Consider the following 118,725-nt stretch of genomic DNA (forward strand, 5'->3'; position numbering starts at 1 on the left):
CTGGCCCACTCCCGTGACCAAGAAACAGGTTATGTCATTCTTGGGCACTGCAGGGTACTATAGGCGCTTCGTACAGCACTATAGTAGCCTGGCAAAACCTTTGACGGACCTCACCAGGAAGAAGCTACCCCACATTGTCAACTGGACAGATGGCTGTGAGGGGGCCTTCCAGGCGTTGAAAACCGCACTGTGTAACGCACCTGTGTTGAAAGCAGTCGACAGCAGTCGACCGTTCTTGGTGCAGACCGACGCCAGCGAGTTTGGCCTTGGTGCTGTGCTCAGCCAGGTTGACGCGGAGGACCAAGAGCACCCCGTGTTATACCTGAGCTGGAAACTTTTGCTGAGGGAAGTGGCCCACTCCACCATCGAGGAGTGCCTGGCCATAGTCTGGGCCCTGCAGCGCTTGCAGCCCTACTTGTATGGTTGCCCCTTCACTGTGGTGACCGACCATGACCCTCTGCGCTGGCTAAACGCCATGTGTGGAACCAACGGCAGGTTGCTACGCTGGAGCCTTGCCCTTCAGCAGTTTGACTTCACCATTGAACACAAAACGGGCAAAGAGCATGGGAATGCAGATGGACTGTCCCGCCAGGGTGAACCCACTGAGGAGCGCATGGAGGCATACCGTGGGGTTCTACCTCCCTAGCACACACCAAAAGGGGGAGGTGTCACGATATGGTATGAAATATCATATAAGTAGTTTCTCTTGGTAGCAAGCTGCGGGCTAAAAGAGCTCCCCCCTTCCCTTTCACTCAGCCAAGAGCTGCCTTGCCAATGCACATGGGGGAAGAGCGTTTTATTGCCTAAAGGAATTTTTACGACCAGGTTAGAATCTTCCTCCAGCAAGAACTGGATTCAAAGTCTCTAGAATACCTGGAAGTTCTTTGTTTTGTTTTTGTAAGATATTACGCAAACCGTTTACGCTAAGAACACGAAAATATATATTCTTAATTGCCCTCGGTGGATCTACCCATCCCTCGAAACACGGGCTTCTAACTCCATCTAGTAAAGAAGTAGGGATTTCTCTGTAAATATGTATCCCAGATAGGACATATTTGATCTCATTAGACTGCCCACGTTAATTCGAGATGAATGCTGGGTTTGTTATGACTATGACATGTTTTGTAGCGGAGTTAGATATAGGTTAGGGAAAAGTTAGTTAACTGAAGAGGTAGGAGGGACGAGGTGATCCAATCCCTTTCTGAGATGTTACAGGCTCCAGCTATAACTGTCTGCCCAGATCCCCAGCTGAGTCTTCTTGTCTTTTTCCTGGAGAGCCCTGAGCACGTCCAATGAGCTGGGACGTATGGAAACTTCACTAGCCTGGATGCCTGCAATGCTTTGAACACATGTAAGTGTTATTCTCATGTAATCCTTGTTTTTATATATATAATTACCCTGTACATATTTGCAATTGTCTCATTTGTAACATCCTTGTAAAATATTTTGATAAAGCACTGCCTAAACTTTATGGAGTATAATAATTAATATACTAGTTCTGTCTCCATGCTCTAAACGTACCCCAAGTCTCCTGAAGGGAATTACGCTACTGTGTTGGGTTAGCTTCGGACCCGTTTAATCGAAGCTGGTGGCAGCGATACCGTGTCCAGGCTTTTGGGGTGATGTTGTAGCGACTGCGGCATTGATAATTATTGTTCCTGCCTGAGTGGGAGTAGTTTATCCCGTCGCTACAGCGTGCCCAATAGCCAGTACATAGCAGGCAGCCTTTCTGGCGACTAATTACCCCAGGTGCAGTACCTCATCTGACCTGAGAGAAAGGGGGCACCAGAGAGCTGCAAGTGTTAAGTGGAACTGTAAGCAGGATATACATAAATCCCTGCAGTTCGTGGTATATTGAAGAGCAGTGGGATACCTAGAATAAGCCCCTGCTGTAAACTAAGAGGTCAATAGCCTTGTGTGTGTTTTTTCATCACATTGTGGAGTGGAGGGATAACTAAGATAAGCCCCCCTGCACATGTGATAGCCATCTGTTGGCCTAAAGTCACCCCGATCCGTGACGTAGGGGTGACGGTCACGGTGTGAATCATGACAACTACGTAGCTGGGCAATATACTACGTGACTGGCCAATATACTACGTCGCTGGACATTATACTACTTGACTGGGCAATATACTACGTGGCTGGGCAATATACTACGTGGCTCTGTGCTGTATACTACGTGACTGGGCAATATACTATGTGACTGGGCAATATACTATGTGACTGGGCAATATACTACGTGGCTGGGCAATATACTACGTGGCTCTGTGCTGTATACTACGTGACTGGGCAATATACTACGTGACTGGGCAATATACTACGTGGCTGGGCAATATACTACGTGGCTCTGTGCTGTATACTACGTGACTGGGCAATATTCTACGTGACTGGGCAATATACTATGTAGCTGGCCAATATACTACGTCGCTGTGCAATATACTACGTAGCTGGGCAATATACTACGTGACTGAGCAATATACTACGTGACTGGGCAATATACTACGTGGCTCTGTGCTGTATACTACGTGACTGGGCAATATACTACGTGACTGGGCAATGTACTACGTAGCTGGGCAATATACTACGTGACTGGGCAATATACTACGTGGCTGGGCAATATACTACGTGGCTGGGCAATATACTACGTGGCTCTGTGCTGTATACTACGTGACTGGGCAATATACTACGTGACTGGGCAATATACTACGTGATTGGGCAATATACTATGTAGCTGGCCAATATACTATGTCGCTGTGCAATATACTATGTAGCTGGGCAATATACTACGTGACTGGGCAATATACTTCGTGGTTGGGCAATATACTACGTGGACATGCATATTCTAGAATACCCGATGCTTTAGAATCGGGCCACCATCTAGTATTAATATAAATGTCTATATTTCTATGTCATAAAAATTTATCTATATCATCCCCTCATAATAATCCCTTGACAGAAATAGGGTTAGAAGGAACAGAAGGTCTGACCCACAAGTATAATTTAAATGGATACACAGCATGTCGGTATCCCATGATATACACGGGATAAGCCATGTATTTCATGAAGTATGGTTATCTTTCAGACCTGAGTAACAGGAAGGGATCAGCTAGGGCAAGCTAGATCAGATGATAAAAAGAGGGGAGTTGTTAAAGAAATGGTTAATCTCTATTGTGAATAAAATAGAAAAATACTAAGTATTGTGCAAGAGGTCCTATGTCCTAGTTATCATCTGTCTCTCCTTGTGGACGATTTCCCGGACATTCCACAAAGCAGTGGTCAACATTTCTCATAATTGGTCAAGGACATGTGGTTTATTTCTAGATTAACGCTATATGTCTGTTTTTGTCTTAAACCACCCAAAAATCCTGAATATTCAGCCAAAATCTCATATTGAGCGCAGATGTGTGGGAAGCACCCCCACATTCTTCTCATGTAATCTATATTGTATCCCAGGATGTGTTTGACAACCCATTGTATAACTTATATTTCTGCCAATTTATTATGTAACTCTATATTTCCTTTTGATCTTGGGCTTTAAAAAGATCAGCCCTGAAAATAAAGACCAGAGACTATTTGGAGAGACAACGAGCGTGTATCTCTCTGATTACTGCTTCGTCGCTTGGGTACCTAAGACAGACAACACCTGAGTAGGTTAGAAATCCCTTCTCTAACAATTTTAAAGCCAACATAAAGATAACATTCGATTATTCTTTATTTGCTAAAAATAGTCATCTGGTTTAATTAAGATACAATGCTGTATGTCTTCACAATGCCAAAAGTAAACAAAAAATGTTTTAAAAAAATATTAAAAAAATAAAAAAAATATAAAAGTTCAAATCACCCCTTCACCCCATTCAAAATAAATAAATAAATAAAAAAAAATCAAAAACATCCACATATTTGGTATCGCCGCGTTCAGAATTGCTTCATCTATCAATATAAATAAAGAATTATCCCAATCGTGTTGCGATAAAAAAATGAAAACGCCACAATTACGTTTTTAGGGTCACAGCAACATTGTGTCAAGATCCGTTCCGGAGTTTAGTCTTGTCTGCTCTTTCTCTGTTTCTCAATGCCCTGGCTGCAACGCCACAATCATGCCATTGATTGGGTAGCGGGGGAGATTACTAAATGGAGATGTAAGGGTAATGGTCCATGTTGTAACCTGGGACCGTTTGTTAACCCAATAAAGTCTGTATCTGTGTCGTCTGTCGGTCTGGAGGGTATTCCGGAGTACCCGAAAGATTTCGAAGACGTGTTTTCCGAAAGTGAGGCCGAGGCGCTTCCACCACATCAACCCGGTGATTCTGCTATTAATTTAATCGCAGGAGCCAAATTACCCAAGGCTCGTTTATACAATTTGTATGGGCTTGAGCCCCAAGCCATGAAAGAGTACATCACTGAGAGGGGCATATTCGGCCTTCTGTTTCACCCGTCGCAGCGGGGTTTTTCTTTGTGAAGAAAAAAGATGGTGGTTTGCGACCGTGCCTCGACTTTCGGGAACTGAATAAGATTACTGTGAAAAACACGTATCCTATTCCTCTGATACCTGATTTATGTAATCAACTCACTGGGGCCAAATGGTTTTCTAAGCTAGATTTACGAGGAGCTTATAACCTGATAAGGATTCGAGAGGGAGATGAATGGAAAACAGCATTTCTGACTACCGAGGGCTTATTTGAAAATTTGGTTATGCCCTTCGGTCTCACTAACGCCCCTGCTGTGTTCCAGAATTGTATTAATGTTGTTGTTTCTGACCTGATTGGGTGCTATGTTGTCATTTACCTGGATGACATCTTGATATACTCAGGACAGTCAGTCTCACTTACACCATCTTCAGACAGTTCTTGTGAGACTCCGGGAGAACCATTTATACGCAAAATTGGAGAAGTGTTCATTCTTTATGCAAGAACTGTCTTTTCTGGAATTAATTGTATCTGGGGATGGGTTCCGCATGTACCCGGGGAAGGTTCAGGCCATTTCTGATTGGGTACAACCTCATGACCTGAAGGGGTTGCAGCGATTTCTGGGCTTTGCTAACTATTATAGGAAGTTCATTAAAGGGTTTTCGCAGGCGGTGAAACCCTTAATGGACCTCACGCTAAAAGGGCGGAGGTGAAAAATTGGTTCGAAGCCGCAAAAAATTCCTTCCAGCCACTGAAGAAATGTATTGTTTCAGCCCCCATGCTGATACAACCCGATCCGTCGAGACCTTTTACTATAGAGGTTGACGCATCGGAGGTGGGGGCAGTGTTGTCTCAGGGCCCGTCCACCCTTACTAACCTTAAACCCTGTGCCTTTTTCTCTAAAAAAAATCTCATTGGCTAAGAGAAATTATGATGTCGGCAACAGGGAATTGTTGGCAATTAAATTGGCCTTTGAAGAATGGAGGCATTTTTTGGAGGGGGCTTGTAATCTCCTGGCTACGACCTCGGCTTGTTTCACTATTCTTTTATGCTTGTCCCTTCTGTTTCCCCAGCATCTGGCTCCGCCACCTGACCGCCTCCCACTCTGTCACATGATCGTAGGTCCTTTTGCTTTACCTGGTCACTCTGTCTCATGTGAAAGGTCCCGTTGGTGTTCATGTTAGTTACCCGGTTTCTGGTCCAGCTCTGTTGCTGCTGGGTGCAGTTTCCCCTGCAGCATTAATACCCGGGTATCGTGACAGCACCTCAAAGGAAGGGAGGATCTTCCAGACATTATGATTGCCCACATCCCTAGTCTTTATAACGATATTGCACTCATTGCTTGACAGACCGCAGCATGGCCATTAGTTAGAAGCTGCTATTGATCTTTGGAGCAGGTAAGTTTTCCCTGAGTGGTACATATTGGGCCGTCTGAAAACGGAGTTTAGTCTAGGACAATTTGTCTGCACTACTAATTAACAGCTGTTACAATACCAAACTAGAGCAGTCCCTATAGGAGAAAAATACAAGAATTATACTGTATTTTCACATACTATCTATTCCTGTATTCCTGACACTCGAGTGGTTTATAAACTTACAAAGTATATAGTTTGAGGTCTGGGATCTGCCAATATGTGGCTTGTTTTCTGACTGTTTCGGATAACATGATACATGATTTTAGTTTTTTTTTTTCTAGTCTCACTTGAATATAGGTCAATATTAAATAGTCTCCTGATGAGTCGCCATTGGTGAGGACGATGAAACCCATAGAAATGAGAGGCTTGGAGAGTGTGTATACGTCACCTCACCCTATATACTGAACTGTGGGGTACATGTTTTTTCTATTAGTCGCCTACTGACTAGCCTTCAGGGGGTGAATTATGGGTATAGTTTTATATTTGAAATTAATAAGTTTAGTTTTATCCTTTCGTCAGCAAACATGAGGAATGACCATAGACAACCCATTTAAGAAGATTCAATTTTGGTTAAAATTATTCCAACATTATGAACATAAAATAGGCTTCTCCCCTATGTGACGTCTCTGATGTTTATTACCAGTTGATTTCCAAGTAAATTATTTCCCACATTACGAAAATGTAAAAGGCTTCTCCTCTGTGTGAGTTCTCTGGTGACTAACCAAATCTGATTTCCGGATAAAACATTTCCCACATTCTGAACAGGAAAAAGGCTTCTCCCCTGTGTGAGTTCTCTGGTGAGTAACAAGATGCCATTTGTGGTTAAAACATTTCCCACATTCTGAACACGAAAAAGGCTTCTCTCCTGTGTGAGTTATTTGGTGTCTAACTAAATCTGATTTCCAGATAAAACATTTCCCACATTCTGAACACGAAAAACGCTTTTCCCCTGTGTGAGTTCTCTGGTGACTAACAAGATTCCCTTTCCAAGTAAAACATTTCCCACATTCAGAACAGGAAAAAGGCTTCTCCCCTGTGTGAATTCTATGGTGACTAACCAAATCTGATTTCTGGATAAAACATTTCTCACATTTTGAACAGGAAAAAGGCTTCTCCCCTGTGTGAGTTCTATGGTGAGTAACAAGAATCTTTTTCCATTTAAAACATTTCCCACATTCTGAACAGGAAAAAGGCTTCTCCCCTGTGTGAGTTCTATGGTGAGTAACAAGATGCCATTTGTGGTTAAAACATTTCCCACATTCTGAACACGAAAAAGGCTTCTCTCCTGTGTGAGTTATTTGGTGTCTAACTAAATATGATTTGTTGGTAAAACATTTCCCACATTCTGAACACAAAAAAGGCTTCTCTCCTGTGTGAGTCATTTGGTGACTAACAAGAAGCTTTTTCCATTTAAAACATTTCCCACATTCTGAACAGGAAAAAGGCTTCTCCCCTTTGTGAGTTCTCTGGTGACTAACCAAATCTGATTTACGCTTAAAACATTTCTCACATTCTGAACATGAAAAAGGCTTCTCCCCTGTGTGAGTTCTATGGTGACTAACCAAATCTGATTTACGCTTAAAACATTTCCCACATTCTGAACAGGAAAAAGGTTTCTTTCCTGTGTGAGTTCTTTGGTGTTTAAAAAAATGTAATTTCTTGTTAAAAAATTTCCCACATTCTGAACATGAAAATGACTTCTTTGCTTTAGGAGCAGTTTGTTTTTTAATGCCTCTTTTGTGACTTTGATTTTCCTTAGTAGTCAGTAATGAATCAGAGGATGGGACCTGTTTCATAGGATCAGATGACAGATCTTTGCTGCGAATGGATGATGATATATCTTGAGTAATAGCAATCACTTCAGTTGTATCTTGTAGGATCTCAAGATCATCAAATTTAAAAATTGAAGATGTCAGCTGTCCCTCTGATCTCCTGGTACAGTCATCTGCTAAGATAAAAAACATTTTTTTAACATAATATCCTTGAGTTTTATATTATTGAACAATTCTACTTAAACAGTCCATAAAAATAGGATGCTATAGTACAGGCCAAAAGTTTGGACACACCTTTTCATTTAAAGATTTTTCTGTATTTTCATGACTAAGAAAATTGTACATTCACACTGAAGGCATCAAAACTATGAATTAACACATGTGGAATTATATACCGTACTTAACAAAAAAGTGTGAAACAACTGAAAATATGTGTTACTGTATATTCTAGGTTCTTCAAAGTAGCCACCTTTTTGCTTTGATGACTGCTTTGCACACTCTTGGCATTCTGTTGATGAGCTTCAAGTGGTAGTCACAGGGAATGGTTTTCACTTCACAGGTGTGCCCTGTCAGGTTTAATAATTGGGATTTCTTGCCTTATAAATGGGATTGGGACCATCAGTTGTGTTGAGCAGAAGTCTGGTGGATACACAGCTAATAGACCTACTGAACAGACAGTTAGAATTTGTATTATGGCAAGAAAAAAGCAGCTAAGTAAAGAAAAACGAGTGGCCATCATTACTTTAAGAAATGAAGGTCAGTCAGTGCGAAAAATTGGGAAAACTTTGAAAGTGTCCCAAAGTGCAGTGGCAAAAACCATCAAGCGCTACAAAGAAACTGGCTCACATGAGGACCACCCCACGAAAGGAAGAGCAAGAGTCACCTCTGCTTCTGAGGATAAGTTTATCCAAGTCACCCCAGAAATCGCAGGTTAACAGCAGCTCAGATTAGAGACCAGGTTAATGCAACACAGAGTTCTAGCAGCAGACACATCTCTACAACAACTTTTAAGAGGAGACTTTGTGCAGCAGACCTTCATGGTAAAATAGCTGCTAGGAAATCACTGCTAAGGGCAGGCAACAAGCAGAAGAGACTTTTTTGGGCTAAAGAACACAAGGAATGGACATTTGACCAGTGGAAATCTGTGCTTTGGTCTGATGAGTCCAAAGTTGAGATCTTTGGTTCCAACCACCGTGTCTTTGTGCGATGCAGAAAAGGTGAACGGATGGACTTTACATGCCTGGTTCCCATCGTGAAGCATTGAGGAGGAGGTGTAATGGTGTGGGGGTGCTTTGCTGGTGACACTGTTGGGGATTTATTCAAAACTGAAGGCATACTGAACCAGCATGGCTACCACAGCATCTTGCAGCGGCATGCTATTCCATCCGGTTTGCATTTAGTTGGACCATCATTTATTTTTCAACAGGACAATGACCCCAAACACACCTCCAGGCTGTGTAAGGGCTATTTGACCAAGAAGAGAGATGGGGTGCTACGTCAGATGACCTGGCCTCCACAGTCACCAGACCTGAACCCAAGCGAGATGGTTTGGGGTGAGCTGGACCACAGAGTGAAGGCAAAAGGGCCAACAAGTGCTAAGCATCTCTGGGAACTCCTTCAAGATTGTTGGAATACCATTTCCGGTGACTACCTCTTGAAGCTCATCAAGTGTGTGCAAAGCAGTCATCAAAGCAAAAAGGTGGCTACTTTGAAGAACCTAGAATATAAGACATATTTTCAGTTGTTTCACACTTTTTTGTTAAGTATATAATTCCACATGTGTTAATTCATAGTTTTGATGCCTTCAGTGTGAATTTACAATTTTCATAATCATGAAAATACAGAAAAATCTTTAAGAAGGTGTGTCCAAACTTTTGGTCTGTACTGTATGTAAAAAAATGTATTTACCAAGACAATAACAGTCACAGTCTAAAAGAAATATCGAATAAAAGAAACCAATCAATGTTATGTAGGCGAAAACAATACCAATTCTCATCTCACAAAAACAAGTCCCCACTCAGGTCCATCATCTGTCAATGGAAAAACAGAGGTTCCCACACTATTAGTGGATCAAAAGCTGTTGAAAAGCTACAGAGTTTCTATAAATCAATCCGCTCTCACTTCTGAGTCTTGCAGTGTGCTCAAACAACATTTAGGATCCCTGTATTTACCAATATTATAGTGAGAAGAATCCACTTAATTTGCAGTGTGTGTCTCCTGGAGCACAATCTGGGCATTATGTGCTGGGTAATAAAATAGCAAATGTGTAATTTTCACTCTCCAACATCCACTGCGTGTTAATTTCCAGAAAGTGGCTGTGGAATCAAAGTATTCACTCCTCCTACATACGTGGTCAAAATTGATGGTACATCTACCATTTAATGACAGAAAAACCCACAATGGTCACAGAAATAACTTGAATCTGACAAAAGTAATAATAAATCAAAAATCTATGAAAATGAACAAATTAAAGTGAGACATTGCAAAAAAATTAAATATATGTATATATATATATATATATATATATATATATATATATATATATATATATACACACACACACACATTATATATATATATATATATATATATATATATATATATATATAGATAGTAGAAAAAAAGGAACAGCACAACTCTAGTACTTATCTTCAGGTGCAGGGCCTCAAGCAACCAGTCCAGCGATTGCAGCAAGTTTACAGACACTCAAAAAAGAGGCAGCACTCCATAGTTTAAGTGAAAAATGTGGAAGGTTTAATCGACCCACATAGCCGGGCGACGTTTCAGCTCCATCTGAGCCCATGGAATTTTCATTCATGTTACCAAAAAATGGCTTAGAATAATTGAGTACACAAATAATCAAAATATAAGTAATATGCAGTGTGCAAAAATTTCCAGACATAGTAGAAAAAAGGAACAACACAACTCTAGTACTCTAGGGCTCAGATGGAGCTGAAACGTCGCCCGGCTATGTGGGTCGATTAAACCTTCCACATTTTTCACTTAAACTATGGAGTGCTGCCTCTTTTTTGAGTGTCTATATCTATAATATAACGCTGGGAGCGTTACTCTGTCCGAAGCCTTTATAGATTGCGCAAGCGCCGGCGCAGTCTGGGCTTCACAGAGTGACGCTCCCGGGAGATCGCGGTATGCGTTAACACTGAACGCACACCACGATCTCCAACAGAGAAGCAGGGACCGCCAGGAGGGTAAGTATGAGCTATATTCACCTGGCCCCGTTCTACCGCTGCGCGCCGCCATCTTCCCGGTCCTCGGCCTGTGACCTTCAGTTCAGAGGGCGCGATGACGCGCTTAATGCGCGCCGGCGCCGCCCTCTGACTGACCAGTCACAGCCAGAGGAAGATGGCGGCGCGCAGCGGTGGAACGGAGGACAGGTGAATATAGTAAGTGCTGGGGGGCCTGAGCTGGCGGCGATACAGGCACCTGACCCCCACAGCGCGCCGGTGTCCCCGCCTGCTCAGGCCCCCCAGCACTCGGCGCCCAGCGACGATAGGTGAGTATGTTTTTTTTTTTTTTTTTTTTTTATATATACAGTGCCTACAAGTAGTATTCAACCCCCTGCAGATTTAGCAGGTTTACACATTTGGAATTAACTTGGCATTGTGACATTTGGACTGTAGATCAGCCTGGAAGTGTGAAATGCACTGCAGCAAAAAAGAATGTTATTTCTTTGTTTATTTTTTTTTTTTAATTGTGAAAAGTCTTTTCAGAGGGTCATTTATTATTCAACCCCTCAACCCACCAGAATTCTGTTTGGTTCCCCTAAAGTATTAAGAAGTAGTTCAGGCACAAAGAACAATGAGCTTCACATGTTTGGATTAATTATCTCTTTTTCCAGCCTTTTCTGACTATTTAAGACCCTCCCCAAACTTGTGAACAGCACTCAAACATGGTCAACATGGGAAAGACAAAGGAGCATTCCAAGGCCATCAGAGACAAGATCGTGGAGGGTCACAAGGCTGGCAAGGGGTACAAAACCCTTTCCAAGTAGTTGGGCCTACCTGTCTCCACTGTTGGGAGCATCATCCGGAAGTGGAAGGCTTATGGAACTACAGTTAGCCTTCCACGGCCTGGACAGCCTTTGAAAGTTTCCTCCCGTGCCGAGGCCAGGCTTGTCCGAAGAGTCAAGGCTAACCCAAGGACAACAAGGAAGGAGCTCCGGGAAGATCTCATGGCAGTGGGGACATTGGTTTCAGTCAATACCATAAGTAACGTACTCCACCGCAATGGTCTCCGTTCCAGACGAGCCCGTAAGGTACCTTTACTTTCAAAGCGTCATGTCAAGGCTCGTCTACAGTTTGCTCATGATCACTTGGAGGACTCTGAGACTGACTGGTTCAAGGTTCTCTGGTCTGATGAGACCAAGATCGAGATCTTTGGTGCCAACCACACACGTGACGTTTGGAGACTGGATGGCACTGCATATGACCCCAAGAATACCATCCCTACAGTCAAGCATGGTGGTGGCAGCATCATGCTGTGGGGCTGTTTCTCAGCCAAGGGGCCTGGCCATCTGGTCCGCATCCATGGGAAGATGGATAGCACGGCCTACCTGGAGATTTTGGCCAAGAGCCTCCGCTCCTCCATCAAGGATCTTAAGATGGGTCGTCATTTCATCTTCCAACAAGACAACGACCCAAAGCACACAGCCAAGAAAACCAAGGCCTGGTTCAAGAGGCAAAATATCAAGTTGTTGCAGTGGCCTAGTCAGTCTCCTGACCTTAACCCAATTGAAAACTTGTGGAAGGAGCTCAAGATTAAAGTCCACATGAGACACCCAAAGAACCTAGATAACTTGGAGAAGATCTGCATGGAGGAGTGGGCCAAGATAACTCCAGAGACCTGTACCGGCCTGATCAGGTCATCAGGTCTTATAAAAGACGATTATTAGCTGTAATTGCAAACAAAGGTTATTCCACAAAATATTAAACCTAGGGGTTGAATAATAATTGACCCACACTTTTATGTTTAAAATTTATAAAAATTTAACTGAGCAACAAAACTTTTTGGTTTGTAAGATTTATGCATCTGTTAATAAATCCTGCTCTTGTTTGAAGTTTGAAGGCTCTAACTTATTTGCATCTTATTATACCTGCTAAATCTGCAGGTGGTTGAATACTACTTGTAGGCACTGTATATTGCAGCAGCATACGGGGGCATATAGAATAGAGCATGTTAAGTGGGCCATCAACCATAATGGAGCAGTGTACGGGGGCATATAGAATGGAGCAGGTTAAGGGGGCCATCAACCATAATTGAGCAGTGTACGGGGGCATATAGAATGGAGCAGGTTAAGGGGGCCATCAACCATAATGGAGCAGTGTACGGGGGCATATAGAATGGAGCATCTTATGAGGCCATAAACCATAATGGAGCAGTGTACGGGGGCATAGAGTATGGAGCATCTTATGGGGCCATAAACCATAATGGAGCAGTGTACGGGGGCATATAGTATGGAGCATCTTATGGGGGCAATAAACCTTTATGGAACAGCGTACGGGGCATACACTATGGAGCATCTTATGGGGGCCATAAACCATAATGGAGCAGTGTATGGGGGCATATACAATGGAGCATCCTATGGGGCCATAAACCATAATGGAGCAGTGTACGGTGGCATATACCATGGAGCATCTTATGGGGGCCATAAACTTTTATGGAACAGCGTACGGGGCATACACTATGAGGCATCTTATGGGGGCCATAAACCATAATGGAGCAGTGTACGGGGCATATACTATGGAGCATCTTATGGGGGCCATAAACCATAATGGAGCAGTGTACAGGGGCATACACTATGGAGCATCTTATGGGGGCCATCAACCTTTATGGAGCAGTGTACGGGGGCATACACTATGGAGCATCTTATGGGGGCCATAAACCTTTATGGAACAGTGTACGGGGCATATACTATGGAGCATTTTATGGGGGCCATAAACCTTTATGGAGCAGCGTATGGGGCATATGGATGGGAGCAGCAAATTACAGAACGGTGGCGCAGGACGGGAGCAGCACATGACAGAATAGGGCAGCACATGACAGAACGGGGGTGCAGGATGGGAGCAGCACATGACAGAATGGGGGAGCAGGATGGGAGCAGCACATGACAGAACGGGGGCGCAGGATGGGAGCAGCACATGACAGAACGGGGGAGCAGGATGGGAGCAGCACATGACAGAACGGGGGCGCAGGATGGGAGCAACACATGAAAGGATGGGGGTGCAGGATGGGAGCAGCAAATGACAGGATGGGGACGCAGGATGGGTGCAGCTCATGACAGGATGGGGACGCAGGATGGGTGCAGCACATGACAGGATGGGGACGCAGGATGGGTGCAGCAAATGACAGGATGGGGACGCAGGATGGGTGCAGCACATGACAGGATGGGGACGCAGGATGGAGCAGCACATGACAGGATAGGGACGCAGGATGGAGCAGCACATACCAGGATGGAGACCATATACCAATATAAATGCTCGCCACCCAAGCGTAGAACAGGTTCAATAGCTAGTATATATATAACTCATGAAATAGGCCTGGACAGAAATGATGGTACCCTTAACTCAAGCGCTTCGTGACCACCAGCAGTAGATAAACGTGGGACCTAGCAGAGCTTTGTTCTTACTGTAACCCCTGACCTCATCGAGACCTGATTGGTTCAGGTCCTGATGAAGTCAGCGTCACACCAGCCAATGCGATAAGTCACTAGAAAAGTTGGTTGTAGCAACGAACTTTCCCATGCGATCTGCATCATAAAAACGCTGCTTCTCCTCAGATCTCCTGTCAGTGAGAGATTAGAGGAGAAACAGTGTTAGAAGTGCTGCTGGCAACAGCTGTGTTAGTCAGCGATCTTGTTATAAAGTAAAAAAAAACAAACAGATAAGGCATGTTAGGGTTAGTGCTATAGTTAGGGTTAGTGTTGGAGCTAAAGTTAGGGTTACTGTTAGGCTAAAGTTAGAGTTACCGTTAGGGTCACTGTTAGGCTACAGTTAGGGTTACTGTTAGGGTTAATGTTAGGATTAAGGTAGGGTTACTGTCAGGGTTAGGGTTACTTTTAGGCTAAGGTTAGGGTTTATTCTAAAGTTAGGGTTAGGCTAAAGTATTAGACTTTTCTCAACTGTCTCCCCAATAATTTGGTTGCGTCACGTCAGTCACATCAGAGTTTTCTATTTCCGGGAAAAAAACCCGAATAAAATGGCCCGTCAGTATTATAGTGCAGAGGAGGCTTATGCACTTTTATTTTCTGACAGTGAAGAAAGTGCAGTGTCAGATGGCGATGTGGATTTCAAGGGCTTTAGTAGCAGCGACAGTGATAGCTCAGAAATGAGCAGTGATTCTGGTCCATCCTCACACACAAGGACCAGTACAACAAGAAGGACAAATAGCGCTTCTGGAGAAATGTATCCAACTCAGGGAACAATGCCCAGTACTAGCGCTGTCCCTAGTGCTCGTGAATTGGTGCACATTAAAGTCCAAGGGGCTTTGCCTCTTGATGTAGCATTTCCCAGATGGGAGGCTTCGGATTCGGCTACTCCATTCATCCCTAATTGTAATGCCATTCCTGGTATAAATGTGGAGGTGGAAAATTTGGGACCAGCTACTTTTTTTAAATTTGTTTCTGACAGATAGCTTGCTAGAGCATATTATCCTACAAACAAATTTATATGTGTACTGAATCATCAGCCAGAATCCATGATCCTATCATGTTAGGTCAAATTTATGGACACCAGCTAATGTCCTAGAAATGAAATCATTTTTAGGACTTACATTCGCTATGGGGCTTGTTAAAAAAACGAGCATTAGGTCCTATTGGTCCAACCGCCCTGTTCAAGCCACCCCAATGTTTTCTGATGTTCTTCCTAGGACACGTTATAAACTGTGCAGGAGTTGTGGGTTAAATCCGCGCTGCCTTAATGAAGAAGTTCCAAGGATAATACATTTAAAAGGTGGTTTTATTCAACGCGTTTCAAGGTCAGTGCGACCTCTTCTTCAGGAAATTCCACATACAACATACAGATACAACGTGCTTACATTGTTTAAATACCAAGTATAAGTTGACAGCACAACTCCCTCTTCTTTTTTTTTTTTCCTTCTATTTTTACAAAAGGTTAATACAACTTTGTCGACAAAGAATTCATTGAAGGGTAGTCTTGCATTAATTTATATTTACAGGATAATATTAAGTTAAAAGAGATGGTAATCAGTTGGTTAAGTTAATCGATTAAATGTCTCTTCAATGAAAAAAGAAAAAAACACAGAAAAAAAAAATAAAAAAAAATAGCTGATAAGAACCTGTGAGGTGAGATTCCCCAGTTACCAAGTTCTGCTGCATAATGCACAGGCTACTGAGCCACACCATTCATTTCTTTGCGTATAAAAGCTATTGATTATTAAATTTGAATTCCACCTTAAACAAAAATGTATTATTAAAAAAAGAAATATTTTATTATTAAAACAACTACTAAAAAAATAGATAAATATATATATATGTATAAATTCCTGGACTGGTTGTCTCTATTTCCTTTTTATTTCCTTTTTAGGGGTGTTACATTCTATAATATTGGGATTGAGATACAGCAAAAAGTCTGTTTGCTGCTGTAGACAAGAGGGAAAACAAAAAAAAAAACAAAAAAAAACACCACAGCAACATTGGAAGTAATTTAACTCAATTGGGAGCAACATGGCGCTGAGCTCCAAACGTCCACACTCCAATCCAGGAGATCGACACCATCAACCACATCAGGGGGCTATATACACACTAGGCTAATTATTTACTAAATATATTTCTCATGAATTAGGATATATAGATTACATTATAAAAAATAAATAATTAAATAATTAAAAACATTGTTCATATCGAGGGGCAATAAATACATCAAACTAATTATTTGATCATTTTCATGAATTAAACATATATATATATATATATATATATATATATATATATATATATATATATATATATATAGGTTAGCATTTATAAAATATAGAGATCACAAGATGAATTTTATAACACAGTATAACAATGAACATAAAGAAATACGTGATGTTCTGCAAAAAAACTGGTACATTCTATTAAATGACCCCGTTCTGAGTAAAGTTCTCTCTAGAAATCCTAAGATTACCTTCCGCAGAACACCTACCATCAGGAATATTATAGCACCGAGTCGCCTGAAACCCTTAAACAATCCAAGGGATAACCATATTACCAACACAATCAGAGGGATTTATAAATGTGGATCAAAAAACTGTCTATGCTGCCAAAGCATCAAACATAAAGCAGACAGCATTATCTCTTTTGCCACCAAAGAAAAATTTATGATCTCTCATTTTCTGAATTGCAATTCAGAATATGTAATTTATGTAATTGAGTGCCCTTGTGGCAAACAGTATGTTGGTAGAACCACTCAACCACTCCATCTACGGTTAAATTCACACAGGCACAACATAAAAAAGGGCCTCCTTACCCATGGACTATCTAGACATTACACTTTTATACATAATAAGGATTTTAATAATTTAAAAATCAGTTCCATTGATCACATCCCTGAAAAAGTTCCCAACAGAACCATGAAATTAAATAGAAAGGAGGTGTATTGGATGCACAAACTAGGGAGCTTGAAACCGCAGGGTCTGAATGAGATCACTGAGGCTTTCATTTAATTTGGTATTATATATACAGAATTGTTTTTGTGATCTCTATATTTTATAAATGCTAACCTATATATATATGTTTAATTCATGAAAATGATCAAATAATTAGGTTGATGTATTTATTGCCCCTCGATATGAACAATGTTTTTAATTATTTAATTATTTATTTTTTATAATGTAATCTATATATCCTAATTCATGAGAAATATATTTAGTAAATAATTAGCCTAGTGTGTATATAGCCCCCTGATGTGGTTGATGGTGTCGATCTCCTGGATTGGAGTGTGGACATATGTTTTTGTTTGGAGCTCAGCGCCATGTTGCTCCCAATTGAGTTAAATTACTTCCAATGTTGCTGTGGTGTTTTGTTTTTTTTGTTTTCCCTCTTGTCTACAGCAGCAAACAGACTTTTTGCTGTATCTCAATCCCGATATTATAGAATGGAACACCCCCAAAAAGGAAATAAAAAGGAAATAGAGACAACCAGTCCAGGAATTTATACATATATAGATCTATTTTTTTAGTAGTTGTTTTAATAATAAAAGATTTCTTTTTTTAATAATACATTTTTGTTTAAGGTGGAATTCAAATTTAATAATCAATAGCTTTTATACGCAAAGAAATGAATGGTGTGGCTCAGTAGCCTGTGCATTATGCAGCAGAACTTGGTAACTGGGGAATCTCACCTCACAGGTTCTTATCAGCTATTTTTTTTTTTTTTTTTTTCTGTGTTTTTTTCTTTTTTCATTGAAGAGACATTTAATCGATTAACTTAACCAACTGATTACCATCTCTTTTAACTTAATGTTATCCTGTAAATATAAATTAATGCAAGACTACCCTTCAATGAATTCTTTGTCGACAAAGTTGTATTAACCTTTTGTAAAAAAAGAAGGAAAAAAAAAAAAAAAGAAGAAGAGGGTGTTGTGCTGTCAACTTATACTTGGTATTTAAACAATGTAAGCACGTTGTATCTGTATGTTGTATGTGGAATTTCCTGAAGAAGAGGTCGCACTGACCTTGAAACGCGTTGAATAAACCACCTTTTAAATGTATTATCCTTGGAACTTCTTCATTAAGGCAGCACGGATTTAACCCACAACTCCTGGACAGTTTATATTGTCATACGGCCGTTGATCGGCTTGTGGATCTGCAGCAGCCAAAATCGCTACATGCTTTTCATTCAACAAAATCAGGTGAGCAATTCTAAGAAAGCTCTCGTGGTTATCTAGAGGATAAGACCCTATTTTGCGCTTTGTGTCTCCATTTTTTTCCTATAGTAGGACACGTTATGAAATGCTCATGAGATTTTGGCATTTTAACGACAATCGTTGATGCCTGCCCAGAATGCCCCAGAACATGACACTATTCAAAATCAGACCCATCATCGAAGACTTGACAGAACAGTTCTTAAAGCTCTACACCCCAACAAAAAAAATTTCCGTTGATAAGTCCCTTGAAAAATTCAAAGGAAGACTGCACCTCAAGCAATTTATTCCTTCTAAGAGGGCAAGTTTCGACATAAAGCTCTATAAAATGTGCGAGCGTTCAACCGGATGCTCATCAGCTTTTCGTATTTATGAGGGGAAAGATAGCCAACTAAACCCACCAGGATGCCCTACTTATCTGGGGACATCTGGAAAAATCATTTGGGAGCTGATAACTCCATTATTACAAAAAGGCTACAATCTGTATGACAACTACTATACCAGCGTACCCCTATTTAACCACTTAGTGACAGAGGCAATTTGGTACTTAATGACCGAGCCTATTTTTACTATTCTGACCACTGTCACTTTATTAGGTTATAACTCTGGAACGTTTTTACGGATCCTGCTGATTCTGAGAGTGTTTTTTCACTAACATGAAGTATGTTAGTGGTAAGATTTCTTCGATATTACTTGCGATTATTTCTGAAAAAAACGGAATTATGACGAAAATTTTTAAAATTTTGAAATTTTCAAATTTGAATTTGTATGCCCTTAAATCAGAGAGATAGGTCACACAAAATAGTTAATAAATAACATTTCCCACATGTCTACTTTACATCAACACAATTTTGGAAACAAAATTTTTTTTTTGATAGGAAGTTACAAGGGTTAAAAGTTGACCAGCAATTTCTCATTTTTACAACAAAATTTACAAAACCATTTTTTAGGGACCATCTCATATTTAAAGTCACTTTGAGGGGTGTACATAACAGAAAATACCCAATTTTGACACCATTCTAAAAACTGCACCCCTCAAGGTGCTCAAAACCACATTCAAGAAGTTTATTAGCTCTTTACGTGCTTCACAGCAGCTGAAACAATGTGGAAGAAAAAAATGAACATTTAACTTTTTTTTTCAAACATTTTACTTCAGATCCAATTTTTTTTATTTTCACAAGTGTAAAAAGAGAAAATGAACCACAAAATTTGTTGTGCAATTTCTCCTGAGTACCGTATATACTCGAGTATAAGCCGAGATTTTCAGCCCAAATTTTTGGGCTGAAAGTGCCCCTCTCGGCTTATACTCGAGTCACGGTCGGCGGTAGGGTTGGCGGGTGAGGGGGAGAGGACGCTGAGGTATACTTACCTAGTCCCAGCGATCCTGGCGCTCCCCCTGCCATCCCACGGTCTTCGGTGCTGCAGTTCTTCCTCTATCAGCGGTCACGTGGGACCGCTCATTAGAGAAATGAATAGGCGGCTCCACCTCCCATAGGGGTGGAGCCGCCTATTCATTTCTCTAATCAGCGGTAACGGTGACCGCTGATAGAGGAAGAAGCTGCGGCACCGAAGACAGCTGTGCGGGGGAAGGAGCCGGACGCCAGGACCAGGTAAGTATCGCATAGTCACCTGTCCACGTTCCAGCCGCCGGGCGCCACTCCATCTTCCCGACGTCTCTCCGCTGACTGTTCAGGTCAGAGGGCGCGATGACGCATATAGTGTGCGCGCGCCCTCTGCCTGATCAGTCAGTGCAGAGATGCCGGGACGAGACGCCGGGACCGGACGCCGGGAGCTGCAAGCAAGAGAGGTGAGTATGTGTTTTTTTGTTTTTTTTTTACTGCAGCAGCAGCAGCAGCGACAATGGCAGAGCATCTATGGGGAAATATGAACGGTGCAGAGCACTATATGGGGCACAGCTATAGGGCAATAATGAACGGTGCAGAGCACTATATGGGGCAGAGCTTTCTATGGGGCAATATGAACGGTGCAAGAGCACTATATGGGGCAGAGCTTTCTATGGGGCAATATGAACGGTGCAAGAGCACTATATGGGGCAGAGCTTTCTATGGGGCAATATGAACGGTGCAAGAGCACTATATGGGGCAGAGCTTTCTATGGCGCAATATGAACGGTGCAAGAGCACTATATGGGGCAGAGCTTTCTATGGGGCAATATGAACGGTGCAGAGCATCTATGGGGAAATATGAACGGTGCAGAGCACTATATGGGGCACAGCTATAGGGCAATAATGAACGGTGCAGAGCACTATATGGGGCAGAGCTTTCTATGGGGCAATATGAACGGTGCAAGAGCACTATATGGGGCAGAGCTATAGGGCAATAGTGAACGGTGCAGAGCACTATATGGGGCAGAGCTTTCTATGGGGCAATATGAACGGTGCAAGAGCACTATATGGGGCACAGCTATAGGGCAATAATGAACGGTGCAAGAGCACTATATGGGGCACAGCTATAGGGCAATAATGAACGGTGAATGTTTGGCTACATTTCTTTGTATTAAGTTCTTGCTCATGTTTATTAGGATCACATGTCTTATGCTAAGCACGTGATTGGTTAATCATGTCTCTCACCAGATTATTTAAGTGGACGTATTTACTCCTCCCACTCTCCTCAGAGTAACATGGAGGGTGGCAGGTTCCTTTGTCCTCTATCATAGCACTCGTGCACTTTAGCTCCCAGGCAGGCAAGTCCCCTGATGATACGGCCTGCAAAGAAACGCGTCGGGACATTCTTACAGGGAGAGTGCAGGGCATGATTTTTGCTCAGGGGTAGCTGTGGACTGCCCTTGTAAGGGCGGGAGTTTGGGGATATAGGCTTATGGTTAGCCCTCTTAGGGATCGACAGGGTATTGTCTCCTTACATCGCTGCTTCATGGATTTTTCCTTCTCAGCAAACCATGGGCTACACTGACCTGAGTCACGGCAATTGGTGAGATCATTCCTGTTTTAAATATTGGTACTGTATATGATTTCTACCGTATTTGTCTTACCCCCCTCCCGCGCATTTATTTTTCTGATACCTGCCAATACCTATACACACAAGGTTACCTGGCTGAACATTTTTTGCATTTACGTGCTTTTGTCATTCACTAGAGGTATCTTGAGAATGTGGGGCAGTACATTTCACAATTTATTATGACTGTCCTCACTATTAGTTTATATTGGTATCACCCATAAGTGATATCTTACCTGACAGGTTACATCATTTAATATCATTATATTTTCGTTTGTTTTGGGGTGACATTATTTGTTGTTTTTGAGTATTTTACTTCGTACCTAATAAAGGTTATGTTTTAATTCCTACTATAGCTGTGTTCCCAATAATGAACGGTGCAGAGCACTATATGGGGCACAGCTATAGGGCAATAATGAACGGCGCAGAGCACTATATGGGGCACAGCTATAGGGCAATAATGAACGGTGCAGAGCACTATATGGGGCAGAGCTTTCTATGGGGCAATATGAACGGTGCAGAGCACTATATGGGGCAGAGTTTTCTATGGGGCAATATGAACGGTGCAAGAGCACTATATGGGGCACAGCTATAGGGCAATAATGAACGGTGCAAGAGCACTATATGGGGCACAGCTATAGGGCAATAATGAACGGTGCAGAGCACTATATGGGGCACAGCTATAGGGCAATAATGAACGGCGCAGAGCACTATATGGGGCACAGCTATAGGGCAATAATGAACGGTGCAGAGCACTATATGGGGCAGAGCTATAGGGCAATAATGAACGGTGCAGAGCACTATATGGGGCACAGCTATAGGGCAATAATGAACGGCGCAGAGCACTATATGGGGCACAGCTATAGGGCAATAATGAACGGTGCAGAGCACTATATGGGGCACAGCTATAGGGCAATAATGAACGGTGCAGAGCACTATATGGGGCACAGCTATGGGACAAAATGAACGGTGCAGAGCACTGTATGGGGCACAGCTATGGGAAAATATGAACGGTGCAGAGCACTATATGGCACAGCTATGGGGAAATAATGATCTATTTTCATTATTGAAATTCACCGGTAGCTGCTGCATTTCCACCCTAGGCTTATACTCAAGTCAATAAGTTTTCCCAGTTTTTTGTGGCAAAATTAGGGGGGTCGGCTTATACTCGGGTTGGCTTATACTCGAGTATATACGGTATGTCGATACCACATATGTGGGGGTAAACCACTGTTTGGGTGCACGGCAAGGCTTGGAAGAGAAGGAGCACCGTTTGACTTTTTCAATGCACAACTGGCTGGAATTGAGATAGGACGCCATGTCGCGTTTGGAGAGCACCTGACGTGCCTAAACAGTGGAAAACCCCCACAAGTGACACTATTTTGGAAACTAGATCCCTTAAGGAACTTATCTAGATGTGTGGTGACCACTTTGAACCCCCAAGTACTTCACAGAAGTGTATAACGTAGAGCCGTGAAAATAAAAATTAAAAAAAAAAAAAAAAAAAAAAAAAAAAAAAAAAAATCGAATTTTTTTTACACAAAAATGATCTTTTCGCCCACAAATTCATATTTTCACAAGGGCAACAGAAGAAATTATACCACGAAAGTTGTTGTGCAATTTGTCCTGAGTACGCCGATACCCGATATGTGGGGGTAAATCACAGATTGGGCGCATGGCAGAGCTTGGAATTGAAGGAGTTCCGTTTGACTTTTTCAATGCAGAATTGGCTGTAATTGAGATCGGACGCCATGTCGCGTTTGGAGAGCCCCTGATGTGCCTAATCAGTGGAAACCGCCCACAAGTGACCCCGTTTGGGAAACTAGACCCATTAACCCCTTCACCCCAAAGCCTGTTTTCACCTAAGTGACAGGGCCAATTTTTACAATTCTGACCACTGTCACTTTATGAGGTCATAACTCTGAAACGCTTCAACGGATCCTGGTGATTCTGACACTGTTTTCTCGTGACATATTGTACTTCATGATAGTGGTAAAACTTCTTCGATATGACTTGCATTTATTTGTGAAAAAAACAAAAATTTGTCGGAAATTATGAAAATTTAGCAATTTTCAAACTCTTAGTTTTTATGCCCTTAAATTAGAGAGTTATATCACATAATATAGTTAATAAACAACATTTCCCACATGTCTGCTTTACATCAGCACAATTTTGGAAACATAATTTTTTTTTGTTAGGACGTTATAAGGGTTAAAAGTTGACCAGCGATTTCTCATTTTTGCAACAAAATTTGCAAAACCATTTTTTTACAGACCACCTCACACTTGAAGTGACTTTGAGGGGTCTATATGACAGAAAATGCCCAAAAGTGACACCATTCTAAAAACTGCACCCCTCAAGGTACTCAAAACCACATTCAAAAAGTTTATTAACCCTTCAGGTGCTTCACAGGAATTTTTTGAATGTTTAAAAAAATTGAACATTTAACTTTTTTTTCACAAAATTTTTACTTCAGGTCCAATTTGTTTCATTTTACCAAGGGTAACAGGAGAAATTGGACCACAAAAGTCATTGTACAATTTGTCCTGAGTACGCCGATACCCCATATGTGGGGGTAAACCACTGTTTGGGCAAATGGCAGAGCTCGGAAGGGAAGGAGCGCCATTTGACTTTTCAATGCAAGATTTGCTGGAATTGAGATCGGAGTCCATGTCACGATTGGAGAGCCCCTGATGTGCCTAAACAGTGGAAACCCCCACAAGTGACATCATCTTGGAAAGTAGACCCCCTAAGGAACTTATCTAGATGTGTGGTGAGCACTTTGAACCTCCAAGTGCTTCACAGAAGTTTATAATGTAGAGCCGTAAAAAAATTTTTTTTATTAATTTTCACAAAAAATGATCTTTTTGCCCCAAATTTTTTATTTTCCCAAGGGTAAAAGGATAAATTGGACCCCAAAAGTTGTTGTGCAATTTGTCCTGAGTACGTCGATACTTCATATATGGGGATAAACCACTGTTTGAGCGCATGGCAGAGCTCGGAAGGGAAGGAGTGCCATTTGACTTTTCAATGCAAAATTGGCTGGAATTGAGATCGGACGCCATGTCGCATTTGGAGAGCCCCTGACGTGCCTTAACAGTGGAAACCCCCCACAAGTGACCCCATTTTGGAAAGAAGACCCCCAAAGGAACTTATCTAGATGTGTGGTGAGCACTTTTAACCCCCAATTGTTTCACTAAAGTTTAGAATGTAGCATTGTGAAAATTAAAAAATCATTTTTTCTTTCCACAAAATTATGTTTTAGCCCGCAATTTTTTTTTCCCAAGGGTAACAGGAGAAATTGGACCACAAATGTTATTGTCCAATTTGTCCTGAGTACGCTGATACCCCACATGTGGGGGGGAACCACCGTTTGAGTGCATGGCAGAGCTCAGAAGGGAAGGAGCACCGTTTGAAATGCAGACTTAGATGGAATGGACTGCAGGTATCATATTGCATTTGCAGAGCCCCTGATGTACCTAAACAGTAGAAACCCCCTACAAGTGACCCCATATTGGAAACTAGACCCCCCAAGGAACTTATCTAGATGTGTTGTGAGAGCTTTGAACCAACAAGTGTTTCACTGCAGTTTATAACGCAGAGCCGTGAAAATAAAAAATATTTTTTTTTCCACGAAAATGATATTTTATCCCCTATGTTTTTATTTTCCAAAGGGTAACAGGACAAATTGGACCCCAAAAGTTGTTGTCCAACTTGTCCTGAGAACGCTGATACCCCATATGTTGGGGGGAACCACTGTTTGGGTGCACGACAGAGCTCGGAAGGGAAGGAGCGCCATTTGAAATGCAGACTTAGATGGATTGGTCTGCAGGCGTCATGTTGCATTTGCAGAGCCCCTGATGTACCTAAACAGTAGAAAACCCCCACAAGTGACCCCATATTGGAAACTAGACCCCCCAAGGAACTTATCTAGATGTGTTGTGAGAGCTTTGAACCAACAAGTGTTTCACTGCAGTTTATAACGCAGAGCCGTGAAAATAAAAAATATTTTTTTTTCCACGAAAATGATATTTTATCCCCTATGTTTTTATTTTCCCAAGGGTAACAGGACAAATTGGACCCCAAAAGTTGTTGTCCAACTTGTCCTGAGAACGCCGATACCCCATATGTTGGGGGGAACCACTGTTTGGGCACACAGGAGAACTCGGAAGGGAAGGAGCCCTGTTTTACTTTTTCAAAGCAGAATTGGCTGGAATTGAGATCGGACGCCATGTCGCGTTTGGAGAGCCCCTGATGTGCCTAAACAGTGGAAACCCCCAATTATAACTGAAACCCTAACCCCAACCCTAACCCTAGCCCTAACCCTAGCCCTAACCCTAGCACTAATGGGAAAATGGAAATAAATAGATTTTTTTTTGCATTTTATTATTTTTCCCTAACTAAGGGGGTGATGAAGGGGGGTTTGATTTACTTTTATAGCGTTTTTTTGGCGGATTTTTATGATTGGCAGCTGTCACACACTAAAAGACGCTTTTTATTGCAAAAAATAGTTTTTGCATCACCACATTTTGAGAGCTATAATTTATCCATATTTTGGCCCACAGAGTCATATGAGGTCTTGTTTTTTGCGGGACGAGTTGACGTTTTTATTGGTAACATTTTCGGGCAGATGACATTTTTTGATCGCTTTTTATTCCGATTTTTGGGAGGCGGAATGAACAAAAACCAGCAATTCCTGAATTTCTTTTAGGGGGGGCGTTTATACCGTTCCACGTGTGGTAAAATGGATAAAGCAGTTTTATTCTTCAGGTCAGTACGATTACAGCGATACCTCATTTATGTAATTTTTTTTATGTTTTGGCGCTTTTACATAAAAACTATTTTATATAAAAAAATAATTGTTTTTGCATCGCATTATTCTGAGAGCTATAACTTTTTTATTTTTCTGCTGATGATGCTGTATGGTGGCTTTTTTTTTGCGGGACAAGATGACGTTTTCAGCGGTACCATGGTTATTTATATCCGTCGTTTTGATCGCGTGTTATTCCACTTTTTGTTCGCCTGTATGATAATAAAGCGTTGTTTTTTGCCTTGTTTTTTTTTTTTGCGGTGTTCACTGAAGGGGTTAACTAGTGGGATAGTTTTATAGAGCGGGTCGTTACGGACGCGGCGATACCAAATATGTGTACATTTATTTTATTTATTTTTTTTACATAAATAAATGGATTTATTGGGAAATGTTTTTTTTTTTTTTTTATTTGGGGATTTTTTTTATTTTTTTTTTTACACATTCTATTTTTTTTTTTTTTTTTTTAACTTTCTAACATTGTCCCAGGGTGGGACATCTCTGTATTAGATCAGATCGTTGATCTGACACTGTGCATAGCACACTGTCAGATCAACGATCTGACAGGCAGCTTAGCTGGCTTCCAGCGCCTGCTCTCAGCAGGCGCCGGCTAGCCAGGTCACTTCATGACCCGGAAGGAGTCCGGCGGCCATCTTGGATCCGGGGACTCCTTCCGGGTCACCGGAGCAACGCAATCTCATTGCGTTGCTCCGGGGGGAGAGCGCAGGGAGCCCCCATCCCTGCGCGATCCCCCTCTATGCCGCTGTCACTACTGACAGCGGCATCAGAGGGGTTAAATGCCCGCGATCGGCGATAGCGCCGATCGTGGGCATTGCTGCGGGGTGTCAGCTGTCGTATACAGCTGACACCCGCACCCGATCACCGCGGCGCTCAGCGCGAGACCGCGGTGATCGGTGCGCCGTACTAGTACTGCTGCTGGCACTAATGCAGTGCCGGCAGCGCAGTACTAGTACGGCGCATGTCGCGAAGGGGTTAAGGAACTTATCTAGATGTGTGGTGAGCACTTTGAACGCCCAAGCGCTTCACAGAAGTTTGACACAGAGCTGTAAAAATAAAAAATATTTTTTTTTCCTCAAAAATGATTTTTTAGCCCGCAATTTTTTTTCTCAAGAGTAACAGGAGAAATTGGACCCCAAAATTTGTTGACCAGTTTTTTCTGAGTATGCTGATACCCCATATGTGGGGGGGACCACTGTTTGGGCACACATCGCGGCTCGGACGGGAAGTAGTAACGTTTTAAAATGCAGACTTTAATGGAACGGTCTGCAGGCGTCATGTTGCATTTGCAGAGCTCCTAATGTACCTAAACAGTAGAAACCCCCCACAAGTGACCACATTTTGGAAACCAGACCCCCCAAAAAGCTTAACCAGATGTGTAGTGAGCACTATGAATCCCCAACTGCTTCACAGAAGTTTATAATGTGGAGCCATGAAAATAAACAAAAATCATATTTTTTCCACAAAAATGATTTTCACCCCAAAATTTTTACTTTCACAAGGGTAACAGCAGAAACTGGACTCCAAAATGTATTGTGCAATTCATCCTGAGTATGCTGATACCCCATATAGGGGGGGGGGCTACTGTTTGGGCGCATGGCAGAGCTTGGAAGAGAAGGAGCGCCATTTTGGAATGCAGACTTTGATAGAATGGTCTGCGGTCATTATGTTGCGTTTGCAGAGCCCCTGATGTACCTAAACAGTAGAAACCACCCACAAGTGACCCCATTTAAGACCCACCCAAGGAACTTATCTAGATGTGTAGTGTGCACTTTGAACGCCCAAGTGCTTCACAAAAGTTTATAATGCAAAGTCGTGAAAATAAATTTTTTTTGCACAAAAATGATTTTTAGCCCCCAATTTTTTATTTTCCCAAGGGTAACAGGAGAAATTGGATCCCAAAATTTGTTGTCCAATTTGTCCCGAGTACGCCGATACCCCATATGTGGGGGAGGACCACTGTTTGGGCACACATCAGGGCTCAGAAGGGAAGAAGTGACGTTTTAAAATGCAGACTTTGATGGAATGGTCTGCAGGTGTTATGTTGCATTTTCAGAGCCCCTGATGCACCTAAACAGTAGAAACCCTCCACAAGTGACCCTATTTTGGAAACTAGACCCCCAAAGGAACTGATCTAGATATGTGGTGAGCATTTTGAACGCCCAAGTGCTTCACAGAAGATTGACACAGAGCTGTAAAAATAAAAAATCATTTTTTTTCCACAAAAATTATTTTTTTAGCCCCCGATTTTTTTTTTTTTTAGCAAGGGTAACAGGAGAAACAGGATTAATTGGACAACAACGTTTGGACTCCAGAGTATGCTCATGCCCCATATGTGGGGGTAAACCACTGTTTGGGCGCACGGCAAAGCTTAGAAGGGAGGAAGCACAATTTGACTTTTTGAGCGCAAAATTGGCTGTCGCGTTTTGAGACCCCCTGCTGTACCTAAACAGTGGAAACCCCCCCAATTCTAACTCCAACCCGAACCCCTACACCCCTAACCCTAATGCAAACCCTAATCAAAACCCTAAGCCCAACACACCCTTAATCATAATCTCAACCCTAACCTCAAACCTAACCCTAATCCCAATACATCCCTAACCCTAATACCAACCCTAACCTTAACCCTAATCCCAAACCTAGCCCTAATGCCAACCCTAACCCTAATACCAACCCTAATCCAAACCCTAATCCCAAATCTAAGCCTAACTTTAGCCCCAACCCTAATCCTAACTTTAGCCCCAACCCTAAGAATCATGTTCTGAGGAGTCTCGGCTACCCCCGGCAACTGAGACACCAGAGAAAATCCAACTCTGGGGGGTGCTATACCCTTAACTGCCGCCGTTAAAAGGTGTATCGGCAGTCGTTAAGGGGTTAAAAGTCTGGTTGAACATAACATGGGGACTTGTGGGACCATTCGCAAAAACCGTCAGGGGTTTTCACAATCATTGGTCAATGAAATGTTCCGAAAGGGGCAGTCAGGGGCTTTATGCAACGAAGAGTTGCTTGCCCTTAAGTATAAGGATAAAAAATATATTTTATCCTGTGCTCGATCCACACAGATGTCACAAGGGCCACTGCAGACCAACATGGATCCACTACTCCAAAACCTGTGTCTGTCATTGATTACAACAAATACATGGGGGGTGCGGACCTTGCAGCCCAGGATCTACAGCCATACCAGGTATCAAGAAAATCATCTACCTGGTATAAAAAGTTAGTCATTTATTTGTTTCAGGTGGCCACATTCTTTTGTGTCATACAAAAAAGCCAGAAATGCAGATACTTTCCTTGATTATCAGGAAAAGGTAATTGAAAATCTTAAGTAAATAAAATCCTTTACAGCTCACCTGTCCCCCTCTGTGGATGGCTGCCATCCCAGGAAAATCCAACAAGTAGTAAAAAATTCAGCACCAAGAGGTTGCAGTCCAATAAGCTTTATCTTCAGCAAAAGCAAAATCTTCATTAAAAGCATGGATAACGGGACTTCCGGGAGGCGGAGCCTGATGATGGCCGCTTCTTAATAAGAGCTCCTGGATCGTGGGCGCATATAAAGCATATTAGCATCATATTATACCACACAAAGGCCAGGATAAGGGCCGGACAAGGGTCAACAAACACTGACCCAGCTCTCCGGACTTCCCTCGGAATCACAGGGCGCAGTCTGTGCCGCAAGCAGCGCCGCTCATAACCAACAGCCGGAGGTCTGAAACGGAGAAGGAGCCGGTGGGGGAAGGGCGAGCAGCGCGCCCCATCAGCAACCTGCCCCGACTCACCGGATAACTCCAGGAGGAGGGTGAGAGGCATCGGTGGAGTCCTGCGGTGTCCCTGCCCGTGAGTGACAGCGGCGGTGGTGAAGAGGAGATACGGCGCGGGAGGAGCAGGTGAACCGGCGCCATCTTGCCGAAAAGCGTGCCATGCCTCATCACACCGGAGGCCGAGAGAGGGAGAGAGAGCAGAGTCACTGCTGCTGCCGCTGAAATAAGGTGAGCGGTGACGGGGGAAGCTGCAGCACCTCCGGCACAGGTAAATTTAGAAGCGGCTGGATAAGAAGGTGTGGGAGCAGGAATCAGTCCGGCGCCGTCCTGCCGGAGAAAGCGCTGAGTCCTCTTACCACAGGCTACAGGCTGCACCACACTGAAGACCCGCAGCAGGAGATAGAGTGGGTCAGCAACTGCTTCTGGAGGAAGGTGAGCAGGGTCGGAGAAGGACAGTGGTGATAATAGTGACATTAGGCGGGGAAGGTGAGAGAGGAGACAGAGCTATCGCCATTTTGCAGAAAAGTGCGCCAACACCATTAATTCTCTGCTGGGTAAACCGTACAGCCAAACAATTCAGAACAGCACACACTCTAATCACAGCCACATACTGGCTGAAGTTTATTTGTAATATCTTTGAGAGGGACTCTATAAATCCCTCTGGCACAATAATTGTGAGAGACTGAGGAGAAAGTCTGCACAACGTGGAAATTGGCAGCAAAGCTGTGACAATTTACAAGACTTCCCAATCTATCTTCAGATGTAACTAACGCGCATAGCGATATCACTGACAACTTTACTAACTACTTCAGGCATCTATCTCATCATGGACAAATTTGTGGGTAAAAACGCCAAGTCTGGCAGAAGTTCCACACGCAACCAGGCAGGCACATCTCCCACGTCTCAAAACGCTGACGTTAACACCGAGAACCCACAATCAATTGCAACTGCTATCATAGATCGGTTGATGCCTGAGATAGACAACCGTTTAGCAGCTTGTCAAACCTCCTTGGACACAATTGTCTCACAAGTTAATACTCAGGGAGCACGCATAGCAGAAGCGGAACAAAGAATCTCAGACCTGGAGGACTCTGCCAAGGTCCTCAAAGACGAACTAGATGGCAAAGAAAAGGACATCTCAGACCTTATGGACAAAGTAGATGACCTTGAAAATAGATCTCGACGTAATAACCTGAGACTTATAGGCCTCCCAGAGTCTATCCCTCCCTCGGAGTTGGTCAAAATAACATCAGAATGGCTGCCAAAATCTCTTGGGGTATTGCCAACATCTGGTGTAATAGCCATTGAGAGAGCACCCAGGCTGGGGCCCCGAGAGGAGGGGAGGGTGACAGACCAAGACCAGTCATCTTTAAAGTCCTGGACTTTCAAGACAAAGACCGCATTTTGTCAGCGTACAGAAAACAACGCTCCCTGTCGTATGAGAACCACAAACTACTCCTGTTCCAGGATTATTCGGCCGCCCTGGCTGCCAGGCGCAAAGCCTTCAACCCTGCATGCAAACTCTTGGTGGATAATAACATTCGCTTCGGCCTGCAATATCCTTCAATTTTGCGATTTGGCATAGGAGGAAAAAATTGGTCTTTCAGTGACCCAGAAAAGGCTTTGAAATTTCTTCGGGAGGATTCCAGGGCACATCTTAATTCGGACAACACCTGAACGAGTAGAGTTGCTTTAATTTGTCACTACTCAGTGATGTCGTGTTTATGCTGATACTCTTTTGCCTTTAGGTGGCATGTTTACTATCTATATAGTGCTCACTCTGTGGTTGAGCACATCTGTTACAGTTATAAAGTTTAATTGGGAAAGGGAGATGGGTGGCAGGGAGGGTCTCTGCATGTGCACACATAACACCTTGGTCCTAAGGGGTCTCACGCTCACTCGCTGGGATGGGTGGGGATCCCACTTACAACATCTACACGTGGGTCATGTGATTGCTCGAAAAGGTGTGGGTTAATGGCTGACCAAGCCAGCTCTAAAGATACCACTATCCGCTCCCTACAATGGTGCTCGTGGAATGTCAACGGGTTAAATACTCCAATTAAGAGGAAAAAGGTTTTCAATTTTTTACAAAAACAAAATTTCCATGTAATTTTCCTTCAGGAAACACACTGGATTAAGGATAATCACCCCTCTCTGCTCAGTAGGAAATACACGCTTTGCGCAGAGGCTTCATACACAAAAAACCAGCGAGGGGTAGCCATTCTAATATATAACGGCCTTAAAGGGCCACTGTCACCCCCCTGCAGCCGTTATAAACTAAAAGAGCCACCTTGTGCAGCAGTAATGCTGCATTCTAACAAGGTGGCTCTTTTAGTTTTGTGTTCAGGTATTACTAAAATAAAGCAGTTTGAAACTTTGCAAAAATACCTGTCTTTGTCCACGGAGGCGGGTCTGAAGCCTCCTCTGTGAAGCGCCCAACTGCCGTCACTCATCTCTTCTGGGGCGATGGTCGCCGCCCCCTCCGCGCTGTTTTCTTTTCAAATCCGGCGCTGTGTAAATATTTGTGGGGCAGGCGCAGTAAGCTCTGGCATTCTGACGTCCCAGCCAGGCTTGCAGACTGCGCCTGCGCGTGCATTGCGGCCACCCACCTCGGTAATCCCTGCCCCACACTGTGTTATGCATTATGCACAGTGCGGGGCTAGGATTCCTGGGCATGCGCACTGCGTGTGTCAGCGGGGGGACCTGGGTGAGTGGCTGACAAATGCAGTGCGCATGCCCAGGAATCCCAGCCCCACACTGGGTGGCCGACAGATTACAAAGAATAATCCCAAATTTAATCTCGCCACAACAAACGGGCTTTGTGCATGGGAAATCCATTACGTACAACATCAGGACAGCTCTGGGCGCCATATCTTATAGTAGAGCGCATAAACTTATGAAAACTATCGTGGTCAGCCTTGACGCTGATAAAGCGTTCGATAGGGTTTCGTGGGATTACCGATATGAGCTGCTATCGTTTAGAGAATTTGGCCCGTTGTTCTGTGAAGCTGTCAAATCAATTTATAGAAAGCCGATGTCTAGGATGTCTGTAAATAACATATTGTCTAGGTCCTTTGAGAACCAGCGGGGGACACGTCAGGGTTGCCCTTTGTCTCCCCTCTTATTTAATATAGCATTGGATCCATTCCTGAGGACGTTGCAAAATGAGGCGACATTTGAAGGGGTGAGGGTGGGAGCTACATCCATAAAGATCTCAGCTTTTGCTGACGATGTTCTTTTATTCATTGCCAACCCAGCGCAGGCAATCCTGGCCATTATGAATATTTTAGAGACATTTGGCAAATGCTCTGGATTCAAGGTTAACTATAGTAAATCTGAGGCCTTGGCGGTTTTCAGGTCTGGGAGGTCGGGTGATCCCACGTTGCCATTTCATTGGAACCAGGAATCAATCAAATATCTGGGGATAAGGTTGCCGGCGGACCCATCCATTCTATATAGAGCTAACTATAAACCATTAATCTGGGCGGCACGGTGGCGCAGTGGATAGCACAGCAGCCTTGCAGCGCTGGAGTCCTGGGTTCAAACCCCACCAAGGACAACATCTGCAAAGAGTTTGAATGTTCTCTCTGTGTTTGCGTGGGTTTCCTCCGGGTACTCAGGTTTCCTCCCACACTCCAAAGACATACTGTTAGGGAATTTAGATTGTGAGCCCCAACGGGGACAGTGATGATAATGTGTGAAAAACTGTAAAACACTGCGTAATATGTTAGCGCTATATAAAAATAAAGATTATTATTATTTATTATTATTATTATTAATCTCCTCTATAATTAACCTCCTCCGGCACATTAACCCCCGGCAAAGATGTGCTGGCGGTACAGGGAAGCATCGCGCAGGGAGGGGGCTCCCTGCGGGATTCCCTGAGCCCCCCCGCAGCAACGCGATGTGATCGCGTTGCTGCGAGGGTCTTACCTCCCTCCCTGCCAGCTCCAGCCCCGGATCCAAGATGGCCGCGGATCCGGGTCCTGCAGGGAGGGAGGTGGCTTCACAGAGCCTGCTCAGAGCAGGCACTGTGAAGCCTGCAGTGCTGCATGTCAGATCGGTGATCTGACAGAGTGCTGTGCAAACTGTCAGATCATCGATCTGTAATGTCCCCCCCTGGGACAAAATAAAAAAGTTAAAAAAAAAATTTCCAAATGTGTAAAAAAAAAAAATTTTAAAAAAATATTCCTAAATAATAAAAAAAAAATTTATTATTCCCATAAATACATTTCTTCATCTAAATAAACCAATAAAAACCAATAAAAGTACACATTTAGTATCGCCGCATCCGTAACGACCCAACCTATAAAACTGGCCCACTAGTTAACCCCTTCAGTAAACACCGTAAGAAAAAACGAGGCAAAAAACAACGCTTTATTATCATACCGCCGAACAAAAAGTGGAATAACACGCGATCAAAAAGACAGATATAAATAACCATGGTACCTCTGAAAACGTCATCTTGTCCCGCAAAAAACGAGCCGCCATACAGCATCATCAGCAAAAAAATAAAAAAAGTTAGTGTCCTGAGAATAAAACGATGCAAAAATAATTATTTTTTCTGTAAAATAGTTTTTATCGTATAAAAGCGCCAAAACATAAAAAAATGATATAAATGAGGTATCGCTGTAATCATACTGACCCGAAGACTAAAACTGCTTTATCAATTTTACCAAACGCGGAACGGTATAAACGCCTCCCCCCCCCCAAAAGAAATTCATGAATAGCTGGTTTTTGGTCATTCTTCCTCACAAAAATTGGAATAAAAAGCGATCAAAAAATGTCACATGTCTGAAAATGTTACCGATAAAAACGTCAACTCGTCCCGCAAAAAACAAGGCCTCACATGACTCTGTGGACCAAAATATGGAAAAATTATAGCTCTCAAAATGTGGTAACGCAAAAAATATTTTTTGCAATAAAAAGCGTCTTTTAGTGTGTGACGGCTGCCAATCGTAAAAGTCCGCTAAAAAACTCGCTATAAAAGTAAACCAAACCCCCCTTCATCACCCCCTTAGGGAAAAATTAAAAAAATGTATTTATTTCCATTTTCCCATTAGGGCTAGGGTTACGGTTGGGGCTAAAGTTAGGGTTAAGATTACATTTACAGTTGGGAATAGGGTTGGGGTTAGGGTTAGGGGTGTGTCAGGGTTAGAGGTGTGGTTAGGGTTACCGTTGGAATTAGGGTTAGGGGTGTGTTTGGATTAGGGTTTCAATTATAATTGGGGGGTTTCCACTGTTTAGGCACATCAGGGGCTCTCCAAACACGACATGGCGTCCGATCTCAATTCCAGCCAATTCTGCGTTGAAAAAGTAAAACAGTGCAGCTCCTTCCCTTCCGAGCTCTCCCGTGTGCCCAAACAGGGGTTTACCCCAACATATGGGGCATCAGCGTACTCAGGACAAATAGGACAACAACCTTTGGGGTCCAATTTCTCCTGTTACCTTTGGGAAAATACAAAACTGGGGGCTAAAAAATAATTTTTGTGGGAAAAAATAGGTATTAAGCTTACCTTTAATTATGTTTCCAGGAGTCCATCCTGACAGCACCCTGGAGGACGTCCTTCCTCCCTTGCTTGGACAGGAAACACACGAGAGTTCAAAAGGTCCGGTCCCACCCCCAAACCTCAGTGTTGTAACAAGAACCGCCTCAAGGAAATGCAGAAAAGACACTTTAATGGTCAATAGAACATATTACATTAAATATCAGGCACATATTACATCATATACTAGGAACATATTACAAATATGCTAGAGATATATTATATCATGGCTATAAATATCATCAGGGAGGGAACTACCCGTGCTGTCAGGATGGACTCCTGGAAACATAATTAACGGTAAGCTTAATACCTATTTTCCAGGACGTCATCCTGACAGCACCCTGGAGAGTACCAAAGCACCTCCTCAGGGTGGGATTACCGCTTGGAGAACCTTTCTCCCAAAAGCAGTATGATTACCAGACAAAACATCGAGTTTATAATGTTTACAAAAGGTATTAGCACTGGCCCATGTTGCCGCCTTACAGATCTGTTCTAGAGAGGCACCTGCCCTCTCCGCCCAAGACGTAGCTATCCCTCGAGTAGAGTGTGCATGGAGACCTCCCGGAGGAGGAATCCCCTCTGACTGGTAGGCCTCAGAGATCACCGAAGTGATCCAACGAGCGATAGAGGCCTTTTTACCTTTATTTCTCCCACCGACCAAAATAAACAAATTTGGATCAATACGCCATGAGTTGGTGGCTGCCAGATAGTCGAGGACAGCCTGTCTGACATCGAGAGAATGCAGAGCTCTCTCTTTAGCATTAGCAGGATTACTGCAGAAGGATGGTAACACGATTTCCTGGTTCCTATTTTTAAGCGTTCCTACTTTTGGAATAAACGAGGGATCAAGTTTGAGGATTAAGCTTTCATCTCTAATCTGAAGGTACCGATCCCTAGTACTCAGAGCCTGAATCTCCCCCACTCTCTTAGCTGTGGTAATAGCTACTAAGAACGCTGTCTTTCGTGTTAGAACCGAAATGGGCATATTATCAGCTGAGGCGTAAATATCTTTACAGAGAAATCTGAGGACCAAATTAAGGTCCCAGGAAGGCGACAGTTGCCTAATGGTGGGGCGTAACCTCTGGGTGGCTCTGACAAATCTAACTATCCAAGGGTGAGAAGCTAGGGGATAGTCAAAAAAGGAGCCAAGTGCGGAGATTTGTACTTTCAAGGTGCTTGGTTTGAGACCTTTGTCAAACCCAGCCTGCAGGAAATCTAGAATTCTAGGTAAGTCGGGAGTGCCTGCCGCAATCAAGGACCTGCCACCCTCCAGACAGAATCGTCTCCAGATCTTCAAATAAATTGCCGACGTGACCGGCTTCCTACTGGCCTTGATCGTGGCAATTACTTGGCAGCCCTCTGGCCTTCAAGATCATCCCTTCAGGATCCAGGCCGAGAGATGGAGCTTCTCTGGATTCTGGTGATACACGGGACCCTGGTGGATTTCGTCTGCCTTGAGAGGAAGCTCTACTGGGTTCTCGATTGCCAGGTCTACCAGACGAGAGAACCAACTTCTTTTTGGCCAGTATGGCACAACCAGAATAACTCGAGCCTGCTCCTCCTTGATCTTCCTGAGAACAGCCGGGATTAATGCCAGAGGAGGGAATGCATATGAGAGAGGTTCTGTCCAATCCTGGCTCAGACCATCTATCCCTTCCGGAAGATCCCGAGGGTTCAGTGAGAAGAATTTTGAGACCTTCGAATTTCTCCTGTTTGCAAATAGGTCTATACTGGGAGTTCCCCAGTGAAGACATAAATCCCGGAAGATATCCTGGTTGAGTTCCCACTCTGTTGCAAACACTCTTCTCCTGCTCAAGAAGTCTGCTATGACGTTCTGGGAGCCTTCTAGGTGAACCGCAGAGATGGAAAGGACCGATTTTTCTGCCCAGCGAAATATTCTCCCCGCCAGTTCCTGAAGCAGATAGTGTCTTGGATCTCCTTGATGCATCAGAAAGGAAACCGTAGTCACATTGTCGGACAGAATTCTGACATGGCGATTCTCCAGAATGTGATGGTTCCTCCTCAAGGCTTCCCAAACAGCATACAACTCTTTGAAGTTGGAGGAGCTGTGAACGACGTTTGGAGGCCATCTCCCTTGTAGGATTCTGCCTTTTAAATGAGCACCCCAGCCCCAGGCGCTGGCGTCTGTTGTGATTACCACATAGGGATCGGTAGACCATAGCACCCCGTTCCTTAACTTCTCTGGGTTTGTCCACCAGAGGAGAGACCTTCGTACTTGATACGTCAGCTTTAAAATACTGTCCAGAGAAGACTGACGACAGTCGCACTTGGAAAGAATTAACCTCTGCAGAGTTCTTGAATGGAACTGTGCCCATCTTACACATGGTATGCAAGCCGTCATTAGGCCTAGCACTCTCATGGCCAACCTTATTGAGACTCTATGTTCTATTAAGAGTCTGACCTGGATCCGTATTGCCTCCAGCTTGGCTTCGGGTTGAAGCGATATTCTGTTTACCAAGTCCAAACACACTCCCAGGAAGATCTTCTTGTGTTCCGGAGTTAGGTCGGATTTCTGCCAGTTTATGGCCCAACCTAATTGTTCCATCACGGATAAAGTTCGGTTCCTGTGATCTACCAGAATCTCCGGAGTTCTTGCCACCAGGAGGAAGTCGTCGAGATATGGAACCATTCTGATTCCCTGGTTCCTTAGGAAAGCAAGAATCTCCGACATCAGCTTTATAAAAATCCGAGGAGCTGATGCAAGTCCGAACGGAAGGTTCTGAAACTGGTAGTGACAGGTCCCAGATGGCAGAACTACCGCAAACCTCAGAAGCTTCTGAGAAAGAGGGTGGATGGGAACCTGGTAATAGGCACTCTTCAGGTCGAGAGTGCACATCACGTCGTTCTGATCTATGACGAGGTTTGCCAAACGAATGGACTCCATACGGAACCTCTTGTACCTGACCCAAGAGTTCAGGGGCTTCAGGTTTACTATTGTGCGGGAGTCGCCGGATGGTTTCGTTATTGAAAATAGGGAAGAGTAGTGACCCTGGCCTACTTCTAATGGCAGTACTGGAATTATGACTTCTGAGGAAAGCATCCCCATTAAGTCTATAAACATGGGAGAGTCCCGAGGAACCACCGTAGGTACGATGTATCTGTCTGGTGGAGGGGAATAGAGCTCGATATTGTATCCCTCTGCCACAGCCGAAGAACCCACTGGTTCTTGGTGATTTGGGCCCAGTTGTTTGAAAAATGACGAAGCCTCCCCCTATAAGGGTGGCGTCATTGAGACTTGGCTTTAGAGGAGGGGCTGAAGAAAATTTTTTTGTTCCCATTACCCAGGGTACTTGAACCCCTGTTAAATCCCCTGTTGGATCTACTGCCTCTGAAGTCTGACTGTCTCCTGAAGGGAAACCCTCTCCGAAAGGACTGCGACCTCTTAGGCTTGTCCTCCGGAAACCCTTTTTCCTTGTCAGAGGCTGACTCTAGAATAGTATCTAGAGACGGACCGAAAACCCTTGTACCTGAAAAGGGAATTGAGCATAATTTGGTTTTAGAAGCATTATCCCCAGACCACGATCTTAACCAGACCGCCCTTCTGGCCGCGTTAGATAATGAACTATTTCTAGCCGAAAATCTTACTGATTCAGCCGTCATGTCGGACAGAAAAGCTGTGGCAGATCTCATTATAGGGAGAGATTTTAGGATCTCGGGGTCTTATTAGAGAGATGCTCTTCTAGTTGACCCAACCAAAAGGAACATAGACCGGGCTACCGAGGTAGCTGCAATGTTGGTCTTAATTAGAACCGCAGAGGATTCCCAGGCCCTCTTTAACAGTATGTCGGCTTTCCGATCCATGGGATCGCGTAAGTTTGACGAGTCCTCGAATGGAATAGCAGTCTTTTTGGCAATCTTTGCCACAGGAACATCCACTTTGGGTATCTCGTCCCAAAGCTTTACATCCTCCGGTTCGAACGGCAGTCGAGCCTTTAAGTCCTTGGACAATACCAGCCGACGTTCTGCCTCCTTCCATTCCTCGAGTACCATGGCTTTAATATGCTCACTAACTGGGAAGACTGTCTGCCGACGTGACATAAGTCCCCCAAACATCAGGTCCTGCCTGGATTGTGGTCTAGAGGTTTCTTCTACTTGCATTGTGCTCCGCACCGCCTGCACCAGATCATTCGTATCCTCCGCCTGGAAGAGGTATTTCCTCTGGTGGTCCTGGCTCCCTGAAGGAAGCTCCCCTTCCTGCTCTGAGACGAAGTCTTCAGAGTCAGATTTGTCTTCAGAGGTAAACTCCAGTTCTTTAAAGTCCCGTTCCCTTCTGGCTCTCTTGCGGCCGGGAATGGGGCTGGACCTTTCCATCATACTAGACAGAGAGGACTGAACTTCCTCTCGTATTAGGGACCTCATTTCCGATAGTAGTGAGGGTTGCTCATCTCTCATAACCTTGGATGTGCAATCTGCACATAAGGTTTTCCCATGCGAGTCCGGAAGCTTTATGCTACATATGGGGCATCTACTGGACTTTCCAGAAGCCTTGCCGGACTTCTTAACAGGACCAGGCGGGACAGCGGGGGTTCCCTTATCCTTAAACGATATAAGATAGGGAATAGGTAAGGGGCGACTCTGTCTGTGCGTGCAGGTGGGGGGGGGGGGGGGAGTTTGCGCTATGCGCACTTACCCCCTCCTCGGATGGCATGCTTCCTTCCATGCTTTCAGAGGTAACAGGTCTCCCGCTCAGAGCTCCAGACAGAAGCGCTACAGCCACAGACAGAACCGCACTGGAACGCACACCTCCCCCGTACATCAGCGTTACCGGAAGTGGCGGTAACAGGTGCCGCGAAACCGGAAGTGACGCGGCCCCTGGGAACTTCCGCCCGAAGACGCCGAGCTGAGCACCTTGCTGTGCTGCCGATCTCCAGGAACTGCGTCCGAAGCCGAGAGCCTACCCCCGGGAGGAGCGGCTGCCACCAGGAGCCTCGTCCACTCCTGGTTTTTGGAGCAGAGGGACCCCCCCCTGGAGGGTTTCTGCCCTGAGCCTCTTGACAGGGGGGAAGGATATTGGCAAGCCGGACGATCCCCCTGAGCTCCGGTAAGCTGTGCAGCCTCTCGTGCGTCCCTTGCAGGGACAGGAAAAACACTGAGGTTTGGGGGTGGGACCGGACCTTTTGAACTCTCATGTGTTTCCTGTCCCAGCAAGGGAGGAAGGACGCTCTCCAGGGTGCTGTCAGGATGACGTCCTGGAAAAAAAAGATTTTTTATTTTCACGGCTCTGCGTTACAAACTGTAGTGAAACACTTGGGGGTTCAAAGCTCTAACAACACATCTAGATGAGTTCCTTAGTGTGTCTAGTTTCCAAAATGGTGTCACTTGTGGGGGGTTTCTACTGTCTAGGTACATTAGGGGCTCTGCAAACGCAATGTGACACCTGCAGACCATTCCATCTAAGTCTGCATTCCAAATGGCGCTCCTTCCCTTCTGAGCCCTCGCATGCGCCCAAACAGTGGTTCCCCCCACATATTGTGTATAATCGCACTCAGGACAAATTGGGCAACAAATTTTGGGGTCCAATTTCTCCTGTTACCCTCGGGAAAATACAAAACTGGGGGCTAAAAAAATAATTTTTGTGGGAAAAAATTTTTGTTTTATTTTTACGGCTCTGCATTATAAACTTCTGTGAAGCACTTGGTGGGTCAAAGTGCTCACCACACCTCTAGATAAGTTCCTTAGGGGGTCTACTTTCCAAAATGGTGTCACTTGTGGGGGGTTTCAATGTTTACCCGTTGAAGCGCCGGGAGGGCGCAAAACGGCCGTCGTTCGCCTGCTCCACTCTCTGTATACACCCCCGTGCCATGAAGTTTTGTAATAAAGACCTGTTTCAAGATCGGTGAGTGCCGCCAAGTTTCTTCTTCGCTGCTACATTGTTTGTGGACGTTGTCTCGGCTGAGCACCTCAGGTCTGCCGGCTGGCTGCAAGCTGTGAGTTTCCCTGCATATTGGTCGGAGTAGCGGTGGTGCGGTCAGCTGTTTTCTTCCCCGCACGTAGTTTCAATGTTTAGGCACATCAGTGGCTCTCCAAACGAAACATGGCGTCCCATCTCAATTCCTGTCAATTTTGCATTGAAAAGTCAAACGGCGCTCCTTCCCTTCCGAGCTCTCCCATGCGCCCAAACAGTGGTTTACCCCCACATATGGGGTATCAGCGTACTCAGGACAAATTATACAACAACTTTTGGGGTCCATTTTCTCCTGTTACCCTTGGTAAAATAAAACAAATTGGAGCTGAAGTAAATTTTTTGTGAAAAAAAGTTAAATGTTCATTTTTATTTAAACATTCCAAAAATTCCTGTGAAGCACCAAAAGGTTTAATAAACTTCTTGAATATGGTTTTGAGCACCTTGAGAGGTGCAATTTTTAGAATGGCGTCACACTTGGGTATTTTCTATCATATAGACCCCTCAAAATGACTTCAAATGAGATGTGGTCCCTAAAATAAAATGGTATTGTAAAAATGAGAAATTGCTGGTCAACTTTTAACCCTTATAACTCCCTAACAAAAAAAAAATTTTGGTTCCAAAATTGTGCTGATGTAAAGTAGACATGTGAGAAATGTTACTTATTAAGTATTTTGTGTGACATATCTCTGTGATTTAATTGAAAAAAATTCAAAGTTGGAAAATTGCGAAATTTTCATAATTTTCGCCAAATGTCCGTTTTTTTCACAAATAAACGCAGGTACCATCAAAGAATTTTTACCACTATCATGAAGTACAATATGTCACGAGAAAACAATGTCAGAATCACTGGGATCCGTTGAAGCGTTCCAGAGTTATAACCTCATAAAGGGACAGTGGTCAGAATTGTAAAAATTGGCCCGGTCATTAACGTGCAAACCACCCTTGGGGGTAAAGGGGTTAAAATGATAGTGTTTCCTAAACTGCTATATGCTTTTCAGACATTGCCCCTTCTCTTGTCTAAAACAGATCTTGGTTTATTGAATTCAAACTTTCGTAAATTTATTTGGGGAGTTGGAGGTAGAACACGCATAAGTCTTGCAAGATTGCAGGCGACAAGAATGGAGGGCGGGGTCAATCTTCCTGACTTGGGAAGATATAACTTGGCGGCTAATTTTAGATATGCCATTGACAGGATAAGGGGTGTCTCTCACTTCGCTAATGTCAATCTGGAACAACAAATCTACCCACATATCTCGTTGTCGGCTCTGTTACACCTACATGGGGAGGACCTTCCAAAGGGGATACAGGAACACCCGTCACTATGGCAAACGTTACTGACCTGGCGACGCTGTAGAAAAATTTGTAAACTAAAGACTGGTCTATCCCCATATCAGTCTTTTCTGGGTAACCCTGGATTCTTGAGGGGTTCTGCACCATCTTCTTATAAACTTTTGGCCTCCCAGGGCTGTGGGCAGGTAATTGATCTATTGGATCTCAACTTCTCGGTGTTATCCTTTGAAGCGGCGTCACAGCGCTTCTACTTAGTAATAGACCTTTCCTATTTCTTCAGGCACGTAGCTTAGCACAGAAGTGTCAGTCAATGGGGGGGGGGGCGGTGGAGGGGAGAATCAACCTGGATGGGTTTATTAGAAATGCAAAATCCCAACCGGCCTCTATAAGTAGCATTTACTCGACGATTCGCAAAAAGTGGTCTTGGGAGGGGAAAACCACGGGAGTGGCGAGGTGGTTGAGGGACCTGCCATGCCTCAGGGTGGAGGACCTCCTCGACGCTACCACAGCACAAAGGAAAATTCTGCCATATAGCAGCTACACTGACATGACACTCTTAATATTACACAGAGCCTACATTACACCTTGCTTACAATCTAGGATGTCTCCCTCCACCATTTACCTATGTTCTAAATGCAAATCTCGCAACACCGACATATTTCACCACTTATGGAGTTGCCCGAAAATTCAGGAGTTATGGGGCGATGTTCATGATGAACTGCAGAGATTATGTGGAGTCAACTTCACACTTACTCCACAATGGGCTATTTTTAATATTCTAGACGAGGCATTTCACAAGCTGCCCAGATACACCAAAGCAACACTCACGATATGGGCTTCAGCGACTAGGAAAAGTATACTACATCAATGGTTGAGTCCAACAGTCCCATCGCTCTCTTTTATCCGCACCAAAATCCAATTCATATTTAGAATGGAGTGGATTGACGCATTGACTAACAGGGAGAAGTTGGCAGGTAGATTTTTATCCACGTGGGCTACTTTCATTCCGTCTCTTCCTCTGGAGACTAGAGAGAGGCTAAGAAGGCAATTTGAGAATACCCAATGGTATTTACTACAGCAGATAGGCGGCAACACACCAATTCCATAATACATCTCGTTGATTATACACATGCAGAGAAAGGGTTTTTGGGTTGGGGTGGGATTTGGGTTATTGTTATTTCCATTGTCTTGTTTGAATTGGAAATGTTTGGTTTGTATTGGAAATCTCAAAATTTAATAAACAGATTTGAAGAAAAAAAAAAGCATGGACAACCGACAATAGAAAAATGGCACAAATAGCAGGGGTCCCAGACACCGGTTTACGCCTTTCAGCGTCAAATATGCCCCTTAGTCATAACCTAGTGTTATACGAGTGAGTCAGGGTTTATATAAAATGCCCCATCACATGGTTCAGTTATTTCACACCCACAACATTAAAACTCTTTTACCAGTACAAAAATACAAACTTAAACCCAACAATCTGCTGCTGTCATTATACACAGTCAAGAGGTCAGTGAACAATATTAATAACACAATATTCTATCTGTGCTTATGTACACCGGTGGGACGGGCGGTCTCCATCATCAGGATCCAGTGGTTTCTCGGCTAAGAAGTTTGTCACCAAGCTCCGCCCCTTCTGGGCTTGCTGACCCTTTCCATTCCGAAAAACTGAAGCCGCTCAGATCACCACCGTGTACCTGATAAAATGTCTGGATACATTGGAGGGATTAGGTCTCTGATCCCTGAGGGGCTCACTGAGGCTGCCGGAGGTCTCGTGTTGTGCAGCCGATATAGGAGAGATCACAGATACTGCAGGTAACCATGTATGTGACATATGTACTACTGCAAGTCATAAAGTCACCAATAACCATTGTTTCAGGCCTCACTTAACCAATTGCTTGGTATTTCCTGCACATTTACATGCTCCACATCTGTCCCCGCAGCTGAAGAGACCTTTAGTAGACAACCAGGACGTTCTACCAGGACCATCCATCACCAGACTAGGAAGGTGGGAGCTGGGAGCTCTCCTTGTGGAGAATAACCCCCTCATGAAGAATACTCTCCAGAGCAGGATTGTTTCCGAGATTCCCAAATTCATGAGTTATCTGAACGATAATAACTGCAACCATTTTTAACCACACCCATAATAAAACTAGCATCAGTTTTTTTGACTTATTGATCTCTGTGGATGACAGGAATAAAGGTAAAAACTACTTCTTTCCGCAAGGAAACTCTGGGCAACAGCATTCTGAGAGCTGATTTCTGTCATCCCAGAAATGTGAGGGTTAATATTACAAGAGGAGAATTATATAGATCCCAAAATAAAATGCAGTGACCATGAATCCTATATTCAAGAGAGAGAGAAGAAATCTGTGCACGTTTAAGGGAAAGAGGTCATCAGAATTGGACTTTGGAAAAAGAAAAAAAAAACTGAGGAAAAAATCCCCAGAACTGACCTGGTAAAATTCCATAAAAAAACCCAAAAAACAGGAGGCTCAAAAACCCACATTTGTCACCACCTATAGCAGAGAAGACACTCCGATAAAGACGATTCTCACTAAATACTCGCCAATGCTCAGAAGGGATCCTACTCTGGAGAGTATTCTTCAGGAGGGGTTTATTGAGGAGAGCTCCCACCTTCCTAGTCTGGTAATGGATGGTCCTAGTAGAACGTCCTGGTTGTCTACTAAAGGATTCCTCACCTGCGGGGGCAGATGTGGAGCATGTAAATATGCAGGAAATACCAAGCGATGTGTTAAGTGAGGCGTGAAACAATGGTTATTGGTGACTTTATGACTTGCAGTAGTACATGTGTCACATACATGGCTACCTGCAGTATCTATGATCTCCTATATTGGGGACACAACACGAGACCTCCGGCAGCCTCAGTGAGCCCCTCAGGGATTCAGTGACCAGAGACCTAATCCCTCCAATGTATCCAACATTTTATCAGGTGCACGGTGGTGATCTGAGCGGTTTCCAGTTTTTCAAAATGGAAATGGTCAGCAAGTCCAGAAGGGGCGGAGCTTGGTGACAAAAACTCCTTAGCTGAGAAACCACTGGATCCTGATGATGGAGACCGCCCGTCCCACCGGTGTAAATAAGCGCAGATAGAATATTGTGTTATTAATATTGTTCACTGACCTCTTGACTGTGTATAATGACAGCAGCATATTGTTGGGTTTAAGTTTGTATTTTTGTACTGGTAAAAGAGTTTTAATGTTGTGGGTGTGAAATAACTGAACCCTGTGATGGGGCGTTTTATATAAACCCTGACTGACTGCTATAACACTAGGTTATGACTAAGAGGCATATTTGGCCCTGAAACGTGTAAACCGGTGTCAGGGACCCCTGCTATTTATGCCATATTTCTATTGTCGGTTGTCCAGGCTTTTAATGAAGATTTTGCAATAAAGCTTATTGGACTGCAACCTCTTGGTATCTCATTGAAATTCTTGTTTTTGAAAATGTCCCCGCCAATCCTTTATAATCTGAAGATGACAGAAGACCCACAGAGCGACATTTTATTGCCCTCATTCCAGCAACTGAAACAAGAAATAACCCCCAGAGAAGATGTTGTGTATGTTCCAAGAGAGGAATGAGGCCCGATACCCACTATTATTGCCCACAATGCCCATCATTGCCAGCCTTATGCCTCCATGACTGGTTTACAATCTTCCACACAGAACCACGTTTTTAAACTGTTGTGACATTCAAGCATTTGGTTTATTTAGTGATTTGAGTAGAGCTGAATTAACAATTTCCGGGGGTAGGTGGGGGGATGTCTCCAGAGACACAAGCTGAGCACAATAAATTGGGCACTACAATGACATTTTTGCTCTAAAACTTCCACTACGTGTTTCTGGAAATCATCCATGTAGTGTAAATGGTCACTATATCCATAGATGAATAACCAGAGGGGTTATTAGCGGCTCTCCAAAGTGCTATAACAGCAGAGTCCAACCTGAAGTGACCCCATTTTGGAAATGCCACCCCTCTGGGAATTTGAAATGACACCCCTCTGCGAATTCATCTATGGGTGTAAGGACCATTTACTTATCTACCTACAGTACAGACCAAAGGTTTGGACACAACTTCTCAATCAAAGATTTTTCTGTATTTTCATGACTTTGAAAGTTGTAGATTCACACTGAAAGCATCAAAACTATGAATTAACACATGTGGAATTATATACTTAACAAAAAAGTGTGAAACAACTTAAAATATGTCTTATATTCTAGGTTCTTCAAAGTAGCCACCTTTTGCTTTGATGACTGCTTTGCACACTCTTGGCATTCTCTTGATGAGCTTCAAGAGGTAGTCACTGGAAATGGTCTTCCAACAATCTTGAAGGAGTTCCCCGAGATGTTTAGCACTTGTTGGCCCTTTTGCCTTCACTCTGCGGTCCAGCTCACCCCAAACCATCTCGATTGGGTTCATGTCTGGTGACTGTGGAGGCCAGGTCATCTGGTGTAGCACCCCATCACTCTCCTTCTTGGTTAAATATCCCTTACACAGCCTGGAGGTGTGTTTGGGATCATTGTCCTGTTGAAAAATAAATGATGGTCCAACTAAACGCAAACTGGATGGAATAGCATGTCGCTGCAAGATGCTGTGGTAGCCATTCTGGTTCAGTATGCCTTCAATTTTGAATAAATCCCCAACAGTGTCACCAGCAAAGACCCCCCACACCATCACACCTCCTCATCCATGCTTCACGGTGGGAACCAGGCATGTAGAGTCCGTCCGTTCACCTTTTCTGCATCGCACAAAGACACGGTGGTTGGAACCAAAGATCTCAAATTTGGACTCATCAGACCAAAGCACAGATTTCCACTGGTCTAATGTCCATTCCTTGTGCTCTTTAGCCCAAACAAGTCTCTTCTGCTTGTTTCCTGTCCTTAGCAGTGGTTTCCTAGCAGCTATTTTTCCATGAAGGCCTGCTGCACAAAGTCTCCTCTTAACAGTTGTTGTAGAGATGTGTCTGCTGCTAGAACTCTGTGTGGCATTGACCTGGTCTGTAATCTGAGCTGCTGTTAACCTGCGATTTCTGAGGCTGGTGACTCGGATAAACTTATCCTTAGAAGCAGAGGTGACTCTTGGTCTTCCTTTCCTGGGGCGGTCCTCATGTGAGCCAGTTTCTTTGTAGCGCTTGATGGTTTTTGCAACTCCACTTGGGGACACTTTCAAAGTTTTCCCAATTTTTTGGACTGACTGACCTTCATTTCTTAAAGTAATGATGGCCACTCGTTTTTCTTTATACTTAGCTGCTTTTTTCTCTGCACAACACAACGGATGGTCCCAACCCCATTTATAAGGCAAGAAATCACACTTATTAAACCTGACAGGGCACATCTGTGAAGTGAAAACCATTCCTGGTGACTACCTCTTGAAGCTCATCAAGATAATGCCAAGAGTGTGCAAAGCAGTCATGAAAGCAAAAGGTGGCTACTTTGAAGAACCTAGAATATAAGACATATTTTCAGTTGTTTCACGCTTTTTTGTTAAGTATATAATCCCACGTGTTAATTCATAGTTTTGATGCCTTCACTGTGAATGTACAATTTTCATAGACATGAAAATACAGAAAAATCTTTAAATGAGACTATGTATCCAAACTTTTGGTCTGTACTGTATTTTCAATGTAAAATCTGGGGTTAAACAACATTTTAGTGGTAAAAATGTAATTATTTTTTCTTCACTGCCCAATGGTATAATTTTTTATGGAACAGCTGTGGTGTCAGTATGCTCACTGCACCACTAGAAGAATTCATTCAGGGAAGTATTTTGTAAAATGCCGTCACTTTGGGGGGCTTATGCTGTTCTGGCACCTCAGGGGCTCTGACAATGTGACATGTCACCCACAAACAATTCCAGCAAAATCTGCTCTCCAATATGGCGCTCTCTCTTCTGAGCTCTGCCATGCACCCAAACAGTGGTTTACTCCCACATATGGAGTGTCAGCATACTTAGGACAAATTGCTCAACAACTTTTGGGGTACAATTTCTCTTACCCTTTGGAAAATAAATTGAGGGCAAAAGGATTATTTTTTGTAGAAAAAATATAATTTTGTATTTTTACGGCTCTACGTAATTAACTTATGTGAAGGACTTGGGTTTTCAAAGTGCTCACCACACATCTAGATAAGTTCCCTAAGGGGTCTAGTTTCCAAAATGCTGTCACTTGTTGGGGGTTTCCACTGTTTAGACATATCAGGGGCTCTGACTACATGACACGTTACCCACAAACAATTTCTGCAAAATCTGCTCTCCAATATGGCGCGCCTTCCCTTCCAAGTTCTGCCATGCGCCCAAACAGTAGTATTCCCCCACATATGGGGTATCGGCGTGCTCAGGAGAAATTGCACAACAAATTGTATGGAGCAATTTCTCCTGTTACCCTTATGAAAATGCAAAATATGGAGCTAAAAAGATTTGTGAAAAATGTTATTTTTTATTTTATTTCCACGGTTCTACATTATAAACTTATGTGAAGCCCCTGTTGGTTCAAGATGTTCAATACACATCCAGATAAGTTCTCTAAGGGGTCTAGTTTCCAAAATCGTGTCACATGTGGGGGTTTTCCCCTCATTAGGCACATCAGGGGCTCTCCAAACACGACATGTCAACAGCTAATTACTTCAACATATTTTTCATTCAAAAAGTTAAATGGCGCTCCTTCTCTTCTGAGCCCTGCCGTGCACCCAAACAGTAGATTTCCCCCACATATGCAGTATCCGCATGCTCAGGAGAAATTGCACACCAAAAAGTATAGTCCATTTTCTCCTGTTACCCTGGTGAAAGAAAAAACAGCAAAACACGGCAGAGGTGCTTACCTGCCTAGGCCTCTAAACAAATGCACTATCAGGATGCAGTGGATCCACGTGGTTAAGATGGAGACAACACAGGTGCAGCATAACCGATGAGGCAGCCACTCACAACCTACCAAACTAATGGAGGGGGTGGCTGCTTGGCACATTGCTGCACGTAAAAGACTTGTATGTGGCGCTGTTCACACAATGGAGATGCACAGCATCCAGGCAAGCCTAGTAATGACACCCTTCTATTAGATCAGGCGGGCCTGCCCAGTGCTATCCAAATGCACCCCATGTGAACAGACACCACAGTTTACAAGACAAAAATTGGCCCAACTGCACCCCGAAAAAAAGTGCAAAAAACACAAAAAATATATATAAAATCTGCTCTCCAATATGGCGCTCTCTCTTCTGAGCTCTGCCATGCACCCAAACAGTGGTTTACTCCCACATATGGGGTGTCAGCATACTTAGGACAAATTGCTCAACAACTTTTGGGGTACAATTTCGCTTCCCCGTTGGAAAATAAATTGAGGCAAAAGGATTATTTTTTGTAGAAAAAATATAATTTTGTATTTTTACAGCTCTACGTAATTAACTTATGTGGGTTTTCAAAGTGCTCACCACACATCTAGATAAGTTCCAAGGGGTCTAGTTTCCAAAATGCTGTCACTTGTTGGGGGTTTCCACTGTTTAGACATGTCAGGGGCTCTGACTACATGACATGTTACCCACAAACAATTCCTGCAAAATCTGCTCTCCAATATGGCGCGCCTTCCCTTCCAAGCTCTGCCATGCGCCCAAACAGTAGTATTCCTCCACATATGGGGTATCGGCGTGCTCAGGAGAAATTGCACAACAAATTGTATGGAGAAATTTCTCTTGTTACCCCTATGAAAATGCAAAATATGGAGCTAGAAAGATTTGTGAAAAATGTTATTTTTTTTATTATTTCCACGGTTCTACATTATAAACTTCTGTGAAGCCCCTGTTGGTTCAAGATGTTCAATACACATCTAGATAAGTTCTCTAAGGGGTCTAGTTTCCAAAATCGTGTCACATGTGGGGGTTTTCCCCTCTTTAGGCACATCAGGGGCTCTCCAAACACGACATGTCAACAGCTAATTATTTCAACATATTTTTCATTCAAAAAGTTAAATGGCGCTCCTTCTCTTATGAGCCCTGCCGTGCACCCAAACAGTAGATTTCCCCCACATATGCAGTATCCGCGTGCTCAGGAGAAATTGCAAACCAAAAAGTATAGTCCATTTTCTCCTGTTACCCTGGGTGAAAGTAAAAAAAATTAGGTCTAATGGAAAAAATTTTTGAAAGAAAAGTAAATGTTTATTTTTTCCTTCCATGTTTCATTCATTCATGTGAAGCACCTGAAGGGTTAATAAACTTCTTGAATGTGGCTTTGAGCACCTTGAGGGGTGCAGTTTTTAGAATTGTGTCACTTTTGGGTATTTTATATCCTATTGACCCCCCCAAAAAAACTCACCTCAAATGTTATGTGGTCCCTAAAAAAGGTTTTGTAAATTTTGTTGTAAAAATGAGAAATCACTGGTCAACTTTTAACCCTTATAGCTTCTGTGATGCAGCGATCACCAACGTGTTTGGGGAACACTCGCTTGGCTGCGATATTCAGGCATACATGAACGATCTTTCACTTAAAACAGTCTATGTCATTTATTTTCTCCATAAACCATAGAAACATGAGCGAAAGGTAAACAGTCTTACATCAGACAGACGAATCCTCATTGTCCATAGTAGAGCTCTGCTCTCTCGGGCCTCGGGACACACAGGCTGCGCCATGTCCAGCCCGCAGGCTCTATGGCCTAAACAGTCTCTCACTGACCCCGGTCAGCATAACACGGTTTTCTTTCCTTTACCTGTTGGTGTCAGCCACACAGGTTCCCAGACGCCTCTTATTATCCCTTTAACCCCTTCACCCCAAAGCCTGTTTTCACCTAAGTGACAGGGCCAATTTTTACAATTCTGACCACTGTCACTTTATGAGGTCATAACTCTGAAACGCTTCAACGGATCCTGGTGATTCTGACACTGTTTTCTCGTGACATATTGTACTTCATGATAGTGGTAAAACTTCTTCGATATGACTTGCATTTATTTGTGAAAAAAACAAAAATATGTTGGAAATTATGAAAATTTAGCAATTTTCAAACTCTTAGTTTTTATGCCCTTAACCCCTTAGCGACCGCCGATACGCCTTTTAACGGCGGCCGCTAAGGGTACTTAAACCACAGCGCCGTTAATTAACGGCGCTGTGGAAAAAGTAAATAGCGCCCCCCAGAGGCCGATTTTCTCCAGGGTCTCGGCTGCCGGGGGTAGCCGAGACCCCAGAGAACATGATTCGGGGCTTTTTTAACCCACCCCGCATTTGCGATCGCCGGTAATTAACCGTTTACCGGCGATCGCAAAAAAAAAACAAAACGCGATCTCTTTTTAATTTCTCTGTCCTCCGATGTGATCGCACATCGGAGGACAGAGAAAAGGGGTCCCAGGTGGCCCCCCAATACTCACCTAGCTCCCCCGATGCTCGTGTCTCCCGGTGGGCGCCGCCATCTTCAAAATGGCGGGCGCATGCGCAGTGTGCCCGCCGGCCGGCACCGGGAGAATCTTTGGGGTCTCGGCTGCCGGGGTAGCCAATCTTTGGGGTCTCGGCTGCCGGGGGTAGCCGAGACCCCAAAGAGCATGATCGGGGTCGGTTTTACCGACCCCTGTTTTGCGATCGCCGATAATTAACTATTTACCGGCGACCGCAAAAAAAAAAAAAAAAGTAAACTGTAATTCTCTGTCCTCTGATGTGATCGCACATCAGAGGACAGAGAAATAGGGGGATTCGGGGACCCTACAATACTCACCTGTGTCCCTGGATCCTCTTGCTGCTCCTCCTGGCCGCCGGCAGAAGAAAATGGCGGGCGCATGCCCAGTGCGCCCGCCATCTGTCTCCATCTGCCGGCCGGCAGGAGAATAGCAGTTGGGGCTAAAATTAGGGTTAGGGTTAGGTTAGGGGTAGGGTTAGGGCTAGGGTTGGGGCTAAACTTAGGGTTAGGGTTGGGGCTAAATTTAGGGTTAGGGTTGGGGCTAAATTTAGGGTTAGGCTTCTTTCACACTTCCGTCGGTACGGGGCCGTCGCAATGCGTCGGCCCGACATACCGACGCACGTTGTGAAAATTGTGCACAACGTGGGCAGCAGCTGTAGTTTTTCAACGCATCCGCTGCCCAATCTATGTCCTGGGGAGGAGGGGGCGGAGTTACGGCCACGCATGCGCGGTCAGAAATGGCGGATGCGACGTACAAAAAAACGTTTCATTGAACGTTTTATTGTGCAGACGGTCCGCCAAAACACAACTGATCCAGTGCACGACGGACGCGACGTGTTGCCATCCGTCACGATCCGTCGGCAATACAAGTCTATGGGCAAAAAACGCATCCTGCGGGCACATTTGCAGGATCCATTTCTTGTCCAAAACGACGGATTGCGACGGAATGCCAAACGACGCAAGTGTGAAAGTAGCCTTAGGGCTAGGGTTAGGGTTGGGGCTAAAGTTAGGGCTAGGGTTGGGGCTAAAGTTAGGGTTAGAGCTGGGATTAGGGTTAGGGTTTGGATTAGGGTTGGTATTAGGGTTAGGGTTGGCATTAGGGTTACGCTTGGGATTAGGGTTAGGGTTTGGGATTAGGGTTAAGGTTAGGGTTGTGATTAGGGGTGTATTGGGATTAGGGTTAGGTTTGAGGTTAGGATTGAGATTAGGATTAGGGGTGTGTTGGATTTAGGGTTTAGATTAGGGTTATGGTTAGGGTTGACATTAGGGTTGTTTTGGGGTAAGGGTTGTGATTATGGTTAGGGTTAGTGATTAGGATTATGGATCAGGTTGGGATTAGGGTTAGGGGTGTGTTGGGGTTAGGGTTGGAGCTAGAATTGGGGGGTTTCCACTGTTTAGGTACATCAGGGGGTCTCCAAACACGACAGCCAATTTTGCGCTCAAAAAGTCAAATGGTGCTCCCTCCCTTCTGAGCTCTGCCGTGCGCCCAAACAGTGGGTTACCCCCACATATAGGGCATCAGCGTACTCGGGATAAATTGGACAACAACTTCTGGGGTCCAATTTCTCTTGTTACCCTTGTGAAAATAAAAACTTGGGGGCTACAATATCTTTTTTGTGGAAAAAAAAAATATTTTTTATTTTCACGACTCTGCATTCTAAACTTCTGTGAAGCACTTGGGCATTCAAAGTTCTCACCACACATCTAGATAAGTTCCTTGGGGGGTCTAGTTTCCTAAATGGGGTCACTTGTGGGGGGTTACTACAGTTTAGGTACAGTGGGGCAAAAGCATTAAGCTACTTACTGGTAGCGGCATTTTTCGGAGGCCCATGACAGCACTACGAGAGAGAGGATCCGCCCTTCAGGAACAGGAAACCTACAGATACAAAAGGGCGGCACCTCTCCCCATGCATCAGTTGTATTTCAGAGCTTGAGAGGACTACCGCGGTTAGTGGTACACAAATATACATTATATACAGTTTATATACAAAACAATCCATTGTATCGAACTAGATACCACTCGTGAAATCTATCATTATATACACTATAGGAAGTGCTACCCCCACGTGAATAGGGAGGGAACTAAGGGTGCTGTCATGGGCCTCCGAAAAATGCCGCTACCAGTAAGTAGCTTAATGCTTTATTCGGACTCCCATGACAGCACTACGAGAGATTTACAGAGATGTAAGCTACCTTAGGGAGGGACTATAGTCTGTAGCACCCTTAACCCAAAGGAGAGATCAGAGGAGGACCCCAAATCCAACCGATAGTGTTTAAAGAAAGTGGAAGGAGATGACCAAGTGGCCGCCTTACATATTTGCTCCACTGACACTCCAGATCTCTCTGCCCAGGATGACGCCATGGCCCGGGTGGAATGTGCCTTTAGATTCTGCGGAGCTGGCCCCCCACCTGCTGTATAAGCTAGAGAGATAGTTTCCCTAATCCATTTGGCTAGTGAATATTTTGACACTCTAAATCCTTTCCTTGGACCTTGGAAGGAAAGAAACAGTGCTCCATCTTTTTTCCAATTATCAGTGGCTGAGATATACTGAAGGAGAGATCTCCTAACGTCTAACGTATGAAGCTCCTGCTCTTTAGGATTAGAGGGATTAGGAATAAAGGATGGCAAAACTATCTCCTGTGATCTATGGAAACGTGTCGCTACCTTCGGCAGATATGCCGGGTCTGGTCTAAGGACTACTCTGTCTGATAAGATTTCTGTGTATGGAGGAGCTCTAGAAAGTGCCTGGATATCCCCTATCCTGCGAGCTGAGGTTATGGCAATCAGGAAGGCTGTCTTAAGCGTCAACATTTTGATCGAGGCCTCTTGCAGAGGTTCAAAGGGGGGTTTTGTTAGAGAGGACAGAACTAAATTTAAATCCCATGGAACTGTTCTATCCTTATATACCGGTCTAGATCTACTAACTGCCTTCATAAACCTCGCTATCCAATAATTGTTAGCTATATTGCATGAAAACAGGGCACCCAGAGCTGAGACCTGTACTCTAAGGGTACTAGTTGAGAGTTTTAACTCGAGACCCCTCTGTAGGAACTCTAAAATTTGTTGTATTGGTACCCCGTCTCGGATGTCAAATCTTGAACAAGACAAGAACTTCCTCCAAGTTCTAGAGTAGATTTTTGTAGTTATTTGCTTTCTACTCTTTAGGAGTGTCTCGACTAAATTTGGAGAGAAGCCTTTCCCCACTAATAGTGACCGTTCAAACTCCACGCCGTTAAATGGAGCGCTGCCACTTGTGGATGGGAGATCGGTCCCTGAGAAAGCAGGTTCGGGATCTCTGGTAGTACCCAGGGAACCGATACAGACATTGTCTTGAGCCAGGCAAACCAGGTTCTTCTGGGCCAAAAGGGGGCGATAAGGATGACTTTCGCTCGATCTTCCCTGATTTTCCTCACCACTAGAGGTATCAGGTTCAGTGGTGGGAAAGCATAGGCCAGTGGAAAATCCCATTTTATCAGAAACGCGTCCACCGCCAAGGGATTCTCCCTGGGATTTAGCGAGCAAAAAAGTTTTACTTTTCTGTTGTTTCTGGTGGCGAACAGGTCTACCACTGGTTGACCCCATCTGCAGACGATCAGATTGAAAATGTCTTTGTTGAGAGACCACTCTCCTTGTCTTAACACGTTTCGGCTGAGGAAATCTGCTGCCACATTTTCCTTTCCTTTGATGTGGAGAGCCGTCAAAGATAGAAAATTGTGCTCTGCCACCTGGAACAATCGATCCGTGATTTGCATCAGTGTCTCGGAACGAGTTCCCCCTTGCCGGTTTATGTAAGCGACTGCAACTCTGTTGTCCGACAGAATTCTGACGTGCTGGCCCTGCAGATATATGAGGAATTTTTTAACAGCCAATTCAACCGCCAACAACTCCCTTTGGTTGGATGAGAATGTTGTGAAGGGTTCCCACTGTCCCTGGACCACCATGTCCCCCATGTAGGCTCCCCACCCTGAAGAGCTGGCATCTGTGGTTATCACCCGGGACACATTTACTATCCAGGGAACCCCCGTGGATAAATTCTTTTTATCTGACCACCACCTAAGGGAATCTAGCGTGGTTGGCCCTAACGTTATTTTCCCATTTAACGCGCCTCCCAAGGCTCTGTCATGGAACAAGACTTCTCTCTGTAGGGATCTGGTGTGGAACTGAGCCCACTTAACTGCTGGAATGCAAGATGTGAGTGACCCAAGTAGAGACATTGCTTGCCTAAGTGTCATGGAAGGTGTATTGATTGTTTTTAACGCATACATTTGAATTAGATCTATTTTTTCTATAGGGAGGAGACACTGTTGTGTCACTGAATCCAACATTAGACCCAGGAACTTTTGAATATTTAGGGGCTGTAACTTAGATTTTTCGAAGTTTATGATCCAACCCAGGTGTTCTAGCTTGGCTTTAGTAACCTCCCATTGTGACAGACAGTGATCTACTGAGTTCCCTACAATGAGGAAATCATCCAAGTAGGGAATTATAAGGACATTTGATTCTCTTAAATGTGCCATGACTTCAGCGATTATTTTAGTGAACACTCTAGGAGCAGAAGTTATCCCGAAGGGAAGTGCCCTGAACTGAAAGTGTTGAATCCTACCCCCCATTAGTACTGCTACCCTTAGGTATTGTTGGAAATCAGCGTGAATGGGTACATGATAGTAGGCATCTTTCAAATCCACTACTACCATAAAACAATTGTTGAAAAGCATTTTTATTGTCGAATTGATGGACTCCATTTTGAAGGTATGTTTTACCAAAAACTTATTGAGACCCTTAAGGTTTATAATGGTCCTATAAGACATATCCGGTTTTTGAATTAGGAAAAGGGGAGAGTAGAACCCCTTCCCTGCCTGAGAATACGGCACTTCAATCAAAACATTTTTGGAGCAAAGAGTCCTCACTTCCTCTTCTAAGGCAAATTGTTCAGTGGGAGATGAGCGCCAGGGTGTTAACTGGAATTTGTCCCGTGGGGTATGGACAAACTCAAGTCTGAGACCATGGGAAACAGTGTCTTTTATCCAAACACTGTTTGTGATTTTTGACCACTCTGCCGAGAAATGCGACAGTCTCCCTCCCACCGGGATTGCCAGTCATTGGTCTTGTTTTTTGTTTTCCGTCGGGTTACGGCGAAACATGAGACCTGTGCCTCTTTTTCGCTTATCATCCCATCTGGAACGATCCCTACCCGGTGAGAAGGTGCGCCTTCCTCCCCGATTGAACCTTCTTTTGTTGAAGGGACGGCGATATGGAGTGAAAAGATTGGGAAACTTTTTCTTATCATCCCCTGCCTTCTCCAGGAGCTCATCCAGGGTAGGCCCAAATAGATACTCGCCTTTACAAGGGATAGCGCAGAGCTTTGCTTTCGCCTGCATATCCCCCGGCCAGCATTTCAGCCATAGGGCTCTCCTTGCAGCATTAGAAAGTCCTGCTGCTCTAGCTGCCAACTTTACGGAGTCAATTGAGGCGTCCGATAAAAAAGCCGCCCCCTCCTGGATTATTGGTAACGCTGAGAGTATGGAATCTCTAGAGGCCCCCTGTTTTAATTGGGTCTCCAACTGGTCCAGCCAGACCATCATTGACCTTGCCGTGCAGGTTGACGCCACCGCAGGTCTTAAGGAGCCGGCTGCCATTTCCCAGGTTCCCTTTAGGAAGGTATCCACTTTCCTATCCAGGGGGTCTTTAAGTGTCCCCATATCCTCAAACGGGAGAGAGGATCGCTTTGCTACCTTGGCAATTGCTGCATCCAGCTTTGGGGCCTTCTCCCAGCTACCCACTGCTGGGTCATCAAAAGGGTACCGACGTTTCTGCGCAGGTGGTAAGGAGCCTTTTCTCTCTGGTTTTCTCCACTCCCTGTTGATAAGTTCCTGTATTTTCTCATTTAAAGGAAAGACTCTGCGCTTTTTCTGTTCTAACCCGCTGAACATCATTTGTTCTTTAGATAGTTGAGGCTTGGGTTCTGTTATACCCATTGTGCCTCTGACCGCCTTTATTAATTTGTCTATCCTCTCTATGGGTAGGCAAAACCGAGCAGCGTCTTCTTCCGAAGAGGAGGATGAAGCTGCTGAATCGTCCGATTCCTCGCTCCTGTCCTTATCCACAGACGAATCAGATGCCCACTGAGTTTTTTGCTTAGAGCCTCCTGTCTGTGAAAGGTTCTTAATGGACTGCTTGACCTCCATTCTAACCATTTCCTTTAGACTGGCCGCAATAGAAGAGGACTCTTCTGCTACCTAAGGGGATAAGTAAGGTAGACTAGAATGTAAGATCTACATGCTATACCCCCTCCCCTCCTTCCAGGACCTCACCGTCTGCTGGATACAGGGGTCACATAGTTTTTTAGGGTGTGAGTCAGGCAAGGGGACCCCGCAGATGGCACACTCCCTATGCTTCGCCTTACTGACGCTTTTCTTTCCCTGCACAAAACATATGAGGGGACACTAGTCACTAAGTGAACTTTCTCGAAGGTCACTTACCAGTGGCTGCCCCACACCCAGAAGATACCGAAGTACGAGGGGGATCTTTTCTGGCTGACGCTCCAGACCCCTGTCTGGAGGAGCTTCTGCGGCCAGACCCATCGCTCTTTTTCTCACGATCCTTCTCCATGGATTTCTGAGGCACTTCATCCAGCAGCAGAGGCTGCTGATCCTGATCAGACTCCATCTTCAGTTTGGAGACCAGGAGCAAGGATCGCGCACCTGGAGCCGATATATAGCCCCTCCTTCGGCCAGCGTAATTATGCCGCGCTTGTAGCCACTTTCCACCCCCCCCCCCCGCAGCTGCAGGGGATCAGCCGACACCTGAGGGTGATCGGCGCACATTTACCGGTGGGCGCCGCCATCTTGGAGCTCCTGCGCATGCGCAGAAGCTCCGCGACCCGGAAGACACCGCCGGCTCCGCCCCCCGACGTCACCCCTAGTCCACAGCGCTTCCTGTCAGCGCTGTGAACCGCGTGGGACGCCGAGACCATGCCGGGAGACTCCGAGGGCGCCCCCACAATGCCGCCGACCCCCCCAAGGGAGGAGGACCTTTATACATACCACGCGCGGCTTCCGGAGACCGGACACCCCCTGGCGACCGCTCCACGCTGATCAGACACTGCCGTGCAGCCCTGCCAGAGCCACCGTGTCTGCTTCAGGTACCCCGCACCGGCCGAGGTAGGAGACCCCCTCGCTACCCGAATCGGTCCGGCCGGCCTGGAATCTGCTAGCAATCTTCTTGTAGGATCCAGTCCCTCCAGGAACAGGAAACCAACTGATGCATGGGGAGAGGTGCCGCCCTTTTGTATCTGTAGGTTTCCTGTTCCTGAAGGGCGGATCCGCTCTCTCGTAGTGCTGTCATGGGAGTCCGAATAAAAAGTATTTAGTCAGTCAGCAATAGTGCAAGTTCCACCACTTAAAAAGATGAGAGGCGTCTGTAATTTACATCATAGGTAGACCTCAACTATGGGAGACAAACTGAGAAAAAAAAATCCAGAAAATCACATTGTCTGTTTTTTTAATCATTTTATTTCCATATTATGGTGGAAAATAAGTATTTGGTCAGAAACAAACAATCAAGATTTCTGGCTCTCACAGACCTGTAACTTCTTCTTTAAGAGTCTCCTCTTTCCTCCACTCATTACCTGTAGTAATGGCACCTGTTTAAACTTGTTATCAGTATAAAAAGACACCTGTGCACACCCTCAAACAGTCTGACTCCAAACTCCACTATGGTGAAGACCAAAGAGCTGTCAAAGGACACCAGCAACAAAATTGTAGCCCTGCACCAGGCTGGGAAGACTGAATCTGCAATAGCCAACCAGCTTGGAGTGAAGAAATCAACAGTGGGAGCAATAATTAGAAAATGGAAGACATACAAGACCACTGATAATCTCCCTCGATCTGGGGCTCCACGCAAAATCCCACCCCGTGGGGTCAGAATGATCACAAGAACGGTGAGCAAAAATCCCAGAACCATGCAGGGGGACCTAGTGAATGAACTGCAGAGAGCTGGGACCAATGTAACAAGGCCTACCATAAGTAACACACTACGCCACCGTGGACTCAGATCCTGCAGTGCCAGACGTGTCCCACTGCTTAAGCCAGTACATGTCCGGGCCCGTCTGAAGTTTGCTAGAGAGCATTTGGATGATCCAGAGGAGTTTTGGGAGAATGTCCTATGGTCTGATGAAACCAAACTGGAACTGTTTGGTAGAAACACAACTTGTCGTGTTTGGAGGAAAAAGAATACTGAGTTGCATCCATCAAACACCATACCTACTGTAAAGCATGGTGGTGGAAACATCATGCTTTGGGGCTGTTTCTCTGCAAAGGGGCCAGGACGACTGATCCGGGTACATGAAAGAATGAATGGGGCCATGTATCGTGAGATTTTGAGTGCAAACCTCCTTCCATCAGCAAGGGCATTGAAGATGAAACATGGCTGGGTCTTTCAACATGACAATGATCCAAAGCACACTGCCAGGGCAACGAAGGAGTGGCTTTGAAAGAAGCATTTCAAGGTCCTGGAGTGGCCTAGCCAGTCTCCAGATCTCAACCCTATAGAAAACCTTTGGAGGGAGTTGAAAGTCCGTGTTGCCAAGCGAAAAGCCAAAAACATCACTGCTCTAGAGGAGATCTGCATGGAGGAATGGGCCAACATACCAACAACAGTGTGTGGCAACCTTGTGAAGACTTACAGAAAACGTTTGACCTCTGTCATTGCCAACAAAGGATATATTACAAAGTATTGAGATGAAATTTTGTTTCTGACCAAATACTTATTTTCCACCATAATATGCAAATAAAATGATAAAAAAACAGACAATGTGATTTTCTGGATTTTTTTTCTCAGTTTGTCTCCCATAGTTGAGGTCTACCTATGATGTAAATTACAGACGCCTCTCATCTTTTTAAGTGGTAGAACTTGCACTATTGCTGACTGACTAAATACTTTTTTGCCCCACTGTATATCAGGGGCTCTGCAATCGCAACATAATGCCCACAGACCATTCTATCAAAGTCTGCATTCCAAAAAGGCGCTCCTTCCCTTCCGAGCTCTGCCGTGCGCCCAAACAGTGGTATACCCCCACATATGGCGCATCAGCGTACTCGGGATAAATTGGACAACAACTATTGCAGTCCAATTTCTCCTGTTACCCTTGTGAAAATAAAAACTTGGGGGCTACAATATCTTTTTTGTGGAAAAAAAATTTTTTTTTTTATTTTCACGGCTCTGCATTATAAACTTCTGTGAAGCACTTGGGCATTCAAGGTACTCACCACACATCTAGATAAGTTCCATGGGGGGTCTAGTTTCCAAAATGGGGTCACTTGTGGGGGGTTTCCACTGTTTAGGCACATCAGGGGCTCTCCAAACGCGACATGGCGTCCGATCTCAATTCCAGCCAATTCTACATTGAAAAAGTAAAACGGCACTCCTTCTCTTCCAAGCTCTGCGGTGCGCCCTAACAGTGGTTTACCCCCACATATTGGGTATCAGCGTACTCAGGAGAAATTGCACAACAATTTTTGTGGTCTAATTTCTCCTGTTACCCTTGTGAAAATAAGAATTTGTGGGCGAAAAGATCATTTTTGTGTAAACAAAAGCGATTTTTTATTTTCACGGCTCTACGTTATAAACTTCTGTGAAGCACTTGGGGGTTCAAAGTGCTCACCACACATCTAGATAAGTTCCTTAAGGGGTCTAGTTTCCAAAATGGGGTCACTTGTGGGGAGTTTCCACTGTTTAGGCACATCAGGGGCTCTCTAAACGTGACATGGCGTCCGATCTCAATTCCAGCCAATTCTGCATTGAAAAAGTCAAACGGCGCTCCTTCACTTCTAAGTTCTGCGGTGCGCCCAAAAAGTGGTTTACCCCCACATATGGGGTATTGGCGTATTCAGGAGAAATTGCATAATAAAATTCATGGTTACATTTCTGTTTTTACACTTGTGAAAATAAAAAAAATGGTTCTGAATTAAGATGTTTGCAAAAAAAAGTTAAATGTTCATTTTTTCCTTCCACATTGTTTCAGTTCCTGTGAAGCACGTAAAGGGTTAATAAACTTCTTGAATGTGGTTTTGAGAACCTTGAGGGGTGTAGTTTTTAGAATGGTGTCACACTACATTATTTTCTATCATATAGACCCCTCAAAATGACTTCAAATGTGATGTGGTCCCTAAAAAAAAATGGTGTTGTAAAAATGAGAAATTGCTGGTCAACTTTTAACCCTTATAACTCCCTAACAAAAAAAAATGTTGTTTCCAAAATTGTGCTGATGTAAAGTAGACATGTGGGAAATGTTATTTATTAACTATTTTTCATGACATATCTCTCTGATTTAAGGGCATAAAAATACAAAGTTTGAAAATTGCAAAATTTTAAAAATTTTCGCCATATTTCCGTTTTTTTCATAAATAATCGCAAGTAATATCGAAGAAATGTTACCACTAACATGAAGTACAGGGTGGAGCGCGGTAATTTGCTGATTTGGGAATGAAATAAAAAAATTATGATCATTAGAAAAATTTATTTTATATTTTAATTATACTGAACAGTAATGGAATTTTTAAATTACATGGTTTTAAATAGTGTATCTGGCAAATGTCGACCTTCGCTATCCACACACTGCTGCATACGTTTTCTGAAGTTTTCATGAACTCTAACAAGCATGTCCACTGGTATTCTGCCAATTTCAGCTTCAATATTGTTCCTTAGGTCTTCCAAGGTGTTGGGACGGTTGATATACACCTTAGACTTCAGGTAACATAGTAACATAGTAACATAGTTAGTAAGGCCGAAAAAAGACATTTGTCCATCCAGTTCAGCCTATATTCCATTATAATAAATACCCAGATCTACGTCCTTCTACAGAACCTAATAATTGTATGATACAATATTGTTCTGCTCCAGGAAGACATCCAGGCCTCTCTTGAACCCCTCGACTGAGTTCGCCATCACCACCTCCTCAGGCAAGCAATTCCAGATTCTCACTGCCCTAACAGTAAAGAATCCTCTTCTATGTTGGTGGAAAAACCTTCTCTCCTCCAGACGCAAAGAATGCCCCCTTGTGCCCGTCACCTTCCTTGGTATAAACAGATCCTCAGCGAGATATTTGTATTGTCCCCTTATATACTTATACATGGTTATTAGATCGCCCCTCAGTCGTCTTTTTTCTAGACTAAATAATCCTAATTTCGCTAATCTATCTGGGTATTGTAGTTCTCCCATCCCCTTTATTAATTTTGTTGCCCTCCTTTGTACTCTCTCTAGTTCCATTATATCCTTCATGAGCACCGGTGCCCAAAACTGGACACAGTACTCCATGTGCGGTCTAACTAGGGATTTGTACAGAGGCAGTATAATGCTCTCATCATGTGTATCCAGACCTCTTTTAATGCACCCCATGATCCTGTTTGCCTTGGCAGCTGCTGCCTGGCACTGGCTGCTCCAGGTAAGTTTATCATTAACTAGGATCCCCAAGTCCTTCTCCCTGTCAGATTTACCCAGTGGTTTCCCGTTCAGTGTGTAATGGTGATATTGATTCCCTCTTCCCATGTGTATAACCTTACATTTATCATTGTTAAACCTCATCTGCCACCTTTCAGCCCAAGTTTCCAACTTATCCAGATCCATCTGTAGCAGAATACTATCTTCTCTTGTATTAACTGCTTTACATAGTTTTGTATCATCTGCAAATATCGATATTTTACTGTGTAAACCTTCTACCAGATCATTAATGAATATGTTGAAGAGAACAGGTCCCAATACTGACCCCTGCGGTACCCCACTGGTCACAGCGACCCAGTTAGAGACTATACCATTTATAACCACCCTCTGCTTTCTATCACTAAGCCAGTTACTAACCCATTTACACACATTTTCCCCCAGACCAAGCATTCTCATTTTGTGTACCAACCTCTTGTGCGGCACGGTATCAAACGCTTTGGAAAAATCGAGATATACCACGTCCAATGACTCACCGTGGTCCAGCCTATAGCTTACCTCTTCATAAAAACTGATTAGATTGGTTTGACAGGAGCGATTTCTCATAAACCCATGCTGATATGGAGTTAAACAGTTATTCTCATTGAGATAATCCAGAATAACATCCCTCAGAAACCCTTCAAATATTTTACCAACAATAGAGGTTAGACTTACTGGCCTATAATTTCCAGGTTCACTTTTAGAGCCCTTTTTGAATATTGGCACCACATTTGCTATGCGCCAGTCCTGCGGAACAGACCCTGTCGCTATAGAGTCACTAAAAATAAGAAATAATGGTTTATCTATTACATTACTTAGTTCTCTTAGTACTCGTGGGTGTATGCCATCCGGACCCGGAGATTTATCTATTTTAATCTTATTTAGCCGGTTTCGCACCTCTTCTTGGGTTAGATTGGTGACCCTTAATATAGGGTTTTCATTGTTTCTTGGGATTTCACCTAGCATTTCATTTTCCACCCCACCCCAAAGGAAAAAAATCGCATGGGGCTAAATCTGGTGAGCGTGCTGGCCAGTTCACATCTCCCCTCAAAGAGATAAGCCGTCCAGGAAACATTTGCCTCAAACACTTCATGGTAACCCTCGCTGTGTGTGCAGTGGCACCATCCTGTTGGAACCATGTATCCTCTAGTTCCATTGCCTCAAGAGCCGGCTGAAAATAATCCTGTATCATAGACAAGTACCGTTCGGAGTTCACAGTTATGGCACGACCATTATCCTGAAAAAAGTAAGGACCAATGATGCCTACTCGTGATATGGCGCACCACACAGTGACGCGGTCCGAATGCAGAGGTCTCTCGTGAACTTCTCTGGGGTTTGTTTCACTCCAGTAACGCATATTTTGTTTGTTTACACACCCACTGAGGTGAAAATGTGCCTCATCAGAAAAAAAACACAATTGCGTCACGGGGTATCGTTGCTAACATGTCTTCACAAGAGGTCCGCCGTGTCAAATAGTCCCATGCTGACAAATGTTGGACCACGCACATTTTATACGGGTGAAAATTCAGTTCATCATGAAGAATCCGGTGGAGAGAACGTCTTGAAATGCCAAGAGCAAATGATTGCTTCCGAGCAGAGCGTTTCGGAGATTGCAGTACTGCTGCTCTAACTCTCTCGATGTTTTGTGGTGTTGTAATCCTTCTCTCAGGTCCCCTTCGTACACATGACACATTCCCTGCTGTTCTGAATGCATTCACCCAATTTACAATTGATTGCCGTCCAGGAACACGTCCGCGTGGAGGAACAGCGAATTGTAAACGAAAAGCACGCTGCACTGCAATGATCGAGTGGGCATTTGAAAAATACGCTTCAACACAAAATGACCTCTCCTCACGTGTCCACTGCATGATGGCAACTGAAAGGCAGAGGAATACAAATCTCCCATCAGCCACTGTAAGCCACACCCACTCTCCCCTCTCTTCGACCGACAGTGCCGCCACAGCATGCAGTGCAAAAAAGCAAATTTTTTTTTTTTTTGCGATCGCCGGTAAACGGTTAATTACCGGCGATCGCAGATGCGGGGTGGGTTAAAAACCCCCCGAATCATGTTCTCTGGGGTCTCGGCTACCCCCGGCAGCCGAGACCCCGGAGAAAATCGGCCTCTGGGGGGCGCTATTTACTTTTTCCACAGCGCCGTTAATTAACGGCGCTGTGGTTTAAGTACCCTTAGTGGCCGCCGTTAAAAGGTGTATCGGCGGTCGCTAAGGGGTTAAGGGCATAAAAACTAAGAGTTTGAAAATTGCTAAATTTTCATAATTTCCGACATATTTTTGTGTTTTTCACAAATAAATGCAAGCCATATCGAAGAAGTTTTACCACTATCATGAAGTACAATATGTCACGAAACCCAATGCAAAGTCAATGGGTTTTTTTTTTTTCCTCTCTCTCTCTCAACTGAAAAGCTAGTGTTGCACATTGCAAATCGCTACAGCGCAAAGGCGACAACATAGCGATATGCGTCCACGCCCCTAAGACCTATGTCATCACTCTGCCGACGCTCCTTCATTGGCTGAAAAAATGGCGCCAAGCGCGTCATACGAAACGCGACTTTGGCGCGAAAGTCGCGTACCGCATGGCCGACCCCACACAGGGATCGGGACAGGTTTCATGAAACCCGACTTTGCCAAAAGTCGACGACTTTTGAAACTGAACGATCCGTTTCACTCAACACTAGTTAGGACGTTATAAGGGTTAAAAGTTGACCAGCGATTTCTCATTTTTGCAACAAAATTTGCAAAACCATTTTTTTACGAACCACCTCACACTTGAAGTGACTTTGAGGGGTCTATATGACAGAAAATGCCCAAAAGTGACACCATTCTAAAAACTGCACCCCTCAAGGTACTCAAAACCACATTCAAAAAGTTTATTAACCCTTCAAGTGCTTCACAGGAATTTTTGGAATGTTTAAAAAAATTGCACATTTAACTTTTTTTTTTCACAAAATTTTTACTTCAGGTTCAATTTGTTTCATTTTACCAAGGGTAACAGGAGAAATTGGACCACAAAAGTCGTTGTACAATTTGCCCTGAGTACGCCGATACCCCATATGTGGGGGTAAACCACTGTTTGGGCACATGGCAGAGCTCGGAAGGGAAGTAGCGAAATTTGACTTTTCAATGCAAGATTTGCTGGAATTGAGATCGGAGCCCATGTCGCGTTTGGAGAGCCCCTGATGTGCCTAAACAGTGGAAACCCCCACAAGTGACACCATTTTGGAAAGTAGACCCCTAAGGAACTAATCTAGATGTGTGGTGAGCACTTTGAACCTCCAAGTGCTTCACAGAAGTTTATAATGTAGAGCAGTAAAAAAAAATTTATATTAATTTTCACAAAAAATGATCTTTTTGCCCCAAATTTTTTATTTTCCCAAGGGTAACAGGATAAATTGGACCCCAAAGGTTGTTGCGCAATTTGTCCTGAGTACGTCGATACTTCATATATGGGGATAAACCACTGTTTGAGCGCATGGCAGAGCTCGGAAGGGAAGGAGTGCCATTTGACTTTTCAATGCAAAATTGGCTGGAATTGAGATCGGACGCCATGTCCCATTTGGAGAGCCCCTGACGTGCCTTAACAGTGGAAACCCCCCACAAGTGACCCCATTTTGGAAAGAAGACCCCCTAAGGAACTTATCTAGATGTGTGGTGAGCACTTTTAACCCCCAATTGTTTCACTAAAGTTTAGAATGTAGCATTGTGAAAATTAAAAAATCATTTTTTCTTTCCACAAAATGATGTTTTAGCCCGCAATTTTTTTTTCCCCAAGGGTAACAGGAGAAATTGGACCCCAAAAGTTGTTGTCCAACTTGTCCTGAGAACGCTGATACCCCATATGTTGGGGGGAACCACTGTTTGGGTGCACGGCAGAGCTCGGAAGGGAAGGAGCGCCATTTGAAATGCAGACTTAGATGGATTGGTCTGCAGGCGTCATGTTGCATTTGCAGAGCCCCTGATGTACCTAAACAGTAGAAACCCCCCACAAGTGACCCTATATTGGAAACTAGACCCCCCAAGGAACTTATCTAGATGTGTTGTGAGAGCTTTGAACCAACAAGTGTTTCACTGCAGTTTATAATGCAGAGCCGTGAAAATAAAAAATATTTTTTTTTCCACGAAAATGATATTTTATCCCCTATGTTTTTATTTTCCCAAGGGTAACAGGACAAATTGGACCCCAAAAGTTGTTATCCAACTTGTCCTGAGAACGCTGATACCCCATATGTTGGGGGGAACCACTGTTTGGGCACACAGGAGAACTCGGAAGGGAAGGAGCCCTGTTTTACTTTTTCAAAGCAGAATTGGCTGGAATTGAGATCGGACGCCATGGCTTTTTTTTTGCGGGACAAGATGACGTTTTCAGCGGTACCATGGTTATTTATATCCGTCGTTTTGATCGCGTGTCATTCCACTTTTTGTTCGCCTGTATGATAATAAAGCAATGTTTTTTGCCTTGTTTTTTTTTTTTTTTGCGGTGTTCACTGAAGGGGTTAACTAGTGGGATAGTTTTATAGAGCGGGTCGTTACGGACGCGGCGATACCAAATATGTGTACATTTATTGTTTCTTTTTTAATTTACATAAATAAATGGATTTATTGGGAAATGTTTTTTTTTTTTTTTTTTGGGGATATTTTTTTTTTTTTTTTTACACATTCTATTTCTTTTTTTACTTTCTAACATTGTCCCAGGGTGGGACATCTCTGTATTAGATCAGATCGTTGATCTGACACTGCATAGCACACTGTCAGATCAACAATCTGACAGGCAGTTTAGCTGGCTTTCCAGCGCCTGCTCTCAGCAGGCGCCAGCTAGCCAGGTCACTTCATGACCCGGAAGGAGTCCGGCGGCCATCTTGGATCCGGGGACTCCTTCCGGGTCACCGGAGCAACGCGATCTCATTTCGTTGCTCCGGTGGGAGAGCGCAGGGAGCCCCCGTCCCTGCGCGATCCCCCTCTATGCCGCTGTCACTACTGACAGCGGCATCAGAGGGGTTAAATGCCCGCGATCGGCGATAGCGCCGATCGTGGGCATTGCTGCGGGGTGTCAGCTGTCATATACAGCTGACACCCGCACCCGATCACCGCGGCGCTCAGCGCGAGACCGCGGTGATCGGTGCGCCGTACTAGTACTGCTGCTGGCACAAATGCAGTGCCGGCAGCGCAGTACTAGTACGGCGCGTGGCGCGAAGGGGTTAAAGCTACACCAATACTTGTGGAACTAAAGGTCCCAGAACAACATTACTTCAGGCTTATAGCGCAGAGTATCTTACTCCTCGACACATACCGGCCATTTATAATAATGCTGGATGTTGTCTCACAAACCCGGTTACGCTATTTTGTGTGATATGACTCTCTGATTTAAAGGGACTCTGTCACTTGAATTTGGAGGGAACAATCTTCAGCCACAGAGGCGGGGTTTTCGGGTGTTTGATTCACCCTTTCCTTACCCGCCGGCTGCAATATTGGATTGAAGTTCATTCTCTGTCCTCAGTAGTACACGCCTGCACAGTGCAATCTTGCCTTGCTGCCAGAAACAGCATTGTTCTCCTCTGGTCCAGTCCTCTGTGCTCAGCTTGTGGCTTGTGTATTTGTTTCCTGTTGTGACCGTGGCCCGTTTACTGACTACTCTTGTGTCTTCTGTGTTCTGTCCTTCTGGTTCTGACCCAGCTACCCGACTATTCTTCTTGCCATCTAAGACCACAGAATAGCAGGTAACACCATGGTCCAAGCCTAGGGGTCCCAGTGTAAGTCCAGATCCATGTAATGGTGTTAAAGGGCGATGAGCAAGGCAATCCTTGGGACATGGAAAGCAGAGAAGATAGTGCCAAGCATGTTCATGGTGGAGATCTTTTGAGCTACCAGTTGACCACGAACAGTGCTCCCAATACATTGTGTCTGCAAACTATTCCAGCTAGATCTGCATTCAAACAGCTAAATGGCTCCTTCCCTCCTGAACACTGCCATGTGCCCAGAGAGTAGTGTACAATCGTATGTAGGGTATTGTGAGAAGCTGGAAAATAATTTGTAAGATCCATTTATTTTCTATTATCCTTTGTGAATAATTCCAAAGTTATCACCACATAAAGTGACCACGTCAGATTGTAAAAATGGGGCCAGATTAAGAACACAAAACTGGCTGCAGGAAGAGGTTAAATCAGAGGATTCTGGACACTACTGTAATCAAAAACTGACTATAGACAATAACATCTACTGAAATGCTCAAACTGAACAGTCTCCATCAGTAATAAATGAGCAGCTAGTGGTGAAACCTCTCTGGGGGAATTAGAGCACGGGGCTCGGTGACTTCACAATCTAAACTATCGGAAGCTCCAATATTTTCTGTCAGATGAGTTTCAAGAAGAAATATTACACATTTATAGAGAACTGTGTATAATAGTGCAGAGCGGAGATGTCGTAAAGGGAACTTGTCAGCAGGATTGTGCTCAGGTACTACAGACACTGTCAGGTCGGTGCCGTTATACTGATTACACCGATACCTGGTGATGAAATCCGTCTTGTGGTTGTTGTTTAATCTGTATTTGTAGTTTTCAGCTAATGAGATTCTCGTGCTTTGGGGCGGGGCTGTGGGCGGGGCTTGTGGTGCTCTGATTACATATGCATCTGTATTGGCTTATGACAGGTCACTGACCCTCACTACAGGGGCTGACAGCCCCTCTGCTTTTGCATCCTAGACCCCGTGGCATGACGCGTGGTCCCGATCGCTGTCATGGAGAACCGATGTCGTCATGATGACATCCGGGTCTCCTGACCTGAGAGGCTTCCTGTCATGCGCAGTGATGATCAGGAAGTCTCTCAGGTCAGTGTATAGAAGGAGAATGTTGTGGTCTAGAGGTAAAATGGTGATCATGGTAATACGGCCGGACTACACCACCGATAAAGCAGCCACAACTGGTGATGAGAAGAATCTGTGACTTCTCTGCATTTAGTGGTTACTACTCACCTGGGTAGCCATATGTGGGAATCTCCTCTTTACACCACTCATCACCCCTCACATATGTCTCTGTAGTATTAATATGGGTCAGATCTTCACCCTGAAACAAATATTATAAAAGTCACCGACAGATGGAGAAGTCACATCTATGATCAGCTCTAATCCTGCCATCTCCTCCGTTCTCAGTACACAAGTATAAAACATATAATACTGGTGGATAAAACAAGACTGAGCACAAGACCTTCACCGGCGTCTACACATCATAGGGGAGATCTCCTGACACCTTCTCTCCATCTACCTGATGATCCTGAGGAGCATTGGGATCTTCTTGGTTACAGTCCTGTGGAAGAAGAGGACGGGGACATCTCTCTGGTGTTGTCCTCTTACTGGATAGATCTGGAGGAAACACATACAGGGAGTGAATTCATTCTTTACATACAGATAATTATAGGCCGTGTGTATTTAGTCCTGTCTATTACCTGGAGATGTGAGGGGCTGGGGAACCTCCATTATGACGTTCTTGTACAGATCTCTGTGTCCTTCTAAATACTCCCACTCCTCCATGGAGAAATAGACAGCGACATCCTGACACCTTATAGGAACCTGACACATACAATGATACCGTCATCCCCCGATCCCTTCATAGTGTTACTGTATAATGTCCCAGCATTCCCAGCAGTGTCACCTCTCCAGTCAGCAGCTCAATCATCTTGTAGATGAGTTCTAGGATCTTCTGGTCATTGATGTCCTCATGGATCAGGGGGTGAGGTGGAGGCCCCGTGATTGGGTTCAGGTGTCTTCCCCATCCCTCAGACACAGGGTCCTGACAGCAATCACTAGAGGTCTTCTTCACCACTGTGTAATCCTGGTAATGGAGAGACACATTAATAAATCTCACTACAGACATTTCCAGATTCCTCACCTTTCCAGTTCTGTCCATCTGTTATTCCCATAGATAAGAATGATGTAATGTGACGTCATCAGAATCTCTCACCTCTCCAGTAAGCCGGAAGAGGATCTCTAGGGTGAGGTGTAATATCCTCTCCGCCATCTTGTCTCTGTCCATATCCATCTTTGATGGGTAAATCAGGAAAATGTTCTCTTGTAGAAGGTCTTCACTGAGAGGATCCGATATTGTAGAGACCTGAATGAGAAGATGAGCCGATGTAACATCATAAGAATCCTGTGTAATAATACAATTACTGGAGATAATAAGGGAAACATATGAGGAGATTTATTATTTTACAGTATTTAGTTTCCTTCTTGACATCTACTAATAAAACCTATATATTTAGGCCACAGACAACAAGCAGTTTCCTCCTCGGAGTCGGCAGCTGAATACGTTCCTCATAGACTCATCTTCCATAACGCTAATTCTCGTCTCATTTACCGACCCTGCAATCGGCATTAGCAATACTGCAGGAGATATTCATTACACGCAACATGAGAAATAACTACTTCATGATGAGGACGACATCTTCATCTTCTACTACGGCTCTACAAACATATTTGGCCAGAGTCGGTCACTGACTCCATTACCACCGGCCGTCTACATGAAGGTTTCCCGTCTTTCCCGCACTGTAATCTTCTATCACATTAGATCTAAGGTCTGATTCACACACAGAAGTTTGTTTATAGCCTAGGAAGGGGGTAATACCCATGGAGCTTCACAGGCTAGTATTATCAGCTCACAACTGTATACTTAACCATTAGTGGCTATTACTATGGGAGACCCACCCAAAAAGTGATGTAGGGTCCCCCTATATTTAATAACCAGCAAAGGCTATGCAGACAGTTGCGTGTTGATATTAATAGCCTAGGAAGGGGCCATGGATACTGCAACCCCAGGCTAAAAATATCAGCTCTCAGTCACCCGGAAAAGGCACATATCTAAGAATAACCAATTCAGGCACTTAGCATTTCTCTTCCCACTTGCCCTTTAGTGGATATCGCTGAAATTGTGATGATGGGAAGTACAGGGTAACCAATACCACACCCCACCAAGCCCTTTCAATTCATAGGCATCATAGCAACCGAGTGGGCTATCGTCTTGGATACAATGCTGCCTATCCAACTATCAAATGGTAAATATCTTATAGATTCTGGGTTTATTAGTAACTGCACCAAGAATGAGGCTAAGTGATTATTTATTAATTGTCGGTGGTAGTCAGTGAGGTGGATGGTACCATATTGTGCATGTAGAGGAAAGTACTGTGGGAACATTAAAAAGTGGGGGGATGGCAGTACTGTGGGGACATTATACTGTCTGTGGTGGGATGATGGTACTGGGGGAAATTTATACTGTGTGTGGTGGTATAGCAGTACTGTGAGAACATTATACTATTTGTGGGGGTATGGCAGTATTATGAGAAGATTATACTGTGTGCGGTGGGATAGAGGTACTGTAGGGACATTATACTGTGTGTGGAGGTATGGCGGTACTATGAGAGCATTATACTGTGTGTGGGGGTATGGCGCTACTATGAGAACATTATACTGTGTGTTGGGGTATGGCGGTACTGTAGGAACATTATACTGTGTGTGGGGGTATGGCGGTACTGTGGGAACATTATACTGTGTGTGGGGGTATGGCGGTACTGTAGGAACACTATACTGTGTGTGGGGGTATGGTGGTACTATGAGAAGATTATACTGAGTGTGGGGGTATGGTGGTACTGTAGAAACATTATACTTGTGGGGGTATGGCGGTACTATGAGAACATTACACTGTGTGGGGGTATGGCGGTACTGTAGGAACACTATACTGTGTGGGGGGGTATGGCGGTACTATGAGAACATTACACTGTGTGGGGGTATGGCAGTACTATGAGAACATTATACTGTGTGTGGGGGTATGGCGGTACTATGAGAAGATTATGCTGTGTGTGGGGGTATGGCAGTACTATGAGAACATTATACTGTGTGTGGTGGTATAGTGGTACTATGAGAGAACATTATACTGTGTGTGGGGGTATGGCGGTACTGTAGGAACATTATACTGTTTGTCGGGGTATGGAGGTACTATGAGAACATTATACTGTGTGTGGGGGGTATGGCGGTACTGTAGGAACATTATACTGTGTGTGGGGGTATGGAGGTACTATGAGAATATTATAGTGTGTGTGGGGGTATGGCAATACTATGAGAACATTATACTGTGTGTGGGGGTATGGCGGTACTATGAGAACATTACACTGTGTGTGGGGGTATAGCGGTACTGTGAGAACATTATACTGTGTGTGGGGGTATGGCGGTACTGTAGGAACATTATACTGTGTGTGGGGGGTATGGTGGTACTGTAGGAACACTATACTGTGTGTGGGGGTATGGCGGTACTATGAGAAGATTATACTGTGTGTGGGGGTATGGTGGTACTGTGGGAACATTATACTGTGTGTGGGGGTATGGCGGTACTGTAGGAACATTATACTGTGTGTGGGGGTATGGTGGTACTATGAGAGCATTATACTGTGTGTGGGGGTATGGCGGTACTGTGAGAACATTATACTGTGTGTGGGGGTATGGCGGTACTGTAGGAACATTACACTGTGTGTGGGGGTATAGCGGTACTGTTGTGAAGGAACAAATTATGAAAGATTCTCCATTTTGTGCAAGATTCTCCATTTTGTGTTTGACTCCATTTTCTTGTTGGTTAAAGATAAATTCTGTTATTTACTTAGGTAGAAGGTTACAGCTGCCATGAAGTAACTCTGTCCTGTTTCTCACAAAGATAACATTTTGTTATTCAACTAGGCTATGGTTTATAATTGGTATAAAGACCTTGAGTGTTCTAACTCGAGCCAGGGAGGGGACTCGGGAGTGTATCGCTAGATAAGACTTTGAGGCACCTGTTAATATGTTTTTTACGCCAGAAAGACACGACCTTATCTGTAGTTTCCGTTTTTTCCTGTATCTTTATGGGTTAAGTTTTTCCTGTATTCTTATAGGTTAAGAACTGTGAGCGTGTTCTTATGCTGATTGGTTGAAGTAGAATTTGCTAATATGATAAAACTGCAACACAATAAACGGGGGCCCAGAGATCTGCTCGATCCCCCATACAGAGACATGCGTCTCCGTCTGGTCATTTTCAGTTGCCGGCAACGCCCCGTAGATTAATTTGGAAATCACTGAGTCAACCGTGAAGGATCAATTTAGATCCTCCCTCAACAGCTTGGCGCCCGTAACGTGGGGCCCCAAACAGGAACGCCTCTGCCCCCCCGGAGGACAACAAGACAAAGGACCCTCGGACCGGACACAGGCACTGGAAAATTGGGACTGATCATCACCCACAACAACCACGGTAAGTTGGCAGTTATACTGTCCAGACTGACCGTTTGGTGTGGTTTTCCTGTGTTTGTGCTGCAAAGAGGATCTGAGGTTTGTCCCCGAAAGTGGGGTGATTTTTAGGTGGAATCATATAGAGGTGTAGTTCCGTTGGGAGCCCAGTCTCGAACCGTACCTCATAAGGGACGGACACCCCGGATTGACCAGTGATGTAATTCTCTTTATAGTCAAAATATCCTGAATTCCTGATCATTGTTAGAATTAGGCGTGGTGAGGTGATCGAAGATTGGGTAGGATACGTAACTCAGGAATATATAGAAGTATACAGTATATATATCCAGAGGTATCCAGAGGGAAGTCTGAGACGCCCTCCTCCTTTCACTGAGTACCGAGTTTTTGGGTTGTCCCAGCGGGGAACATGTAGACCCAGTGGAATAGACTATATACGGCCGCTCTAGTACTATGCACGACTAAGTAAGGATATTTAGCTCTAAAGGAGAATCATGTTTCCATGGAAGTAAGAGAAGACTTTGAATTTGTGTGATGAATCTGATATTGTTAGCCCAAAGATGAGGAAAATATTCTCAATCATTGGTTTTTCTAAGGTGTTCTGGCATGTGAATTGTGTGATGAATGTTTTGTAGAAATTAATTAAGTCTGAGAACTGCTGTATTCCGTTGCTGTGTGTAAATTTCTAAGATACCCAATGGGAGGGGTCAAACATCTGCGCTGTTGCTTTCTTCTTTCTGTGTTGAGGAATGCTGTAAATTCTTATCTCTGTGTCTCTGGTATGGAGGGGGCACATAGCTGCGTCCTCTCTGAATTTTATGTCCTTGGTGTAGAACGCGCTGGGAGATCTGTGTTTTGTTTAAAACAACAATATTGTATTGAATTAGAAAGAAATATTGTAAGTTTAAAGTAAAAAAATGGTGCCTAGTTTTAGAAGGAAACTTGTAAGAGATTGTTTGGTTATCAGTGTGATTGAAAGATTGGTAAAAGATTCATCTGCTTCAAGTTGAATGGTTGATATATAGCAAATTAAGGCTAGGTTCACATTGCGTTTTAGTGTGAGCGCTAGCGGACAGCGTTGCACGGCGAAATTAACGCCGTGCAACGCGTCCGTTAGCGCTCCCATTGCCCGCAATGTTAAAGCGCATTGCTAGCGCGTGTCATTTTCGGCACGCGCTAGCGATGTGCCGTTCTTTTGTAGCGCGCCTCGGACGCTGCTTGCAGCGTCCGCGGCGCGCCCGAGGTCCGTTCCCCGCTCTTGCAGATCGGGGATCTGCGAGAGCGGGGACGTTAACGCGACCCCGAAAAAGACATTGTGTTAGCGCAATCCGCTAGCGCTTAGCGCTAAACGGATTGCACTAACGCAATGTGAACCTAGCCTTAGGATTAACAGAGGAAGTGAATTCTGATTTGTTTTTGTTACGTTGAAAAAGGAAAGTGGTCTATTACTATGACAAAAACTGGATGTTTGTGGTGCAAGAAGGAACTGAGAAAGTGATTGAGGGTAATGTGTTAGAAAGACAAATAATTAAAAATAATAATCTGAAACAGGGGGGCTCCCTGTTAGGTAATATGGTCCCTCCCCAGGAAATTAAGCCTCTTCTCCCGACTGTACGCCCTATGCCCCTTAACCCCAAGGCACCAATATATCCTGGACTGCCGAGAAGTTCTATGGGCGTCTTATGGTAGTATTTAAAGTTCTGGGGTTTTCACTGTATAATAAAGCCCATTCACACCTTTTTGTGGCAGCTTTGTTGTCCGGCCTTAAATCTGAATTGAAAGAGGCAATAATGTCAGTGAGACCCGATATTGAGACTTCCATTCTGGACGATGCATTGAAAAAAAAGTAGTACAAAGTTTTCAGAAGAACTTAACCCGCTCTGCATCAACAGGGAAATCAAGGGCTAAATCAGTAGCTGCAGCGATTTCTGCTCCAATCTCAGCTCCCCCCCCCACAGTTACAAGGACACAGCTGGTTCCTTATCAGTGGCCCAGACTCCAGTTACAGCCCTCCTGCCTTAGGGTACCGTCACACAGTGAAATTTTGATCGCTACGACGGCACGATTCGTGACGTTCGAGCGATATATCTGTGACGTTCGAGCGATATCGCAATGTCTGACACGCTCCTGCGATCAGGGACCCTGCTGAGAATCGTACGTCGTAGCAGATCGTTTGAAACTTTCTTTCGTCGTCTAGTGTCCCGCTGTGGCGGCATGATTGCATGGTGTAACATATATCGTATACGATGTGCGCATAGTAACCAACGGCTTCTACATCGCACATACGTCATGAAATTATCGCTCCAGCGTCGTAGATTGCAAAGTGTGACAGCAGTCTACGACGCTGGAGCGATATTGTTACGACGCTGGAGCGTCACGGATCGTACCGTCGTAGCGATGAAAATTGCACTGTGTGACGGTACCCTTACACAAACCCAGTCCCATACTTCAATATCCCTTTTTAACCCTATTTCTGGGAATCTCCCTCGCCATGTTAATTCTCAGATCAAGAGCTTGTTTTAATTAGAGTAGATGGCAGACCCAATAAATATACTCTCACAAAACCCATCCTTGTGGGACCTTTCCCTGAAGTTACTGCTAAGTTCGTAATCTCTCCCTCATGTCCGGTAAATTTACTGGGGGCAGATTTATTATCACAGTTCCGCTCCAGAATATAATTCCAAGATGATGGTCAGATGGTATTTACGTTATATAACCCCTATGCAGATGAACATAATGAGATGTACATCTTACACGCCCTTTCCACGGTTATGATGGCCCTGATAGGCCCAGATCCACCCCCAATAATGCCTGTAGGACCAGTAAAAGTGTTTCTCAAACCTGGTGCCCCTTTTCCCAAAGTCCATCAGTACACTTTGAAACATGATCAGGAGTGGGGCCTCAAAGGTCAAATACAAACGTTACTCGATAATGGTACTGTGTTTCCCCATGTAACACGCCCTTGTTTCCCGTTAAGAAAAAGACCCCACCCAGCTAACCCCCTGTGTACCGGCTGGTACAAGACCTACGGGCAGTTAATGCAGCTACTGTTCTGGAAACTCCGGTGGTGCCTAATCCACATATTCTCTTGTCCCAGATACCTCAGGATGCTGCTTGGTTCACAGTCATCGACCTCGCCAATGCCTTCTTCAGCATTCCATTACACCCAGATTGCCAGTTTCTGTTTGCATTCACTAATCAGGGACGACAATTGACGTGGACAGTTATGCCACAAGGGGCCCAAAACAGTCCCAATCAGTTTGTAAAAAATATGGGCGAGTATCTTTTACCCTGGCAGTTAAATCACCCCTATGTCACGCTACTTCAGTATGTGGATGATCTTTTGTTGTGTGCACGGACAGAGCAGGAAGCCATTGTTGCCACTGTTAGCCTCGTCAAGTATCTGGCAGATCTGAACTGTCGGGTTTCGGCCTCAAAACTTAAGTTCTGCCTTGGTCAAGTGATATTTTTGGGTCACTGTCTCCTTCAGGGTGCCAGACACCTCACAGAGGGAAAAAAAAAATAGCTGTCAGCTCCCTTACTTTCCCAAAAGATGAGACTGAACTCCAGCGTTGTCTTGGACCATGTACTTATTGTCGTCAGTGAATACCGGACGCATCCCGCATAATGCAACCTCTCTACAATGCCCTGAAAGACGGTTCAAGATATGCTGATGAGTTTGGCAGATTCCACACCGGATACACTGTTACTATGGAAGACACTGTAGTGCACGGAGCTGCACTCCCTCCCTTACTGTCAGCACAAGAAGTAGAACTTCAGGCTCTGTCTACTGCATGTGTTCTGACCAAAGACAGGCGGGCTAAAATATACACGGACTCACAGTATACATTTGGTATTGCTCATGATTTTGGAGCCCTATGGGCCAATCGAGGGTTTATTACTACTGCCGGGACTCCAATGAAGAATGCTGAAGCTGTTAAAACCCTCATGGACTCAATCAAATTACCTACCCAGGTGGCCATTATCAAAGTTAAGGAGCACGGTACTATGGAACAGGCCACAGACTGTTGGTAACGCCTCTGCAGATATGCAAGCAAAAGCTGCTGCTCTCCTACCCGTTGAACAGACCATACCAACTATGGTGACCACATGCTCTAAACAGTTACAAGAAACACTGACTCTACAGGAACCTGATGATCCACAACAGACTGAAGTTTTCTGTCGGACCCCGCGAGACCACTTAATGACGATGCAGAGAATGTCTCCAAAGGAAGAAATGAAGCAGTGGAAAGCTGATGGAGCACGTATGGACAATGGTCACTGGAAAAAGGACCAACTTGTGTGTCTCCCTAAGCGGATGTACCCTGCTATTGCCACATGGGCACACACATCGAGGAAAAAAAACAGGCCCTTGCCCTGGTACAAAAATTTTACTGGGTTCCAGGTATTTCTACAGTCCTGACAGCACTCAACCGTGCATGTAATATCTGTCAGACCTGCAATCCCGGTCAACTTCAACATGTACTCCCAAAGCACCTTGCTAAGCCCGACTATTCTTTCCAAAGGCTCCAGGTGGACCACATCACGTTGCCTAAGTCTGGAAGGTATGAATATTGTCTGGTGGTTGTCGATATGTTCTCCAATTGGCCGGAAGCATTCCCCGTTACCAACACGACTGCAAAGACCACAGCAAAGAAATTGGTGATGGAAGCTATATGCAGATATGGTGTTCCAGAAGTTGTTGAAAGTGACCAAGGCCCGGCCTTTTCTTCTCATGTGTATCAGGAGGTTCTGACAATGCTTGGATCCACTGTAGCCCTCCATACTCCATACCATCCACAATCCAGTGGGAAAGTTGAGAGGCTGAACAGCACACTGAAGGGACAATTGACCAAAATGATGCAGGGACTACGGCTCCATGGCCAGAGCTCCTACCTATTGTAATGTACCACATTCGTACTACCCCTATTGCAAAACATGTCCTGTCCCCATATGAGATATTGTTTGGTGCTAGGTTCTCAGTTGCAAATTTCCAGTCTCAGTAGTTGTCAGAAGAAACTGACCGTGCTGTTCAATATGTTATTCAGCTTAGTAAAAATGTTGCTAACACCCATGTTTTAGTTTATTCTTCCCTTCCAGATTCAGCAGAAACCGACACTTGTCACAACTTGAAGCCTGGTGATTTTGTGGTCGTGAAAAGGCATGTCAGAAAACACGGACTAGAACCCTTTTATGATGGTCCCTACTAAGTCCTCCTCATCACTCCTATGTCAGTAAAGCTGGAAGGAAGGCCGACGTGGATCCACGTATCACACTGCAAGCTGGTCAAACAGACTAGTAGCAAATAAGGGGCATAATGTTTTGGTTTTTTGTATTTCCATATAATAATATTGGTAACCGCATGGGACAGCCTAAATTTTCCAACATCCTTGAATAATAAGTTTGTACAATATTATGAAAGATTAATAGTACAGATGGGTATAGCCAATAAAATTCAGTTCTATTTTCATTTACCCTATGATTACACAAATGTGGGATAAAGTGCTTAGGGCCACAGATTATCCAGATGATCAAATTTGGGATATATTGGATATACTTAATACTACTGTTGCTGTCCAAAACCAACTTATCATAGACACTAATCAACATACTGTAGTGCTGGACTACTTAACAGCAGCACAGGGTGGTATGTGTCAGGTTATTGGACCCGCTTTCTGTCATTATACAGATCCCAATAGTACTTTAAAGTTAAAGTTAGAGGATATTCAAAAACTCAGAGATTAATATGATAAAGACAATGACCGTAAGGCCATGTTAACACAATCCTTTTTTTAATGCGGAACCGCCGCGATTTTGCCGCTGCGAGTCCGCAGCTGTTTTCCATGCAGGGTACATTACAATGTACCCTATGGAAAACAGGAACTGCTGTGCCCACACTGCGGAAAATCGCGAAAAAAGCCGCGCTGAATAGCTGCGGTAAAAAAGAAGTACCATGTCACTTCTTTTTGTGGAACTGCACCCATAGACCTCCATTGTGAGATCAAACCCGCAGACGAAAAAAATATCTGCGGGTTTTCTGCGGTTTGTGGTGCAGAACCGCTGCAGCAGGAAGTGCGTGGGCGGAGTGTGGCTGTCCCCCCGTGCCCCAATCCCACCCCCCCATGCTCCGATGCCACCCCCCGTGCTCCGACGCCCCCCCCCCCCGTGCCCTAATCTCCCCCCCCCCCCCTTATACTTACCGGGCCTCCCGGTGTCCGTCCGGCCGACTTCTCCCTGGGCGCCGCTATCTTCCAAAATGGCGGGCGCATGCTCAGTGCGCCCGCCGAATCTGCCGGCCGGCAGATTCGTTCCAGGCACATTTTGATCACTGTGATAACCTCACAGTGATCAAAATAAAAAAAAGGTAAATGCCCACCCCCCCTTTATCACCCCCATAGGTAGTAACAATAATAAAATAAAGAATTTTTTTTTTCCCCCACTACAGTTAGAACTAGGGGTAGGGGTAGGGTTAGGGTATTTTCAGCCATTTTAACCCTAAAAAAACTTCCTAGAAAACACACAGACTCTGCAGAGAAAACTGCATAAAAAACTGCACTAAAACCGCATCAAAAACCGCATCAAAAACCGCATCAAAAAGCACCAAAAAACGCACCTGCGTTTTCTGCCAAGAGCTGCGGTTTTTAGTGCAGAAAAAACAGCAGGGAAATCAGGAACGTGTGAACATGGCCTAATACGGACAGTTGGTGGGCAGACACCTTCTCCTTTCTTAATCCAGCCAATTGGTTTGAGGGACTGAGGGGCTGGATAGCTGGAATCTTGCAAAGTTTGTTACACATCGCTGCCTTTATCCTTGTCATGTATGTAAGACTAAAACTTGTTCTTTGGTGTATTTCTGTATGTATTCGGAAATTCTGCACTAAGACAACTAATGATGAAACCAAAAGCGTTACCACCCCTGCTCTTCTCTACACCGATTTCACAAAGTTACCTGATGAAGATGTTGAAGCCAAGCGTATGGCTATCTTTAAAAGATCCCCACCACCGTCATCAATAATTGTTATTCGTAAATTCTAGTATACAGGGGGGACGGGTACGCCTCAACAGCCATGGCTGGTAACATGGCACCAGTCATGTGAAGACCAGTACCCCTCGACCTTATAGCTTGGGATAGTACCTCTGATGCTGAACATTAATTACCAATTTAGGGGGGAATGTGAAGGAACAAATTATGAAAGATTCTCCATTTTGTGCTAGATTCTCCATTTTGTGCTTTGACTCCATTTTCTTGTTGGTTAAAGATAAATTCTGTTATTTACTTAGGTAGAAGGTTACAGCTGCCATGAAGTAACTCTGTCCTGTTTCTCACAAAGATAACATTTTGTTATTCAACTAGGCTATGGTTTATAATTGGTATAAAGACCTTGAGTGTTCTAACCCGAGCCAAGGAGGGGACTCGGGAGTGTATCGCTAGATAAGACTTTGAGGCACCTGTTAATATGTTTTTTATGCCAAAAAGACACAACCATATCTGTAGTTTCCGTTTTTTCCTGTATCTTTATGGGTTAAGTTTTTCCTGCATTCTTATAGGTTAAGAACTGTGAGCGTGTTCTTATGCTGATTGGTTGAAGTAGAATTTGCTAATATGATAACACTGCAACACAATAAACGGGGGCCCAGAGATCTGCTCGATCCCCCATACAGAGACATGCGTCTCCGTCTGGTCATTTTCAGTTGCCGGCAACGCCCTGTAGATTAATTTGGTAATCACTGAGTCAACCGTGAAGGATCAATTTAGATCCTCCCTCAACACTGTGAGAACATTATACTGTGTGTGGGGGTATGGCGGTACTGTAGGAACATTGTACTGTGTGGGGGGTATGGCGGTAATGTGGGAACATTATACTGTGTGTGGGGGTATGGCGGTACTGTAGGAACACTATACTGTGTGTGGGGGTATGGCGGTACTATGAGAAGATTATACTGTGTGTAGGGGTATGGTGGTACTGTGAGAACATTATACTGTGTGTGGGGGTATAACGGTACTGTAGGAACATTATACTGTGTGTGGGGGTATGGCGGTACTATGAGAGCATTATACTGTGTGTGGGGGTATGGCGGTACTGTGAGAACATTATACTGTGTGTTGGCGTATGGCGGTACTGTAGGAACATTATACTGTGTGTGGGGGTATGGCGGTACTGTAGGAACATTATACTGTGTGTGGGAGTATGGAGGTACTATGAGAAGATTATACTGTGTGTGGGGGTAGGGTGTTACTGTGAGAGCATTATACTGTGTGTGGGGGTATGGCTGTACTGTGAGAACATTATACTGTGTGTGGGGGTATGGTGGTACTATGAGAACATTATACTGTGTGTGTGGGGGTATGGCGGTACTGTGAGAACATTATACTGTGTGTGGGGGTATGGCGGTACTATGAGAACATTATACTGTATGTGGCGGTATGGCGTGTTGTGAATTCTATGGTCAAGCCCCCTCCTGTGGTCATGAGTGGTACTTCGGCTGGTTCTGTCTATGAGCTTCCTCTGGTGGATGTGAGTGGGGCTGCGGCTTCTGAGTTTCCTTCCTCAGGTGACGAGGTTAAGTCGTTGGGTGCTGCTCTATTTAACTCCACCTAGTTCTTTGTTCCTTGCCTCCAGTCAATGTTCCAGTATTGGTCTTGCTCTCTCCTGGTTCATCGTGGCCTGTCTGCCCTGCATAAGCTAAGTTCTGCTTGTGTTACTTTTGTTTGCTATTTTTTCTGTCCAGCTTGCTATATTGGTTTGTCTTGCTTGCTGGAAGCTCTGGGACGCAGAGGGATCACCTCCGTACCGTTAGTCGGTGCGGAGGGTCTTTTTGCGCCCTCTGCGTGGTTGTTTGTAGGTTTTTGTGCTGACCGCAAAGCTATCTTTCCTATCCTTGGTCTATTCAGTAAGTCGGGCCTCACTTTGCTAAAATCTATTTCATCTCTGTGTTTGTATTTTCATCTTACTCACAGTCATTATATGTGGGGGGCTGCCTTTTCCTTTGGGGAATTTCTCTGAGGCAAGGTAGGCTTATTTTTCTATCTTCAGGGCTAGCTAGTTTCTCAGGCTGTGCCCGAGGCGCCTAGGTCTGGTCAGGAGCGCTCCACGGCTACCTCTAGTGTGGTGTGATAGGATTACGGATTGCGGTCAGCAGAGTTCCCACGTCTCAGAGCTCGTCCTATGTTATTAGTAACTATCAGGTCACTTTGTGTGCTCTTAACCACCAGGTCCATTGTGTTTCTGAACCACCAGTTCATAACAGTACTGGAGGCCCAAAGTACTAATGCTTCTCAATAGAGGGAAAAGAAGTTCTGAGACCATTTTTTTTTTCTTTGCACTGTGTTTTGTCTTTCTTTTCCCCTAGACATTTGGGTGGTTCAGGACACAGGTGTAGTGATGGACATTAAAGGTCTGTTTTCTTGTGTGGATCATCTCGCTGCAAGAGTACGAAATATTCAAGACATTGTGGTTCAGAAATCTATGTTAGAACCTAGAATTCCTATTCCTGACTTATTTTCTGGAGATAGAGCTAAGTTTCTGAATTTCAAAAATAATTGTAAACTGTTTCTGGCTTTGAAACCCCACTCCTCTGGTGACCCAGTTCAACAAGTTAAGATCATTATTTCTTTATTACGTGGCGACCCTCAAGACTGGGCATTTTCCCTTGCGCCAGGAGATCCTGCATTATGCGATATTGATGCGTTTTTTCTGGCGCTCGGATTGCTGTATGATGAACCTAATTCAGTGGATCAGGCAGAGAAAAATTTGCTGGCTCTGTGTCAGGGTCAGGAAGAGGTAGAGATATATTGTCAGAAGTTTAGGAAGTGGTCTGTGCTCACTCAATGGAATGAATGTGCGCTGGCAGCAATTTTCAGAAAGGGTCTCTCAGAAGCCCTTAAGGATGTCATGGTGGGATTTCCTATGCCTGCTGGTCTGAATGAGTATGTCTTTGGCCATTCAGATCGATCGACGCTTACGTGAGCGTAAAAATGTGCACCATTTGGCGGTATTATCTGAGCATAAACCTGAGCCTATGCAATGTGATAGGACTTTGACCAGAGCTAAACGGCAAGAACACAGACGTCGGAATGGGCTGTGTTTTTATTGTGGTGATTCCACTCATGCTATCTCCGATTGTCCTAAGCGCACTAAGCGGTTCGCTAGGTCTGCCACCATTGGTACGGTACAGTCGAAATTTCTTTTGTCCGTTACTTTGATCTGCTCTTTGTCATCCTATTCTGTCATGGCATTTGTGGATTCAGGCGCTGCCCTGAATTTGATGGACTTGTTCTTTGCTTGGCGCTGTGGGTTTTTCTTGGAGCCCTTGCAGTATCCTATTCCATTGAGAAGAATTGATGCTACGCCTTTGGCCAAGAATAAGCCTCAGTACTGGACCCAACTGACCATGTGCATGGCTCCTGCGCATCAGGAGGATATTCGCTTTTTGGTGTTGCATAATCTGCATGATGTGGTCGTGTTGGGGTTGCCATGGCTACAAGTCCATAACCCAGTATTGGATTGGAAATCTATGTCTGTGTCCAGCTGGGGTTGTCAGGGGGTACATGGTGATGTTCCAGTTCTGTCTATTTCATCATCCACCCCTTCTGAGGTCCCAGAGGTCTTGTCGGATTACCGGGATGTATTTGATGAGCCCAAGTCCAGTGCCCTACCTCCGCATAGGGATTGCGATTGTGCTATCGATTTGATTCCTGGTAGTAAGTTTCCTAAGGGTCGACTGTTTAATTTGTCTGTGCCTGAGCACGCCGCTATGCGGAGTTACGTAAAGGAATCCTTGGAGAAGGGTCATATTCGCCCGTCGTCGTCGTCGCCATTGGGAGCAGGGTTCTTTTTTGTGGCCAAGAAGGATGGGTCGTTGAGACCTTGTATTGATTACCGCCTTCTAAATAAAATCACAGTCAAATTTCAGTACCCCTTGCCGCTGCTGTCTGATTTGTTTGCTCGGATTAAGGGGGCTAGTTGGTTCACCAAGATAGATCTTCGTGGTGCGTATAATCTTGTGCGTATTAAACAGGGCGATGAATGGAAAACAGCATTTAATACGCCCGAGGGCCATTTTGAGTACCTGGTTATGCCATTCGGGCTTTCCAATGCTCCATCAGTATTTCAGTCCTTTATGCATGACATCTTCCGAGAGTACCTGGATAAATTCCTGATTGTATACTTGGATGATATTTTGGTCTTCCCGGATGATTGGGAGTCTCACGTGAAGCAGGTTAGAGTGGTGTTCCAGGTCCTGCGTGCGAATTCTTTGTTTGTGAAGGGGTCAAAGTGTCTCTTTGGTGTTCAGAAGGTTTCATTTTTGGGTTTCGTTTTTTCCCCTTCTACTATCGAGATGGACCCTGTTAAAGTTCAGGCCATTTATGATTGGACTCAGCCGACATCTCTGAAGAGTCTGCAAAAGTTCCTGGGCTTTGCTAATTTTTATCGTCGCTTCATCAATAATTTTTCTAGTATTGCTAAACATTTGACTGATTTGACCAAGAAGGGTGCTGATGTCAATTGGTCTTCTGCTGCTGTAGAAGCTTTTCAGGAGTTGAAGCGTCGTTTTTCTTCTGCCCCTGTGTTGTGCCAGCCAGATGTTTCGCTCCCGTTCCAGGTCTAGGTTGATGCTTCTGAGATTGGAGCAGGGGCTGTTTTGTCGCAAAGAAGATCTGATGGCTCGGTGATGAAACCATGTGCCTTCATTTCTAGGAAGTTTTCGCCTGCTGAGCGCAATTATGATGTTGGCAATCGAGAGTTGTTGGCCATGAAGTGGGCATTCAAGGAGTGGCGTCATTGGCTTGAAGGAGCTAAGCATCGCGTGGTGGTCTTGACTGATCACAAGAACTTGACTTATCTCGAGTCTGCCAAACGGTTGAATCCTAGACAGGCTCGTTGGTCGCTGTTTTTCTCCCGTTTTGACTTTGTGGTTTCGTACCTTCCGGGCTCTAAGAATGTGAAGGCGGATGCCCTGTCTAGGAGTTTTGTGCCCGACTCTCCGGGTTTGCCTGAGCCGGCGGGAATTCTCAAAGAGGGGGTAATTTTGTCTGCCATCTCCCCTGATTTGCGGCGGGTGCTGCAAAAATTTCAGGCTAATAGACCTGACCGTTGCCCAGCGGAGAAACTGTTTGTCCCTGATAAATGGACAAGTAGAGTTATCTCTGAGGTTCATTGTTCGGTGTTGGCTGGTCATCCTGGAATCTTTGGTACCAGAGATTTGGTGGCTAGATCCTTTTGGTGGCCGTCTCGGTCGCGGGATGTGCGTTCGTTTGTGCAGTCCTGTGGGATTTGTGCTCGGGCTAAGCCCTGCTGTTCTCGTGCCAGTGGGTTGCTTTTGCCCTTGCCAGTCCCGAAGAGGCCCTGGACACATATCTCTATGGATTTTATTTCGGATCTCCCCGTCTCTCAAAAGATGTCGGTCATTTGGGTGGTTTGTGATCGCTTCTCTAAGATGGTCCATTTGGTACCCTTGTCTAAATTGCCTTCCTCCTCTGATTTGGTGCCATTGTTTTTCCAGCATGTGGTTCGTTTACATGGCATTCCGGAGAACATCGTTTGACAGAGGTTCCCAGTTTGTTTCGAGGTTTTGGCGAGCCTTTTGTGCTAGGATGGGCATTGATTTGTCTTAATCCTCGGCTTTCCATCCTCAGACAAATGGCCAAACTGAACGAACCAATCAGACCTTGGAAACATATCTGAGATGTTTTGTTTCTGCTGATCAGGATGATTGGGTGTCCTTTTTGCCTTTGGCTGAGTTCGCCCTTAATAATCGGGCCAGCTCGGCTACTTTGGTTTCGCCGTTTTTCTGCAATTCTGGTTTCCATCCTCGTTTCTCTTCAGGGCAGGTTGAGTCTTCAGACTGTCCTGGTGTGGATACTGTGGTGGATAGGTTGCAGCAGATTTGGACTCATGTAGTGGACAATTTGACATTGTCCCAGGAGAAGGCTCAACACTTCGCTAACCGTAGGCGCTGTGTGGGTCCCCGACTTCGTGTTGGGGATTTGGTTTGGTTGTCGTCTCGTTATATTCCTATGAAAGTTTCCTCTCCTAAGTTTAAGCCTCGTTTCATTGGTCCGTATAGGATTTCTGAGGTTCTTAATCCTGTGTCTTTTCGTTTGACCCTTCCAGCTTCTTTTTCCATCCATAATGTATTCCATAGGTCATTGTTGCGGAGATACGTGGCACCTGTGGTTCCATCCGTTGATCCTCCTGCCCCGGTTTTGGTTGAGGGGGAGTTGGAGTATATAGTGGAGAAGATTTTGGATTCTCGTATTTCAAGATGGAAACTCCAGTACCTGGTTAAGTGGAAGGGTTATGGTCAGGAAGATAATTCCTAGGTCTTTGCCTCTGATGTTCATGCTGCCGATCTGGTTCGTGCCTTTCATTTGGCTCATCCTGGTCGGCCTGGGGGCTCTGGTGAGGGTTCGGTGACCCCTCCTCAAGGGAGGGGTACTGTTGTGAATTCTGTGGTCGAGCCCCCTCCTGTGGTCATGAGTGGTACTTCGGCTGGTTCTGTCTATGAGCTTCCTCTGGTGGATGTGAGTGGGGCTGCGGCTTCTGAGTTTCCTTCCTCAGGTGACGAGGTTAAGTCGTTGGGTGCTGCTCTATTTAACTCCACCTAGTTCTTTGTTCCTTGCCTCCAGTCAATGTTCCAGTATTGGTCTTGCTCCCTCCTGGATCATCTTTTGTTTGCTATTTTTTCTGTCCAGCTTGCTATATTGGTTTGTCTTGCTTGCTGGAAGCTCTGGGACGCAGAGGGAGCACCTCCGTACCGTTAGTCGGTGCGGAGGGTCTTTTTGCGCCCTCTGCGTGGTTGTTTGTAGGTTTTTGTGCTGACCGCAAAGCTATCTTTCCTATCCTCGGTCTATTCAGTAAGTCGGGCCTCACTTTGCTAAAATCTATTTCATCTCTGTGTTTGTATTTTCATCTTTACTCACAGTCATTATATGTGGGGGGCTGCCTTTTCCTTTGGGGAATTTCTCTGAGGCAAGGTAGGCTTATTTTTCTATCTTCAGGGCTAGCTAGTTTCTCAGGCTGTGCCCGAGGCGCCTAGGTCTGGTCAGGAGCGCTCCACGGCTACCTCTAGTGTGGTGTGATAGGATTAGGGATTGCGGTCAGCAGAGTTCACACGTCTCAGAGCTCGTCCTATGTTGTTAGTAACTATCAGGTCACTTTGTGTGCTCTTAACCACCAGGTCCATTGTGTTTCTGAACCACCAGTTCATAACAATGGCGGTACTATGAGAACATTATACTGTGTGTGTGGGGGTATGGCGGTACTGTGAGAACATTATACTGTGTGTGGGGGGTATGGCGGTACTGTAGGAACATTATACTGTGTGTGGGGTATGGCGGTACTATGAGAAGATTATACTGTGTGTGGTGGGATGATGGTACTGTAGGAACATTATACTGTGTGGGGGTATGGCGGTACTATGAGAACATTATACTGTGTGTGGTGGGATGGAGGTACAGTAGGATCATTATACTGTGTGTGGGGGTATGGCGGTACTGTGAGAACATTATACTGTGTGTGAGGGTATGGAGGTACTGTGAGAACATTATACTGAGTGGTGGTATAGTGGTACTATGAGAACATTATACTGTGTGTGTGGGTATGGTGGTACTGTAGGAACATTATACTTGTGGGAGTATGGCGGTACTATGAGAACATTACACTGTGTGGGGGTATGGAAGTATGAGAAAATTATACTGTGTGTGGGGGGGTATGGCAGTAGTATGAGAACATTATACTGTGTGTGGGAGTATGGCGGTACTATGAGAAGATTATACTGTGTGTGGGGGTATGGCGGTACTGTGATATACTGTGTGTGGGTGTATGGTCGTACTGTAGGAACATTATACTGTGTGTGGGGGTATGGAGGTAGTATGAGAACATTATACTGTGTGTGGGGGTATGGCGGTACTATGAGAACATTATACTGTGTGTGGGGGTATGGCGGTACTGTAGGAACATTACACTGTGTGTGGGGGTATAGCGGTACTGTGAGAACATTATACTGTGTGTGGGGGTATGGCGGTACTGTAGGAACATTATACTGTGTGGGGGGGTATGGCGGTACTGTGGGAACATTATACTGTGTGTGGGGGTATAGCGGTACTGTGAGAACATTATACTGTGTGTGGGGGTATGGCGGTACTGTAGGAACATTATACTGCTTGTGGGGGTATGGTGGTACTGTGAGAACATTATACTGTGTGTGGGGGTATGGCGGTACTGTAGGAACATTATACTGTGTGTGGGGGTATGGCGGTACTATGAGAGCATTATACTGTGCGTGGGGGTATGGCGGTACTGTGAGAACATTATACTGTGTGTGGGGGTATGGCGCTACTATGAGAACATTATACTGTGTGTTGGGGTATGGCAGTACTGTAGGAACATTATACTGTGTGTGGGGGTATGGCGGTAATGTGGGAACATTATACTGTGTGGGGGGGTATGGCGGTACTGTGGGAACATTATACTGTGTGAGGGGGTATGGCGGTACTGTAGGAACACTATACTGCGTGTGGGGGTATGGCGGTACTATGAGAAGATTATACTGTGTGTGGGGGTATGGTGGTACTGTGAGAACATTATACTGTGTGTGGGGGTATGGCGGTACTGTAGGAACATTATACTGTGTGTGGGGGTATGGCGATACTGTGAGAGCATTATACTGTGTGTGGGGGTATGGCGGTACTGTGAGAACATTATACTGTGTGTGGGGGTATGGAGGTACTATGAAAACATTATACTGTGTGTGGGGGTATGGCGGTACTATGAGAACATTATACTGTGTGTGGGGGTATGGCGGTACTGTAGGAACATTATACTGTGTGTGGGGGTATGGCGGTACTGTGAGAACATTATACTGTGTGTGGGGGTATGGCGGTACTGTGAGAGCATTATACTGTGCGTGGGGGTATGGCGGTACTGTGAGAACATTATACTGTGTGTGGGGGTATGGTGGTACTGTGAGAACATTATACTGTGTGTGGGGGTATGGCGGTACTGTAGGAACATTATACTGTGTGTGGGGGTATGGCGATACTATGAGAGCATTATACTGTGTGTGGGGGTATGGTGGTACTGTGAGAACATTATACTGTGTGTGGTGGGATGGAGGTACTGTAGGAACATTATACTGTGTGAGGGGGTATGGCGGTACTATGAGAACATTATACTGTGTGTGGGGGTATGGCGGTACTGTGAGAACATTATACTTTGTGGGGGCTATGGCGGTACTATGAGAACATTATACTGTGTGGGGGGTATGGCGGTTACTATAAGAACATTATACTGTGTGGGGGGCTATGGCGGTACTATGAGAACATTATACTGTGTGGGGGGCTATGGCGGTACTGTAGGAACATTATACTGTGTGGGGGGCTATGGCGGTACTATGAGAACATTATACTGTGGTGGGGGGGTAAGCGGTACTATAAGATCATTGTACTGTGTGGGGGGCTATGGTGGTACTATGAAAACATTATACTGTGTGGGGGTATGGTGGTACTGTAGGAACATTATACTGTCTGGGGGGCTATGGCGGTACTATGAGAACATTATACTGTGTGTGGGGGTATGGTGGTACTGAGAACATTATACTGTGTGTGGGGGTATGGCGGTAGTATGAGAGCATTATACTGTGTGTGGTGGGATGGAGGTACTGTAGGAACATTATACTGTGTGTGGGGGTATGGCGGTACTATGAGAACATTATACTGTGTGTGGGGGTATGGCGGTACTATGAGAACATTATACTGTGTGGGGGGTATGGCGGTACTGTAGGTACATTATACTGTGTGGGGGTATGGCGGTACTATGAGAGCATTATACTGTGTGTGGGGGTATTGCGGTACTGTAGGAACATTATACTGTGTGTGGGGGCATGCAGGTACTATGAGAACATTATACTGTGTGTGGGGGTATGGCGATGCTATGAGAACATTATACTGTGTGGGGGGCTATGGCGGTACTATGAGAACATTATACTGTGTGGGGGTATGGTGGTACTATGAGAGCATTATTCTGTGTGTGGGGGTATGGTGGTACTATGAGAACATTATACTGTGTGGGTGGGGGTATGGCGGTACTATGAGAACATTATACTGTGTGTGGGGGGGTATGGCGGTACTATGAAAACATTATACTGTGTGTGGGAGGTATGGCGGTACTGTAGGAACATTATACTGTGTGTGGGGGTATGGCGGTACTATGAGAACATTATAATGTGTGTGGGGGTATGGTGGTACTATGAGAGCATTATACTGTGTGTGGGGGGTATGGCGGTACTATGAAAACATTATACTGTGTGTGGGGGTATGGCGGTACTATGAGAACATTATACTGTGTGGGGGGTATGGCGGTACTGTGAGAACATTATACTGTGTGTGGGGGTATGGCGGTACTATGAGAACATTATACTGTGTGGGGGTATGGCGGTACTATGAGAACATTATACTGTGTGTGGGGGTATGGCGGTAGTGTGAAAATACCTTTTTTTACGAGAGATGCCAGTACTGTGGAAACATTCTACTGTGTGAGCGCCATCATATATATTACATAAGGGGTGTAAAAAGGAGAGTCATAAAAAAGACTCCTCAGGGCTGTGCTGCATTTGTACAGACTGCTATCTGCCGTCCAGACGGGACCATGTGACATCAATGGGAAGAGGGAGGGTTTCCGGAGGGAAGAGTCTAGAGGGTGCACCTGGTCAGGAGACCTTGATGACGCAGTTACTGATATTATAAAGGCCGGAGCCCCAAAGGCAGAACAGATTTGGCGCCAACAAAGGAAAGGGGTGCGGGGAAGAATCTGAGGTACCAGCTGATGGTAAAGTGCCCGAGGCAGCTGGGTGTGGGGCAGAACCTGCTTACAGGGCATAATGGGGGCATTACACTGTGTGGGGCCAAGAAAGGGGCCCTGTACTAGGAGAACAATCCGCTCCCTCACTTCCTGTCCTCCATAGTTGGCTCGTATGTATCTATTACAGGAAACAGAACAACAACGTTATGATTCTTATAAAGAGTCTCAGTGCAGAAGGGGTTAATGTCCCCGCGCTCAGTAATGGGGAATCTCCACATACCTCCACCTGCAGAGCCGCACTCCACATATATGGCTGCTCTGTGCGCACAGGACCTGTGATGAGGTCACAGGGGGAGGAGTCAGGGGTCATGTGATCAGGTCCCTCAGGAATGAGATGGTTGTGGCTGTAGCCCTGGTCCTCTGTGCACTGGGATTCCGCTTCCTCACACAGTCGCTATTTCCCGGTTGCAGACGGACCGGGGCCTTTAGTGACTTGGATTTATCCTGCTCTATATAAGAATGCTGAATCCCAGTAGATAGAAGGCCCCTTACTGTATATAGATATAGATGAATCCTGTCATGTGATTTTTTTGAGCTGCAGACTAGATCTGACATCTGATCACACATTTATTTATATGTGACAATTATACGCAAGCATTTTCCCCTTAATTCCAATGTGTACAATATTCTGCGCCAATCTCACCCGCGTTCCGTTTTATTTCCTGGTGATCATTTTTGTAGATCACACAACCACAGATTTTTTATCCATGCATGCACCTCGGAGTGTTTTAACCCTCGGGCGATTTTCCATTTTTTAACATTTTTTTTCCTTCCCATAACTTATTTTTCCATCCACATCACCATTGGTATTTTTTTTTTTATTTTGGCGGGACGTTCTTATTGATACCATTTTGGCGCGGATACCATGTTGTGATCACCTCTTATTTCATTTTATTGCAATGTTGCAGCGACCAAAAAAAAATTCATTATGGAGTTTTTTTCTCGTTATGCTTTTTACTGATCAGATTATTTTACAGACTTAGGCCGGCGTCACACTCAGCATATAAAAATACGGTCTGTAAATTACGGCCGTAATACGCAGAAAAGTCCCCAAAATAGTGGTCCGTATCTCCTCCGTAGGCAGGGTGTGTCAGCGTATTTTGCGCATGGCATCCTCCGTATGTAATCCGTATGGCATCCGTACTGCGAGATTTTCTCGCAGGCTTGCAAAACCGACACACGGACATACAATGGATCCATGTTCTCAAAAAAATCGTAAAAACATATATACTGTGTATATATATATATATATATATATATATATATATATATATATATATATATATATATATATATATCTCTAATATATAAAGGTGTGTGTGTGTCCGGGATTGGCATCTGCACCGTCGCAGCTACAGCCACAAAATTTTGCACAGTCACACGTCCGGACCCTGATAGCATCATAGGCTATGTTGTGAGGTGAAATTTTAACCCCGTGCTTTCCAATTCACCAAACAATTTTGCCCCTATCTACATAATGGGAAAAAATGAAAGGAGAAGTGTTGGAGGCAAATTGACAGCTGCCAGATGTGAACAAGGGGGACGTAAAGAGTGAGAGCGAAGGCGCCAAAGAGTATATACCGTACAGTTGCTAAGGTGGGGCCCCGACATGGGATACTCACCACACACGGGGATATGAACACACACACAAAATGTGCCACACACTACCACGTGCTTGAACACATATCACCCTCAGCACACATTTCGCCACATAAAAGTCGAAACACAAAAGTCGCCGCTCAAAACTCGCCACGCGCAGAACTCGCCACATGCAAAAACTAGGCTCTTGCAAAACTCGCCACAAGTGCAAAACTCACCTCATGGAAAACTCGCCACACGCAAAACTTGCACACGCGGAAAAATTGCCACATGCAAAATTTGCCTCACACAAAACTTGCACATACTCAAAAGGCACCACACAAAACTCGCCACGCGCAAAACTCGCCATGCGCAAAACTTGCTGCACACAAGTTGCTACACTAACCTGTCACATGCAACTCGACACACAAAAAGTTGCTACACGCATGTTGCCACACAAAACTCATCTCACAAAAGTCGCTACATGCATGTCGCCACACGCAACTCAACACACACAACTTGACAAACGAAACTTGCCCTAAAACACACACAAGTCTGGTCTCATCCTTCAAAAATAAAAATCTGATTAATAAGCAGACAAACTACAACAAATGTACCATATAGGAAATACGGCAGCTGTCAGTCACATGACCTGTCTATTATGTGTATGTGTGAGCTAATATATACTGCCATGGGGAGGGCTTCCTGTTGGCTGGGGATTTATCAGGCTGCCAATTTAGCTTACAAATACTGAGGTAAAAATACTGAGCAAATAACGTGTGAACGAGGTCTAATACAGGAGGAGATGACACACAGGTATATACTATATACAGGAGGAGATGACACACAGATATATACTATATACAGGAGAGATGACACACAGGTATATACTATATAGAGGAGGAGATGACATACAGGTACATACTATATACAGGAGGAGATGACACACAGGTATATACTATATACAGGAGGAGATGACACACAGGTATATACTATATACAGGAGCAGATGACCTACAGGTATATACTATATACAGGGGAGATGACACACAGGTATATACTATATAGAGGAGGAGATGACATACAGGTACATACTATATACAGGAGGAGATGACACACATACTATATACAGGAGAGATGACACACAGGTATATACTATATAGAGGAGATGACATACAGGTACATATATATACAGGAGGCGATGACACACAGGTATATACTATATACAGGAGCAGATGACCTACAGGTATATACTATATACAGGAGGAGATGACATACAGGTATATGCTATATATAGAAGATGACATGCAGGTATATACTATATACAGGAGGAGATGACACACGTATATACTATATACAGGAGGAGATGACATTCAGGTATATACTAAATATAGGGGAGATGACACACAGCAGGTATATAATATATACAGGGGAGATGACATACAGGTATATACTATATACAGGAGATGACATACAGATGTATACTATATAAAAGGGAGATGACAAACATGTATATACTGAGGTGATGAGGTGAAAATGAGAGGTGTGAGGTGAAAATGAAAAGGTGTGAGTGCAAAATGAGAGGAGTGAGGAAAAATAATGGAGTGATCAGAAAATGACAAATGTGAGGTTGAAATGACAAGTGTTAGGGGGGAATGAGAGGAGTGAGGGGGAAAATGAGAGATGTGATTGGGAAAATGAGAGGCGTGATGGGAAAATAAGAGAAGTGAGGTGCTATAACTAACCACAGAGTGACACTCCCAGCGTGTATGTATGTATGTATGTATGTATGTATGTATGTATGTATGTATATATATATATATATATATATATATATATATTAGCTGAAGAGCCCGGCGTTGCCTGGGCATAGTAAATATCTGTGGTTAGTTATAGCACCTCACTTCACTTATTTTCTCATCACGCCTCTCATTTTCCCAATCACATCTCTCATTTTCCCCCTCACTCCTCTCATTCCCCCCTAACACTTGTCATTTCAACCTCACATTTGTCATTTTCTGATCACTCCATTATTTTTCCTCACTCCTCTCATTTTGCAATCACACATTTTCATTTTCACCTCATCACCTCAGTATATACATGTTTGTCATCTCCCTTATATATAGTATACATCTGTATGTCATCTCCTGTATATAGTATATACCTGTATGTCATCTCCCCTATATTTAGTATATACCTGAATGTCATCTCCTCCTGTATATAGTATATACGTGTGTCATCTCCCCTGTATATAGTATATACCTGCATGTCATCTTCTATATATAGCATATACCTGTATGTCATCTCCTCCTGTATATAGTATATACCTGTAGGTCATCTGCTCCTGTATATAGTATATACCTGTGTGTCATCGCCTCCTGTATATAGTATATACCTGTATGTCATCTCCTCCTGTATATATATGTACCTGTATGTCATCTCCTCTATATAGTATATACCTGTGTCATCTCTCCTGTATATAGTATATATCTGTGTGTCATCTCCCCTGTATATAGTATATACCTGTGTGTCATCTCCTCCTGTATATAGTATATACCTGTAGGTCATCTCCTCCTGTATATAGTATATACCTGTGTGTCATCTCCTCCTGTATATAGTATGTACCTGTATGTCATCTCCTCCTCTATATAGTATATACCTGTGTCATCTCCCCTGTATATAGTATATACCTGTAGGTCATCTCCTCCTGTATATAGTATATACCTGTAGGTCATCTGCTCCTGTATATAGTATATACCTGTGTGTCATCTCCTCCTGTATATAGTATATACCTGTGTGTCATCTCCTCCTGTATATAGTACGTACCTGTATGTCATCTCCTCCTCTATATAGTATGTACCTGTGTGTCATCTCTCCTGTATATAGTATATATCTGTGTGTCATCTCCTCCTGTATATAGTATATACCTGTGTGTCATCTCCTGTATTAGACCTCGTTCACACGTTATTTGCTCAGTATTTTTACCTCAGTATTTGTAAGCTAAATTGGCAGCCTGATAAATCCCCAGCCAACAGGAAGCCCTCCCCATGGCAGTATATATTAGCTCACACATACACATAATAGACAGGTCATGTGACTGACAGCTGCCGTATTTCCTATATGGTACATTTGTTGTAGTTTGTCTGCTTATTAATCAGATTTTTATTTTTGAAGGATGAGACCAGACTTGTGTGTGTTTTAGGGCAAGTTTCGTTTGTCAAGTTGTGTGTGTTGAGTTGCGTGTGGCGACATGCATGTAGCGACTTTTGTGAGATGAGTTTTGTGTGGCAACATGCGTGTAGCAACTTTTTGTGTGTCGAGTTGCATGTGACAGGTTAGTGTAGCAACTTGTGTGCAGCAAGTTTTGCGCATGGCGAGTTTTGCGCGTGGCGAGTTTTGTGTGGTGCCTTTTGAGTATGTGCAAGTTTTGTGTGAGGCAAATTTTGCATGTGGCAATTTTTCCGCGTGTACAAGTTTTGCGTGTGGCGAGTTTTCCATGAGGTGAGTTTTGCACTTGTGGCGAGTTTTGCAAGAGCCTAGTTTTTGCATGTGGCGAGTTCTGCGCGTGGCGAGTTTTGAGCGGCGACTTTTGTGTTTCGACTTTTATGTGGCGAGGTTGGAGAATGTGTGGTGAAATGTGTGCTGAGGGTGATATGTGTTCAAGCACGTGGTAGTGTGTGGCACATTTTGTGTGTGTGTTCATATCCCCGTGTGTGGTGAGTATCCCATGTCGGGGCCCCACCTTAGCAACTGTACGGTATATACTCTTTGGCGCCATCGCTCTCACTCTTTACGTCCCCCTTGTTCACATCTGGCAGCTGTCAATTTGCCTCCAACACTTTTCCTTTCACTTTTTCCCCATTATGTAGATAGGGGCAAAATAGTTTGGTGAATTGGAAAGCGCGGGGTTAAAATTTCACCTCACAACATAGCCTATGACGCTCTCGGGGTCCAGACGTGTGACTGTGCAAAATTTTGTGGCTGTAGCTTCGACGCCTCCAACACTTTTCCTTTCACTTTTTTCCCCCATTATGTAGATAGGGGCAAAATTGTTTGGTGAATTGGAATGCGCGGGGTTAAAATTTCACCTCACAACATAGCCTATGACGCTCTCGGGGTCCAGACGTGTGACTGTGCAAAATTTTGTGGCTGTAGCTTCGACGCCTCCAACACTTTTCCTTTCAGAGGGCGCATCACCGCGAATGAAGGTAAGTACAGGTCATTGACCTACATTACCTTCATTCCCGGGGGTTTTCCAGGCAGGAGCACAGCTGCATTATAGCAGAGCTCCTCCCTGTAAAATATTTTAACCCCTTCAGATGGATTTACATCGTGGGACGGTTGCAACGTGTCGCAATGCGTCGCTAATGTTAGTCTATGAGGCAAAAATGCATCCTGCAAACAACTTTGCAGGATTCGTTTTTTCCCCATAAACGACGCATTGCGACGTATTGAAAAAAACGCCAGTGTGAAAATAGCCTTAGCCACACGTCGCGTCCGTCGTGCGACGGATCCATTGTGTTTTGACGGACCGTCGTCACAAAAAAAACGTTCAATGTAACGTGTTTTTGTATGTCGCGTCCGCCATTTTCGATCGCGCATGCGCAGCCAAAACTCCCCCCCTCCTCCCCGGACTGCAGAATGGGCAGCGGATGCGTCGAAAAACTGCATCCACTGCAAAACTTTCACAACGTCCAATCTACTAGATCTAGCAGGCTAAAGGACCAGGTCCTTCTGCCAACTTGAATTTAGCCTGCTCACTGTGAGAAAGCTAAATCCAAGTGGGATAAAGGATCAGGTCCCTTGGAGTGGTTTAATACCAGACTTAGTAAGCTAAAACACCAGGTCCTTCTGCCCACTTAGATTTAGATTGCTGTATATAACAAATTCTAGTGGGCAACGCAGTCCACCAGTGATTCACCAATCTGATGCACTGTAATGATTCCACTGGTCGGACTTCCGTACTGTAGAGCCCCTGTGTCACGCAGGGGGCAGTCCGGCAATCCAACCTACTATAATGTTTCCACCAGGTTCTGCGTATTGCCGGTCACTGTGCTCCTTGAGTTCACCTCAAGTGACAGTTGACAGCTCAGAGGGTCTGTGATAACCGCAAACTGTAATCTCCAGTGACCTCACAGGTGGCGGCTTCCATGCCACCCTTAGTGTGTGTACGGCGGACACGGGGAGGGGTCACGTTTTATGTCACTGTGGCTTCTGTATGTATTGGAGCCGGGGATCGTCTTGGGACCTCGAAGTGTATTACGCTGGACCTTGTGGATCTCATTGAACCTGCAGGTGTTTTTTTGGTAAATGGGTGAAAGAGGGGGTCTGTTTTTATATTTTAATTACATGTTTTTAATCTGTGTTTCTTTATTTTTACTTACAGTGTTAGTAAACGGGGTGTTTCATAGACACCTCTCTATTACTAACCCTGGGCTTGATGTCAGCTCTGATTTTTGACAAATCACAGTTGTAATTATACTTACAGCCCTGGGAAAAATTAAGAGACCACTGCAAAATGTCCAGGTTGTCTGATTTTTCTCTTTATAGGTATATTTTTGAGTAAAATGTAAATTGTTCTTTTATTCTATAAACTTTTGACAGGTCTCAGAATTTTCAAGCAATAAATTTAGTATTTTTTTCTAACAAAGAAAAATGGTCAAAATAAAAAACCCCAGTGCTTTCAGACCTCAAATAATGCAAAGAAAACAAGTTCATAATCATTTAGAAACAACAGTACAGGAAGAGTTCAGAAATAGTGATGAGTGAACGTGCTCGCCACTACTCGTTACTCGCCCGGGTATCGGGGTACTCTGTGAGCAGCGAGCATTTCTAGGATTATTCGGCGGTAACTGCAGTCTCCACCCAGAAGTTTTGGTGGACTTTAAAGACCCAATCACGGTGCAGGGATTGTCTGCCAGGCCATGAAACGCGGCAGCCATCTTTGTTGTGTCGTGCAGTGATTGGCTGGGCCGCACAGCATCATCCCGAGTATAAGAGACCTGGCGCCGCCCTGCTCGCCGCATTCTGTTCCTGTTTCAGCGAGAGTAGGGAGAGCTGCTGCCGAGATAGGGTCAGAATCGTGGTTTAGGAGTTAGTGTAGGTCTGCAACTCTTATGGTAATGGCAGATTAGCAGCAGTGACTGCGTGGCATCCGTCTGGGGGGTCTCCTAAATGTTCCCACTTTGGCTTGGCTTACAAAGCTGCTTGGTGTCACTTTAGTCCTGTGGTCTAAAGGTACCTTCACACTGACCAACTTCACAACGATATCGCTAGCGATCCGTGACGTTGCAGCGTCCTGGATAGTGATATCGTTGTGTCTGACACGCAGCAGCGATCTGGATCCTGCTGTGCCATCGCTGGTCGGAGCAGAAAGGCCAGAACTTTATTTCGTCGCTGGATCTCCCGCAGACATCGCTGAATCGGCATGTGTGACGCTGATTCAGCGATGTCTTCACTGGTAACCAGGGTAAACATCAGGTTACTAAGCGCAGGGCCGCGCTTAGTAGCCCGATGTTTACCCTGGTTACCAGTGTAAATGTAAAAAAAAAAACAAACACTACATATTTACATTCCGGTGTCTGTCGCGTCCTTCGGCGTTCTGCTTCCCTGCACTGTCAGCGCCGGCCAGCCGTAAAGCAGATTACAGTGGTGACGTCACCGCTGTGCTTTACGGCCAGCCGGCGCTCACAGTCAGTGCAGGAAATCAGAGCGCCGGGGGACAGACACCGGAATGTAAGTATGTAGTGTTTGGTTTTTTTTACATTTACACTGGTAACCAGGGTAAAAATCGGGTTACTAAGCGCGGCCCTGCGCTTAGTAACCCAATGTTTACCCTGGTTACCAGGGGACTTCGCATAGTTGGTTGCTGGAGAGCTGTCTGTGTGACAGCTCTCCAGCGACCACACAACGACGCTGCAGCGATTGGCATCGTTGTCTAGATCGCTGCAGCGTCGCTAAATGTGACGGTACCTTTACATCCACAACTCCTCAGAAACCAAAAGTCCTTTTTAGGGCTAATTCGTGGGTCCCGATATTGCAGCGCTAGGTAGGCAGGGCACAGCATATCCACACCAGTGCAAGGCCTGCCGGCACTGTATGTGCATCCATTGCTCCCACTGCATCCCTCCCAAAACTCCATAACTGCTTGCTGCATCTTATTTACTGTCTATATACCTATTTTTCCTTCTTTTTTTTCCCAAAATTCCCCCCCCCCCAAAAAAAAAAAAAAAATACAGTCTGTTATGTCAGACTGAGGCCTGTTGAAAAGTTATAGTTTGTCAGGCATACGTAGCATAGTTGTGTGTGCGACTCTTGTGCCCCCATAGGGGTGGAGCTGCATATTCATCACTGTAATGGGCAGCACCACGTGACCGCATACAGGAGAAGCTGCGGCGAGGACAGGACACTGCGAGGGAGCCGGGTGAGTATTTTATTAACAGCGGGCGGGCGCACAGGAGGTGGGAGGGGGATGGGGACAAGGATCTTTATTTTAAAAAAAAAAAGGATTTTTCATATCTTCTCGCCAATGAACGCTGCTGGAGAGAAGATATGAATGGCGGCTTCAGCACCAGATGCAGGGGACAGCGCTTATCTCTAGCGCTGTCTACTGCATGCTCCGTGTGGTACCCAGTCGGCACACGGGCGGCACGTGTGCCACACTGATGTTCAGCGTAAACGCACGGACACATGGAGATGGATAATTCCGGTACCGGAATTATCTGGACGTGTGAGACTGGCCAAAGACATTTGTGTTGAGCATTTGAAATAGTCCATTTAAAATGGTTAAGGCAAGGGGCGGGGAAGTGGATGTGATGCTGATGGTGCATCCAGAGGCTGAGGCCGTGGGCAAGGTGAAAGTGGGCAACAACGAAGACCCACATCTTCTCACTCGACATTCCTGTCCCAGTTTCTAGGGGACCGCAGTACACCACTATTGAATACATAAAAATCCAAAAGAAAAGTGGACTCACCACCTCCAATTATACAATATCATACCAAAAAGACACCCTAACCATACTGGGTGAAAAAGAGGCATAGGCAAGTGTAATATATTTAAAACATAATATTTTATTATTAGAAAGAAAACATTAAAAAAAACACAAGACAAGGAATTTCAAAGAAATTACTAATGGAACAAACACAAGGAAAAAAAGGAAATGGACAAAGCTGCATGACACTAAGACACCTTTCAAAAATGTATAAATATTTATGGGAACCAGCCCTATAAAAATAAAAAATAAATAAAGTGGCATGTGCACACAACATCTATTGCTAGAAAAACCGCATTTTTGAAAGGTGCCTTAGTGTCATGCAGCTTTGTCCATTTCCTTTTTTCCTTGTGTTTGTTCCATTAGTAATTTCTTTGAAATTGCTTGTCTTGTGTTTTTTTAATGTTTTTTTGTCTAATAATAAAATATTATGTTTTAAATATATTACACTTGCCTATGCCTCTTTTTTTTTTAGGTTGTCTTTTTAGTATGATACACCACTATTGAAGCCAGAGCAGTGTGTAATGGTTGTTGGTTGGATAGCGGATAATTCTTCCAGTCACTTAGCCACCACCACCACCACCTTGTCTTCCACACCGTCAAGTCTGAGTAGCCGTGAGTGTGGCCAAGATATTCCTCACCCTGATCCTCCTTCCTCCCACCATGCCGAGTGCCCTGAGACAACTGATCCCACACTTGGACACTCTGAAGAGCTGTTCAGTTTTCCATTTTAAGATTCAGAAATCTCTCCCAGTCAACATGAAGAAGGGAAAAATGAGATCACATGTACAGTCATGGACAAAAGTTTTGAGAATGAGACAAATATTAATTTTTCCAAAGTCTACTCCTTCATTTTTTCTAATGGCAATTTGCATATACTCCTGAATGTCAGAGTGATCAGCTTAACAGCAATTACTGTACTTGCAAAGTCAATATTTGCCCAGAAAATGAACTTTAACTCCCAAAACACATTTCAACATCATTGCAGTCCTGCCTTAAAAGGAGCAGCTAACATCGTTTTAGTGATTGATCCATTAACACAGGTGTGGGTGTTGATGAGGACAGGGCTGGCGATCAATCAGTCATGATTAAGTAAGAATGACATCACTGGACACTTTAAAAGGAGGCTGGTGCTTGGTATCATTGTTTCTCTTCAGTTAACCATGGTTATCTCTAAAGAAACACGTGCAGCCATCATTGCACTGCACAAAAATGGCCTAACAGGGAAGAGTATCGCAGCTACAAAGATTGCACCTCAGTCAACAATCTATCGCATCATCAAGAACTTCAAGGGGAGAGCTTCCATTGTTGTCAAAAAGGCTCCAGGGCGCCCAAGAAAGACCAGCAAGCGCCAGGACCGTATCTTAAAACTGTTTCAGCTGCGGGATTGGACTACCAGCAGTGCCAAGCTTGCTCAGGAATGGCAGCAGGCTGGTGGGAGTGCTTCTGCACGCACTGTGAGGCGGAGACTCTTTGAGCAAGGCCTGGTTTCAAGGAGGGCAGCAAAGAAGCCACTTCTCTCCAGAAAAAACATCAGGGACCGACTGATATTCTGCAAAAGGTACAGGGAGTGGACTGCTGAGGACTGGGGCAAAGTCATTTTCTCTGATGAATCCCCTTTTCGATTGTTTGGGACATCTGGAAAACAGCTTATTCGGAGAAGAAGAGGTGAGCGCTCCCACCAGTCTTGTCTCATGCCAACTGTAAAGCATCCTGAAACCATTCATGTGTGGGGTTGCTTCTCAGCCAAGGGAATCGGCTCACTCACAGTCTTGCCTAAAAACACAGCCATGAATAAAGAATGGTACCAGAATGTCCTCCAAGAGCAACTTCTCCCAACCGTCCAAGCATTCCAGCATGACGGAGCACCTTGCCATAAAGCAAAGGTGATAACTAAATGGCTCATGGAACAAAACAGAGATTTTGGGTCCATGGCCTGGAAACTCCCCAGATCTTAATCCCATTGAGAACTTGTGGTCAATCATCAAGAGACGGGTGGACAAAAAAACCAACAAATTCTGGCAAAATGCAAGCATGGATTATGCAAGAATGGACTGCTATCAGTCAGGATTTGGTCCAGAAGTTGATTGAGAGCATGCCAGGGAGAATTGCAGAGGTCTTGAAGAAGAAGGGTCAACACTGCAAATATTGACTTGAGCATTAACTCATTCTAACTGTCAATATAACCTATTGGTACTCATAATATGATTGCAATTACCGTATATACTCGAGTATAAGCCGACCCGAGTATAAGCCGACCCCCCTAATTTTGCCACAAAAAACTGGGAAAACTTATTGACTCGAGTATAAGCCTAGGGTAGGAAATGCAGCAGCTACCGGTGAATTTCAAAAATAAAAATAGATGCTCCATACCATTCATTATTGCCCCATAGATGCTCCATATAAAGCTGTGCCATATAGAATGCTCTGCACCGTTCATTATGGCCCCATAGATGCTCCATATAAAGCTGTGCCATATAGAATGCTCTGTGTTATGATCTGATGGTTTAGGAGCAACATGGAACAAGCTCTGAAGGAGGTGGTAACTATACTGACCGCAGTCCCTAAGCTCAACACCACACTAGTGGGATGTACCTGTCACTCCCTAGACATCTCATCACAGCCGGAGAACTAACTATCCCTAAAGATAGAAACAGGAAAGCTATCTTGCCTCAGAGAAAATTCCCAAAGGATAGATAGCCCCCCACATGTAATGACTGAGTGGAGAAAGAAAAGACATACATAGAATGAAACCAGGATGTAGCACAGGAGGCCAGTCTAGCTAGATAGAAAGGACAGGACAGGATACTGTGCGGTCAGTATTAAAAGCTACAAAAAGTCCACACAGTTTACAAAAATCTCCACACCTGACTAAAGGTGTGGAGGGTAAATCTGTTTCCCAGAGCTTCCAGCTAACAGAATTAATCCATACTGACAAGCTGGACAAAACATAGAATGCACAGAACAATTTAGTCCACAACATGTGGACCGAAAAGAGCAAGCAAGGACTTATCTTTGCTGAACTGGTAAGGATAACAGGGAAATCCAAGCAGAGATGTGAATCCAACCAGGAACCATTGAAAAGTGGCACTGGCTGAAGGGAAGGGCCAGGTATAAAAGCCGAGCAGACTCAGCAGAAAGACAATTAGTGGAAGCAGCTGCAGACTGCTAAATCCAAGGAGCAGCCATTCCACTTAAAACCACCGGAGGGAGCCCAAGAGCGGAATTCACAACAGCTCTGCACCGTTGATTATGGCCCCATAGATGCTCCTTATAAAGCTGTGCCCCATATATAATGCTCTGCACCGTTGATTATGGCCCCATAGATGCTCCATAGAAAGCTGTGCCCCATATAGAATGCTCTGCACCGTTTATTATTGCCCCATGGATGCTCCATAGAAAGCTGTGCCCCATATATAATGCTGCTGCAATAAAAAAAAAAAAAAAATCACATACTCACCTCTCTTCGCTCAGGACGCCGGCACTTTCAATATTTACCTGCTCCTCGTGCGGCTCCGTCTCCAGCACTGATGCTCAGCAGAGGGCGCGCACTGACTACGTCACCGCGCCCTCTAACCTGAGCGTCACTGCTAGAGGACGCTGCAGACGGAGCCGCACCGGAGCGAGGAGCAGGTAAATATTGCGCAGCGCTCCCCTCCCCGTATACTTACTTGCTCCTGGTGCGGTCCCTGCAGTCCCTGGCTTCCCCGGCGCTGCATCTTCTTCCTGTATTGAGCGGTCAGTTACCGCTCATTTACAGCAATGAATATGCGGCTCCACCCCTATGGGAGGTGGAGCCGCATATTCATTTCTGTAATGAGCGGTGCCATGTGACCACTCAGTACAGGAAAAATTTTGGCCATGACTGCAGGGCTGTCCAAAGCTTTGACCAGCACCAATCACACGAAGGCAGTGGTGGGAAAGTGTCACAAGAGGTGGACGATGATGAGACAATTGCTAGAAAGTCAGGAGGAGGAGCAGGGTGCGGATGTGGAAGACGAGGTGGTGGATGACATAGTAACTGACCCAACCTGGCAGGAGGAGATACGTAGCGAGGACAGCAGCACAAATGGGGAAGGAGGCATATCCCCCCAACAGGCAGGAAGAAGCAGTGTGTTGGCCACAGACAGAAGACGTGCATCCGTTCCCCGTAACACCAACATGAATGAAGTTGCCATTACACCCGTGAGATCTTCCCGAGTCTGGCTATTTTTTAAAGACTCTGCCGATAACCCTAAACAGGCCATTTGCAGCACCTGCCATGCCCGCATCAGCAGGGGTAGCAAAACAACCAGTCTGACCACCAGCATGATCAGGCACATGCAAGCAAAGCACCTGACTTTGTGGGCCGAACCCCAGGCTCGAGGACCACTGCCTGCTGGTCACACCACTGCTTCTTCCACTGTTTTGCATAGAAGCCAATCCCCAGTACATTGTGCATGTGAAGATGCCTCTAGCCCTGCACCTATTGTGGCCCACAGTCAAGCAGCACCATGAGCAAGCCCGTCCACGTCCTTGTCCCAGCACAGCGTTCAGTTGTCTATAACCCAGTCTTTGGAACGCAAGCAGAAATACCCAGCCAACGCCCCACAGGCCACAGTCCTCAATTTTAATATTTCTCTTCTGCTTGCGCTAGAAATGCTGCCTTTTAAGCTTGTTGAGACTAAGCTTTCCGCAACCTGATGGGGGCGGTCGTCCCAAGGTACTCGGTCCCCAGTCACCACTATTTCTTCCGGTGTGCCGCACCGGCATTACACCAGCATGTGTCCCACAACATTACCCGTACCCTCAAAAATGCTGTTACCGGGAAAGTTCACCTAACCACGGACACGTGGACAAGTGCTTGTGGGCAGGGACGGTACATCTCAATGACGGCACACTGGGTTAACATAGTGGCAGCCGGCACCCAGTTGGACCTTGGGATGGAGCACATCCTCCCCACGCCGAGGATTGCTGGCCCTATGTCAATTAGGGTTGCCCCCACAGTCTACAGCTCCTGCACCTCCTCCTCCTCTTCATCCTCCATCTCTGAAATCAACACATCAGTCAGAAGCTGGAAGCACTGCAGCACTGCCTCAGCCAAGCGGCAACAGGCTGTGCTGAAGCTAATCTGCATAGGTAACAAACCGCACAATGCAGAAGAGTTGTGGACAACGCTGAAAGAGCAGTCAGATGTTTGGATGACACCGCTGAACCTACAGCCAGGCATGGTCGTGTGTGACAATGGCTGTAATCTGGTGGCGGCTCTGAGGCAAGGTGAGCTCACACACGTACCTTGCTTGGCCCATGTGCTTAACCTCTTGGTTCAACGTTTTCTGAAAAGCTACCCGGAGCTGCTAGTGAAAGTACGCCGTCTGTCTGCCCATTTTAGAAAGTCAGCTACAGCTTCAGCCGCCCTTGCCGTGCTTCAGCAGCGTTTTCAGATTCCAGCTCACTGACTGTTGCATGATGTCCCCATCCCCATGCGCTGGAACTCTACGCTGCATATGTTGGAAAGGATTTGTGAGCAGAAGAGGGCCGTTGTTGACTACCAGCGTCAACAAGGCCGTCGAATTTCAGGTCAGACTCCACACATAAGACCTCAGGAGTGGACATGGATGTCAGACATATGTAACATCCTCCAAAACTTTGAGGACTGCACTAAGATGGTGAATGGCGATGATACCATAATTAGCATCACTATCCCGCTTCTCAGCATTCTGAAAAACTCTCTGCTCACAATCAAAGAGGATGCATTGCAGGCGGATTAAGCATGAGGGCATGGAGCAAGGAAACATACAGGGGAATTACACGCAGTCCAGCCTTATTTCTTCTCAACATGGATTGGTAGGCAATGAGGAGGAGAAGAAAGAACAGGAGCTACTTTCATGTGCTATAGATGGTACTACAAACACATCTGTATTAGCTTCTGTTCAGCGGGGATGACCTGAGGACAGGGAGGATGAGGAGGACAGCATCGTCAGTCGTCCTGTTGGTGAGGACACGGAAGTCTTGCCTGTTAGCAGTCTGGCACGCATGGCTGACTTTATGTTGCGCTGCATTTCACGTGACCCTCAGATTATCAAAATTTTGGGGGACACTCATTACTGGTTGGTGACACTTCTAGACCCACGCTACAAGGAGAACTTTCAATCTCTTCTGCCTGACGCAGAGAGGTGTACTAAAATTTTGCAGTACCACAGGGCCCTTGTAGCGGAATTAGAAAATTTCCATGTGAGAACACTGACAGCAGACATCAGAGTTTGTTGTACAACCAAGGACTCCAAGCAAGAGAGAGACAGAAGTACAATCCAGCTCAGGCAGGGGAACAATGGCCAAGTTCTGGGACAGTTTTCTCAAGACACTCCCATGGTGGCGGCACAGAGGCAAGGGGTGCTGTCACAAGAAGTGCAATGTTTGGGAAGATGGTGAGGGAGTACCTTGCAGATCGTACAAACGTCCTCCGTGATTCCTCTGTGCCTTTGAATTATTGGGTATCCAAACTGGACATGTGGCATGAACTGGCTCTCTACTCCTTGGAGGTCCGGGCCTGCCCTGCTGCTAACATTCTGTCAGAGAGGGTTTTTAGTGCCGCTGGTGGAATTATAACAGATAAGCGCATCAGCCTGTCAACTGAAAATGCTGACTCTTATGGAAATGAACAAGGCCTGAATTGGGAAAGACTTCTGTACACCAAGTGAAAACAGTGAAACATTAACCTCAAATACATTCTCTCTTTTGGGGAGGCGTATTCTCATGCACCTCTTCACGACCCCACATGGGTATACGCTTCCAGATTTGGTCTGTTTGTTCTTATCATCCTCCTCATCCAGAACCAATATATCACCAGGGTGAACGTGGTGTGTACGGCGCATTTTGGCCAAGGGTGCTGTGATGGCGCTCTTATTTTTTTAAAAAAGGACAGCACATTGGGGAATTGGTCATGACATTACATTTGGCCGACTTCTTAACTCAGTCACCTGCAATCTGTCCTGTACCTGCCAGTAGATTACCAGGGTGAACGTGCTCTGTACGGTGTATTTTGGCCAAGGGGGCTGTGTTGGCACTCGTATTTTCTTTAAAAAAAAGGATCCCACATTGGGGAATTGGGCATGACATTCCATTGGGCCGACTTCTTAGCTCGGTCTCTTGCAATCTAAAATGTTCCTGCCACTAGATCACCAGGGTAAACGTGCTCAGTACTGTTATAGGCTGTTGATATTTGGGCTAGGGGCATGCGATGACACTAGTGTATTTTTAAAAAAGGTATCCCCATTGGGGAATTGTTTGGCAGATCATGCACTGCATTACAAGTCTCAGAGACCCACACCACTACATTGGCCCTAATTCTTAACTCTCTCTCCTGCAATGTCTCTTCCTTATCTCCGACGACATGACCTGGGTGAACATGCTTTATATTGTTATAGGCCCGTGAAGTTTGGGCAAGGGTGGCTGTGATGGCAATAGTATATTTTTAAAAAAGGTACCCCCCCATTGGTGAAACCACATCCTTGATGGCAAACACTACACATTTTTGTACCTTAAAGAGCTCACTGGAAAAGCTCGTTTTTGTGTTGCCTGGTTGCTCAAATTGGACACAATACACTTCATATAAATTTGATAATGCAATGATGTTAGTTTGGCTCAGTAGTTTATTACAAATATTTATTTGTCCACTATATTAGTTTCTCTCCTTGAGAGCCATAACTTTGGCTGCCTCAAATGTACAAATGGCGAATTTACAAATGGTGATTTTTAAACACAATTGAAATACTGTACACCGAATGCATTCGGACAATCACATAGCTGCATGTCTTGTAAAACATCTACAGATGTGACAGACAATGCTCATAGTGACACAATCTTGATGAATGCTTGTTTTCTCACTTCAGAATCAGTTTGAAGCCTCTATATGTTTGCTGTTTATCATTGTAAAACATTAAGGTTTACTGAACCTCTGCCTGTGGTGGTTTGATCTAAATCCTTGTGGCTTTTGTTTTCTAGTGGTTTATGACCCCTCGTCTGATGACTCCATGATATCTCAGTTTCATACAACCTTGAAAGCTGGCCACTTGAAGGTCTGGGTGAAACTAGAGTTACTACATAGTGTAAATCATTATACAAGACCAGGGAAACATGACTATGACAGATGCCAAAACTGGGGTACCTGTACATGTACAGTGTGCTGATACCTGCATAATTGGGGACGCCCATGCAGTGTAGGTAATCTCCCAGGGGTTCTCTGTCTTGGTGTTGCTTCTTGGATATTCCAGACGGATGATATTTAAAAGCCTCTTGGTGATGATCTAAGTAGACTGAATGAAGTTAATCTTCATATATACGTAATCGGTATATTTATGTAATCTTTATATGTGATTATTAACCTGTGTATGTTATTGCTAACATATACAAAAATGTACGCACTCACACTATTCAATCTTAATATTCCTTGAATTTTATAGTTTGCAATGAAATTGCTTTGTATTGCAAATTCTCCTGTAAATAATTTTGCAAAGAGGGAACCATCATACCATAAAAAATACGAGTGGATTTTCATGGACACATCCAGTATGTGGGTTCCAAGGCCTAATGGGGTGCATATGACTATGCCGCAGGGCTGGCCTTGCCGCCAATGTGTAAAGCAAAGGAGTACAGGAGCACAAAATGCATATTGTGAAGTGGATTTTCATGGGCCCATGCAGTATGTGGGTTCAAAGGTTTATTGGGGTGCCTATGAATTGGTAGCAGGGCAGGCCTTGAATTCAATGCAACACTTTTTCAGGGGAAAAAAAAAAAAAATCAGAAGAGAAGGCTTCATGACTTTGGGCTGATACTGCTTGGCCAATTTGCAAGGGGGTGAGGTGGTAGAAAGATGCCCAAGGTCCTCAGGTGAAAACTCTGCGCTTTCAGCTGTGGACTGAACTGGAGGCGCTCTCAGCCATCCAATCTAACACCGTCTGCACATGTTCTTGCCTCTCTATCCATCCAGTGGTGCTCGTGCCTAGGATATGGTGCACAACATCCCGTGGACTAAATGCACCAGAGGAACGTGTTTCATGTAGACACATAACGGGCACAGATCAACTATGTCATCTCCTTGAAGCAGGTACACCACCACGACCTTCATTTGATGCTCTCCTCTCGTCTCCCCCCCCCCTTCCCCAACAATAATTCCCAGTAGAGAAGAGGATGAATTAGGGCACACTGAACCATGTGTCATTACTGGCAGCGTGCACCAGGTTGTTACGGCATGCTGCACAAGGGTGGTAAATAAACAGGATACGGTAATTGTCTACATTTTTCTATTAGTAAAATATTAAAATTTGAGAATCATCAGTGGTTGATACCCTTTTAAAGGAGAAGTGTAACAATGATTGTAGCCGGCGTCTCCTCCGGTCTCCATCAGGCTCGGTATAGGAGGACGCTTACAGCAGTGGATACAGAAAGCGCTGCCGTCCTCATCCAGGAGAACGGGTGATTTATTCTCACTTCTCATTGCTGTACTCGCCCAGGTTTATTCATCTTACAGGACCATTTCCAGTTTTCCATATTACAGAATTGTATCTTTAGAAATGTCGCACTGATGGGCCGTATGGCGTCCAATGTTTTCTGCTCACACCCATCTGATCTCAGTCACATTGCAGCTGAATACAGATCTGCCCGGCCTGATAGAAGAACATTGCTCCGAGGGCAGCAGACATTTACAGGATTGCCCTCATCTGATTGTTACGCTAACATAATGTGAAGTCACATATTATAGAGAACAGGCCATAAATAAGACAAGTGATACAGAACTATCAATGTGGGAGGGGGAAACAGTTGTGGCCAGAAATACTGCAGCAGTTCATAGATGAGGAGGGTGAGGTTTTACTGGCCTGTGATTTAGGTCTGAATCCAGGTCTGAGGGGAACATTCCTTAATTGATGGAGCAAGAAAAATGCATGCGACACATTCATGGCAGCTGTGTCACAGGTCGTCAGAATGTTGTAAACCATTCGTACAAAAAAATAAAAAATGAATATTGCCTAACATTCCAGAGATACATTTTTCCTCTGGAAAATATGTCATAGCCTGTCCCATCAGTGGTGGCAACAGCAGTCAAACCCTCAGTGAAAACCAGCTTATGTCTTTTAAAGAAAAAACAATTAGATTTAAGAAAAAAAAAAACAAACAACATACAGCTAGTCCGGCTGTAAGGGCTACATGGCAGTGTAGGTCCGGTCTACTGGTGAGGACATCCCTACAGATAGTTTCCACAATAACCTGCAATGTGTAAACTCAAATCCAAATAAAGTCCCAAGCTGCCATGAAGCGCAAAAAGACTATTATACACAATGCACTATAATATAAAATCAGTAAGGCACAAAAGAAACAGCTGACCGCACCACTGAGCCTCCTGACCTATGACTGCTGTAAGCTGATACCACCCAGCTGGTCCGCTGATGTCGGGTGCTTGAGCCGAGAAGAAACACAATCGTAGATATGCAAGTAAGAAGTATACGGCAGCACTCACCAATCTTCAGAACTGGGTCCTTTATTGAAACATTATCTTCACGGCACGGGGGAGTATAAACAAGGAATGGGCAGCTGAACAACGGCCGTTTCGCGCCCACCTGGCGCTTCAACGGGTTCTGAGAGTGGGCGGACATGATGCCCGAAGTAGTGAGCGCACCATGCGCCCCCCCCCACCACAGACCTCACTCCGCCCACCCACGGTACAAGACTAATTAAAAACAAATAAAATTGAATTAAAAACTAGTGAGTACAAAACCACAACGCTGATCTATCCAAAACAATGCGTTCTAATACAATATGATGCTATACGAGTTTAATGCTATATGCAGACCTGATACTAATGCATGCTTACAATGCTGGCACTATTCCCTATTTAGGTGATGGAGACAAAGTAGACACTGGATATTGCTACCATATATCTAGGCTCACAAAAACTGCATACACATACTATTTGTATTGCCGCTAGCGTGTATAGTGTAAATAATGGTCAACACTACGCAAGGACTACACCTATTCTGCTCCCAAAAATATAGATATGTCAATCCTGTCATTAAGTCCCGCAGGGCCCATGGCTCCCGTCCTCATGATCCACCTAGCTTCTCGTCTTAACAATGCGGTATGATGATCACCCCCTCTTCTTGGCATCTTCACCTGTTCTATGCCAGCGAACGTCAAAATCCCTGCGTTACCGCCGTGTATCTCACGTACATGGGAAATAAGCCTAGGTACACCCTTGCCTGTTGCCACAGATCTGCAGTGTTCTCTAAAACGTACATATAGACTTCTTATGGTCTTACCTATGTAGTAGCGGCCACATGGGCACCATACCACATATACCACATGCTTGGTTTGGCACGTAATGAGCTGCATTACTTTATGCTCTGTTGGTCCAATATGTAAAACTCTGTCTATAGTATGGTGCTTGCAATAATTACAGTGTCCGCACCGATAATTCCCCTTTGGGGTATAGTGTTCTAACCAATTTTTAGATCTCTGATCTGTGATACAATTTTGTACTAATATGTCCCTGATCCTAGTGCTCCTTCTATTAGAGATCAAGGGGCCATTATTCACCACCTCAGTTAGTTCCCTATCTTCATTCAAAAGATGCCAGTTATTCCTGATAGCCGACCTAATCTGTTGGTCCATGGGGCCATACTGAAAGCAGAATGTGAATCTTTTGCCTACATGGGGAAATTCCCTATTGGCTCCACGGACTCTACTATTCATTTTTTCACAAGCCTCCTGCACTACATGGTCGGGATAACCTCTATATTTTAGCCTGTGTTCTAACTCCTGTGCTTGAGCATGGAATCCTTCCAGTGTATTATTAGCCCTACTGGTTCTAACCAGCTGGCCATAAGGTAACGACCGCTTAGTGTGGCTAGGGTGGTAGCTGTAATAGTGCATGAGTGCATTAGTGGATACCGGTTTCCGGAACAATGAAGTACGTAATTCTCCATCCACTATACTGACGGACACGTCCAAGAAATCTAAATGGGATCCCCCAAAGGCTGACGTGAATGACATACCCATGGCATTGTCATTTAAGTAGGTGACAAAGTGTCTAAAGCTATCTTCTGGCCCGTCCCATACAAAAAACATATCATCGACGTACCGTAGGTACATCTTGATATGTTTGAGGTAGACGTTATTACTGGAATACACATATGTTTCCTCAAAGAGGCCTAGATATAAATTGGCGAATGTACAAGCTGCCGGAGTCCCCATAGCGGTGCCAACTATCTGTAGGTACCACAGGTCCATAAACGTAAAAGCGTTGTGTGTTAGAATGAAATTAAGGCTATCACATATAAAGTTTATAGTGTTACTCTCTTTAGTAGTGGTTTCTAGAATCTGACGTATGGATTCTACTCCTAATCCTTGTGGGATCCGTGTGTAAAGGTTAGTAACGTCTACTGACGCTAGATTAAAGCCGGGTTGCCATATGAATTGGTGAATATGTTTCAAAAACGCACTAGTGTCTTTAGTGTACGACGGAATATGTGTCAGTAGTGGACGTAATAGCCAGTCTATATATTTAGAGAGTGGTTCAGTGAGCGAACCCATCCCTGACACAATGGGTCGGCCTGGTGAGTCCGTAATGGCCTTATGAATTTTAGGGACATGGTACCAATGTGGCTTAATGGGGAACTCCGGCAGCAGCTTCTCCGCTTTATGCAGGGAAAGAACCTTAGTCTCAACCGCCGTTCTCAATAGTGTCCTCAATTCGCTTTTATATTTATTAGTGGGATCTCCCGGTAACCTCATGTAGGTTTTATCATCCGCCAACTGTCTATATGCCTCCTTGATGTAAGAATCCCTGGGAATCAAAACTGTTTTTCCCCCCTTATCTGCAGGACGAACTACAGTATCTTTCCATCCTGCTATCTCATATAGGGCCCTATTTTCTTCTGCAGTAAGATTAGGGGGTGCTTTAGGATAAACCAGGGCTTCTACATCTCGAATGACCTGTGCTGCAAATAGGTCTATGACGTTCCCAGGAGACACATACTTAGATGTCATCTCCCCTGGAAGGAGATTTCACATTTTTCTAATGATCCCAACTTTCGAACACAATGGGAGCAGATCATGCTCAAGTGTTCACAGAAGTTGCTACAATTGGTGCTTAAATCAAATATTCAGAATTACGAATCTATTGAAGCTGAAATAAAAAAAGACGCAGACAGAATTGCAGACAAGGCTTACAGAAAATCAGTGGACACAGCTGAATAAAAAAAATGGACACAAAGCTCATTCCCATACAGGCTGATATAAAGCAGAAGAAGCGTGACAAATTTATACGTGATAAAAAAGACTTCGAACTAGGACAGGTGTTCACGTGGAATAAACAGCAGAAATTGGAAGGAAAACGAAATTACGATTCCGACCAAAAAAGTCGTTATAAAAGGAAAATTGGGAGGAGTACCTTCCAAAGGAAAGACTATGTGACCACCGAGTCCGATTCCAGCCAAAGCGAGGGAGCCACCGCTTCAAATGAAGGACTCACTGTAATGGGAGTCTCTGAGATAGATCTCCCTTTAGGAGGAGAAGAATGCGCCGAGGAGGCAAGAGGAGGCAGGTCCACGCAAGAACGCAAGAGGAAGTTCATGTCGTGGAGACAGAGGCGATGAAGGAACTCCATGGGCAGCATGTAGTTAATTTGACTAACCATACATTAAATGCCGCACACCTTTCGCTGCTTGCGAAGGGCTTGAATTACTGCATCCCAAATGACTTTGATTTAACACAGTTTAAAATTGACTTGTTTAAATCCGTCCGTAAGATTCATCTACACAAACACTTCCTCAATAGACCATCAGCTCAAAACATCACAGAGGGAGAACGGCCCGTCGATATAGGTCCTTTGGGGTTCATGGTGGGAGCAGGGTTAAATACACTAGCAGATACATATAGTGAGGCAGAGTTATTGCTGAGTATTACGGAGGAGGCACATTCTGCCCCAGTACACCATGCAGCGTCCATAACATCCTTTGTAGGGGAGATGACATATAAGTATATGACCCCAGTGTCTCCTGGGAACGTCATAGACCTATTTGCAGCACAGGTCATTCGAGATGTAGAAGCCCTGGTTTATCCTAAAGCACCCCCTAATCTTACTGCAGAAGAAAATAGGGCCCTATATGAGATAGCAGGATGGAAAGATACTGTAGTTCGTCCTGCAGATAAGGGGGGGAAAAACAGTTTTGATTCCCAGGGATTCTTACATCAAGGAGGCATATAGACAGTTGGCGGATGACAAAACCTACATGAGGTTACCGGGAGATCCCACTAATAAATATAAAAGCGAATTGAGGACACTATTGAGAACAGCAGTTGAGACTAAGGTTCTTTCCCTGCATAAAGCGGAGAAGCTGCTGCCGGAGTTCCCCATTAAGCCACATTGGTACCATGTCCCTAAAATTCATAAGGCCATTACGGACCCACCAGGCCGACCCATTGTGTCAGAGGTGGGTTCGCTCACTGAACCACTCTCTAAATATATAGACTGGCTATTACGTCCACTACTGACACATATTCCGTCATACACTAAAGACACTAGTGCGTTTTTGAAACATATTCACCAATTCATATGGCAACCCGGCTTTAATCTAGCGTCAGTAGACGTTACTAACCTTTACACACGGATCCCACAAGGATTAGGAGTAGAATCCATACGTCAGATTCTAGAAACCACTACTAAAGAGAGTAACACTATAAACTTTATATGTGATAGCCTTAATTTCATTCTAACACACAACGCTTTTACGTTTATGGACCTGTGGTACCTACAGATAGTTGGCACCGCTATGGGGACTCCGGCAGCTTGTACATTCGCCAATTTATATCTAGGCCTCTTTGAGGAAACATATGTGTATTCCAGTAATAACGTCTACCTCAAACATATTAAGATGTACCTACGGTACGTCGATGATATGTTTTTTGTATGGGACGGGCCAGAAGATAGCTTTAGACACTTTGTCACCTACTTAAATGACAATGCCATGGGTATGTCATTCACGTCAGCCTTTGGGGGATCCCATTTAAATTTCTTGGACGTGTCCGTCAGTATAGTGGATGGAGAATTACGTACTTCATTGTTCCGGAAACCGGTATCCACTAATGCACTCATGCACTATTACAGCTACCACCCTAGCCACACTAAGCGGTCGTTACCTTATGGCCAGCTGGTTAGAACCAGTAGGGCTAATAATACACTGGAAGGATTCCATGCTCAAGCACAGGAGTTAGAACACAGGCTAAAATATAGAGGTTATCCCGACCATGTAGTGCAGGAGGCTTGTGAAAAAATGAATAGTAGAGTCCGTGGAGCCAATAGGGAATTTCCCCATGTAGGCAAAAGATTCACATTCTGCTTTCAGTATGGCCCCATGGACCAACAGATTAGGTCGGCTATCAGGAATAACTGGCATCTTTTGAATGAAGATAGGGAACTAACTGATGTGGTGAATAATGGCCCCTTGATCTCTAATAGAAGGAGCACTAGGATCAGGGACATATTAGTACAAAATTGTATCACAGATCAGAGATCTAAAAATTGGTTAGAACACTATACCCCAAAGGGGAATTATCGGTGCGGACACTGTAATTATTGCAAGCACCATACTATAGACAGAGTTTTACATATTGGACCAACAGAGCATAAAGTAATGCAGCTCATTACGTGCCAAACCAAGCATGTGGTATGGTGCCCATGTGGCCGCTACTACATAGGTAAGACCATAAGAAGTCTATATGTACGTTTTAGAGAACACTGCAGATCTGTGGCAACAGGCAAGGGTGTACCTAGGCTTATTTCCCATGTACGTGAGATACACGGCGGTAACGCAGGGATTTTGACGTTCGCTGGCATAGAACAGGTGAAGATGCCAAGAAGAGGGGGTGATCATCATACCGCATTGTTAAGACGAGAAGCTAGGTGGATCATGAGGACGGGAGCCATGGGCCCTGCGGGACTTAATGACAGGATTGACATGTCTATATTTTTGGGAGCAGAATAGGTGTAGTCCTTGCGTAGTGTTGACCATTATTTACACTATACACGCTAGCGGCAATACAAATAGTATATGTGTATGCAGTTTTTGTGAGCCTAGATATATGGTAGCAATATCCAGTGTCTACTTTGTCTCCATCACCTAAATAGGGAATAGTGACAGCATTGTAAGCATGCATTAGTATCAGGTCTGCATATAGCATTAAACTCGTATAGCATCATATTGTATTAGAACGCATTGTTTTGGATAGATCAGCGTTGTGGTTTTGTACTCACTAGCTTTTAATTCAATTTTATTTGTTTTTAATTAGTCTTGTACCGTGGGTGGGTGGAGTGAGGTCTGTGGTTGAGCGCATGGTGCGCTCACTACTTCG

The 118,725-nt window shown here is 44.6% G+C and overlaps 1 protein-coding gene across 1 annotated transcript; it reads right to left on the reverse strand.

The window, feature by feature from the left end:
• Positions 1–3,695: 3,695 nt before the first annotated feature.
• LOC138662993 (oocyte zinc finger protein XlCOF22-like) lies at positions 3,696–93,019 on the reverse strand. The gene is made up of 7 exons (XM_069749027.1): positions 92,995–93,019; positions 71,615–71,764; positions 71,306–71,485; positions 71,100–71,223; positions 70,919–71,016; positions 70,630–70,720; positions 3,696–7,766 (listed from the first exon to the last, which is right to left on the reverse strand). The coding sequence occupies exons 2-7, from the start codon at positions 71,690–71,692 to the stop codon at positions 6,493–6,495; spliced, it is 1,845 nt and encodes a 614-aa protein (XP_069605128.1). The 5' UTR covers positions 71,693–71,764; positions 92,995–93,019; the 3' UTR covers positions 3,696–6,492.
• Between the last annotated feature and the right edge of the window lie 25,706 nt (positions 93,020–118,725).

Source organism: Ranitomeya imitator, chromosome 2 (genome assembly GCF_032444005.1).
Source record: "Ranitomeya imitator isolate aRanImi1 chromosome 2, aRanImi1.pri, whole genome shotgun sequence".
In the NCBI taxonomy this organism is placed as follows: Eukaryota; Metazoa; Chordata; class Amphibia; order Anura; family Dendrobatidae; genus Ranitomeya; species Ranitomeya imitator.

Bases quoted from the DNA above. Each gene is read 5' to 3' on its own strand.
- LOC138662993 (XM_069749027.1), bottom strand. From the start codon at position 71,692: ATGGATATGGACAGAGACAAGATGGCGGAGAGGATATTACACCTCACC. The intron at 71,486-71,614 runs GTGAGAGATTCT...CTCCATTACCAG, and splicing joins TCTTCCGGCTTACTGGAGAG to GATTACACAGTGGTGAAGAA. The intron at 71,224-71,305 runs GTGACACTGCTG...TGTATGTGTCAG, and splicing joins TTGAGCTGCTGACTGGAGAG to GTTCCTATAAGGTGTCAGGA.